This window comes from Thermobia domestica, chromosome 1 (assembly GCF_964235325.1).
Source record: "Thermobia domestica chromosome 1, izTheDome1.hap1.1, whole genome shotgun sequence".
NCBI lineage: Eukaryota > Metazoa > Arthropoda > Insecta > Zygentoma > Lepismatidae > Thermobia > Thermobia domestica.
Genome location: NC_137454.1, coordinates 48,741,748 through 48,885,926, shown reverse-complemented (window position 1 = coordinate 48,885,926; position 144,179 = coordinate 48,741,748). Strand labels below are relative to the sequence as shown.

At 36.3% G+C, this 144,179-nt stretch overlaps 1 protein-coding gene across 2 annotated transcripts; it reads left to right on the top strand.

Moving 5' to 3' along the window:
• The first annotated feature begins 29,895 nt into the window (after positions 1 to 29,895).
• On the top strand, positions 29,896 to 126,455 carry PIG-N (Phosphatidylinositol glycan anchor biosynthesis class N). 2 transcript variants are annotated; one of them, XM_081757219.1, is made up of 15 exons: positions 29,896 to 30,216; positions 36,206 to 36,326; positions 44,340 to 44,439; positions 47,667 to 47,895; positions 55,510 to 55,640; positions 63,771 to 63,982; positions 66,413 to 66,640; positions 72,144 to 72,438; positions 74,249 to 74,424; positions 79,747 to 79,928; positions 82,175 to 82,386; positions 113,257 to 113,447; positions 115,386 to 115,475; positions 119,545 to 119,736; positions 126,034 to 126,455. In XM_081757219.1, the coding sequence occupies exons 1-15, from the start codon at positions 29,984 to 29,986 to the stop codon at positions 126,397 to 126,399; spliced, it is 2,958 nt and encodes a 985-aa protein (XP_081613345.1). In that variant the 5' UTR covers positions 29,896 to 29,983; the 3' UTR covers positions 126,400 to 126,455. The 2 variants fall into 2 exon arrangements, with proteins under 2 accessions (XP_081613345.1, XP_081613350.1); XM_081757224.1 differs by having other exon boundaries at positions 29,908 to 30,014.
• The last annotated feature ends 17,724 nt before the right edge of the window (positions 126,456 to 144,179 follow it).

Genomic DNA, 144,179 nt, shown 5'->3' with positions numbered 1-144,179 from the left:
TCCGGATAAGTGAGAACTATAGGAAGACAGGGATCCCAAAAGAATAACGCGATATTCTCTCCCTGAGAGATAACAATCTATGAAAGAGAGAGGATCTTTCCATGAATGTTATATATATTAGAGGGTTCATAAAGAAGTAACTTGGTGCTTAAGGTATCAAAGGCCTTAGATATATCAACGTACATTACATCAACCTGAGAGTTAGCCGTGATTGCTTGAGCCGCCTAAGCGACTAACACTGGTAGATTAGTAACAAATGAACGTCCTGGTAGAAAACGATGCTGAGAGCTACTTTAAAAAGGTTTGACAAAGCCGAATATTATGTCTTTCACTATTTTTCGCAGAGGATAGGCACAGAAGACAGAAGAGAAATTTGTCTGTAGAGTAAAACTTCTTTTGTATTTCCACATTTGAAGATCGGTATGCTATTGGTAACCTTGAACAAACTGGGAAAAGTACCTTCTGAAAAGCATCTGTTGACTAGTAACGACAGACGGTGGGCGAGTGAATATGCTGTATTATGAAAGAATATTGTGCTGATATTATCAGGACCAGAAGAACGGCGAAGAGAAAGTGAGGAAATAATTGATTTCACTTCGTCAATGGAGGTAATAATTCTAGTCAACAAGTGCGAACACACATTTTGCATATTAGATAAAGAGAAGGCAGTCCCAAGTTTAGAAAAGATATTGCAAGAATGATCACTGAAGGCAATAACTCTGTATTCCAGACAAAACTATTTTAGTTGTAGGCGATTTCATTCAGCATAAGATGTTGTTGCCTGCGGGAATTTATGAGCGTACAGAAGCTGTTCGGTACAGACGTGAATTGACATAAGTTTTCTACATATTTCATATACTTTATATGAAGGAGATATTTTGAATGCCGTTTAATATTAGAAAAAGATTGATACGTTTGTTCGTTCGGAAGCTGCTTCCACAGCAACGGAGCACGCTGTTTATTTCGAACAGAATACTGCATCATTAATAACACCATCCTTCAGTATGCATCTAATGTTGAAGATAGAAACCGAACCGAGAGATATGACGATAATCCAAATTTATATGCCTACATCAAGCTACACGTTGAGGAAGTAGAAGAAACTTGTGAGCAAATAGAAGAAGTATTGATGGAAGTTCAAGACCAGGACAATTTATCATCATGAGTGACTGGAACGCAGTAGTCGGCAAAGGCAAAGAAAAGAATGTAACTGGGAATTTGGGCCTAGGAGAAAGGAATGTGAGAGATGCATGATTAGTTGAGTTATGCAGAACCCATAATCTGACTGTAACGAACACTATCTTCGAACAAAGGGGCCGCGGTGGCTCAGTGGTAGAGCGATCACCTCTGGTGCTAGGGGTCTCGGGTTCAAACCCTGCTCCCGCCAAGTGAACTTTGTGGGGGACAAACACCGTGTGCGTGGGTTTTCTCGGGGTTCTCCCGTTTCCTCCCACTTTCTTCATTGAACCATTTCATTCATTATTCATCATCACCGTCTCCTTTAGCCTAACCGGCATATCCCTGGGACGTAAAACTGAAAGATTTCATTTTCATTTTATATCTTCGAACAACCACTAAGAAGAAGATGCACATGGACAAGAGAGAAAGAGTAGAGAAAGAGTAGAGAAAGAAAGATACTGAATAGACTATAAACTGGTCCGACACTCATTTAGAAATCAAGTGAAGAACAGTGAGAGTTACCTAGGTGCAGATGTTGACTTTGACCATAATTTAATTTTGATGAAGAGCGATCTCCGACTCAAGAGGAAAAAAGCGGTAGCAACAAACGAAAAAATGGAACACAATCAAGCTAAGATAAGATGAAAACATGAAAATGGAAATTGCAAATGCGAGAGACAAAGAGACGTCTAAGGTAGTTTAGCAGATGATAACATCGAATCGAAATGGGAAGAAATAAAAGCAGGAATAACAAAAGCTGCCGACGAGCACATACGAAGAGAAACGAGAACCCAATATACTGTAAACCTAGGATAACAGCAGAAATATTAGAAATTATGGAGCAAAGAAGACAGTTCAAGATAACAAAAAATAAGAGGAATACAGAAGGTGCAGAAATCACATCAACAGAGAAGTATAGATGACCAGAGAAAACTGGATAAATAACTTGTGCAAAGAAATTGAGTAAAGTATAGTCAAAGGCAATACAGAAACGACGTATAGAAAGATTAAAAACAGTTCGATGAGAAAAAGAAAAGCGTAGACATTATTATAGACAAGGACGGGACAACGCTAATAGAAGAGGAGCAGTAACAATAAGATGAAATGAATACATCGAAGAACTCTACAAATGAAACAAACTAAACAAAGAAGAGATACAGAAGGAAGAGGGCCTCGAAGAATATGAATTAGGACCATCAATTTTACAGTGTGAATTTGACAAAGCTTTGGAGAAAATGTAACATGGTAAAGTCCCAGGAATAGATAAAATACCTATGGAAGTGATTAAGAATCTCAGAACAGCAACAAAGAAGAAACTATTTAATCTTATTAATGAAATGTACACCTTGTCTCAAAAAGGTTAAGCTCATTCCTTATTGGTGTTTTGAGGCAAAAATTTTCAAAGTCCAACTTCGGGTATCTAACGGAAAAAAGTAAACCAGGTTCGAATCTCCAACCCAGCCTTTGCAATTGGAAAAAAGTTTGCAGATGTGTTTTTCTTCTTTTAAATATAATAAGACTTGTTACCAAGCGTAGAAAAAAACAACATTGATTGAAATACTTAATGATACAATATTTCGAAACCTTGTATTAATATCAGCACATGCTTGTTTGTTATTTAGCTCTCCATACGTAATGAAACATTTAGATACGTAAACGAATATTTCCATATGTAAAAGAATGCTCAAAGTTAAGACATAGAACATAATTATCGCCTGAGTACTAAACTAAAATCAAAGTAGAACAAAAACAGCGTTTGTAGTGGATATGAATGTCATAATAACCGTTATACATCACTAGATGCATGTTTCGAAAAGTACTTGTGTTACCTCAGCGGTGCCGGTGGGTGTAGCGAGCCGTCTGAGGCGTTAGAATGATTATCGTGAGGTGAAATCCATTGGGGGTTCGAGTCCCTCTGTAGTAGCAAGGGTGGAAATTTTACTGTCCTCGATGTTTCTGTGTTCGTGTCCCTGTCGAGTCTAGTAGTCCTGAAAAGTGGTGGAAATAGAAAAAATAAGTTAGGAAGTTTTTTGAAAAACGTGGTAAACTGGCAGGTTTCAAATCATAAGTTTCTGAGTTCGATTCCCATCTGGGTCAATGCTTTATTTAAATTATATTTTCCGCAATGCATGAAAAATTATATAAAATAATTACATTAAAATACATCAGTTGTATATATATAACATAATCATTGCAGAACATAGTAATTATTATGTTTAAAATATAACATCTAAGATAGCTGTACCCACTTCAAGATGGGCTTTTTAATCATATCAATTTCTCACCGTGAGAAAAAATGACCATTTCAACTATTATATCAAGCAACCTTCACAACCGAGGAAAAAAATTGTGTGGATATGTTTCGTCTTTTAAATGAAACAATACATGTTAAAGTCAGAGATGGAGTAGGCCAATGGGACGATTGGTTAGTGGATGAAATGGGTCAAGATTTGTGAGTGGGTTACTGGATCGTGGGTCAAAAGGACGTGACCTACTGCTAAATACCACTCACCGTGACTCACACTGACCCACCGACCCATTCTGTTCAGCATATTGTAGACAGCATCTTCTGAACACTGGTGAGCTTTTCTACGTTTTAGCTTTTCTACATTTTTCTTCTTTTGTCATTCGTTTCTAATGAAAAAAGTTCAGTCACTTTTGGATTTTCATATTTACAATTGTAAGAGTGGCAATAGCAATAGGAGTTGGATTTTGAGATGCAGCCTGTAAATTTCTAGAGGAGCTAACTGCTTGAAAAAATTTTTTGAATCATCTGTAACATATGAATTATTATATAAAAATTGAAAATAACTATGTCTGCATAATCACCGGTCAAATTGCAAAGTCAAATGAAATGACGTTTGGAATCAGGCCCCAATACCAACAGGGAAGTTATCATACGCGTATCACTTTCATTATAATACATATCCTTAGAGGGAGTAGAAGTCCGAATTTTTGCGAAAAATTGAGTATCTCACAAGCCGTTCAACTGAGAGCTGAAATTCAGCATATAAGTCTTTATTAAAAATAAACAGAATATGTCCTGGCATTTTTTAAAATTGCCTTTTATGAGCGGGGGTGGGGGTGCATTTTCTATATATTGAAAATTGGTAGTGGGTTGATTCGCAAAAATAATCGAAAACGATTGATATTAGTTGAGAAACAAATGAGCACTGAAAACTACAGTTCTTCGCATTTTATACCCATTGCTTTCTATTTATAATTGCAGAAGCTGGTGTTTAACATATGGAGCGTTCAGAGCATAAGGCAATCAAGCCACAAAGTTGTAAGAAAAATTGCCATAAAATATGTACTTCAAACTTAATTACATGGGCATTTTAAATTAGTACGGCATGTTTAATTATATAGAAAATTAGTTTTATTTTCTTTTTTACGTTGGTCTACATTTCCTTGATTTGAAACTTCCAAATTCCGTCCTATTTTCTACTGAAATGAGTCTGTAAGGCAACAAAGAAATAATTATATATGGTAAATTTAAATTCATTTTAATTAGGAAGATGAGAAACACTTTACCATTGTATATCGTAAAGGTCAGATCCCAGGTATTGTAACAGAAAGGTGCATGAGCGATTGACGGTAGAAATTCAAACTCCGATAAGTGATAATTTCACAGTATTGTTTTATTACAAGTGTAACTCCTTTAGTCAATGGAGAGGAGGGCGTGGATCATGGGTCAGAGTTGATGACGATGGGCTTTGGTGGGTTGGAGTTTGTCGTAATGGCTCAGAATGGTTCATAGTTGGTGGTGGGTCAGAGTAGGTCACGATGGCTGATGGGTCAGAGTGGGTCACGATGGATGATGGGTCAGAGTGGGTCAATGGGACATTTGGGTGGTGAGTGATAGTGGGTCATGGTGGGTCGTGGATCAAATTTTCATTGACCCACACCATCTCTGGTTAAAATTGTACTAAAGTGAAGAGGCACCGAAGATGCATGTCGGATATTATGCGCAAATTTTGCACATAGATGGTACCCCACCAGAAAGCAATAAATCTGAAACGGTTCAAGTTACCACCTCCTTGAACTCGAGATATAGGGATTTGTCTAATTGGCTAAATTAAGACCTCAATGATTTATCCTTCAACAAGCAAGCTTTTTATGATCGTTTCCTTGGGGAAGTCAGAACACGTGCCTAGTAATCGTAATATTGATAGTTCGCGCCCATCCCGGGGTATTTGTTTAGTGTTTCTTGACTCACCTAAATATAAAAAAATCACACATATAGGCAATTTACCATATTTTGGGAGAGTAATTTTGTGATTCGTTCGCGTTTCATCGCGTCTCTACAGTTGTTAGTAAAATTTTCAAAATGGATCTGGGGCCACCGCGGATCGTCTCTGCGGGGCCACCAATTTTTGGCGAGAGGTCAATCGTTGACCATCTTTCGTCCACGGACTCTTACAGCTTAGGGTAATGAACGATGTCTTTGCCTGTAGACTTCATGACTACCGACGTCGGCAGTCAACTAGCTTTTAGTATTCCGATACTAACCGTCTATCGTTCATGTTTATGCACGGTGTTGTCATAATAATAGTAATAAAATAATAATAATAATTTATAGTAGTAGTAGTATCACTGATATTAGAATAATTATATTGTCTATGTATTGTCTAGGTAGGACTACACACAGAATTTGGCTCCTTTTGGTTCGACTCGACTCTAATCAGAGTCGAGTTGGAGGAAATTTTTCGCGCCAAGTCCTAGAGTAGACCTCAAAGATGTCTGTTTCGAGTCGAGTCGAGTTTCAGAGAAAAGTCGCTCGTGTCTATCCCTACTAATGAGAGCTTAATCGGAGTTAAGCGAAATCGAGTCACATTATTTATCTAAGCGACCCCGAAAACTCTGAATTCGACACTAATATCGATCATTTTCTAGCAATCTTTTATATGTATCCCCCTCCCATTCACCATAGCTAATCCGATAGCACTTTTTTCAGACTATAAGGAATGTGGTTAAAATTACTCTAGGAGAGTGGTTATCAACCTAATTCCTATCACGATCCTATTTTGCCACATCCTCTTGCCAGAGACTCCATTATAATTTGTTTTATAATAAGCTTGTGTGGGATTTTTAACATACCTATTTCTATAATAGTAGAATCCATTTCTTGTTTATAGTGAATAGTGCCGTGCCATGGAAAATCAGCGCCCAGGGCGAGAGTATACGACAATGTCTCCGTACATATGAGTGTGTTGACAGACTAGCTGCGAAGCGCCACCATGGTTGCCGCGAACCTCAATAAAATTTTCAAAAGTAAACCCTGCTTTTCCTTGATTTGGAGCACATTTTATTACGTTTTTCCTTCTATTTTATACATGTGCACATGCACTTTCCTAACATGAGTAACACACTTCCTCCGAAATTTGTGCCCCCTTTTTTCAGAACCCGGCACTGATAGTGGATACAGTAACAGTAATATCTATATTTCCAACGACAATGGTGCTGATTCAAAATGAATGTTAAACTCCTTCATTGAGGAGGCCATTAACGTAGCTCATCTAAGAACACAACTTCTTGACCAACCAATAGAATGATCGTGCGACAACTCTGTGCAACTGGTTTTCTGTAACGAAGACTTGGACAAGTTCTACCTGGTGAGGAGAGAAGAATATCCTGGTCTGGTATCTGCTGCTTTAAAAGTAATAATTCCATTTGCTATATTGTACGTGTGCGAAAGTGTTTTTTATAGTAAACATTAAAACAAAGACAAGAAATCGCTTATCAGTTGAAAATGGCTTGATAATGTTCGTCACGAAGATTGAACCGGGCATTGCTGCACTAGTGAAATTACACCCATGGTTAAGTATCTCATTAGGTTTCAATCTTAATTGTATTTCAATATGCAGGTTTTGTTGCATGTGTATTTTCTGGTATTTCTATATACAGTTCTCATTAGTTTCATATCATACCTCTTTCATTTCAATTCATTTTTAAACAACTCTGCACCCTTTGAAAATGTTAAGTAGACTATTTTTATTGTTCTTTATAGTATGTATAAAAAATAAAAGTATGCCTATCAGAGAAAAATTCAAAATAATAATTAACAATAATTTCCGGTATTAGATTCTAACTATATTTATCTCTTCCGCTTACCTTCGCAACCCCCAATAAACCCTTTCGCGACCTCCTAGGGGCCCATTACGTAAAAGTGATGAAAATCGACTGGAAGCCTTCGAAATGTGGGTGTGGAGAAGAATGGAAAGAATTAGTTGGGTCGAGAGGAAAACAAATGAGAGAGTGATAGAAATGGTGGGTAAGAAAAGAACACTTTTAGATATTATTAGGAAGAGGAAGAGAAACTGGTTGGGACATTGCCTAAGAAGAAATTGTATCATGAAAGATGTCCTAAAGGGTATGGTGGCGGGAAAGAGAGGGAGGGCGCGAAGGAGACTACAATTAATGGATGATATTAAAACAGAAAGATCATACGCGAAAACGAAGAGGTTAGCGGAGGACCTTGGAGCATGCAAGCTTCTCAGCTGTGGCAAGTAACCTGCCAATAAAGGCAGAATACCTATGATGATGATGATGATGATGATGACTCTAGAAAAATACATCTTACACTAGCAGAAATTCTACATTTAAATTGACGTACATGTTTATTATATTCGTTCTGTATACTATATAGAAACCCGAAAGTATTATTTATTTATTAAGATGTGACAAAATTATTGATATCATAATTATTAAAGGTATTTTTAATATAATATGCAATCAGTGACACAAACAGTATTCCATCAAAGAGAGGGACTTAAACGATTATCATAAATGTATTATTATTTCTCAATGATTTCAAGTTTAAACCTTACTTAACCAGGACAAACGCTATTTTTATATCCATATATTTATATGTTCCTTTTTTTTAAATATTTACATAGTATATATAAGAAGGGCCTTAAATTACGAAACCTTTTTTTAGTATGTTACCGATTAATTACGTGTCCTGAAACTTAGTTATAATAAACACATCAGTACATATAAGCAATGCTAAGCATAATTTGATACTCATTGTCATTTAAAGTTGATATGTGACTAGATGGACTGTGCGGACCCGAAAATGGCAACTAGGATGTAGAAGTGAAAGTTCTTAGGATGAAAACTGTAATACCCTTCCAATGATAATATTATAGACTTATTCAGTTCACTCAGTAAGGACTTCATACATTCCACGTTGCAGAAGAAAATTGAGGAGGATATTAACCCCAGATGAATTAATTATGTTAGCATTACAAATCCATAAAACAATGCCAGGAACACGTGTATATATTTACTTGTATGCATTGAATCAATTTATTCTTAATTATGATGGAGTAGGGAAAAGAAAGAAAAACGTGTTTTGTGAGCATCATGTTGTGAATATACAGAAATGTAAGAAGTATTAAGAGGTAAATCACAAGAGAAAAACCCGCAGTACCAATCAGGTTCTGAAACATTGGATGTAAGTTATCCAAGAGAAATCTATACTATCATGTTACCTACATAAGGTGTTCAGGAAAGTCCCAGAAAAATTTATACTATCATTTTACCTACATTAAGGTGTTTAGGAAATGTGAAACTTCCGCTTTAAATGATATTGCTATATTCCCTCTCAGTGAGAGAAAAATCACGTTAAAACAAATTCGTGTCCTTTTTCGTGTTTAGCACAGACCAATATAAAACTGGTCTGTAAATATAGTACAGAGTTAAATATAGCACAGACTTATATAAGTTTTATTTTGATAGGTAGATACATGAGCGAATGATGTTATATTTATGTGCAAAAGTTTAAATCTAAACTTTTTACAAAACTAGAAATTGATTTCGAAAATTAACTGCTTACCTGTGACCAATTTGATACTTAGAACAATGATGTGACCATTGTGATTCAATTTTTCTTTCTTTATGACTTAATAACCTAGTTAGTTATTGGACTGAATTTTTTATAAGTTCCAAGTAGCAATTTTCTTGTTAGCGCCTTTCAAGAAATACTATAATGAATGAGTATATTGAATGTCCAGCGTCCTGTCTTCCTGAATCATTGACAAAAAGTATATTCTTAAGATATAACTTCCTCTCAAGTTTCATGAAGATTGAATTGGAGTCCACCATAGTCTAAATTTCACTGATAGTTCGTTTACTAGTACGTTGTGTACTGTAATTTTTTAGATATTCCGTTCATAATTGTATAAACGAGCTCCGGTGCTAAAAGAAAACGTAAATATCTTCTCTAGTATCCACTAACGTGTTGGTTGATCGATGGAGATGAAAAGATTTTAGATCTTAGTTTGTGTTCTTTCCTATAACTTCGTATTGATTGAAACACTACTGTTTATCATTGGCGTTTAAGGGCTTGAATTCTTTATTTAGTAAAGTGAAAATATCTATCCTTATGCTTCCACATAGTTACTTCACTAGTTTGCAGTTCTTGCTTTGTAAGAATAGAACCCGCTTGATAGATAACGTACTTATTAGTGTACTTATTTTGTGATAGTAGTGAACAAATAGAATACACAAAGACAAGAAAACAATTAAATAAAATGTGTTTTCTTATGCATTTACTCCGAATTTTTGGCGAGAAATGCTTTTATACTTTTAATGTAGAGCAATCCACGGAATTCCTAATAGCACAGACTTCTGTTCAATTCTGCTATACAAAATGTCTTATATAAAATACACTATTTGTGTTATTATCAATAATTCGTAGAATTGTTATCACTGTAATCTGTTCGATCTGATATAAATATGTGAATTTGGATAATCATTAAGCAAAATGTTTCTTTACACATGTAGTATATAGCTTTCCTCTTTCCTTTTTGAGTTTAACATCCCTGAAGGAACGTTAATACTCCAAGACTTTAAAAACCTGTGATGCTGGTCATGTACAAAATGGTGGAATCAAGAAATATGGAAGAAACTGGTAAACCCAACTACACGGTGTTTTTACACATACACCAACTAAGTAATATGCCTTGCTCTGTGATAATATAATATCTCGATGAACAAGCTGTGCAAACATTCTAGACGAGCAATTTTGAAAATAAAGTAACAGGGATGGTTTATGCTTAATATTTTCATATTATGTAATATACAAAGCAATTTTATTGTAGTTAATTCGCTGCATTGCTACATGTATTTTACAAATGAAAGAACACATGAAAACAAAAGAGTTGAGAATTTTCAAATAATTACCCAAAATCGTTTACATTAAAATGATGAACTTTATTTGTCATATTTAAAGTACCCTAATATAAAACATAAAACAAACCATTTACTGTTGTTTTTATACTGCTTTTTACGAGGTGGAAAGTGGATTTATATTCTTAAATCATTCCAGATTCTTCTAGATACAGAATTCGAGGGGGAGAAGTTAAATAAGTAAGCCAGCAACAAAGACTTCAACATGGGGAAAGGCAAGCATCACGGCTATATATTTACGTAAATACATTCAGTCAAAAGGACTGACAAAAGCAATGGTGAAAATTGCAAAGATTTCATAATTTTTGGTTTGAATTTGAGATATCTCGATTTTCGATTGCTGAGTTAAAAATATGAGAAGTATATATCCAAAGACTTAAGATTTCACAATACCAACACAAAGCAAGTAATTAGATGTTTGAAGAAAACCAAATTACACCAAGTGATTAATTCTATCTCAGTTTATTAAAACTAAAATGGAAATTATATACATACTAATGTATATTTTCATATATATTATATTTACAAGTATATATGTGGGCTGCGTAGCAATTACTACATCAAACTGGATCTTATTTGTTAACTTGTGCAAAGGGCAAGAGGACTTTTATAGAGTTTACAAACTTCAATTGAATGTATTTTATGTTTTCAGGCCATTTTACGGAGATACTTACTGGATTGGCTATTGGTATAATGTAACATTTAAAGCATCGAAAGATCATGTCAAATTTAAAGTTCTTCATAGCCCTTTGGATATTTTCAGTAAGTAGAAAAAACAAAACAATCGTCTCAAATGCCATACTTTAATAGGTATATAAAAATTAGAAAAATTGATTTAGAAATAAAAATTCAATAACTAGAAAAAAACATTGACTAGTAGCAGAATCAATACTGAAATATTAATAATGGTGTTTCCGGATATGACTATTGATCATACGTTCCTTATTGTTGCAGCTTATCAAGATCCGTGAATAATTAAGATATAAAAAACTGTACAAAAGCCATATAGCTTAAATTAGGTGCATAATGGATTGTAAAATATTATCGAACATAAACAGTCAGGTATATGATGGCATGGTAAATAAGTGTATGAATGTCTCACTTACAGAAATCGTCCTGATACTTTTAGCCACAGGTTCGAGTTCAGTTGGGTTAATATGCTCAGAATTGACACAATATCGTCAATTTGAAAGATATTTGAATTGTTATACACAGAATGTTATCAAAAAAATGTCCGAAAATGAATAAGTCACGAATCATTTCTTTATTGGTTTACACGCACCAACAACTAAGTGTTATCTGTAGGCTGAACTCGCTCATGAAATGTAAGATAAGAATAATAGCTATCTGATAACTTTATATTATTTGACTGTGAGCAGAAATGAAGACACATCCAAACTAACTAACGATGATGAAGTCTTTTACAGAAACTTACATGATCTTAAATGAACTAGTAAATACTCAATCTAAATGTGAGTGCTCTACAACTAATAAACCGAGTATTTACATTCATGTTTGAGAGTGATGTTATATGTATTACATGGAAGTGAGAAATTATAGTCTATTTCAAATCAATTATGATTTTTTTATCAAAAGCAAATACTCCCATAAAGTTTCCAATTGGGACTTCACAGTTAACATTCATATTAGAAACTGTGTCCCCAAAGTGAGATCTCGTAGTTTAAAGTTTGTTTGTCTGTTAGGATTGAAAGTCTCCTATCATGAATGTTTATCACATTATATTGTTATACAATTGAGTGTAAGTGTCCATTTCCTTTCATAAAACATTGGTTATTTACATTTCTGGAAGGGATACATTAACATTGGGGGGGATACACCATCACTTAAATTTGGGAATTGTCAACAATAAATTTTGAGGTACCTTTTCTAGGACTCAGAAATATACCACCGTATATTTGGGTGGTACTGCTTATCCCCTTCTACAAGTAAACATTTGTCAAAATATGCATTTACCCATGTGGTATGTCATTGACCTAATGTAGTTTCTAAGAGAGGCTTTACTACGGCATGTGATTATGTGGTTGGGTACAGGGTTAATTTTCTTTTTACATTGATGCAATCGTCTTAAATTTTTGAATGGGTATATTGAATCACTGCTTAAATCTTGGAATTGTTAAAAATATTTATTGGAAACCGTCTAACACCTTAATACATACAAATGTAAAATTGGGTGATCCATCTTGTTCTGTTTTATGAGTATGATATATCTAAAAAAAAATTAAAGTAGGGTGATTTTTTACCTATTTTCTCTCCTTTGTTGAAAGGTTACCACGTTTAATGATTATATAATTGAGTTCTAAGGCACATTCTTTTTCAGATGATATAGATACATTGACAATACAGACTCGTCTTTTCGGAAGTAGGACCTACTCACGTTTTGCCCTATAAGTACACGTTGTACCATTTTGAGTTACAATGTTACCATGTTTTTTGGGGGAGAGAATTCTCAAAATGTTTTAATGCGATGTTGTGGTTAGAAAAATAATGTAAGCTAATGGTAACCCACAAACCTTGCTAAGGCCGGGTAATATTAGATACGAAGAAATAAGTATCTGTAATTCTACCTCTCGATTCCCAATTTGTTAGTGTATTGCAGGTCTGTAGCCTCACGCCCACTGTGCAGTTGTTTAGCTAGAATTTCCGGATAGTGGAAGTATATGTTCTGATGTGGTTAAGTATGACAAACAAGAGCATTTACTATAAGATATCCATAAATAAAACGCCCTGCGAAAACTGCTCAGGACTTTGCGTAAAATTGTGCCAAATTGGTTCTTTAGCGAATGCGAGTAGATGGATGCTAAGTGCTGTCCAAAAACGGTAGGTAGTCCGTAATATTCTACAGTAAATAACAAGCCGAAAATAAATCGGAGCCCGCCAATTTTACACGGATACAATTTATCAGGTTGGTCTATAACATTCAGCATGTGGCGATATCTTTGAAACTGAAGCCTTGCTTAGTAACATGTGTCCAAATACTAAAGGAACCTATCAAAGGCACATGGATTGTACGATGTACTTGGTTATTCATAATAACTGCTGATGGACATTTAAACTTTCTTTGGGTACTATATATATCCAAAGAAGCATGTATCCAAAAATCTTGTTACATGAATGCGCATAAAACACGGCATTGGTCTTTTGGAGATCACATATCCTGCACAAAGCATCCTTGTGTTTGAGATGCAGTTTTAGGAATACGTATTGTCGGTCCAGTGTTTTTGAATCAACAGCAAGTAGTGAAGTTGATAGTGGTTCCTATAGTTTTACAACAAACTGGCCCTAAAACAAATACTATATTCTTACCTCCAACGCAATGGAGTAACATGCCACGCTATAACATTAAGGGCCTACTATAACGGTTCCATTGATCCACCCTGTTGTTGTGTTTATCTCGGAGGATGCTTAAACCAGAGTATGAATGGAATCTACCCCATGCTCTGAAGCAAACATTGTTCAAATCATTCAGAGAGTAACCCGTGAATAACCACGTTCATTGTAAGCAAATATTCTGCCACGTATACACAAGTGTCCAGAAATTATGTTAAACATTTTCTGTAACTTATATGTAAGCAAGTGATTACATTTCCCTATTCTTTTCGCCGATATTTTTATGTTGTTCACCCTTCAATAACAGTTATCTCTAAGCTATTTGAAAATAATATATATTTGTACTTCATAAGTAAATCTTTATATGTGTTGCAAGTTTTGTTTCCAAATTCAAGTTTCATATCATTGAATATACGAGATGAATCATTTAAGTAAATATATCCTTATAATTGTTAAACTAATAGATACCAAATGCTTAAATTAATCATCGTACAATTACCAACAGGGATATTGCTTCACGCACTCTGCATAGCAACAGATTAACAGTATTTTCAACTAAATAAAAATTGTTTTCGAATAGCACTACATCAGGACAGTACGTTTCAAACTGATAAAATAAACTTATCATAATATGAAAATATATTATCAATTGTTAGAAACTAAGAATGTTATAAGTTTTCAAGCATCCGAAAGCAACAAAACATTTGGTGTCTTCTGCGAAAGCTCTGTTTTTGTTTATTCCAAATTATCTTACCTTAATCATAATATTCGACTGGAATGCACCCCGTCTGTCTAACTTGAGTTTTCCTTTTGCTGTTTGTTTCTTAGCTGATGCTTGTAGTACATTAGCGTCATTAGTATGAAACTCTACACAAATGTGTTATGTTGTATATTGTCGTTATACACGTAAATTTGAACAAATATGTAATGAGCAAACGTAATAGTACTTAAAAACAGAATAACTTTTTATTGACTTAACAAAACTGTTTATCTTTTGATAATACTGAGTACGTTAAACAAGATTTCTTTGTGGATATTTGTATGATACTTTTTTGCTCTTAGTTTTAATCTTATAGGGTCTACCATGATAAGTATCCCACCTTCTACATATTGCTAAATTGCTGGTACATATATATAATATGTTTATTAATTTACATATTTATTTATTTTTAGTTTGTCTCGCTGGAGTAAATGGATTATTTCTTGGAATAAGTGTGATGGGTGTTGTAGAGTTTCTGTACCATATTACATTTCGTCCAATTTTCGCTCTGGTTTCCAAGAACAAGAAGAAGCATTTTACGTATTAAGGATAGTATGGACTAACGAAATACGATATAAGTGACATTTGAAAAAAAATTATATTAAAACTTTTAGATCCATATGTTATCATTTAAAAGTACGATTATCATATCTTGCAGAAATTAAACTAATTGAGGAAGAATGTACTCGTTTATAGTTTTCTGAGATATTACATGTTACGTAGTAGAATAGAGAACAACAATATCGTTTCCAGTTGTCTGCAAACTGACTTATAGCCTGAGCTACATTACTTACGAGGTGTTTTTTCCTTATCTCGTGAAGGAGACGTACTACATTGGACTGGGATATACTGAATGCATTTGACAGGCATTATGTGCTGATAGATGGATTTTGTTCAATGGAGTGTCATATTCTCAGAAATAGTTTATTAATTTCAGTTTATAAGATTTTAATGTTTATCCTAAGCTACATTATGAACTACACTTATAAGGAATCAGCATGCTGCTATTGTAATTGTATAAAGGACTAGCCTCTATACTAGTAGAAAGTGTTCATTTCTACTAGTGTTGATTCCTTAATATTTCACATTTTGGGCTACTGCTCCAGAGAGTATTTATGTGCTTTAATAGTATATTTGAATGTTATTTATGTGAGTGTGTTTTATTTATAGTTTCCTTGTGATCTCTTCTGAATTGTAAATAATTGAATCATGATTTTATGTATACTATATTGTATTAAAACACATGAACCTTGCTTAAATTCTGTACGTCACATGTTCGTCATAAACTGTGATTGCATGAATGATAATAAAACAATTCAAAGATACTCCCTGATAACTCTCAAAATTTACCTACTAACCCTTGAATGAATACTTATTTAATAAGGTGTTTAAAGGAATGAGTAAAGAAAGCGAAAAAGTTGAACGGGTGGTTTCAAATTTCTCCCATATTTACCCAAGTGTGAAAAATTATCTTAAATAAGAAATAATTTATCCTCGCTCTTTTATTACAGGTTAACAAATATAAAACTGAAGATTTCTGTATTTGATTCATTAACAAATATGCCTTTTTTAAAAAAGTAGCCCGGAAATCATGAATTAAGTTATATAATTCCAAAAGAATCATTAATAAGACATTATTTCGAATTTTCAGCATAAAGTCATTTTAATCGCTATTTTTTAATCATTTCGATATTATTTTTGAACAGTTAACTACTCCATCTATCTACCACCAACATTGGTTTACAAATACCTGAAATTTCTCTCTTCTTTCTTACCTCAACCATCGATATCTGGTTCCAGTAATTCTAACTTGGTATTTTTCCTCGCTTTAAGTTTCAATTATACTTGGCACCGATTCCACGAAATAAAATATGAATATCGATGACCAGAACAAGATGAATCCTTCGTACACTTCAGTTGAGGCTACAATAGCGCCATCGCTTACGCTGAAACAGGTCACTGACATACGACAGTAATGTCATCTGGTGAGCCACTTGAAAATTCGAACATCTTCAATATGTCTAAGGAAAAGGATTTCGGCAGAATACTCCCTGCTTCCATCAAAATACTTAACTTTTCTCGTTTTCTTTTCGCAGATTCTATTCAGAAGAATTATCTTAGAGATAATAAAAACTCCCATGTCAGGTTCGCTCAGAGAGAGATATATATTCAAAATAATCATGACAACGCTCAAAGTATTGTCTGACGTTCGAAATATGAGACATATATGTATGTAAAATAGACATATGCATCTCATCCGCTAACTACATCGTATCTTTTCTTACTTATTTGTAAAGAATGTACGCTTATTCTATCTGTACATAACAGTCTTCCTTGACTTATCCGAGAAAGATTCTTTTTCGGAAAAGACTTACGCAATACGTTGTCTTCCGTCTTAATTCACACTAGTAATGTTGTAATATTATATTTACGTTTCAAAATTTCTCAAAAAAAAAAAAATTCTAAGATTGACTGCAGCATGTTCCCATCCATTTCCATCAGCATAAAAAAGTATTTTTTAATTGTCCACCAGTCTTTAAAGTGTTTGATAACGCACTTTTAAAACTATCTCACTTTCAGCAGATATCAAGTCAGAATGCTCATATAAATTCCGTAGCTTCGTTCACTAAGGATGGTTATCACAAAATCTAGTTTTCCAAATGAAGCAAGAAACAAAATCAAAGCGTGAACTTGTTAATGGAAACCCGCCTTTTAACAACCGCAACATTTCAAACTAACTTAAACAACTCAAACTAAAACTCACACAAAAAGTCATTCGTCGTCAGAATCGGATTCAGCCATTTAACGAAGATATGAAAGTCCAAAATCCAAGTTTTGATTTCAAGTAATCTAAATGATTTTGAGAGCAAAGTGTATCAACAGATGCAGTCAAGGTAGACATTTCAGAATATCTGCTGCATGTTACTTCTGCATGAAGTGCGGCCAGTTTTCTTGAGTGCATACATCAGAGGAAAATGGAAAAAGAACACACACTCGAAAACCATTTTGATCACCTCTGGTGTTGCTATCTTAAAAACATGTCTGTAATAAAGAAACGAAAGTTGATCCTGACACTTCCTTTGAAAAATTATGGTATTCCCACTCTCTTACATGTTCTGGCCAACTACTTTTAAGGACAACATACACTGGCAGGTTCGAGGATAAGTGTACAGTCCGGATGTAAAACAGCTAGTATTACTCCCTTTTGTTCACATTAATTAGTTCGATTTGAACTTTTTTCGAAATGAATTATGTGGAACTACTTTTGGGGGGACTCCACGAAAGGAATAAAATGACCTTCACTATTCATCCAACCACAATGTATATCCCTTTTTTACTTTTGGCCCACTGAGATCAACCTCAAGATGTAATTGCTTGTATGAAAATAGGCTACCATCATAAGAATCACAGTTGCGCTATCTGCACAAAATGCTACCATAACAGTTAACTTTCTTTTTCATTATTACTCACCACAGCTTGGAAGTCAAGTTTATCTCCCTTTTGGCCAATCATTTTTCCAGTTTTAGGACAATAAAAAAACGTTTCATCTGCATCAAAAATCCTACTGCAATCCTGCACAATTTCAAAATGTACTGTTTGTTTCAAGTAAGTACAGTAAAAGCTCCTTATTTGCAGATCTAATCAGTATGTACATACATAATAATAAAAAGGATTCCAATAGGTATCCAACCCAATATCCTTTGTAAACGCCGTCAAATGGACTAATAAAATGTAAAACAGACCTTATTACAACTTTGCCTAAAGTATGTTGTTAAATTATATCGCCGCTGTATTGGTTCGGACTTTGACATAAGCCGCCTTCGCTGCGATCGGAGTTTCTGAGAATGTAAACAAACAGAATGAAAGCAACCTTATTACACAATGAATAAAGTATATTTTTTAATGCCGCCACATTATTAGACGTTCCGTCCTTTGGTAAAAGCCAATTTGCGTGTTTTATTGTTTCGTCTGTCCATTCGTTACAAAAATTGTGATCAAGAAACACGTCTCTACCGCTGTCTTCCTAATTTATGCAGTAATGTCAACTAAAAAAAATGAGAAACGAGTTTCTACACGAAAAAAATCTGTGTTACCGCTTAAAGTGAAAATAAAAATGCTTCATCGTTTACGCCTTGGAGAGTCGTTTGCATCCATATCACGCTCATTCAATGTCAACGAATCAACTGTACAATCGATAAAAAAAAATCCGAAGATAAAATAAGGTCGTCTGTAGCTTCAACTTCACTGTCAGCGAAAATTATTCGTGATCCAGCAATAGAAAAAAATGGAAGTGGCGTTGTCATTATGGATCGAAGACCGCAACCAAAAAAGGGTGCCCCTGAGTGGTCCAATGGTCCAGGAGAAAGCAAAGCGTCTTTACGCTTATTTTAAAGAACCTGATGGTAGTTATAGTGGTGAATGTACAGATGGAGGATTTCAAGCATTGGAAGGTTGGTTCAATAAATTTAAGGTGAGACAATCATTGCATAACATTAAAATCGTTGGAGAATCTGCATCTGCAGACACTGCTGCAGCAGAACGATATCCAGAAGAATTTGCAAACTTAGTAGCTGATGGAGGATACAAACCTAAGCAAGTATTTAATGTAGACGAAACTTCACTGTCTTGGAAGAGAATGCTAAACAAAACATACATTTTTAAAAGCGAAAAGTCTGCTTCTGGATTTAAGGCAGCAAAGGATAAGATCGTTAAATCCTCGGGCTTTAAAAAATCAAAACAAGGACGACCTGCTAATAAGAAAGCGTGGGTTACAAGCGCTATTTTTTGTGACTGGTTCCGGAATTGTTTTGTTTCTGAAGTTGAAACTTATTTTGAAAAAAAAAAAAAATTAGACTTTAAAGCAGTTCTAGTTTTGGACAATGCACCAGGTCATCCTCGCAAACTTGAAACTATGCATCCAAATATAAAAGTGACATTTTTACCTCCCAACACAACGGCTTTGCTTCAACCTATGGACCAAGGAATAATCCAGGCCTTTAAACTCTATTACATTAGACAAACCTTCAAAATCGTATTGGATAGTATGGAATGTAATCCCGATATGAATGTTATGGAGTGCTGGAAGAAATTTGACATAGCAAAATGCATCGTAAACATAAAAGAATCATTGGAAGAACTGAAGCCACACATATTGAAGTCATGCTGGAAAAAACTGTGGACTGCTCTGACTGCGGAAAATGACGAAGAATGTGTGCAAATTCAAACTTTGACTGCAAACATAGCCGAAATTGCGAATGGAATAGAACGAGATGGGTTCGAACGGATATAATCAAGTGACATTCAGGAATTGCTTGAATCGCAAGATGAAAATTTGACTGAAACCGACTTGGAGGAAATGTTAAATTCACAGCCCATTGAAGAAGAGGCTTCAACAAGCACTGGAAACGTGACATTTAATTTGAAAAATCTTAGTTAAGGTTTAAGAATGGCAAATGAGCATTGTGATTTCTTTATGAAAATTGATCCGTCTATGGAACGAAGTCTTATTTTTAAGAGGCAAATTGCTAATGCCACTGCTGAATATCAGTCTGAATTGAAGGAGCTTTTAAAAACTGCCAAGCAAGAAAAATTTACAAAATTCTTCAAACCATTGCCTAGCCTGAAGACAATAATTAATCAATATGGTCATAAACTTCAATTACAGTAAATTGATTTTTATATATATGTATTTGTTTTTTATGTCACCTAGGAACGTATCCCCTATAATCCCATATAGATTACTATTCCGTATTCACGGTTTCTGTATTCGCGGCATATTTATGGAACATATACCCCCTCGAATAAAGAGCTTTTACTGTTTCTACTTCTTTAAACCACTTTCGTTTTGATTGTTCTGTAATTGTCGCTCGAGCTTTAGTTATAGATCTGCACTTTTCTCAACAATTAAGGACTGACGACGTTTAAAAGCTTCCCACTAAGTTAAAGCAAGTCGATTGTAAAAAAAAAAAAAAAAAAAAAAAAAAAATAGTGTGTCTGTTTTGTTTATCTAAGCACTTTTCACTGTGTCAAACAAAATCAAATGATATATTAGGGAAACCCTTATTAGCAATGCTTCAAGTTTTTGTTTCTCTGTTTTCCAGCCCGTTTTCTTCTTATTTTCTGCTATTTCTTCTAGTTAACCTTCTCACCAGTGAAGTTCTACTAGCAATAAGAAAATTTTGTTGAAGCATAAACCTATTTAAATTAGTTGGTGTTAATGATTTTTCGGTGTAAAATTAAATTTTGCACTTATTTTGTATAGTTTCTTAAAAATCGAAAGTTTGACTCGAAAAAGAATTTAGTTCCTACTTTATTACATACCAGCAGTATTCCAAGGACTCGTAACCACGTTCATTACCTTGAAGTCATATTGTCTACGACACTACATATTTTGCACTTTTTCTTGTTTTTGTTGGTTTGAAGAGAGGTAATTTAATTTCGACACCGGAACCCTCTTAATATATTACAAATTTATTAAACATGCTATTAATTTATTATGCATTCAACATGTTACATGATCTACATAAATTTCAGCGGTTTAATGTTTTAGGAATGCTATGTAGAAATAAGACATGTAAGCCTATTTAGTGATTGGGTTGTGAAAACCCTCCTTCCAAAAAAAACTTACGAATTTTGGTCTTTTTAAATGCACTTTTAAACATCAAACCTTCCAAGAACATCGTACGTTTTGCCAAAGAATTTAAATCCTTCCCAAATAAATATAGGAATCGTAGGACACTCTTCATAGCTATGATATATGTTTTTCTTTACTATTTTTCTTAGGAGACATTAGACAATTGACAGGGACGCAGGACTAATCTATTACTATAAAATTAAAACGAATGTGCAGATCACAATTAATTTCTTACATTTCTTTTATTGAAGTATTTCAGCGAACAGTGCTGTAAGGCACTTTTTGGAATATTCTGAATTGTGCCATGAAATCATGCCTAATGGAATATCAGTGACATATACTGTGAAACAGTTGCTCCACTGTTTAAACACGAGCAAAGCTTGCTTTTCGTAACAAATTTCATATATAAAAGAGTAATCATATGTCTATTTAAAAGAATCACCAATACAATAGAATATTGCGTGAAAGCAGAAACCACTTCAATATCACAATACTAAAGGGAGTATGACGAGTTGAGTCAGTCTCATAATAATAATAATAATAATAATAATAATAATAATAATAATAATAATAATAATAATAATAATAATAATAATAATAATAATAATAATAATAATAATCTTTATTTTAGTGCCGCGAACAGCTTTTGGCAAAAATACAGCACGTGGTATCAGAGTATACGATGGAATAATAATACTACTAAAAATAAATAATAAGTAAGAAAACAATAAAAAGAAGAGTACTAATATAAAACACAATGTAGATAAAAGTCAGTGCATTTCTATAAGGAAAAGTGTCATGTAAAACCCTATTTCTCATACAAATATTAATAAGAGATATTAAGAATGTTCATTTTACCTTTACAAAAGTTAGGTAACTGTTATGGAATTTATGAAAATAAATGTCACAAAATCTCTTTAAATTAGGGTTAACTTTACATAAACGCCAATCCTAATACAAATTATCCTGAAATATTAATGTTTTATGTACTTTACGTTAAATTCGTGTAATATGTTTTTTTTTTTTTTTTACAAAAAAAATTATATAAGTGCTAGAGAGTCAATATCTTCTGCCAAAAAATGGATTTTAAAAACAAGCCAAAATGGGAGAAATATACAGTATAAGCATGAAATAGGAGCAAAATATAGGATAAAGTGACGAAAGAAAAACTTGACAAAATAAAGATTAAAATTGAGAGATTGCTGAGCTGCTACAAAGAATCGATAAATTAGAACATTTCGTATACTTTTTCTAGTTTTCTCTAAGTGTTCGTGGCAGACTGAACAGCACGTTCTCTTCATTCAAAAAGCGAGAGTGGAAATTTCTTCTACACATTCAATATCTTTCGCAATATTTTATATTTCCATTGCCTCATTGAGAAGCTTACAATAAAAGTAGTTGCGTTGAGAAGTAAAAGTATTGAGAAATGTTATGAAATTTTAATATTCTAGTACAAATTTATGACGAAATAGGAATGTGTTAGAGAAAACGTTAAGGAGTTCCAGTAATCTAAAAATTTATTTACATTCTTTCGTATTAGTTAACGTATATTTGCTATATAAAAATCGATTCTTGCTTGAAAGTTGTGCTAATAGTACTTGGGAACAATATTACAAAATAACCTACTTTTTACGTAACAAATTTTCATTAATAACACTAGCCAACAAAATGTTACTATTTTTCTGTGACTGGCATGAAAACAGTTAATCTTTATGTTTTCGGGTATGCTGATAACGAAAATGTCAATGAAAATGCAAAATTAGCTCTCGTTTTGAAGTTATGCTAACTGTACGTTATTGCTTATATTAGCTTATACATGTATTTACCTTGTTGTTATCCCTAGGAGGAAGGTAACTGAAGGCGCAATTGCTTTGCCTAGCGGTTGCAGTTTTCTGCTGGCGAAATGAAATGAAATGAAATGAAATTTATGAGTTTTACGTCCCACGGTTATGCCGGTTAGGCTAAAGGAGACGGTGATGATGAGTAATGAATGAAATGGTGGAATGAAGAAAGTGGGAGGAAACGGGAGAACCCCGAGAAAACCCACGCACGCGGTGTTTGTCCACCACAAAGTTCACTTGGCGGGAGCAGGGTTTGAACCCGAGACCCCTAGCACCAGAGGTGAACGCTCTACCACTGAGCCACCGCGGCCCCCTTTCTGCTGGCGAGTCCCTGATTAGTGTCCAGCAGTAATCGGCCAACATTGACGAACTCCACTTTCCCTGGGGTCTTATTTCCATGTTTGAAATTTGCTGGTGAAAGCACTCCCCATGCTCTTCGCTTACAGTATCACAGTTGTCAGGAATGAAGACCAAGCGGAAATCTAAGAAATGTAACTTTAAGGGCATCTTGCACCCCAGTCTGTCATAGCAGTGCAGAAGATTTACCACAAGATTCTTATAGTTTTCTATCTTCTTATTTTCTAGAAGTTTCTTGAAACGTGAACAAAGACATCGCTAGCTAACTTTTCGTCACAAGTCATGATGGTGTTGAAATGCTCATCTTTGTACAGTTTGCGTATCTAGGGACCAACACAAATCCCCTTTTATTGTCGCCTCACCAACACGTGGAAATTTCTCGAGCAAATGGAGAAATACTTCCACAATTTTGTCCATGACCTTAACAAACTTTTTTCATTAGGCCCAATTTTACATGAAGAGTAAGGAGAATTATATCCTTGAATTCGACATGTGTTTTGTACATAACATTTTAAAGTCTTGATTCAAGTGATTGACACTTAGGCCAATCTTTCTTTTTATAATGAAGTGATTTGGCGCGGCTATCTCAGAGACACAAGAATCAACAGAACTTACTGTAGCCCTATTGTAGCCCAAGTAATATGCCTATGAATTCCGAAAATCTTATATTTGAGGGGGGCGCGGTGGCTGAGTGGTAGAGCGTTCACCTCCGGTGCTTGGGGTCCCTGGTTCGATCCCAGCTCGCGTCGTGTGGACTTTGTGGTGGACAAACACCGTGCTCGTGGGTTTTCTCGGGTTCTCCCGTTTCCTCCCACTTTCTTCATTCCACCATTTCACTCATTTCTCATTATCACCGTCTCCTTTAGCCTAACCGGCATAACCGTGGGACGTTAAACTTAAAGATTTCATTTCATTTTTTCTTATATTTGAACTTATCATAATTCAATCGCAATAACAATTGTTTTGTTATCATATGTTTCTTTCATGTAAGGTGTACACGCAATCGTAATTAATAGTAACACGTTGACATTATGTAGTAGGACATACTTTTGGAGAAGCCGTTGAAAAACTTCCACTCATAACTTTTATAGTCAATGACCATAGCTGTCATTAGTCCCTCTACATCACAAATAATCCATTTTTTTTCACTTTCGAAAAATGGAAAAATGGCATATGGCGGTCAGTCACATTTTCGATCTTATCAAGACAATTCCACTGTTCTTTATGTCAACAGTTCAGCTTTACCTTTCGGCAATTCCAAATCTCTCACTCGGGCATGAAGTTCTCACTTTTATTTTATGATTCTCTGTACGCTTATCGTTACACACAAATCAGGATCTTTCAAAGAACTGGGTTTTGAAGGTGATGGTGTAGCACTAGTTTCACTACAACCCTCCTCATTATCACAACCAGGTGGGACAGAAGTAGGCAGTCCGCCTCCATGAGTTACTGGTCACATGGCCAAGGATATGTTAGGATATGTCAAGGAAAGTTTTTTCTTCTTGGAAATACCATGTGTTAATGGAGTTATCATACAAAAGTAACAATCATCCACATGGTTTGGTGGTTGTCGCCAGATCATGGGCATGGCAAAGCCCATGGAAGATCTTTCACGATTCAACCACGAATGAAGACTTGAGACACAAGATACGCAGCATACATGAGGAGCCCAGAACTTGTCCTGGTCCCTGATTTCACAGCCAAAGTACAGTCTTTACCCTTTCCCAATATATGGCGCTGTTGGCCTCCTTTGCGATTTCAATGTAGCCTATCCGCAAATGTAGCAAAAATTGTCAGTAGTGTTGACGCATTTGTAAGGCATATTAAATCACAGCAATTACAAAGACCACTTCAGTAACACGTTCTTTAAGTACACGAATACAACACAGCTTGTAAAAAAAACTGAAACTACGCTTCAATGAAACATATTGCGCTGCTTCCTTCCTCCCACCCTTCCCCTTTCCTTCCCCCTTTTTGCTACGAGCCCGGGCTAAATATAGCGACAAAATATATTCAGCTATTGTTGCCTGCAGGAAACTTAATCACTCCGTCTACCATCAGCGTAATTTCGGAGCCTATATGGGAAGGGATTGACAATGAATGTTAATAAAAATATAATAATTATAATTAAATGCGTCCCCCTTTAACTTGAAAACGAGAGCTAATTTGACTTTTTCATTGTCATTTTCGTTATCAGCGTGGTCAATATAGTTAAAGAACGTTTATTACATTCCAGTTACATTTTCCATGTGTGTAATTTGAATACCATGCATTTATAACACAGTTACTGCTTAAGATAAATAAGTTATGAACTATGTTGTAACTCAATTATAAAATTGTTGAAAAGAAAAGAAACTGAAAGAAAGCACACAGTGTTGCTAGAAAGTCATTTAATTTCCCGTTCGTGTTGAAATTGAATTGAGCTGCAACAACTGAGCACGTAGTTCTAAGGGAGTACGGTTTAATGGTTTTGAAAAATTTGGTCCTAATCTTGATGGTTGCCATATTGAATACAACTTAAAATTTTAACATACTAGAATATATATAATAATAAGTAAGAGATATAATTTTGAACAATAGTCAATGATGTACTCTTGACCATTGTAAGTGTAGATAAAATGTAATTATAAGACCATTATTTCTTATAAAATGTATTTAACGAATTTTCCTTATTACTGTATAAAAAATGTGCAAGTGTCCTTTTACTCACGCACAGACATAAGCAACAACAAGTTGTTCCCGGTGACCAGACCCTTGATTTTAAATGTACACACAATCACCTTAAAATTCCCCAAAGTAGAACTCTAATAATGTGAATTCTCTGAATATAATGACTTTTAACATGTTTCCATTTGTCAATCATATGTCAGGTAATTTAGTGTTAAACAACTGTCGCACATAATGACAATCCATCATAAGACTCTCCATCTGGTAATATAGTAGTCCTTTATGATACTGAAAAATAACAAAAGTTTATCAACTGTTATTAAATAAAGTAAGTCATTATCATGGATAAGTCCAAATACTTCTAAGCTGCATAATTTAGTAATAATGGAATATGAACCAATGAGTGTTGTAGCATCTAAACCTCACCATATCACAACCGTACCGTTTCCTTTCATATTGATGTAGTATGTGAAATGCCGAACATTTTGGTTAGTGATGTTCTCATGAACCAGGAAGATCAGTCTCGTCTCGAAAAGGTCTTTCACGTACAAGAACGAGTCCTGTCGTAAAATTCTGAATTAACTAAGAGTTTGTATAACACAATCCCACCTCACTCAAATAGTGCTAACATAGGCTGGAATTGTTAAAAAAAAAATCAACTCCTGTCCTTAACATGATCACTACAGAGCTAAAATATATATAAACAAGCTGTTCCCTGTAATCAATTATCCATTCGAAGAATATATTTTCTCCCCAGCCGCGACTATGTATTTGAATCAAATGTGCTACAAACCCACTACAACTCCCGTATTCAATAGTAATGTATATACATTTTGATGTAAAATCATTGAAAATATAGTTTTAGACATTTGGGGAAAAGGTAAAGGCCTGTGGTAATCATACTTGTTGATTCAACTCACTAGTATTTTCTGTATAGTACATTATAATATTACCTGAACATTGATATGTAATAAAATAAAATATGTACTGTAATTAATATTATTGTCACTCAATTGTACAGAGCGTTCATCTCCGGTGCTTGGGGTCCCTGGTTCGATTCCAGTTCGCACCGTGTGGACTTTATGGTGGACAAACACTGTGCTCGTGGGTTTTCTCGGGATTCTCCCGTTTCCTCCCACTTTCCTTATTCCACCATTTCATTCATCTCTCATCATCATCGTCTCCTTTAGCCTAACTAGCATACCGTGGGACGTAAAACTTAAAGATGTCATTTCATTTTTCATTTCAATATTAAATGTATATAATCTTGATTAGCAAATGTATCTAGCTTAAATTGTACTCATAATGAGAAATGACAAACACATGTTCATTACGAAACATATATTTTTAACAAATATATATCATTTTAAGTAAGAATCTATATATGCATAACTGCATATGTAACTTTTTTTTACTTTCTTTGTAACAATATAATTTCAATATAAATATACCTTGTAAAATAGTGTTTTATTTATTTCGACCTTATAGATAAAATAATACTCAATCATCTACCTGTATATGTATTTTAAAAAGAACGTACCTGCACTTGTTGCAACTTTGATTGATGCCACAACTTGAAGAAGATAGTGACAATTTCATATTTGTGTAGGATGGAACCCGATCTCACTGGTATTCCGATGTAAGGGGTTATCTTGACGAAGTTCTTCCTAGGCGGTGGATTGTCCGTTCAACTGATGAGAACATGGCTATGACTCAATGGCCATCACGAAGTCCAGACCACATACCGTGTGATTCCTTTCTGTGTGGTTTCAGAAAAGATAATGTGTATGTTCCCTCCCCTCCCTCAGTCCGACAGAACTGAAAGAACGAATCAGAGATGCTGTTGCATTGGTGGACAGTCAGACTTTGATGCCTGTTTGGGAAGAATTGGACTAGAAACTACACATTATTCGGCGTAAGCTCTAAACTGCGATAAACAAAGCCACGTGAAACTAAATCTCGCTGATTTGCTGTTGTCCTACCGACGCTTGTACTCCTCTGCAAAATAGTTCATGTGATTGCATTATTACTTTTACTATGAAGCTTCATATAAAACTGATTTATATTATTATAAATGACAAAAATATAATACGGATTATCTAATAATACTGCAATCGAGTGTGGCTAATGAAACAATAGAAATAAACACTAAGCATGAGCAGTAATTCTGGCGCCAACTCAACTGTGGACGCGTGTTCTACTTTTAAAGTCTGAAAGATGACTGGCATAAATCTCGGTTCCGTGAGTGTGTGAAACACCAACAAGGCAAACCTTTACTCACTAAGCAACAATTATTTACGAGCAAAATTCAAATACTTTTTTTTTTAATCTTTCGAGTTTCTTTTCTTTCTTTTCTGCTGCTGCTGTAAGTATCTGGACAACACGAGACAGTATTGTCAAAATGCACATGTATAGTTTGCTCCTCCCCGTGGGGAGTGGGAGTGATACATCACTAGCCAATCGTATTTGTGACAAGCGGATGTATACAAATATTTTGTTTATCGGAGTTTAGAGCTTACGCCGAATAATGTATAGATCTTTCCCGTGTAACCAAAGGATCACACATAGAACATCTGTGGTTGTATCACAAACACTTCCAGATGTACCCTAACAACTCATGTAAGTTACTTTACCATGTAATTACAACTCTTCATTTGGGGGACCACTAAAGTTGTCTATTTCTTTTAGGCTAACCCTGTATTACTCATAGTAATGAATAATGAGGCTTGTTTTGCAAAAGTTACATAGAAACTTTAATGAATTAGGGATTAATGAACAAATTATATTTTTAATTCCACACAAGATATTAAATGTGTTATTACTCTAGAAAGACAGTAAGCTTCCCGAAACATGTTTGTTGCCATTAGGTGCAGTTTTCACTTTCTTGGAATACATCTAAACTCAACAACACTTAGAATCAATCCACACTCCAGTTATACAAAATAATCCTAAAACCTAGAATTATGTTGAATTCAGTAAATTTAATTGTATATACACTCGTACACCCCTAAACGCACCACTTCACTCGTATATTACACTGTAAAACAATGAAAAAGGTAGAAATTCTTTCTTATTGCTCTAATTTTTTAAAATCAATATTCCTTGCTATTAGAAAAAAGAAAATACATTTTAGTCAATTTTTATGCAATTAAAGAATAACTTGTGAAAGTGTATTTTTTTAAGTGTTATCTCAATTAGTTTCAAAGCCGCTGACTAACATTGTAAGAAGAAATGAAGTACGCTGGAATCATTGTGCTCCAATACGTTAAATTTTGGACCATTTTCAGTAGCAATTAAAACGCAATTCCTGTAGCTTTCTTAGCACAACGGGAAGGGAACTAACCAATACATACTCACGCAACGGCAAATATATGGCACCATTCTTTTCTATGAACCAGTATATATATATATACAATATATATATATATATATATATATATATATATATATATATATATATATATATATATATATATATATATATATATAATAACTTTTCATTTCCAAATGAAACTATATACATCAATGGGTCACTTCAAAAAAGTGGGAGAAACTGCCCCCTTTGCCCCCCCTAATTGCAGCCCATGTCTCCTGCAATACTCAGGTCTTTAGTATGACGCTAACCATTCGTCAGAACGACTCTGCATAAGGTCCAAAATTTCATTTAATTTCATTTAACCACAAAAATTGCAATTTTTCTGGCGGTCTATTCTTAATCAGTATAAAAAAATAAAACACACAAACGTTAATCTACCGAATTAGAGTCAGTTGTTCCAATAAATAATTGTAAGAAAATTTTTACTAACTTTTGTGCTAGAAACTGGTTACCGGAAAATGAGGATTTGTTTTCACTACAGAAGGGGAAATATTTCGTGATGCTGACAAGCCTGAATCAGTACCTAACTCCAAACATATGACGAGCGAAATGCGCCATTATAAATCTAAGCGACTGGGATGTATAGAAGTGAGAAAGTGTAAATTATGTTTGAAAGAATTATATAAATGAAATTTTTAACAATGTGGATGATTCTGTGTGGGTTTTTAGTTCATGTTGTGTTTCTTTTATCTATATTTGATATATATTTCAGAAGTCCGATAGTTCATGGTATAAATCCAATAGATAGTTTACATAAGTCACCTGCGAAGCGGTTGGTATTGTTTGTTGCAGACGGACTCCGAGCTGATGAATGTTATCGAAAAAAGGATCCATACGGGTCCAGGATCACTTATCTAAGGTTATATATTTTTCATTAAACTTGATCTATTTTCTTTAATACACTTTGGTGGAGATTAAGAATATATGTGCTATTGGCATTAATCGAGCAGACCGTCCTACCAAATTTTGAGGTTATAATTTTTATTTCTGGGTTAAGTTCCAAAGTTGGTCGTCCGTTTCTAGCAAAATTTTGAACATTCTTTGGAAGTAATAGATAATTTGCTCGTTTGTGTGCTTGATAATATGTAAGGAAAGCTAAACTTTATATATATATATATATATATATATATATATATATATATATATATATATATATATATATATATATAAGCGGATACAATCATGGAACTATTGGGCAAGCGGAGAGAAGTACTTCGCGCTAGGTTACTGCATAGTTGGATTGTGGGAAAATAAAAAGCATTTGTATTCTGAACATGACTGCAGATGTACAGAGACACTCTAGTTGGTGTCCTTATGCGGAAACGAAAACTTACACTCTATTAATTGTAACAAAATGAGTCTAATCTTCCTTAACCCTAAGCTGACCAGACCCTACCTTATTGTACCCTTTTAAAGCGGTCCTAAAAGTTGATTTTTAATCTTTCGTCGATATTACACTTTTTATCGAAAACCAAGCGGACGACCAACTTCGGAATAAAGCCGTATTTCTATTAGCAGAGCATGCACTAGATGAGGAACTCCGTTACTACTTGCAAATTGACTTCAGAACTGCTCAGTGTAAACACAGTGTAGACGTATGGAATAAAAACTACAATGCATAAAATACGAACCAACTTGTGCTACGTTGCCGCTAAAAGCACGAATGCTATCTAACCAAGTCAGGGCAGGAGCACAGCTGTGAGACCCGAGAGGCTTCATCCGGAGGCAGCAGGTTCGTCAGCGACGGGGTGGTATACGCATAAACGAAGATAGTGGGAGAGCACACTTATGCATACAATACTTTCACTATCACTCAAAATTCATTTCAGTATTCTGTGCCTTGACAGTAATTACTTATATTTACACTCTCATTTCTTCACGAAAGATATTTCACATCGTATTTTACCTACAAATTTTCTATTTGGTAGAACCGTCTGCTCGAATAAATCCGCGCCATTTAAAAAAAGACAAAAAAAAAATACAGTCAGGTCTAAACTGGCAAGAATTTACTTTAGGCAAGGCAGTGACAGAAACCGATTCATCTGAAGCAGTCCTGCAGTATTTCCCAAGAACGAATCGATTCACCAGAGCATTGACCAAATCACTCACAACACCTTAAGCACAATAAGCAACCGGAACAATCAATCATGGAAATAATGCACGTAAAAATATAGGTGCATTATTCCCATAACCAGCGTATTCTGGTTCATCAGCAGGTGTTGTGAACAACTTGGCCAATTTGAGAATAAAATCCTCGTAACCACAAATCAGTTGCAAGGACCCAAATCTCACAGTACTCCAATAAATCAAAACACTCTTGAAAACAATTTCCTGAACTACTACGAGAACCGCTACAGACTAATCGCTTCATAATAACCTAACCTAATTAAATGCCAAGCTAACCTATTAGCTGGCAGAAGCAAACAGAATCACTGTTAGTATTGACCAATCCTAAGCTAATCAACTGACCAGGACAAGAGTAAACAGCATCACGAATTATAAATACACAAAAACATATCTAAATTAATAACGCATAGCACTTTACAGAATTTAAGAAAAAAAAATCGAGGTTTTGTTGCATTATTGCTCACAATACTGAACCTCTGCCCTTCTGTCCTGTCCTCTGACCAATATAGGACCTACCTAAGAGTGGAAATTGTGTGGCTTCTTGGGAAACGTACTGAGTACACAGTGATTAACGCACCGACACGTTAAAAAAAACGGAGATCCTGTTTAATTATCGGTCCAGTAGTACGTTTTTCAATGAATTTGCAAGTATTATATGTAAAATTAGCGTACAGGGCAATAATAACTAACCATACAAGGTCTGTATGATAAGTAATGAGACTCGCCGCGCCGCGGCGCGCGTGTCGCTGGAGCGGGTTTGTCGGTGATGGAGGATGTAGGGGGGGGTCCGAGCAAAGCAACGCACCGCGCGTCAGTTGGCTCCGAGCCTTAGTGGAGCGCGGACAAGCCTTGGACAAAGCCCTTGTGAACATTCTTGTCACGGCGGAAAATCAACAAACATGGAGGGTTCCATCGAACAGCGTTATGCGATCAAATTTTGCGTTCGCCTGGGGAAAACGGCTACTCAGACGCTTTCTCTCATCACGGAGGCCTACAAAGAGGAAGCCCTATCCAAAGCCCAGGTGTTTCGTTGGCACAGTGCGTTCCGGAACGGCCGGGAAAGCGTTGAGGATCTGGAGAGGGCTGGACGCCCGACAACAGTGACTACGGACGAAACTGTGGCAAAAGTGAGGGATCTCCTGAACTCAGACCGTCGATTATCGTTGAGATTGATTGCTGATGAACTCGATATGAACCACACAACAGTGCACAAGATTGTGACGGAACAATTGGGAATGAGAAAAATCTGTGCGAAACTGGTGCCGCGAGTGTTGACTGACGAACAAAAGCAACGACGTGTTGATTGTTGTCAGGAACTGTTGAACCTCATGAACAGTGACCCTAACTTTGAAGATGACGTCATAACAGGTGACGAGTCGTGGGTGTTCCAGTACGACCCTGAAACGAAACGTCAAAGCGCGGAGTGGCACACTCCTGCGTCCCCGCGCCCCAAGAAGGCCAGAATGTCGAAGTCAAAGGTGAAAACAATGTTGATTGTTTTTTTTGACAATGTGGGGGTGGTCCACAAGGAGTTTGTACCCCAAGGACAAGCCGTCAACGCCGCCTTCTACAAACAAGTCCTTGAGAGACTGCACAGGAGCGTCAAGCGGAAAAGACCGGCGATCGCTAGCCGGTGGAAGTTGCATCACGACAATGCCCCTGCCCACACCGCCTTCTTAGTGACCTCCTTTTTGACCCGGATTGGGGTGGAAGTCCTTCCACAACCACCCTACAGCCCAGATGTGAGCCCGGCCGACTTCTTCCTCTTCCCGAAGCTGAAGCCACGCTTGAAAGGAACCCGTTTTGCAGACGTCACAGCCATCCAAGCAGCCGTGACCACATTTCTAAAGGACATGCCGGCTGCTGACTTCCAGGGGGCGTTTGCAGCGTGGAAACATCGATTGCAGAAGTGCATCGACGCAAGAGGAGAGTACTTCGAAAGCTTTTAAGTCCCTGTACAGATCAGATCAATAAAACAATGTTTCCAGACCTGGTCTCATTACTTATCATACAAACCCTGTATGTATTGTGTCTGAAATATCATTTTCGTGAATATCGCAGCTACGAAACAGAAACTATACTGGCGCTTACCATTAGAATCGTAACCCAAAAGATTGTTTAATGTAGGAAATAAGAAATAGTCGAACAACTGCAAAAAGTTGTAAGACTACCGAAAGTACTATGAGTGGTAGTGACCCTCCTCGTGCACCCTAACCCTGTTTTGTTAGTCGCCTGCTACCGCGTGCTCAGTGCAACTTTCCCCCAATAACTGACAAGTAACACAGTCTTTTGCAAGAATACAAAATAAATGTACTTACTAATAGAATAGGAATTCCCCATGGCAGAACTTTCTTTGTCTTTCTGCGATGAGTTTTTGTTAGTCAAAAATTTTCTGCAGAAGAAACACTTGTGATTGTTAAAATACGCTTTACACAACGTAAAAAACAGTTCAAACCATATTTATGCGAGTCGTCCATGCATTTAAGACATCTACACATATCAAACATGCTTTTATGCTTTTCTGTTCGCTATTTATTTTTCCTCTGGCAATTTTTCTGCACAGGCGCGGCAAACTTTCTGCGATCACATCGTAGATCGCGGCATGTTCTGCTATGGGGTGCGAATTTTCCAGACATTAGCTGACAAGTCAATATAAAATCTTCCACAGGTGACCCCGCGTAGCGTAGTCGCTAACGCTCTCGCCTTCGGTGCGAGCGGTCTCGGGTTCGATTCTTGGTGGGGGCACTTGGTCGCGAAAGTGTAAAAAGCTTTTTAATGCCAGCCATTCTGAATGAGATTTTCCTCATTCATACCAGGCAAATGGCAGGGTGGTACCTAACTTATAGGTCCCAGGCCGCTTCCTTCCTTCACTCTCCTCGGATAGCGCCGAGGGACAACATCCCTCATAGATGCCGAAAGCCTAGAAATCTAAAACTCCCTAAAATCTTTCTTTTATACCTAATGTGATTTAAAGAAAACATAAAATCCTGGGTACCTTTCGTAAATATTATTTGCTTTGACGTAGTACTGCGTATACTTTCTTTGAGGATTACTAATCATCTCCATTGTTTGAGGTTGTAATTTGTCGAGGGTAATATGGGTAAAATGTGTAGATTGACCCTACTTGAAAATGATATGATAATAATTTTCGTAAAACTTGTTCGGTTTTGATACACTATTCATGTATTTCCTTTGATATTCTTCAGTTATTACCATTGCCTCGAGTTGAAACCAGTCAGAAATAGAGGTTAATTTCCCGTCATTTAAATGAAAATATTGCTCCAATAAAAGACAGCGATCATGCCAATAGGAAAAAAGAAAAGCGCTTGGGTAAATTTCTAATTGCGTTTTCTATCCTAATTTGAGGGCGCTGTATCCAAAGAAACTGTTTTCAAACTTATCCGTAGATGGCGTAACCAGAAAAATGACCTCAAAATTAGAATCTTCGAAGTACCGCGTATATTGCGTGACCTCATGAAAGGATACGTTTAAACCATTGGATTTAGCATCCTCAAATTGTATAAAAAGTGCAATTAATAATGTATACAAGCGTGGCCATCTTTACTGTTCTGTTCTGGGTACTTCAGCCCTTAAATTTGAAGTAATTTTGCTCGTGACTCCATGGACAGATAAGTTTGAAAAAAATAGTTTCATTGGTTTTAGTATCCTGAAATTAGTGTGAAAAATGCAATTAGAAATGTATAGAATCATGGGCACTTTTACAATTGACATAAGTGATAACGTCAAAGACTCAGAAACTCCAACTTTGAGGCCATTTTTCTCGTTACCTCCTGGACGGCTAAATTTTAAAATGGCTGCATTGGTTTCAGCATATTCGAATTAGTAGAAAAAAAGTACAATTAGAAGTGCATTCAAGCGTCGACAACTTTACTATCGGCATAAGCAATACTTCAAAGGATCCAATTTTGAGATACATCGTTCTCGTGGGTTTTCTCGGGGTTCTCCCGTTTCCTCCCACTTTCTTCATTCCACCATTTCATTCATTTCCCATTATCACCGTCTCCTTTAGTCTAACCGGCATAATCGTGGGACGTTAAACTTAAAGATTTCATTTTTTTCCAATTTTGAGGTAATTTTTCTTGTTACTCCGTAAACGAATAAATCTACAAATGGTTTTGTTAGATTCAATATCTTCAAATAAGTGAAAAAACACAATTAGAAATTTTATCCAAGTGTTGGCAATTATTATTAGTACTTGTACTTTCGTAAAATTTTGATGATTTCCATAGATTGTATATTCTCCGTATTCTTCCAGCAATGGTTCTGGTTGAAACCAATCCGGGGAGAAGTGTGAATGTGTTCCATGTTTAAGAAGAGCTTAATTATAACTCCCATTTTAAAAAAAAAATAAAAGTAAGCTTTTCATGAAATACATCGCGTACTTACCTTGAAACTCTCTATGAAGCCTAGTAGTTGAAGTTAAAATCACTCGGGAGCAAATTGATGAATTCACCCAACCTTTAAAATACTTCTTTTGTAGTACGGTTCGTTGAAAAAGACAATATATAGTGTTTCGTGTTGGGTGGGGTTAAAATCTGTAACCTCAAAAAGTCCAACCAACTTTAAAGAGAGAAAAAAATAAAACCCGTTTGCTTCTTCTATATATTAGTTATAGATATATTAGTAAGTGGGAATATATTAGTTTAAATACTGCATTATGTTTCTCAAACTGAAAGTAATTTTATTAAATTATTCTGCAGATCAATTATTGAAAGCCGTGGAGCGTGGGGTGTATCGCACACCAGAGTACCAACAGAATCACGTCCAGGAACAGTAGCAATTGCAGCTGGACTGTACGAAGATCCGTCAGCTGTTTTTAAGGTAAGAATTTTGATAACGTGATTACAGTTATGATCAGAAATAGTGATCAAAATTTAAAAAGTATTTTTTAAAACATTTATTAAAATATAATTGTGTGAATAAGTTCATATAGAAGATAATAATATACGTATATATGTATAGTGAAACCTCCTTTAACGGACACCTTTGTAATACGGACAGATTTCTTTGTCCAGGCAAAATTATATGTTCCCTTACGGAACAAAACCCTTCCTTTTACGGACATTCTCAGATACGGACGCAGATAGTCCTCTCCCTCCCCCCCCCCAAAAAAAAACGTTTCAAAAACCTCTTCGTAACGGACAGAGATTATTCTTGGTTCTGCGATATATTACAGTAGAGTAGACAGAAAAGTCTTTTCCCCACAAGTGTATCTATCATAAGTCTAGACCTTGTAAACCATCAAACAAAACAGCTTCAAGCTGAACTTGAAATTCTTTTTTCTGCCCGCAACAGACTGCTTTCTGTTGGAAATCCTAGGAAACCAACAAGCAATAGCACTCATGCGGGGTCAGTCATATACCAAGAATTCTATGCAAAAGATCTTCCCTTCCCTAACAAATTTAGTCCATTTTCCTCTGAACCTTGCATCCTTCCCTACAATTTCATAGATAATAAAACAAATATTGTTTTGTACGTTTTCAACGAGCAATGTTTCCCCTCTTACTTTTCCGGAAAGCTACATTTTTCTTTTACTTGTGATACTGGAACAACTCTGAGTTGAAGTTTTCCCGGCTTCCTTTTTCACTTTCTCTAAGAGGATATTCTTTGTAATTGGGGCTCGGTCAATAAACATATGCACTCCCAATAACTTGCCTTTTCATCCATTCCGCCAACGAAGATACCACGCCAGTACAAAAACACACAAACACATGTTTCTTCCGCAACCATACTAAGGATTCTCAGAGGCAGAGTGGATTGATTTAAATCAGAGTAAGAAGATTTAAATCACTTGATTTTTTTCATGAAAATCGTTGATTTAAATCAAATTCCGAAATAAAATAATTTAAAATGAAAATAAGTAAAATCACGTTTCTGTTCTGTTATTTCGGTTACGGAAGTTAATCATAATACAATGAAACTCAAATGTACAGTATGTACAGCATAGTATGGAAACAAGTGTCATGCACATGGTGATTTGCACTCAAAAGACTGAAATTTTGCACACTCGTTCAGTGGACCCCTTAGTATGTTTCAGATGTTTTCAGACCTCTGCGTGAAAACAGGGAAGTCCAGAGGGGAAAATGTAAAATATATATATATATATATATATATATATATATATATATATATATATATAACAAAATAGCTTTCTTCGCGATTCAGATGGAGATATGAATTGTACCGTTTGAAAGGCTGTTCTATTCTGAAGAGAATAATGTACGAACCATGATCCTAGGATAAATAGGGATCCTGTTTTATACGGGAATCTGGGGTATTTGGGGAATATTATTTTTCACAGGCTTACTGTTGCAGCTAGAAGATGAAATTTTGCACATTTATTCAGTGCACCCCTTAGTATTTTCCAGTGTTTCAGATCTCTACCTTAAAACTGGGGGTTGGTCCAGAGGGATAAAAAGTAAAAAAAGGATATTTTAACAGAAAATCCCTTTTTTCGTTATTTTTCCGCCCCAAATACACGATTGAGACATTTGAATGGACGATTGGAAATCTTTTTTATTCTGAAGAGAATAATGTACAAATCACGACCCTAGGATAAATAGGGATGTCTGAGGAAATTTTTATATTACAGGTGGGTTATCTGGGGCATTGTGGGGATGTTCTTAGTTCATTGTTAAATATTTTCCCCGCCCTTACTATTCAAGATAGCTTGAAATTTTATATACACATTTAGTACACCCCTTAGTATTTTCCAGTTGATTTTGAGATATGTGGGAGTCCAGAGGGGATCAAAATTTAAAAAGAAAATCAAAAAAGCCCATTTTTTCTCAAAATTTCCCGCTTCAGGGACATGATAGGGAAATGTGAATGTTACCGTATGAAAGGCTGCACTATTCTGAAGAGAACGAGGTATGAACCATGATCCTAGGATAAATAGGGATGATGATTGATCCTAGGATAAATAGGGAAAGTCTATAATTTACCTTTTAAAAAAAGCCATAATTTGAAAGGGTTAAGAAGCATTGTTTGGGATTGATATAGGTTAACAATTGGGGATTAATTCGAAATTCAACCCTAATACTTTCACTTAAATGGCATAATTATCATTTAATGCTAATTCCTAATGTTTTTTCTTCAGTTCGCGACTTGTAATTTACGAGGAGAAAGATTTGATTTAAATCAAAAAAATCATTATTTTTCCACCCTGCTCAGAGGACACTTGTTAATGAGTTTTATTACCCTTGTAGAGGAAAAAAGCATGCCTTTTTCGCTCAAACAAAGAGTTTAGCCGGTCAGGTGGTTTCTATCGCATCTTTTGAGAAGGTTATGAGAATTTGAAATAAATGTAAAACGTTTTCCCCTCTTATGTAGGAAAATATTCAAACATCTTTAGTATATTATTTTTTTATCAGTTGCAGTGCAAAAGCGAGTGTCGTGGTGTACGTATAATTTGTTGGTTCAGCACATTTAGTTAGGAGCAATGGCAGCGAAACGGAAGACTTTAACAATTCGCGGAAAACTACATAATGTATTTACTGTATATTACTGAATAGAATTACCGACATTAAATTTCTGTAATCTCTCTGTAACGGACAAAAATTCATTTCCCATTGCTGTCCGTTATTTAGAGGTTTCATTGTATAAAGCAACCTAGTGTATTTTTGAATGCTCATATGCTCGTATAACCGCTACCAGGTTATAGAAGGATTTTTGTGGACACTGTATATTTCGTAAAGACAGTATTTATTATTTTCGATTTGTACTTTATTCTGCGACGCATATAAGTTCTTTCTTCGGTGGGAATTGCTTCTTTCCCACACAATTGGACAAAGAAGTCTTTCGTCGCTTTTTCATATATATATATTTAAAACATTGCTTTTGGTGAGAACGTTTCAGTTAGTGACGAACCATTTCAGTGTTTCTCCCTATTATATGCGCAGTATATATTCTATAGTTATTGGGAACTGAATTAAGTGCTTTCTTTAATCGCTTATGAAACATTGCAATAGATTAGAGAAATACGGGCTGACCAGATGTTCCAGTGACCAAAGTGGAACCAATTGCGTTGTTTTGCAGCTCGTTATCTGTACTTTCTCACGCCCGAGTTCTCGCCGTGTGTCGTCCATTGTAAGCAGTGGACTAAAATTAACATAAATTATTTTCCGTATTCTGTTTGCATGGGCACACAGGTGATTTAACTGAGTGGTTTTTGGAATGAACTGCCAACACTCTTGAGTTGATCATTGCAGCCCGTACCTTGAGCTTTGGTGCTCAGAGAGTTTGACTCCGGTACTGTATGCAGCCACCACGCACGGTGCGTTGGGAATCAAGTATTAATTTGTGTTAAGGGGTACAAGCTATTAGCCGGTGAAGGCGTTTTCTTACGGCTAGCCCCCAACTAGTGAAGTCCCAGGTCCGCAAACCTTTTGCGTACATGTCAGTTATATACGCGTCCTCCAACATCAGCATTCTACTTTGGAGAATTTCTTGTTTAATATGCTAAAGATTCATCTTTTGGCTTCAGGATTGTTTTGCGCAGGAACTGGATCCCTCGTGGAATCGTCCTAACAACTTTTCCCCAGTGCTAATCCCCCAAGTGCATCAATGGTGTGAGAGAAGCATTTGCAGTGAAATCTAAATTATAATCTCATATATATATAAAGGGCTACACTGCATAAAAAGGCAAAGTGTGATTTTAGTGATGAAAATCATTATACATATTCTGTGTTCAGTGTTGTGTTACTTCCTCTTCGTTATTTTTTTTAACATAATAGTACTCTAATAAATAAGTATGGTGTTATTTAATTTAGTGTGTTTTCGTTGTTTGTGTGAGTGATGTTTGTGTGTGTTATGGTCTGGATGACCGTCTGATCGTCCGTGAGGTTTTCGAGACGAGACACCCGAACCTCTCGGCGCCTAATGCTAATCTCATCATTGAGACCGACGAGCGATTTGAAAACAATTTGTAACTCTTCTTGGAGAGGTCCTTCATCGTCCTGTCCAGGTAATTTCCAGTCTCAGGAGAATACTTATTGGTAGGACCACGAACCACAAACTACGACCAGATCACACGAGTTGGTTACAAATAAATGTTCGCCCAAATAGAGACCTCGAACTCCAGATGATTACACTCGCACCCATATTAGATTATAAGTTTGTTACATATTTATATTGATTATATTGACCTAATATATTGTAATACGTTTCGGTTAGTTAAATGTTGAAAATTATTCATTTAAGGTTAGTGTAAAGGGACAAGTTTTGCCGATAGATGTCACTACAGTTTTCGTATCTCTCCCATGTATTGTTTACTTTTCACGAAAATTTACAATTTCTTTTATAAATTTCAACTTAGAGACTTCAAATTTTTAGAGAAGGAACTTCATAACCTATTAAAGGAAACAATCCGTGCCGATTTTTTATTTAGAATTTTCTTCATTGTTGAAACAGTTCCATTGTTAAAGGTTTGGATATCCATTTCAGCAATCAAGCCATTTCTACAATGAAGAAAATTCTAATTAAAAAATCGGCACGGATTGTTCCCTTTAATAGATTGTGAAGTTCCTTCTCTAAAAATTTGAAGTCTCTAGGTTGAAATTTATAAAAGAAATCGTGAATTTTCGTGAAAGATAAAAAAATACATGGGAGAGAGACGAAGACTGTAGTTACATCTAGCGGCTAAACTTGTCCCTTTAAACCAACCTTTAAGTACGACTTGATTTAAATTCTAATGTAAACTCTATGCATTTGTCTAATTCTGTTCGGGGGCACAATGGCTCAGTGGTAGAGCGCTTACCTCTGATGTACGGAGTCCCTGGTTCGATCCCCTGCCGAGAAGTTTGTGGTGGACATCGTATCCGTGAATTTTCTCAGGATACTTCCGTTTCCTCCCACACTCTCCAATTCTTCCATCATCTTTCACTTAATCATCGTCTCCCTTTGCCTTAAACGACATAATCGTGGGACGTAAAACTGAAATATTTCATTTTCAAGGCATAGGTAAAAAGAAAGAGATTTAGTGTGGATAGCATGAACGGGAAGTAGTAATTATAACACATCACTTGCAAATACAATCATGTTGAAGTTCCGAATACGGGTTTCCACAGTATATGAATCTCAAAGCTATTGTGTTTCCTATTTTATGCTTGCCGACGACTATATGAAGATGCCAGTGATGTTACTTTAGCTTTGATCGAAAGTGCCTTTGTCAGATTGAGTTTTGATAACAAAACCTTTATGTTATTTAGGTGTGTAGAAAGATAATGAAGTGAAGATCGATATATTTGACAACAACATATATGGCATGTATGTATACGTCTTGTCATGCCAAACGCTCATGAGACTTGATAGACACCTGCGAATTCCAGCGGATCCGCGAAGGAACTATTGTACCCTGATAAGCTTTTTTGTGTGATCTTTGCAAGTGGTAACACTGTTAACCCTAGGAAGTCCAAGAATTTTTTTGTCTCAAGTAGGTCCAGGGGAGGGGCTCCTCGAACCACAGTATAACATACTATAGTTCACATAACGCCATCTAACAAGAAATGAATATAGAATAAGTATTCAGAACTTACTCGTGGCTGATGTGCTGTTTCCCAACATAAGAACACAATCCTTTCTAGATACAAACGAAAAAAAAAAAATCTAACTTCAGGAAATATACTTGTAGAAAATATGTCACATGGAAGTCCAACGAGGGGGTTCGATGAGCCCACTACTTTGAAATAATTTTTAACCTACAAGTTAGTAAATAAAAATGCACCTTAATGATGTGGATTTATCAAAGAAATAATAATAGACAATAAATAAAATTCTCAATATTTTAATCAAAACGTAGACGGGGTTTTTTAAAGAAATACAAATGAGTGGGTTCGAAAAGCCCACCCTTCCCCTTGGACTTCCTAGGGTTAAAATTATGCTTAGAAAAAGTTTCGGAAAGCGAAATTTTAACACAGCATTGGTGCCTCCAAAGAACATAGAGAAATAATTTACATGATACAATCTTTTATTTAGTAATCCACTGCATTGTGCAGATTCTATTGTATGTCTCAAAACACGTAACATTGATTAAGTGGGAGGCGCGGTGTCTCAGTAGCAGAGCGCTTATCTCTGGCGCGTAGGTCCCTGCTTCAATCCCAGCTTCCGCCAAATGGGCTTTGTGGTAAACAAACACCATGTGCATGAGTATTCTCGAGGTTTCCCTGTTTCCAGCCACTTTTGTCGTTTCACCGTTATCATTCAACTCACCATCATCATCTCCCTCAGCCTTAGTGCATAAGTGTGAATGTTAAAAAAAAAAAAAAAAAAGTTACAAAGTAAAACTCATTATTACTCTTCATGTATATTATTATTAACATTTTTCAATGTTTGGAAGGATTTATAAATTGTTACTAAATTTCAGATAGGCCTAAATCAGATATATACAGTTTTACTTCGTATCACAAAGTAATTGTATTTCAGTTCGATCCCACAGGAAGACAGAAACTTTCGCGCATATTTCTAGTTTGGCAGCGTGTAGAAATTATGGACAAAGGTGTCAACGCAACTGATTAAAGAACAACTACTTCGTCATTCAAGATGAAATTGTTCATTATGTGTTGTTTAGTATCAATCAGCAAATTTAAAATTAGTAGTGAAAGTTGCTTGACACAGGAAGCTGTAGAATGGTTTATTTATTACTTATTTATTTATCTGTCATATCTAAGAGAACTGTATAAATGTTAATATGCAATAGATCGCAGGAAATAAAATTATTTCCGTGTAAATTGAGACTTCAGTTCACATTAAAAGGGGAAAAATGTATGACTTGACCGGACAAATGAAATGAAATGAAATCCTCAAGTGTTACATCTCACGATTATGCGGTTAGGCTAAATGAGACTGTGATTATAAGAAATGAATGAAATGGTGGAATGAAGAAAGTGGGAGGAAACGGGAGAACCGAGAAAACCCACGCACACGGTGTTTGTCCACCACAAAGTTCACGTAGCGAGAGCAGGGTTTGAATTCTGGACCCCAAGCACCAGAGGTGAACGCTCTACCACTGAGCCACCGCAGTCCCACGACTTGACTGGGACTCGAACCCGGGATCTCTGGCATACCATACCGATGCGTTACCCACTACACCACCCAGTCCGCTTTTCAACACAGCCACACACTCTCTCACTCTTCGTCATTTCATAAATATATATGAAACTACAACCGTCAAAAGATATTCTCAGTATAAGTACACTGTATTGTCCAAGCACAGCAAAAGTTAATGGTACAAGCCACGTAGTGTGAGTGGAGAACAGCGACCTCTACAGTAAGAGAGTGTATGGCTGCTCTGGGAAGCGGACTGTGTGGCGTTGTGATTAATACATCGGCGCCGGAAATTCCGAGTTCGAGTCTCAGTCCGGTCATTTACTTTTTCACTCTTCGTATGTATTGAATTCGAACCTACAGAGGATCTGCTGGAAGAAAAATCAGTTGTTTCTTCCTTTCATTAATGTATATGAAATTGAAAATAGTTAAAGTAGATGGTTCATTATAGGAATTTTCTTCCAAAATCTCTTTATGTAATGTTTTGGTAAAACATTTCACTGCTACTACTTGTAAATGTTTCTCTGTCATCGTTTGATAGTTATTTATTACAAACTTTGAAAACTGAAAGAATTTAACTTTTGAATTTGAATTTTTGCTCTTCAATAGTGGTCAAGATGGTAAAGGTGCAAGAATGTAGGATATATTTGGATAAATGTACAGTAGTAGGTATATCCTTATTTCACCACAAAACAATACATTACTTAGATTTCAAGCAGTATGTTTGATTTTACCCCTTCCTACAGTTACTTCATAATTTACTCTAAGATTTTTCTTTTTATTTTTCGGTAGGGTTGGAAGGAAAATCCAGTAGAATTTGATTCTGTGTTTAACGAGAGCACATTTACTTGGTCCTGGGGTTCTCCTGATGTAGTTCCCATGTTTACGAAAGGTAAGCTCATAAAACGAACAAGATAATGGGCTATCAAATATCAAACCGAGCGGTTTGGCAATGTACATAGCTTGTAAACTTATTTAAGGATAAGATTATATAATAAGTCAAAAATGTAACTTTTTACTGTGTTCAAATTAACTTTAATTGCACTGAATTGTTTCAGCAATCTCTGGTACCTTCGTCAGTAGCTCGGGGAGACTTACATGAAAATTCTTCCTTTTTCTCTCTCTCTCTCTCGCTTCTCGTAATATATTGTAGTTTTCTCCTGTCTATAGGGTAGAACAAAATACGGTACACGAGAGATTGGACCTCTAATATCTTAGAGGTTTATAAATAAAGTTTACAAGAACCCAATGCCATGCGTCTTAGAGAGGTAGAAGGGAGCTCAATGACTTGGCGTCTTAGAGCGTATAGAAGGGGTAGCTCTCAATGACCAGGCGTCTTAGAGAGGTAGAAGGGAGCTCAACGACTAGGCGTCTTAGAGCGTATAGGAGGAGTAGCTCTCAGTGACCAGTAGTTTTAGAGAGGTAGAAGGGAGCTCAATGACTTGGCGTCTTAGAGCGTATAGGAGGGGTAGCTCTCAATGACTAGGCTTCTTAGAGAGGTAGAAGGGAGCTCAACGACTAGGCGTCTTAGAGCGTATAGGAGGGGTAGCTCTCAATGACCAGGCGACTTAGAGAGGTAGAAGGGAGCTCAACGACTAGGCCTCTTAAAGTGTATAGGAAGTGTAGCTCTCAGTGACCAGGCGTTTTAGAGAGGTAGAAGGGAGCTCATTGACTTGGCGTCTTAGAGCGTATAGGAGGGGTAGCTCTCAATGACTAGGCGTCTTAGAGCGTATAGGAGGGGTAGCTCTCAATGACTAGACGTCTTAGAGAGGTAGAAGGGAGCTCAACGACTAGGCGTCTTAGAGCGTATAGGAGGGGTAGCTCTCAATGACTAGGCGTCTTAGAGCGTATAGGAGGGGTAGCTCTCAATGACTAGACGTCTTAGAGAGGTAGAAGGGAGCTCAACGACTAGGCGTCTTAGAGCGTATAGGAGGGGTAGCTCTCAATGACCAGGCGTCTTAGAGAGTTGGTGGTTTGAGTAACTGGGCGAGATGTATGTCTTCTGTGGTATGCTCTCCTCTTTTATCCTAAAATGCCGGCTACCTTCATTGATTTTCGTCATTTGCCGACCGTTGGCAATGGTGGACGACGTTCTTCAGAGCTGTCGTGTGGTGAGTGTTTACTTCGATCACGTGTAGTAAAAACACAGTTACATCCAGCATGGTGTGAAGACACGTGGAACCTTACAACATTTTAAACTTTTTTTCGTCTGCTGAGTTGAGAAATCATGCTTAAACTTCTGTTGATATAAATCGCTTGTACTCAAATACCTCTTCTTTTGAACGATATACTTCTACAAACACTTGCACTAGAATTTCTTTTCTAGAACTGTGTTCATCCTCTAAAAAAAACATTTGTAAAGATGCTGCTGTGATTATAAATTTATAAGATTACTTAAATAAAAGTTTACCACTGCCATGAAATTCTCATTAAATAATGGCTGCGTATGGATATGTATTTTCTTGGTGTGTTTAATTTTAATCCATGAGTCTTCCTAGAACATAAAAGTAGTTTTGGACGCAGTTATATGTTATATTATTTACTCCAGTTATATGTTATATTATTTACTCAGTACATAGTTTATAAATTTAATGTAGAAGATATAAAAAATACGGTTCTATAGAGCTATGTAAAATTCATGGCACATATGTAATCAATAGAGATCAGTTGTGTTAGGCACTAAAATCTAACTTGAAATAATAAAAATAGATTTTCAGCAACTAAAATGAAATCGTGTAAAATGTTCAAATAGTTTAGAAACACGTTGTTTTCAGAGAACACATTTTAGATAAAGGAACATGAAATTCCTTTTATGTATAGAATATTACCACGTCATAGAGCAACCTAATGAAACATGCTTAAACACTAAAGTTTTATAGCACGTTACATGCAACATCCGACAAAAGAAATTTGATCACTTTTGGAAAGATAAATTACCTAACACAGTCTAGCACACAGAATCATTAATTCTGACTCCGTAAGATATTTCTTCAGGTTATCAATTGATAAATTATATTCCTTTGATCATACAGCATTTTTTTTTATTTATTTATTTATTTAAAAGTATCTATTTTCACGATATAATCGAGCATATTTAGAGCACGCAAAAGCGTATTATGAATTAAATGTATTGGTACATTTTTACCTTTCAGTACTTGTCCAATTGTCGTTAATTTGCCTAAGTCCGTATTCCACGAATACTGACCGTGGATTCGGACACCCCAACGAGCTGCGCGACGTCCCGCAAGGTGTGCCTATGTTTATACTCAAAGACAGGGCCTATCTTTTGGCACTCGGTCACATCCCTTCTTCGGTCCATGGTTCAATCTGTAATGAAATGATAATCGCATCAGCAAGCACGTCTTACCAACCACAAACTGTCACAAATAACATACAATACTCACATTCGCGGTATCGACGAGCATATTGCTATGTCAGAGCACTTTCCAGAACGCCCACACTTCGTAGTATTTTGTCCGGGTGCTTATTATAGTGTAAGGCAAATGGCTAAACTGAGCAAGGACGTCTTGATGGCTCTCAAAAGGAAACTTTAACTCCTACAAATAGAATATAAATTCCTTAATCGGCAGCAAAACTATGTTTTTTCAAACATAGTAGAGCTGTGATAGAACAAGAAAATCACTTCTTTCTAATTAAGTGATAAGTGGTAGCATGTTGTTACCGCTGTCTCAGAAGCTTAAGATTCAGGTATGAATTTTCAAGCGTAAAATTTAAATTGAATCTGGAAAAGTGACGATGTGGTTAGCATCCGTAATCTTTGGATCCAATTTAGGCAATTAAATTCTCATTCGTATTCATATTTGGTTCCACTGGAGGCGCAGTCTTAGTCTTAGTGTATATCAGAACTTCAGATTTTCTCTTTAGTCTTCTAATTCATGATGCTTCGTTCATAAGTCTCTTTTTTTTTTACATTAGAATCTTTAATTGTCTAATTAAGGTTTAATGAAATTGCTTGAATTGTGGGTGCTTTATTTCAAAGGCGTGTTTAGATAGTCTCTATATCTGTATTTATAGAAGTATTGGTAATACGTAGTGTCAATACAATGGGTATAAAACTGTAAGTCACAAAAATTGATTTTTTTTTTTTTTTTTTTTCAGGTGTTTCACGAAACAACATGCATTCAGAGAGCTACTCTCAATCGGATGTTGACTTTTCTTCCAAAGGAACCTACAACCTTGATAGATGGGTCTTCAATAAATTTGAGATCTTTTTAAATGGAACAAGAAATTCAAATAATTACTCATTGCTGCATAAGCAAGGAATTGTATTTTTCCTCCATTTGTTAGGAATTGATGTAGCTGGGCACACATACAAACCTCACTCACCGTAAGTTTCTATTGCCTTTTTTTCAGGTAATAGCAAATAATAATAACCTTATTTTAAATAATCTTAAATGTTATTACTTTTGTCAACTTAACCTAAAACGGTAAATGGTAAATTAAGCTGTCATTGTACTTCCCACACTTAATTTTCGAGAATTCATTTCTACTACACACAGGTTTAATCCATGTTCTGAAAACTATACTTACAATTATCCGAAGGAAAGAAGGAAGGCCGATGCTTTGTACTGAATTCGACAGACTTCCACCTACATCCTGAAAGAATTTTCCAGTCCGAATTATGAGAAAACAGATTCTAAATATTGTTTTATATATATACAATGGCGGATCCAAAGGAGGCTATAGGGGCTATAGCCCCCCCTTCCCTTGACCCTCAGGTATAGACTAGATAAAATGGACTTCAATCCTGTTTTACACTGGATAAAGCGGCAAACTATGGTTATTCAGAATAACTATATATATTCAGAATATATATATATTCTGAATATTTTTTGATGATATTCTGTTGTTATGTTACTTTGTTCTGCCTATTACTGTTACTATACGTACCAGTGTGTTATATTAAACAGACAAATATCTTAATTTTTCAGATTTGTTGGCTCGTACGCATCTAATCAAATTATATTGTGTACTTAAGTTCAGGGCAACAGTGTTGAATATAATATTAGGTAGCATCATGGATTCTAGTGCTAGTAGAGCATATCATCAACAGGGGTGAAATTCCACGAGAGATTTTTCTCTAAATGGAATGGAATGTAACGGATCTCTGATTCTTTTTTTTTTTTTTTTTTTTTTTTTTAAATGGAGAACATTGTATTCATTGGTTTTCTTGGAATTTTTTCCGTTTTCTCATACCGGCAGCTTTTCCATTATTGTTAAGGTGAAAAATGAAATGAAATCTTAAATTTAACGTCTTATTGATAACTTACTTCTATCTCGTGGTGAATTATTGTTAATTCGTGTGCAGCATTTCGATTCGCGCTAGGTCCTTTGTCAATACCTACTTTGGTTGTTAAACTGGTTTCTTTTCACTGTTAGAGTTATATACATATAAACAGATTCATCTGAAAACAGTCCCTTTGGTATTACTTGTAAATCTCCCACTCCTTCCTCTAAAGGATCTACCGTGTATGTTTTTAGCACTTCCTCCTATATAAATGTTAAGAAAACGTAGCTGTTGTTTTTAAAGGATTTTTGAGATTATTATTTTTGTTGTGAAAATCGCTGAGTTTTCTACTTTAAATTAATATAACACGTAGAAGCACTTTACATTGCAAATATAGTTTTTTTTTTTTTTATCTACCAGAATATCGTTCTTCACACGGGGAGAATGGCTGAATTTGAATTTCAACGGTATCAGATGTGTCTGTCACTGTTCGTCTCAGAGTGGGGGGGTCCGCGGTGGCTCAGTGGTAGAGCGTTCACCTCTGGTGCTTGGGGTCCCGAGTTCGATCCCAGCCCCCGCCAAGTGAACTTTGTGGTGGACAAACACCGTGTGCGTGGGTTTTCTCGGGGTTCTCCCGTTTCCTCCCACTTTCTTCATTCCACCATTTCATTCATTACTCATCATCACCGTCTCCTTTAGCCTAACCGGCATAATCGTGGGACGTAAAACTCAAAGATTTCATTTTTTTTTTGTTCGTCTCAGAACGCCGAAAACTATGGATTCGACACCATTATCGGTCTTTTTCGATCATTTTTATATATCTGTCCCCTCGCCCTCCCTCAAGTTGCGGGGCTGAATTTGGACTTAAACGGCATCAGAATTCCTCTCTTTAACCCCGAAAACTATGGATTCGTCACTAGTATCGATCGTTTTCGATGATTTTTAAATATTTCCCTCGTCCCCTAAGTTGCATTATTAAAGTGAAATGATAAAAGCCATACTAGGCCCGAACGTCATCTATGTGGCAACTTTGATCGAGATCAGTCGGCTGGTTAAAAAGGTATGAAGTCATAAATAGTTACTTTTCATTTTTATTTATTTTTATATATCGCCCCCTCCCCTAAGTTATACCACCAAAGTGAAATGATAAACCATTCCCAGGTCCGAACTTCATCTATGTGAGAGATTAGATCGAGATAAGTCGGGTGATTCAAAAGTTACCAAGTCACAAACATAGTCATTTTCATTTATATATATACACAGGGTGTTCAGAAAGTAACTATGCAGTTCATAACTTGCCGTATTTTATTTTCCATAAACCACTTTAAACAACTGAAATTAGCTCGAAGCTAAACTGTAATGTCATGAAAGTTATAAGAGGTGCTCGAAGTGATCCTCTTGCACTTGAAGACACAGTTGCACACGTTTTTGCATGTTCTTGAAGACGTTGTGCAGAACATCGGGAGTGATGTTCCGAATGTGACGTCTCAGTGCAGCTTGGAGTTCTTGTATGCTGTGCGAATTACCTTCAGAGGCCTTTCCCTTCAACGTACCCCATAGAAAGTAATCCGATGGAGTCAAGTCGGGTGAACGCGAAGGCCAGAGTCCTCGAGAGATGATGCGGTCACCGAAGATGTCCTGTAAAAAGCTCATCGCCTTGTGGGCGGTATGTGCAGTCACCCCATCCTGTTGGAACCAGCCATTCTCAACTTCGTCCTCATTCAGTTCATCTAAGAAGTGCTCCAGAATGCAGGTGCAGTACCGTTCTGCATGTATGGTGTCCTTAAAGAAGATGGGCCCAATGATGCATTTACGAGTTACGGCGCACCAAACACCAACCTTTTGATCATGCAGTGGGGACACATGAAATTCATGCGGATTCTCCGTGCGCCACACACGACTATTCTGGCTATTCACGTAACCGGAGAGGTGAAACCATACCTCATTCCTAAAAAACGTTTTGTCAAGAGTCCCCTCACCATTGTCCTGCAGGAAAGACAGGAACCAGTTGCAAAATTTCACACGCGCCGGGCGATCGGTGTTTCTCAGTTCATGCACGACCGAAATTTTGTACGGATACATGGACAATGATTTCCGAAGAATCTTGTAGGCGGAACCCACGGATACGTGGGCCTGCTGAGCTAGTCATCTAACCGATTTCTTTGGAGTGTGCAGCATCACGTCTTGCACCTCCACCATCCTCTCTGCGGATGTGGCTGTGGATAGCCTACCTGATTTTGGAGCATTATGAACGCTTCCGGTCTTTCGAAACTTGGTGATGAGGTTCCGTACAGCATTGCGGTTAGGCATCTTCACTCCTGGGAACTTGCTGCAAATGCAGCTTCTACTGCTGAGGTAAACTTGTCTCCGTTGCGGAACACATGCTCCACAAGAAATACTCTTTGTTCAGTCATCAGCATGATGACCTGGATCACAATGTTGTTACACAAGACGTTGGTCTTCAATCAAACCGGACCTGAACAAATACAAATACCTGGTCAAATATGGTTCAAATATGATTCAAATATGTTAAACAGTGGAAAATGTTGTTTATTAATTGACAATCATATCAGTCATCACTTAGCGCACCACAACAGGCACTGCATAGTTACTAAATATATATATATATATATGATATTAAATTATGTATTTGTACACATAAAACAAAATGTAGCTTTTGCACTATTTTAAAATTCTTTTATAATGGCGATCCAATTTCATATATGATGTTATTATAACATTTATCGAATTGTAGTAAATACGCTTTATTTTATGTATGTACAAACAAGTTTTTTTAATTTTAAAGTTATCCCAAAAGAACTTTATATATATATATATATATATATATATATATATATATATATATATATATATATATATATATTCGCAATGTAAGCAAAGAGCTTTTATGTGTTAAATACTTTTAAACCGGAAAATTTACTGTGATTTTCAAGACAAGAAATCTAAAGAACCCTTGGAAAAAAGACAGCCACGTTTTGTCAACATTCATATAGGAGGGAGTGCTAAAGACACACATGACAAATCCTTTAGATCCAACGGCGAAAGGTTTACAAGTAATTCTCAGCTTACTGTTTTCAGATGATCCTGCGTTTCTATAATTTTACAGGATAACAACTTCACGAATGTAAAGAAAATAGTTTACCAACCGTAACAGGTGTGGCTATGGACAAAGAACCCAGCACGGGCCGAAATGAAACACAGGGATTAACAGTAATTGGACACGAGATATAGAGGTAGGATATTCATTTGGTATGTATAGTATAGTATTCATTAGTAAATATTAACGTCCTATAGTTACGCCATATAGAATAAAGGAAACGGACGACCAGCGAAAGTGAATATTCAAGGAAAAACTGGTGCAAATTAGAAAGAAATAGGAGATCCCGAGAAAACCCACGAATACGATGTTGCCACTTCATTATTATTCAATTTCATTTATCACCCGTATACCAATCTACAGGGCGTAAACATGAGACGTTAAACCGAAGGCTACGTTTTATTTTCAATTCTTCCAGGTTATATTTGTTTGTTTTAATGAAGAACTAAGTATTAAATAATACTGAAAACATTGATCGCTGTATTGCGAAAACATTTAAAAAAAAAAAAAATGGAAACTAGTTATGTCCCTGATAGCTCATGCGGTAGAGCATCTCGGTTTATTTAGTAGAAATTGGAATTCGAGTTAGATTTATTATTATTATTATTATTATTATTATTATTATTATTATTATTATTATTATTATTATTATTATTATTATTATTATTATTATTATTACAATACTGTTCCATAGCGCTGGTATTAAGTACAAATATATACGTATCTTGCGTTTTTTAAAGCGGTATCGCATCACGGTTTGCGATGCAAAAACTTGGAAATACGATACAAAATTAAAAAATGTATAGCAAATCGCGATGCATCTTTCATCATTACCACGTACAACGATATTGTATATCTATGCGATAAATTACTTCCATTTTCGTATCTTGATTTTGGGCAACGGTGCATAAAAGTACACAATCTGTTGAGTAGAAGAAGAAGGAGAAAAGAGATAATATGTTGTTGATTCTAAAATGTAAAGAAGTAAGATTTAATCGTAGTAGCTAAAAATCCATGTTGGTTTTAAATGTATAAACGGTACTCCTAGTTACCGTAACAGTAAATAGTTGCTTAAAGGTTGCTATGACGACCGAAAAAGAAGATTATTATTAATGGAGTTGCGAAAAGAGTAATAAAAAGATAATAGAGATAAAAGTGACGTGTCTGATTTAGAGTTATTTAATCGTGTTGACATGTTTTAAAATCTACACGAACTGTGGGCTAAATGTAACGTGTAAGAATAATAATTTAATAATCGTTACACACGGAATCTAAAATAAGCTAAAAAAAAAAGGATTACTATTATTTGAAGAAATTTTTCTTTGAAGGGTCGGTTGCTGCAAGAAAAAATGACTCGACTTTGGGTTTACAAAACAGTTTTCCACTCTGTCTTTCCTTCCCTTTGTCGGTTTGTTGCTAGTGGGTCTAGCAAATATTAATGCATATATTTTGCTGTAATTTTCAAGGATTGTTTAAAATGTCAAGATTTCAGATTCATTTTTTTTCTAATTCATTGTTATGTTTTCGGCGCTTTACTTTCCAGGTTTATTAAGCTTGTAATGAACTGACCAACTTTTTGGATTTATCAAAATTCATTTCGATTGCTGCGCAACTATATGTAATAATAATCGTAATTCATGAAATAAATCCAAGAAATACAAAAGTAATTTATAATTTCATACATAATAAATGGACTTATGAAGTACTTTCCTATTTATTGGACTCCTTTCATGAATCTATAATCACTCATTATAGTATAGAAAATGTGATGTAAAATTTACGAATTGCAATACAAATTACAATTCGTATCGCAATTTGCTACACAAAATGTAAATTGTAAAAAAAAAAAAACGCTGATACTTATATAGAAGAAGGCAGGCATTAACTGTGTATATATGGTAATTAAAATTAATGAATTTATGGGATTTAATGTGTTGAACTAATATTTTTTTTTATCTCGGAAAATATACCGTAAACTGGGCTACTTGGAAAACTAACATTGTTTTGTGTTATATGGTATAATAATGAGAGAACTATGACAGATACGTCGTTTTCTTCCAGACCAAGGAAGTACGCACCTAATAGAAACAGTATAGATGGTCATAAGTGCTGTGTCTTATTTATAGACTGGTCTAAAAATTCTCATAGCAATTGATTCTTTTCGTGTTTTTTGAATTTTCTGTAAATTGTCCCTGTGTTTCGGTATTGAAAAGTGGTCTTTACCTGATTGTGTTAAATATCATTGATTTCAGAAGTTTCCTAATGAGACGAATTAGGTTTACATTTTCACTTACTTTCTGGGACAATCTGTGGATATTTTATTATTATTATTATTATTATTATTATTATTATTATTATTATTATTATTATTACCTTCCGTTTTTCTGCTAAAAATGATGATATTGATCAGGAGATAGACAACGATGACATTATTGAAGTTTTGCCTGAACCTACGTAAAACCGCAGAGAACAAGTTGTTTTCCATAGGACTTTGCAGCAAAGACTTTTAATATGTGAATTTTTGTCCTTATCGTACTGTTACCAGTGGCGTATTTACGATTTTGTTTCGGGTGGGGCTTTGCTAACTTTCGGGGAGAGGCCTTTGCCTGAAAATGTGAAAATTATGCAAGATATTTCATATACTTGACTATAGTAAGTAAGATTTCGGGGGGGAGGGCTTAAGCCCGGAAGCCCCCCCCCCTAAATACGCCACTGTGTGTTACATTATTATTATTATCACAGTATCATATGATATTTTTGCGAAGAGTTAACGTAGATGTACACTTGTAAAAATGGTACCAGATAATTTTGTAAACAAATGTAAGGCCATTACTGATCTGATACATACATAAATTTCATGTATGGCATGTTTTAGTGTCTTAAAGAAGTCTCAAGAGCTTATGCGTGTATTGGCATTTGCCAAAATTTCCCTTGCATTGTTTGAAACTACCGTTTATAAAAGCATATTGCAAAAACTATATAAATACGTATATATATATATATATATATATATATATATATATATATATATATATATATATATAAAATATAGTGGTTCTATAGGCCTTCAGGAAAACAAAGTTACCACTGTAGTTAGTTTAGATTGGTTCAACGATTTTTTGTGTTTAACTAAAAGGTTGTGCAAAAAATAGTCTCTTTTTTATTTAGAACAGCCTGGGAATACATTGCTATGAAAGAAACGTAGACATGTTCATATCAATCTTCTCAGAAAAATGTGATATTGCCAGTGATTCTTTCCAAATAGTTCCATCTTTCACACAGCTCCTACTACTATGAAAAGACATAAATTTTTCAAGTGCCCCAAAAGCGAGGCTACTTGGAAACAGCACATTTTGGCTCCTGAGAGACTTCAGTCTCAGTAAAACTTTGTTATGACTGCAAGAAAAAGTAAAATGAACTAAACTCTAGAAACATCACAAGAAGAAGAAAAATTAATTGTAATAAATAACATGTGGTAATATGAATAAAAAAAAAATCAAATAAGCCCAGTTTACTGTAATTTACTATTTATCGAATTAGTATATTTACGTAAAGTAGCGTGTCACTTGTATTGCCGTATAACTTATTATTTTCAGGGAATATAGAGAAAATATTAGAGTTGTTGATGAAGGTATTAAGCACGTAGAAAATCTGCTGAACGAATTCTACGATAATGATGGGAAAACAGCGTTTATTTTTACTGCAGATCATGGAATGTCAAATTGGGGTATGTAGGAATTTGCTTTCGTTCTATTTTGTCTGTTAAATTGTTACTGTTTAGATAGGTAATATGATCATTTGGCACAATCTAATCGTTATAGGTATTTAGTTTATCCATACATGACAGTACTTGGTAAAATGACTTTTTGTTCTCGTAGACTGCTGTAAGTTAATTCATACGTCTTTGTATCGATTATTTATTTCAGTTTAGATTAAGGTATGTTGAACGTAATACTACTACAATCAAAACTAAACTGAACTTTTACACTACCTTTGTGAGACACACAATACACGCTGTTATAGAACACAACCTTCAAAGTATTAACCGTGGGAGATGACGCACTATTGTCATCGGTCATACCAGTTGTCAGAATAGCACTAGATGCCATCTTTAGTTACCTCTTTCGCAGCTCGCAGCAAATACGTGTTGATTTCTTCCGCTGAAGCGAATCTGAGGAACTATTTAATCTTCAGAAAAAGATAGTAGTCATCTGGGGCCAAATCAGCATAATATAGAGGCCACTGAAGGACAGAAATGTTGTGCTTTGTGGGGTTTTCCTAGATAGGATTATCTTCGGTGAACACGGGATCACTAGTGAATCTCTTGTGCCACTCGTGAATTTGCTTCTTAATATTGCTTCTTCTCTGTTCGGTAGGCATAGCAAAGTAACGATTTATGTAAATGTCTTACCCAGTTTAAGATAAACTTTGATGTTCATTCATTACCCTTAAAGAGGCATCTTATCACCCCTTCTGTGGTATCAGAACGGGATAGCTTGTACTGTAAGGTACTTAACCTTGATAGCAGCACGAACTAATTTTCTGTTACATATGCTAGCTAATGCCCCTTTGCGCAGCCAGAGGGCTGTCGTTGCAAATACAGCATCGGGGCTGTCATAGTTCTGTTTTATTTTTCTTACTATACTAGTATTAATATCATGAATTGTAAATATATGTGTTAGTTGTGAAAGTATGTATAGATTTTCAGAAATTGAAACTTTGGCAGAGATTTTGTGGGAATCTTTATGCCATCCTCATAAATCACATCAATGAGTTCGGTGTAAACTCTGTAAAGTATTCATTCCTGCTGCTGTCCATGTAAGTTTATGATGAACAACGTCGTGTCTGTGGAATTTCCCGTTTCCTTCTACATTTTCATTTTACCAATTCTCGCATAATCATTTATTTTCGCTGAACATTCGTATCCGTTAGCTAGGGTTGCCAACTGGCCGGTTTTTGACCGGCCTGGCCGGAAATATTTTTGTTATTTTGATTAAGGACAGTGACCAGTACAAACTTCTTAGGAGCTCCTTTATGACCGGTATTTGGAAATCTGTAAAGCAGTATAAAACATCGAAGTTCTTCAACAATGCCTTTACAAATACAAATGTCCGTTTTATTATACAGGATGTCTTTTAAAACTCACGGATTTCATTTGCGTGTAGAATTTCTAACTAAAGTCCGATTTTCATGCGGTTTGTGGCAAATGATCAAGGAAGGATGGGAGATTTATGAGACTATGTTTACTTGTTTAAATTCATCCAGGATAATATCGATTACGCCTCAAGAAAGACAGCAAATTTTCGCCTGTGTACCTTACAATTAGAATGAGGTTTTGGATTTTTGAAGCGAAATTGCAGAAAACAAATTAATTGTTAGTGAGAATACAAATTATGTGTTAGTGGTAACGCCCGTAAATCACACGTTGAATAACTATATCCGGTTTCTTGCTACAGACGACGGAGAGATTTCTTGGGTGACCTAAAGAGTCGATAAGTGACATCTTTGACAACACCACTCTGCGGGATCCGATGCTTCCCTGTCTCACTCAGAACCGATCCTGTTTCTTCAAATTTATTCACTAGCGACCACATTATGTTTCTGTCTCGGGAAGAATGGGAGGCAAATTTGTTTCTGAATGCTCTTTGCATACCAACAACAGATTCCGTTCTCCAAAGTTTTAACGATAAATTTATGTTGTTCCAAAGAGTACACTATTCTCACTGTGCGCTGATCATACTCACACAGTAGCACAGAATTGTACAGCACAATTCCCAATACAACCGGCCCAGTTTCCTGTTTCTTATCGACTTTGGCAAGGTTCCCAACTAACAAAGAAAACTCAAATCTCCACACCACACCGCACTTCATTCCAATTGTAAGGTACATTGGCGAAAATTTGCTGTTTTTCTTGAGGCGTAATCAATATTACACCGGATAAATTTAAACAAGTAAACATAGTCCCATAAATCTCCCATCCTTCCTTGATCATTTGCCACAAACCGCAAATTGGACTTCAGTTAGAAATTCTAGACCCAAATGAAATCCGTGAGTTTTAAAAGAATCACCCTGTTAAAACCAAACAATATAAAAATTAAATTTATTTGGGTGCTAAGTTCTGTTTCTTTCCTTTTCAGAAAGCTAAATGACGGGATACTTTTTATCTATTGAATCAATATTAACGTGTTCTTCAGTGCAATCAGATGGATAGTCTTAATCAACAATTGTCTTGAACAGTTTACGTTGTAAACATAACTCCTTATTCCCTTTTAGTAGAGAAAGATACTGAACTTTCTTTTGAAATATAATAAAAAAAATAATCCTTGAAGGCATTGCAGACGTTATATCTAGGCCTGTCTTCGGTATATTTAGAAGTTCGTCCAGAAATTGCGCTTTTTGTGTAGCTCACGTTCTGTTTCAGACGAAAGGATGCTTACGAGGAAGTGCGCTGGTGTTTATAGACAATAAGTAATGCTACTTTTGAACGCTGTTGGAAGCAAATAATAAACAGTCAAATTTTACAAGGGCAATAAAACGGGTAAATAATTTTTGATACAGTAAGGACAATAATGTCTTATTTTTGATGCAGCTTGATGCGAACTTTGAATTTTAGTTCTGATCAAAAAACACTTCAAGCAGTACTTCTGAATCGCAGTGAAAACGTTTAAGGTGCTAAAGTGAAAGCTACAACAAGTAATGTATTTCGACATGACTTCTAACGGTTTCAATTTTACAACAGATGGTAAAATCATCTTGTGTCAAGTTCAATTGAGCTATCAAAAACTATTGAGCTGTGACAAAAATCATATTTTGATCAACATAAAGAATCTATATATCACTCATAAAAACCATATCTCAAGAAATATAAAAATCGTCAATTCAGCCGTTTATTTTATCTATGACAAGTTCTAGATACTTTCGACATGAAAAAATGAACCCACGCATATGCCGGCTAGGCTAAAGGAGACAGTGATGATGAGAAATGAATGAAAATGGTGGAATGAAGAAAGTGGGAAGGAAGGGGGAAAAGCCTGAAGAAACTCAGGCACACGGCGTTTGTCCATCACAAAGTTCACTTGGCGCGAGCTGGGATGGAACCAAGGACTCCATGCACCAGAGGTGAACGCTCTACCACTGAGTCACCGCGGGACTACTTTCAACACGAAATTCAGCGAAGTATTAGTATTAGGAAATATGTTCTGAAATATACTGAAGAACAAGAATTTCCAGAAATTTCTCAAAGATTATGCTACTCACAAATTTCAGGGTGAGTAATTTGTGTAAGATTTATTTGAAGCCTCTCCATAAAAAGGCGCTTGATAGAACAGAAACTGACATAAATAACATTTATATATAGCTGTGTGTTGACAAACTTCAGATGGTTGCACCTTGCTATATTGTCAATGTTATCGGGAAAATGGATGTAGCAGAAACGGGGAAAAAACTCCATCTAATTCTTTGTAGAGAACTAGAGAAAACAAATCACAGCATAATTGCTTCCATCGTTAGGGAAACCCTACGTAACTTGTAATCTACAGAGAGTAGAAATGAAAAATTCCGTCTCCTGTTTATTAATAGTGCTGCCTACATGTTAAAGGCAGAGAGGTTCTAGCAAGTTTCTGTGTAAATATGATCCGTGTAATGTGCCTGATACATAGTGTACATCGGCTGACGTAAGAAGTAAGAAATAATTTTCCGGGATTAATTGATATAGTTTCTTCTGCCAAGAAAGTTTTTCTGAATTCACCTAGTTAAATTCAGACATTCAAAGAGATGATGCCAGAGATACCTCTTCTTCTAGAACCAATAATCACTTGCTGGGGAACTTGGCGTTTACCTACGCCGATCATTATGTGGAAGTAAAAAGTGCCATAGAAAAATTCGACAACACCAAAGCTGCATGTATTTCGAAGGCGAAGAATGCTCTTTAGGATAATAAAATGTCCTTAATGGTGTATTCATCAAAGCGACCATCGCTGATTTGCCTGCTTCCATTGAACGTCTAAAATGTTCAGGTCTTTCATTAGATGAAGCAATGCACATAATTGAAACAGTTTTAATGAAAAATGTATAAAGGACAATGCGCAATATACTCTCCTCGATGTGTTGTCGAGTTCTTCAACGAAATGCTGGATACGCGAAAATGAAGGAAGTAGCAGCAGCTCTTCAAAAAGTAATACATGGGAACTGGAAGCGTCTGCATCTATGAAGTATGGGTGTTAACTTCATGTAGTGTGAAGCGAACATTTTTTCCTATAAAAGTAATTTTAGGGGTGATAGGAAATCTTTCTCAGGAGATAATTTGATCATGTATGTGGTTGTGCATTACCTACAAATGAACATTTTGTTCGGCGTTTCCATAAGTACTTTAAAAATGCAAACTATGTTTCAAATTGTGTTACCTTTATCAAGAAGAAAAAAAACGTTTCTGCGATAATTCCATCTATAACAGTAAATATATCAAGGAAATTGTGCTTTTTTGGGGGGAAGGGGGTTGTGTTTCATTAAGTTCACGTTTGTAATAAAAGACATGTCACAAAAATGTCTGTAAAATCATAAAGAGGGCTAAACTATTTGTTTAAAACTTAAAATAATTCTTCATTAATATCTAAAAGTTTGGGTTCTACTAATTATATACAAGAAAACTGATAAAACATTATCACAGTACTGAAAGAAAAGTACACTACGAACACTTTCGCTAAACACTTCATCGGATAAGGAGAGGAAGAATTAGAGTGAATAAAATAAAAAAGATGAAGAAGAAATAACTGTCAAGCGTCCAGGTGGACGCCACACTGAAATACGGTCACCTAATATTATTGCAAGTTTGAAAGTAGAGAATATTTAATGGAGGAAGATAAAAGTAAGGGGTCGGTTTGGTCAGTAAAAGTACTGAATAGGATGGAAAAAGAAATCATTTCAGCGTTGGATCTTTTTTTTTTTTTTTCTGTAGTACAGCCCGCATTCATCACTAATTGAGAATACAACTCCCGAATTGTTTCAAGAATATTGTGGTGCCTCAAATCTAGTGGTGCCTAATATATCTATCTATATCTATCTATCTGTAGATAGATAGATAGATGGATGGATGGATGGATGGATGGATGGATGGATGGATGGATTGATTGATTGATTTTAGCTGGAGGCGAAAAATTGTGGAACAATATACACAAACTCATTCTCCTTATCTGAGCTCCGTTGTGGCTAAGCGGTTAGCATGTGCGCCTTTGGCGTGGGAGACCCGGGTTCGATTCCCGGCGGGAGCTCATGTGGTTCGGATTCCACGTCTCATATAGCCTCCCTGCTGAAAGGGACGCTAAACTAAAATCAACTCAGTCAACTCATTCTCCTTATCTGGAACAAGGAAGAATTGCCACAACAGTGGAAAGAATCGATCATTGTTCCAATTCACAAGAAAGGCGACAAAACTGACTGTAATAATTATCGAGGGATTTCTCTTCTGTCAACATCCTATAAAATCCTTTCAAATATTCTATTAGCAAGGTTGACCCCATACGCAGATGAAATTATTGGAGATTATCAGTGCGGATTCAGACAAAATCGATCAACTATCGACCAAATATTTACCATTCGCCAAATACTCCAAAAAAAAAAGTGAGAATACAGTACCCCGGTACATCAACTATTTATTGATTTTAGAAAGGCGTACGACTCGGTTAGGAGAGAAACATTATACAACGTGCTTGCAGAACTTGGAATACCGAGAAAGCTAATTAGATTAATTAAGATATGTTTAAATGAATCCCAAAGTAAAGTCCGGGTAGGAAAATTTTTGTCCACGAGCTTTCACGTCGAAAATAGCGCGAAACAAGGAGATGCGTTGTCGCCATTATTATTTAACTTTGTTCTGGAATACGCTATAAGGAAAATCAAAGATAGCAACCAGGGCCTAGAGTTGAACGGTATTCACCAGGTTATGGCATATGCCGATGATGTAAATTTAATAGGGGATGATACGAGAACAATAGGAAGAAATGCAGAGATCTTTTTAAACGCTTGCAGAGACATGGGTTTAGAAGAAAATGCAGAGAAAACTAAACACATGGAAGTGTGTCGGGACCGGAATACAGCAAATTATGGATGTGTTAAAATATTAAATAATACTTTTGATAAAGTGGATAGTTTCAAATATCTAGGATCAATATTAACAGACGAAAATCATATTCACGAAGAAATTAAATGTCGACAAAAACAGGGAATTCGTGTTATTATTCGGTTCAAAATCTCTTGTCGTCGCGAATTCTGTCGAGGAATTTGAAGCTTAAAATATATAAAGCGATAATCATGCCTGTTGTTCTGTATGGTTGCGAAACATGGTCGCTTACTCTGCGGGAAGAACATAGACTGAAAGTATTTGAGAACAAGATCCTGAGACGAATATTCAGACCCAAGAGGAACGGGAATGGAGAATGGCGGAAACTTCATAACGAGGAACTACATAATTTATACGGTTTACCCAACATTGTTACGATCGTCAAGTCTAGGAGGCTTAGGTGGACGGGTCATGTAGCTAGAATGGAAGAAAGTAGAAACGCTTTCAAAGTGGAGTGGAAGACCAATCGGAAAACGACCATTAGGAAGACCTAGGCGCAGATGGGAGGACAATATTAAGATGGATCTCGCAGAGATTGGAATACAAAGTAGAAACTGGATGCAATTAGCTAAGGATAGAAGTCAGTGGAGAGCTTTTGTGAACGCGGCATTGAACCTCCGGGTTCCATAGGCCATAGAGTTAGTTAGTTTGTTTGTTAGTTTATATAAATGATCGAGAAAGATCAATATTACTGTCGAATCCATAGTTTTTGGGGTTGCTGAGATGAACAGTGACACTTCCGGTGCCGTTTAAATTCAAATTCAGCCCCACAACTTGGGGGGAGGGGGAGGAGGGAGATATATATAAAAATGAACGAAAATGACCGATATCAGAGTGCGCTTCAGCAATAGTAAAAAGTGACTGACTAACGAAACATAATACTATTTTTTTCTTATTTTAACCCAGCGAAGCGAGTAATTGGCGCTATTATGTATTAATGTGAAGTAGTGCCACTTAAAAACAACATAACTTTATGTTGAGTAGGTAGCAATGTTAATCAAGTTATATTACAGAGTAAGTCAAACTATGTAGCCATGTCGATATTCGTACAATACAAAATGTCAGTGCTTTTTATCTACGAGGTTATCAAGAAAATAAAGACCGTTTAGTTATACAAAATTTAAAAAAAAAAACATTTTTATTCGAAAAATAATTCTGTTACATACCTGAAGCTAGCTTTACTTCAGAATTCCCATTTTATACCCTTGTCCCACCAGTTCAATAAGCCAGGTGGTCACTGCCCGCCCAAAAACTCTTTCAGCTTAGTTAAAACGTGGAAATCAGTAGGAGCAAGATCGGGATGGACTATAAGGAAAGAGGAGTGAGCTGCGCGGCGGAAATGCACGAGCGGACTTTTGTTTGAATGCAGTGACCATCATTTGGCTTGATGAACTGATGGCAGAAGAGTATAACATGGGAATTCTGAAGCTCGTGAACAGTTATGACAAATGTTTAAATGAAGGTGGTGATTATGTAGAGAAGTTATTGAAAGCTTCAGTTATGTAACCGAATTGTTTTTTCCAATAAATATTGTGCGTTTCATTTTGTATAACTAAACGGTCTTGATTCTCTGGATAACCCTCGTATTAGTTTGAAAGTTAACAACGACGTTTCAGGATAAATTATTCCAACCTTGTATAAGATACAAGTAGGTAAAATGTATTAATATATAAGAAAATAATATAAAAATACACATCGTTTCTTTTAAATTGTTCATTATTTTCAGTTTAACTTTTCTGTTAGGTGCTCACGGTGCAGGGTCTTCTCATGAAACAGAAACTCCTATCATAGCGTGGGGTGCCGGAGTAAAAGGGCCTGAGAAGCCACAAAATGATGACCCTGTGTCACCAGAAGTGTGGGGTTTGAGTCATGTTCGAAGAAGAGATGTTCATCAGGCGGACATTGCAACACTTATGGCAACTCTTGTAGGAATCCCTGTTCCTGTGAATTCAGTTGTAAGTTGGCTATGATTTTCTTACAGTAAGACTTGTCTAAGTTGATCACCTTGGCTTCATAGAAAATACACAAGTTACGACAGGTGAATATCTCCACATGACATTACAGAAACGTTACCAAATTAAAGAGGTGACGAACTGTAACGATAATCCGTATAAATGTGTAAATGTTATTACGGGCAATGGTCTGATACGAAGATATTTTCTTTTATGGCCAGACCTGCAGATTTATGTTGTTAGAGTTTTGTGGCCAGACAGATTTCTAGGCAGTTAAGATATAATCCCAAAAAAGACGTCATTGTAAAGGTATGTATGTTCAATTTAAAAGAAAGAAAAATATTATAAAAGTATAAAGTAAATGTGAAAAAGTCTTCGTAAAATACACAAATTTAAATTTATTTTATTTCTGACGAACTTAGGGCAAATAAGTAACTAACTGCCCAACAAAAATAGCTGAAATTGGAATAAATGTTACAGAACTTGTTTTATTGTAATTAGTAACATCTCTGCGAGAATTCATGTATAAACCAAGTAATTTTAATATTGTACGAGTGGGTCAAATATACTTGTGGAAATCCAGTTCTCTAGCGTGTGATTGGATGTTGAAATAGTTATTTGTAGTTATACGGAAAATGAGTTGTGAATCTAGCACAAATACTTTGGTTGGTTTGGGTTGATATGCTTTGACAACAGTTGTATGTTTGATTAAAGTTGCTATGTTCGTGATGTAAGTGTCATATACGTATTGTATGGAGTATAAGAGGATTTTGTATCCTCTTGTTGAGGCGTGTTGGTTTAAATTTGATAGCTCAAGACTTCACTGTTATTGAGGTCTTTGTGTTAACCTTACGAAAATCTTTTTAAGATTTACACCTCACGATTATGCCGTCTAGGCTAAAGAAGACAGTAATAATGGAAAGTGGATAAAACGGTAAAATGAAGAAAGTGGGAGGAAACAGGAGAACTCCGAGAAAACCCACGTACACGGTATTTGTCCACCACAAAGTTCACTTGGCACGAGCTGGGATCGAACTAAGGACCCCATGCTGTACCACTAAGCCCCTGCGGCCCAAGGAACCCTAGGAGCACAGAACTCATGGAAATAAAGTGTGTTTACTAGGAGTAGGCAGTGTATTACCTTTATCTAGTTTGGAGCGAGTGCCGTGCTGTTCATGAATTTTTTGTATACAATTAAAGGGCCTGGCCATATACCTCTACTACTATAGTCTTGCAAAGCAGTTATTTAGATGCGTTCAATATTCATCCCATATTTACGCACTTAATACAATTGTTCATTAACAAAGTAACCACAGCGTGTGCACCTAGGGAATGTCTGTTAAATGTAGTGTGTAGCTAATTTAGTCAAAGAAATGTATGAAGATAAGAACCAACATTCTCTTAATCCTAGAACTCAAAGGATAACAAAAATATGAGATCTAAGACCTAACTAAACTCAATTTTTGTTTTTACATTTTCTTTAACTTAGTCCATTATTATTTTCACATAAAACACTAAAATCAGCCATAAGTTATTAAAATATTGCTGATCACCATATACGGTAACGTACAACTTAGCGACGCCAGTATAAAAACATTCTATGTAAATAGTATCATTATAGATTTTTTTTTATTACATTAGTATCGCAAAGTTGTAAGTTAGTGTATATGTAATGATCAGTAATGTTTTAATAACTTGTTGCTGATTTTAATATTTTCTTTGGGGAGGGGGAGAAGAACTAAATTGAATAAAGTGTAAAATATTGCTGAAGCAGAAGCTCTTCATTAATGTCTAACTGTCGAAGGCATCATGAATGGTTATCGAAGTCATACTAGAAATTGGTAGACATTGAAAATACCATGTCGTGCCCAAATATATTTGAACTATTTGGTAACTTCCTTTCAGAAACTTCCAAAAACAACTTTTATTTCATCACAAAAATTTATATCTATAAAATAATCACAAAAATTAGACAAGGTAAACTACATAAAACATAAAAAAGAGATCACAGTATAACTTTATTTGAATAACAATAGACTATTTTCTCGTAAATACAACAGTGTATCCGATAATTCAATTTACCTGCCAAATCCATCCGATAATTCAATATATATAAACTTTGTTTTCCACTTATCACAAGTCCTTCTTCAACTTTCTGGGGATTCTGTCATCATTATTATCGACTTCCTTGGCCATTATCGGCTTCTTTGCTGACCAGCGTAGGAACATAACAATCCTATTAGGATTCCCAGCGTTGCATAAAAAGTGAATGTTTGTTAAATTTAAATGCTTCTCACTTAAACGGAGTATAATCTGTAAATTGGTTCATTTTTAGATACTTATTTTCCTCTCGCAACGGATTACATGCAAGAGGAGAGATTCGTAGGTCTGGATACTACTGTAGTAATAGTAATAATATTTCTTGAATTTTAGGGCAGATTGCCTCGAGAGTACCTAGATATGAGCGATGCAGAGAAAGCTAAAGCTTCATTTACCAATGCCCACCAAATTCTTGCTCAGTACCAGAGGAAGCGTGAGCTTACTAAAGGAGGAACGCTATCATTTTTATATTGGCCGTTTCCGAATCTTCCAATGCATACTGAGCAACAGATGATAGATGCTATAAAAGAGTTAATTGATAACGAACAATTTACTGAAGCGGTAAGTTTTACTTATTTGTAAGCACCATTTTTCTGTGACCTGGAATTCTTATTTTGATTAATACTTTCGTAGCACTATTTCAGCAACCAATCTTGTTGTCATCATCTGCCAAATACTAATTCAAGAAAACGTTGTTTTAAAGCTTTTTGCAATTTGCTAAATTCTATGCAAAATTTTACAAACCGACATAAGGTTTTTGTAGTGTACAGCCACTTATTAAACTTTTTGACACATTTTTGTTAGAGGTGTTAATATTTATATGAGTACATAAATATGCCAAACTTAACAAAACTGTGCCAGGCTTTATCTGTGTTAAAGTGCACTTGTGTTTCTTACAGGTCAGAATACTAGTAAAAACTAATAATACTTAACAGTGCTGTTACTTGTGATTTGTAAAAATTTTGTAATATATGCAATTGTAAACAATCTGTTTTTGTCAGTTTTACACTAGTATTACAAATATAGTAATTTCTTGAGATAGTTCTGAGAATGGTCATAAGTATTGGTCACTATACTTGAATTACAGATTTTATATGTATAATTAGAAGTTTATTTGAAAAGAATACTTACATTTTTATTTATTGTTAATGGAAACAACTTAAAGAACTCTTTGTGATAAAGTGTAGAAACAGCCACAATTATCCTAAAATCTTGTAATAATGATATTCATGGTTTAAGAGTCATAGACAGGTGGCAGGACAAAACTAAAAGGCTTCAAGAAGGTGGAGCAGTAGGGTAAAAATGACGGAAACAGTGGCAACGTGAACCAAAGAGGAATCGCGTTCTTTTATTGTTTTGTGAATAGGAAGGAATTAAACCCATACGCAAGAGACTCAAATGAAAGCCATAAAATTATGTTAAAATATAAAACCAGCGTGCGATTATCCTGAAAGCTTGTAACGGTGATATGCATTAGTTTAAAAACTAGCCGACGGGTAAAACATGACCCAAACAGGAACACCGCGTTTTTCTTTTTTCTTTTTTTTTTTAAGAAGTAGTAGTAGGAGAAGGATAATAATAATAATATTAATATCAAACCTACCAAACTTAATTGAAGAATAAAAAGTATAATACAGTAATGGGTGCCTATCACTGCAGTCATTGCTCCCGTGGACTGGAAAGTTGTGATTATCTCCCTGTGAAGCATGTTGCAAGCGGACCTTGCTCTTTATACACTGCTCGCCCTCGAGAGTAGTGTTCCAACTTGGTGCTCTCATCTGTGGGTCACTCTAAACCATGCCTATCATTGCTGCAAACTTCCACAACAGTCGCGTGATGATTCTAGGTGTGATTTCACCCTTAAGTCACATGGCCACTTATTCCATTTCCATTCATTATATACAATTAAATATAAACTAATTATTTGCTGAGCAAAACTATATATTTTCATTAAAATTCAACACGTGTTACAGTTTCGCCAACCAACTCTTTGGCTTCATCAGACACTATGTAATACAGTATAACTGTACAATCGTATATACATACAACAGCTAAGATATCTTTCTTCTGATTGGCTACTGGCAGCAGCAAATCCCTTTCAATTATACTTATTTGAAAATTTCTATATAGATGCATTCTATTGTTGCCAATTACACAAAATGACGATCTTAACTTAAACTAACAATTAATTAACTTATACAATTAAGTAAATAAATACACACACACACACACATATATATATATATATATATATATATATATATATATATATATATATATGCACACATAAACACATACATAACATGTACAACAATCAATATATATATTCACATTTTATACTTTAAGCTTTTGTAACAATTTATTCCACTGTTGGTCTATGTTAAGTCCTGAGTTCCAGTTCATTACTTTATTACCCTCCATTTCAATACATCGTGCCTCCTTCCATTTTCTAACTATGCTTCTATCTTCATGGCCTAGAATTTTCACTTCTTTCCAATTTACTGCATGTTCCGTGTCCCATATGTGTTTGTAGACCGCATTTTTGTCCCTTTCTAACCTAACGTCATCTTTATGTAGTTTTATACGTTCTCTAATTTTCTTTCCAGTTTCTCCAATATAACACATATAACACACACTCGCTGCACTGAATTTTGTATATCGCTCTTTTTTTTCTCCATCAATGTCCCTTGCTCTTCTTCTCTCCTCTTCCTTCTTTTCTCCCTTATTACTTCCAGTAGTCTCTTGCTTCCTTTTCTGTATGTTGATATGCCTCTCATCTTCTTCAACATTCTTTTAATAATGTCTGTTTCTTCTCCCAAACTTTCCATCCCCCACCACATTTTTCTTTCTCCTATCCCTCCTTCACTTCGTTCTCCATCTTGTCTTCTTTCTTCTCTTTCTCCATTTTTGTTTTCCCATCTTCTGTACTTAACTTTTTTCTATCATATCCATTATTCTCTAGCTGCTTATGGAATGTTTGTATACTTTGTTCTGCTTTGTCTTTTTCACTGCTTATTTGCATAATTCTTTTCTCCATATTATTAATGAAGTTCATTTCGGTCGAGTGATCCACATCACTTTTGGCGTGGCAATAGTTTCCCGACGAGCCATGGTTTAACCAGTGGCCAATTGGTCAGTGGCCACCAATTAATATCGGTATCCAAATGTTTACCATTCTCTTAGGTATTGATCAACACCAATATAATCTCTCTATGACTTACCGTTCTCGTGATATTGGCCAAAAAATGGCTGATTCCAGATATTTAAGGAGCCATATCTCGGGAAGAGAGATTATATTGATGTTGATCAATACCTAAGAGGATGGTAAACCGTTTGGTACCAAATAGTAACCGGAGGCCACTGATCAACTGGCTACTGGCCAACTGCCCCCACCGTTCCCCAGATATTGGTCAAAAAAAGTTTGAACTTCGGGAGATTCAAGGAGCCATATCTCGGGAACTGTAAGTCATAGAGCGATGATATTTTGTGAATTTTTGCGAGAAAGAGAAGGTGCGAATAAAAAGATTTAACTTTTACATCTAGGAACAATCACAGTTATCCTTCCCGCTCCATCTCTCCATTCTTTTTAAGTTCGTTTTGGCAGTGCTCTTGGAGCATTTTCAATTGTTTTTTTCTGCTGTCTTTATCGAATCGTTTTGAAACATAGGTGGGAAACTTAAGGCATTACAGAAGTAAAATTAAATGATTACGCATAGAAGACAAGTTCATGTACCTTTATGTGTACACTAGTCTTGGTTCGTGCAACTTCAACACTCCACATAGAACTCCATGTGATTTCTTATTTTTATTTTTTATGCTGTAACTTAAAATAGATAAGCTGAAAAAATATGAAGAGTATGTAGAAGTATAAAAGGGAATAATACAAGTAGTAAACATACTGTAGAGGATAAAAGGAATTTTAGTCAACTTATGATATTGTATACAAAAATATTCTTATATTATGTGCGTGATCTTTAACCCAACTGCGATGTAGGCACATGACTCAGTGACATCTCTGATAGGAAAGGTCCTTTGTTCGATCCCAGCTATACGACCTTGTCGTAATGGGCAATAATATGTCCGTAAGCTTTTCGGGGATTTCTCCTGTTTCCTCCCACACTCTTCTTCCACCTGTTATTCCGTAATTGTTTATTGTCATTAATGATCTGACTCTGTCAGCCATTAATGAATGAATGAATGAATTTAATTGAATGTCATAATGTGGGACATTCAATTAAATATTTTATTTTCATCTTGTTTCTCAACTGAATTGTAAGTATAGTACTGTGTTTTGATTTTTTTTTTCTATTTTTAATAATGACACATGTTGCAATATAAAACTTTTGTGTTGGAGTTACATGTAATTTCGTTATGATTTTTTGTATTATTATAGAAAAGCAATGTGATTGTTCTCACAACATAGAATATAATTTTTCTTACAATAATATGAAAGAATATGGATGCAAAATGTAATCTAAATATATGATAAATAGTAGAATTTTTCTTATAATTTTAGTACATACTTAAAATATATATGCAAATATATTCACCGGCACGTAGCATGGGTGCTCAAGGTCATAATGTGCTAGCCGAGGCGAGCTTCCACATTATTCTGTTGCAGGGTTGGCAAGGTAGTTAGCTACTTTGCACTGCAGAATGTACGTTGCAGTGTCTCGGTTATGAGGTATGCGTCTGTGTATAAAACACAAACATAGTGTTCTAGTAAATTCGCGAAAATGTTGTTGCTCACATACTTGAATTATGTTCATCTTACACAGTATTGATAAATGTACGGACATAAAATTTTCGTTTATTTTCTGCCCAAAGATGATGTTCTTTACGACAAATTGGTGCTATTGGTTGTGTTAAACTAAAGATATACAGTGTTATTTATTTCAAATCGTGTTATTTTTCCGGATAGTTCTAATAAAATTTAAATATATTACACATTTTTCCCGGATTAAAATAAAAATGAGTTATAAAATATAAATGCCATCATTTTGAATGAAATGATGCACTTTCGATCTCAAAATAAATTTTAAGACAGAAATACACGCATACATGTCATTATTAATATATTTTTTTTATTATTTCTGCTATAAGGATTCTTTGTTATCTGTTATTAATCCGTCTATGATTGACTGTACTTGTTGTTATTGGATGCTTGAATAATTGCGTAGGGCTGACAGCACTGTCAGTTATTGGAAAGCTGATTCACACACACACACACACACACACATATATATATATATATATATATATATATATATATATATATATATATATATATATATATATATATATATATATATATATATATATATATATATATATATATAATTTGCAAAAATGGAATGATGATTTAATGAGGAATATCGTTCCCCTCCCAAAAAAAGTCCCACCTCAATATGCTGAGACATTTTTACGTGGAAAACACAGAGACGTTGAAAATAATAATGGGATGATTGTAATGAGAGATTAAGATAGCGACTGCCGTAAAATGAAAAGAATGTTCAAAAGCAAGAAAAAGAAGAGGACCGAGTTGAGTTGAGTTGATTTTGAGTTTAACGTTTCGTTCAGCAGCGAGGCTATATGAGACGTAGACCTACTGATTAACGTGGAATCCGAACCACATGAGCTCCCGCCGGGAATCGAACCCGGGCCTCCCACACCAAAGGCGCGTACGCTAACCGCTTAGCCACGGAGGAGCTCCAGAAGAGGGCCGAAGGAAGACAGAAAACAAAAAGCCTAAGTTGCAGTATTTTGTCACATGTTTCATGTTATCGTTTTTGCCTCTTTTGAAGACGACTTGTACTACAGAGAGTTTTTTACAATTTAAGCTATAACGTTTAAGGAGGATAGAGAAGTAAGTGGCAAATATACGAAACATCATGTTACTAGTTTAGGTATAAAGCATCCCTCGAAATCGAGATTCGATCTACAACAAACCTAATAATCAGTTCCCTTCTATGGTTTTCGAATATTAGTTAAAATAGTCCTATAGTGTTACACATACTATTTTAGTTTGTTGTAGTTTTGTTAATAATTTTTGTCTTCATTTCAGATACGTGTCAGTGACAAGTTGTTACAGCTGGCACTTGATGGTTTGGATTACTACCAAAATTATTACAAGACACTTCTGTTGACATGTGTCACATTATCATTTATTGGATGGGATGTGTGGCTAGTGTGGATTCTGCTTTCTGAACACTCTCAACTAATATCTCCTCTACTAGAACACACGAACAGATTTCACAATTCCTCATCTTCCTGGCCTCGGAGAATTTTCCGTTACGGAAGCAGGAGTATTAATGCATTTTTTATTGCATTAATATCACTAACAGTGGTCTTAATTCACAGTGAGTATCATAAATAACATTTGCATTTTTCTTGTATTAGAAAGAAATAGGGTTAGGATTCTGATACTTCTAGTACCTTCGATATTATAATTGAGAGTTTGTTGGTATCGATCCGTGTTAATAATATTAGTTACTGTAGAATGTATTTTACATACAAAATATAAAAAGAGACTACGTGAACACTTGAAAAATAAATAAGTAAATCATCTAATTCTATTACGTTTTATCTGGTATCAAAAATACTTAATAAATAAATAAGATTAAAAATTAGCTTATGGAAAAGTTCGTAGAAGAACTCTAAACCTAAGACATTTTTTTAAAACTTAAATTTAATTTTCATTTATATATTTGTGCCTGATGAAATCGAATGAAATTGTCCGAAATGTGAAGTTTTCTTTGTCCATATATTTTATGCTAAGAAATGCCTCCACGGCACTACGGACGGACAATATTTTATTTCCCCTCGCCTACTTCTGCGTTGTTCATAATTCAAAATTAGTCAATAGGTCAGCTGTACTTACTTCAGCTTAGCATCTATCATGTTAACTATCCATTTTATTTACTTCTTTGTTCCACGATCATATGGATCCCTTATAATATATCAGTTGCATCTATGCAGACAATCTCTCAATTCATGAATCATATTTTGTACGTATAAAATTGCATTGTGGTGACCCTACCTATAATTATGTAACGTTCTCCCCATGTATTGGAACCTTGCCCAAAAATTCTATCTATTCATAATTTTTGTCAACCTCATTACATCTTCTATCTTGGTCTCTCACCCAAAGATGATGACAATTAAATAAAAATCCTCATTGAATCTTGTGTTTTGGGTACTAGCCCCAAACTTGTAAATAAATACTATATAATAAAAGCAATGAAGACAGTTATTAAGGTGAAAACATATCTAAAATATAGCTCAGTTCCCCAAAATAACACTTCTTGCCTACACTTACTAAACAGCCATCAATTGCATCTTCCTGTTTCTATACTGTCTGCAATTTCCATAGTGAATTCACGCGAGAGAATGGCGTATTCCTATTCTGTGAAGATTTCCCTGTGTATCGAACTGTTTTTTTGTTCAACGGGCACGGTGACTCGGTGACAGTGTGTTCACCTCTGGTGCGTGGGGTCCCTGGCTCGATCCCAGTTCGCGCCAAGTGGGCTTTGTGGTGGACAAACACTGTGTTCCTCCCACTTTTTCATTCCATCATGCATTCATTTCTCATCATCAGCGTGTCCTTTAGCGTAGCCGGCATAATCGTGGGATGTAAAACTGAAAACTCTTATTTTTTTATGTTCATTGCTTAAAAGAAACATGTAACAATAGTTAAAATCAGTTGGGATCGAGTTCTTTAAAGTGATTGAAGTAATAATAATAATAAGAATAGAAACTTTCGTAATTGATTATCCGTTTTTATACCAAAATCGTCGCGGCTTACAGTGTTGTTTGCATTATGTCTGTTGGTTTAATAAATAAAATATTTAAGCAACTACACTACCACTCAAAAGTTAAGCACCTACTGTGATCCTATTATTTTGGCACGAGAACGTTACCACCCTGCATCAGATGTACTCCTGCGTAAAGCATAGAATTTGACGACACTTGAATTAAAGTCTGAGAGGTACTGCAGATATGTCGATTTATAATTCTTAAAACAGGCGAAAAAGGATATTTCATATGAATATTCATGGCACAGAAATAAACATTATTATTATTATTATTATTATTATTATTATTATTATTATTATTATTATTATTATTATTATTATTATTAAATGAAAATATTTATTTTACCTGTTTCAGTACAATCATTGCCGTATCAATTCCATATCTACTGCGTCCTCCCTGAACTGTTGTGGTGGGCCATTTTGTGCCAACGAAGTGGCTGGACAATGGCCTTCAGAACTCTCAACAAATCTTGCAGTATTCGATTTATGGTTTTCTGCGTAACTCTGTGCTTCCTTGGAACTGAAGTTTTAGTAAGTAGATATTTGTTCGTAAAATGTAGTAGTAATTGAGTAGTAATTCTAGTTTTTAATACATTCAAAGATTATTGTTCGTAGTAGGCGAAAACAATATACTGAGCGCAAAAGGAAATGTGAGGATGTCTTCGGACTTGTAAAGTAATAAAAAAAAAATATTGTTAGACGTGGGCTGCTCGAAAAAACTTGGTGTAGCAATACTTACCAGTTCTCAGCCTACTTCCAGGGAACTTCTTTATGTCACTTTAGTAGAAATTTCTTTGAATAGAGGGGGCCACGGTGGCTCAGTGGTAGAGCGTTCGCCTCTGGTGCATGGGGTCCCGGGTTCAAACCCTGCTCCCGCCAAGTGAACTTTGTGGTGAACAAATGCCGTGTGCGTGGGTTTTCTCGGGGTTCTCCCGTTTTCTCCCACTTTTTTCATTCCACCGTTTCACTCATTTCTCATAATAACCGTCTCCTTTAATCTAACCGGCATAATCGTGGGACGTAAAACTCAAAGGTTTCATTTTTTTTCCTTGAATAGACTCTTATAATCAAACAGATAGAGACACTTAAACACTTGAGTCTCTATAGCCAGTTAAGTGTATTATCAAATGCAGGGAGATCTTTTTTTATATAACTCACTGATTTCATTTGGGCCTAGAATTTCAAACTGAAGTCCGATTTTCATGCGATTTGTGGCACATGATTAAGGAAGAATGGGAGATTTATAAGACTGTGTTTACTGGTTTAAATTCATCCGGAGTAATATCGACCACACACAAGAAAAAGAACAAGTATTTGCCAGTTTACCGTACAATTGGAATGAGGTGCGGTGCGGTGCGGTGCGGTGTAGAGATTTAAGTTTTCTTCGTTAAATGGCAACCTCGCTAAAGTCAATAAGAAACAGGAAACTGGGCCGTTGTATAGGAAATTGTACTGTACAATTCTGTGTTGCTGCGTAAGTATGATCAGGACACAGTGAGAACAGTATACCCTTTGGAGCAATATGAGTTTGTCGTTAAAAGTTTTTTTAAAAACTGAATCTGTTGTTGCTTCGCAAAGGGCATTTAGAAACAAATTTTCCTCACGTTCTGCCACAGACAGGAACAGTGAATAAATTGGAAGAAACAGGATCGCTCCTGAGTGGGACAGAGAAGCATCGGACCTCGCAGGCGGGGAATTGTGCAAGATGTCAATTAAATCGACTCCTTAGATCGCCCAAGAAATCTCTCCGTCGTTTGTCGCAAGAATCTGCCTAAAGCTATTTCAACATGTAATTTATGGCTTTTACTATTAACACTTAATTTGTATTCTACAATTTCGCTTCAAAAACTCTAAGCCTCATTCCAGTTGTAAGGTACACTGGCGAATATGTGCTATTTTTCTTGAGATGTGGCCAATATTACCCCGGATGAATTTAAACCGATAAACATAGTCCCATAAATCTGCCATCCCTCATTGATTATTTGCCACAAACCGCATGAAAATAGGACTTCAATTAGAAATTCTATATCCAAATGAAATCCGTAAGCTTTAAAAAACAATCACCCTGTATATAATTTTTTAAGTGTGGTAAAGGAAGTCGAACGTCTTACATTCTCTGTGATCTTAGTCTAACAACGCGTTGCAAACAGCATAGTCAGTGTTTGGAGATGTTGTCTGATATAATACGAGTACTAATTCGAATTCCACTTTAATAAAGTCCTGTCTTTCATGATCTTGTTATTGCATTAGGACGTAAAACAAAAATCACAATCGAAATTATAACGCCTTCTTTTGACGTCTTGTTTATTGCACTTTAAACCTGTTTTATTTCGTTCGGATAAAACCTACAACTGCTCAGGAATATCTTTTTGGAGAATTGAGTAAACGACTCCTTTTAACAAAATGGGTTACCTTTGATTGAATATCCTAGTGGTAGAGTGCTTACCTCTGGTGCGTGGGGCTCCGGTTCGATCCCCGGCTAAAGTTTGTAGTGGACAACATCGGGTCACTCCCTTTTCCTATCACAATATAATTCCATTAATTCTTCCATCATCATTCACTTGCCCTATCATCCGTCTCCTTAAACCTAAAGGGCGTAACCGTGGGAGGTTAAACTGAAAGATTTAATTTCATGTTCTTTCGTATGGACTCCCGGGTGGTGCGAGTTATCCCGGGTTCGATTCTTAGTGGGTACACTTAGTCAAAAAAGCTTTTTCAAGCCAGCCATCCTAAGTGAGGTTTTCTTCATTCACGGGCAGCTGCTGGAATGGTACCTATCATAACGATGTCAAGCCACTTCATTTCTTTCTTTCCTCCCAATTCCCCAGTTTGTGATCGTCGAGGAAGTCCTCCTTCATACGTTACCAGTTAACATGATCATAGATGCAGAAAGCCCATAAATGTAATTTCCCTAATCGCATCCTTTCAGGACAAACCGTTTTTGTATATATATATACTCCGTAATATCTTGCACAATAGGGTTACAACCCGAAACTCCTCTTGTGTACTTACTGATAATAGAATAAGACTCCAAGTAGCTCTGTGTAGTACTAGACATGGTTGCTGCCGTTGGAAGCATTAAGTGGTATAGTCTGTCTCAAACGTGATTCTAACTAATTGAGTCACTAAATTCCCCAAATTTCGCGATACACACTATGGGACAGATCGACACTCCAGTGTGTCACGATACGTGGGAACCACTAAGTTAGGCTACTCAGTCGGTAATGTCGTAATAGAAATATAGGAGTATTGCATGCACTAACACGATCTTTGGTTCTCATGTATGATGCTAGCAGCAACAACTTTGCCAAACGTTCATTCCATATAACACGGGAATATTACAGTATGCCAGTATATTCTTCTAATGACCATATGGTCAAAACAATAGTTTCAAGTGTACGTCCTACGTACAGTAGACTAATAAATTATGGGCCAGAGAGCTTGTACTAAACCTAAGTGGTTAGAATCTCTTCTTGGCTTGGACCGCTCTGTACTATTGGTTGAGTTAGTGTCTGGTTTCTGGGTAGCTTGCGTTTCAGGCAGAAAACAACAAACCTTACGGTTCTTGACATAGTTTTGGTATGCAAAAGCTGGATTAAGTCTTAGCAAGACATGCTCGAGCCAGATGCTCCCAAAAATAAGCAACAATGACATCTTTTATTTTTGGCAGGACAAACTTTGTTTTCATGTGCTCTACTACACCTTTTACATATATGGGCTGTTGCAACGATCAAATCATATGACCTGGGTAGCTGCATCTTTGATTCTCGTATGAGACAAAACGCGTGGACATAATTTTCTGTTTTAGAATCGAAACTTCTTCTTCTAATAATGCTATCTACAAGTCTCGTTGCGCTATTTCAGCTGCCAACCCTTTTTTCGTATCACAATCTAAGGATCTATATTCTTCTATTCTCCGCATCATGCTGAAAACGTATCTTTGTTTATGTGCGACTGCGCCATTGTTACAATCTTATAATATGCACACCCAAAATTATTGTACTCTTAGTTGCTTTGTTATGTAACCTATTTAAACCAATAATCTAATTTCGTATTTAGATCCGTTTATTCTCTATCTGCACAAATACTATAACCACAAATCATTCATTTAATCTTATGCCATAAACTCACTAACCTTGACTTACTTTGTCTTTAAATCTAACTTCATACATCTGACATCTTCACAATAAACCTTGTCTGAAACAATTTATATCTTCATTATCAATGTCGGTACAACGTATGTTACTAATTGACGTGTTTATATCATAAATATCTTATTATTCTTAGTGACACAGACTAACTACCAGGTAATCGGTACTTAACATTGCATGTGCAGATATTTGTCACATATACCGCCAACACCTTGACAATTTTATAACGCTTTGCTAATACAGAACATCGTTAATAACATATAGAGGAACCAATGAGTGTGAGGCCTCATTCATGTACTGACTAGTACCGACAATGATGGATAATCCTGTCATTCGTCGAAAACATTTCTAATTTTACTGAGTTTTTTCATGGATATAGCATAGCATTACTGTTATTAGCTATTAATTGGTAGAAAGGCTAGCACATTTAATACATAGAGATACCTAAGAGCATGTATTAATTTAAGATTTCGTGTTGCAGGACTATCTATCGCGCCACAAAAAATAATTATTAACAGTTATTTGAAATTACAAATTATTCTTATCTGATTTAAACATTTTCAAAGTTTCCTTAGATTTAAAAGACTAAGTTGAAATTACGATTTCTTCGAAATCTTTAAAAAAGTCGACTTCTAACAACGTCAAACTTTTCAACAGCGTACATAAAATATCTGTAAATATATCACTCGTCGCCAAAGATATTATACACGCAAAGATGGGACACAATTCAAAACGACCTAAAGTGAACATCATAATATTTTTAAAAAAGAATTCATAGCTAAACAAATTTCACAGTTGTAACGGTGGCAAGTTACAAAATCTTGTATATTGTAAAATCTACAAAAATCACTAAGTCTTGCACATACATTAGACATAAATTTGTAAATACTTTTGGTAATTACGTTCTTTCTCTTGTTTCGTCTTCATTTGCGAGGACATTATATACCGTACGAATGTAGGCTACGATCTCTCTTCTTCTGGCTCAGGTTCTTTCGGTTCCTTCGCAATACGACTAACACGACACACACCTGCAAACTTTTGCTGAATTCAATCTAAATTTTATTTCCGAACGTCAGTAAAACGCCAACTTTCGTCCTTTTGAAAATGAAATAATGTTTGTCTAGCTCATTTTTACAAGTTTTTATCTTTCCCAGGTGTGGAAACCTACTTGCTTCCATACCTTCGTACCTTCTAATTTCAATAACAGCCCTTCTCCAATCCTCCTTTAAGCAATTTTCAACTTGAATCAACGTAACTCCTACTGTGGAATTACGTAAATTAATATAAAAGATTATTTTATTACATATGTGAAGATTATGAATTATGTATTGTGTTGTTGCTGTTCGAGGCGTGTGTTTAGAAACCCTTTAAGAGTGTTGACTGTCGGAAACTAGGACTGGTGTATACTGAAGTTGTATAGCTAGGATGCATTAAGGAGTAGAGCTTAGTTGTTTGAAGCGAACAATGAATAGGAAGTGATCTCTGTGTTTGATGCATGATGGAAGACTCTGAATGTGTGATTGGAGGTGATGGTCGAGGAAGGCACAAATGCTTTCTGTGAGGCTACCAGTAGTAAAAGCAGTTTTTCCCGTGTTGCGTACTTGTAAATATACTTTGTGCTATAGATTAGCATGGATTAATTATTCTTGATTAATAATGTAAATTTCATTAAATTCATCAATTGACACTTCCTTTCTTTTAGGTGTACTCTTTCTTCCACCGACCCGCTCTCACTGTTGGGGTGTTAGGCCTTGGTATATGGCCTTTCATAACTCCAACTCGCAGGAACTGGAAACTAACGGCAGCCTGGACTCTCTCCTGTATATTTATGGGTATATTTCCTCTTCTGCCTGTTGTTATACGAGATGCAAAAATACATTTAGTGTAAGTGTATGTGTCTTAAGAGCTTTCTAGTATATTATTTAAGCTTTCTGTATTTAAGAGCTTTTCATTTGGTAAAATTTATTTTTGGAAATATCGGTGGTATGACTGGAACATGCAACGGTGGTATGGCTGGAACGTACAGAAAGTCACGTCGTTTTTAATTAACTGAAAACTACTTAAATTGTGCTTCCATTCTGAAGTTATTTACGAAACTAATTTCCTCAAATGGAATTGTCGCTGACTGTACATATTTAGTAGTTTGAGCACTGAAATGCCAATTTTTACTTTCTTGGATGGATCAAAATCCTCTAATGATGCTCCATTCATATTAAAGTTCAAAGTAAACTGGAAGCTGAACATTATAACATATTTATTGTGATTTACTTTAGATCCATCCAGGTACATAAAAAAAAAAAAAAAAAAGGAAAAGAAAGAAAAGAAAAGTTAAAGTACTGTCAGGAGATAAAAATTGGGCTTGTTAAGAGTAAAGAAAGCTAGACGCCAGACTCGGTATTTACAGGCGCTAGACTCCTTTTTGCAGTCACTATTGCGATGTGGCGTTTTTTTTTTTTTTTTTTTTTTTTTTTTAAGAAAGACTAAAGCATTGCTGATTGGAACGATGGAAACTGTCAGATATGAAATTGGAGTGAAAAAGAAAACAGGTGACTAGTTCTATTTACCACTAGCTGAAAATACCCATTTTTCGCATCGGGGTTGTATTTGCAAGTCAATGCCTGTGGGGGTATTATCATTCATCTCAGCGACCGCAAAAACTATGAATTGACATTAATATCGGTAAGTTTGGATTATTTTTACATGTCTCGGTATACCCTTCCCTTACAGATGACCCCTGACTCGCATACAATGGTAGCTGAATTTGAAAGTCATCGCTAATGGAAGTGTCACCATTGATCTCAGCGACTGCGAAATTGCAAATAACAGACAGACAGACAGACACACACGCAGATGTAGAGAATTCAGGAACGAAAGTGATCTTGTGGAAAAACTAATTACGGGAAAATGGCTGAACCATTTGAAATGGATTTTTGGATATTTTTATTTATCAATTACCTCCAACTAGGTTTTTAGCATGTTACTTTGAATGCATTTCCATACAAAGAGGGTAAAGCGGAGATCATAATTAATGAGAGAAAACCGAGTGTCTTACGCACCATTAAGTTGAGAAGACAAAATTCAGTAAATAAACTCTTCACTAAGAATGAACGGACCCATCTCCCAGCGTTTTCGAAAATTATCGTTTTAAGGAGAATATTTTCTAATATAATTTTATCCTTCATGTTGAAAGCTATACTGCACGTGTTGTTTCTAATCACATCCCGGAGAAACAATTGAACAGCTCGAAATTAATTTTAAAACATAGTACCTACTTTGAGCTAAGTTTTCACCGTGTTACTTTGATTAAAAGGTGCCTCCTAAGGGAATGGAGGTGTTCTAAGTTTATCCCTAAGCAGACTGTTTTATAGTTTTATATCATTAAACTTTCATTAAGGATTCAAATATATTTCGAAAATCTATTTTCCCCGTGCGAAGAACGGGCGTTTCAGAGTTAAGCGACTGAAAGCTCGGCCTGGATCCTCGGTGGCTCAGTCATAGAGCGTTCACCTCTGATGCATAGGGTCCCTGGTTCAATCCCAGCTCGCGCCAAGTAAACTTTGTGGTGGACAAACACGTGTGCGTGAGTTTTCTCGAGGTTCTCCCGTTTCTTCCCACTTTCTTCATTCCACCATTTCATTCATTTCTCATCATCATCGTCTCCTTTAGCCTAGCCGGTACAATCGTAGGACGTAGAACTTAAAACATTCATTTTAAAAGCTCAACCACTCACTTTATAACCAAAAATGTTTAATTGTGGTTAATACCATTTCGACTTTTTCTTTGTTCGTGAATATTAAATGTTTAATTATGAATATCGCTATAGTTTTTAAAAAGCTATTTACATATGGGTGAAAAATATGATGTTTTCCATCCAAATGGCTCATCGTGTGTCCAATTTACAAAATAAAATTTCTTACACGTTTCCATATTTTCCTTGCTGAACTGAACACTGAAAGAATTTACTTTTCTTATGAATTTTGTTTTTAACAATTGTAAGTTGTTAATTTTGAAAATTTACAAATTGAAATGAACTCTATATTTTTTTAAATTTTTTTTTAATTCGACACTAAGTGATTGAACCAGGAGAATTTTTTAAAATAATTTTAATAAGCCTTTTTTTGATTCCACAGGTGCATTTCTGGTTGGCTGTTTCTGTTGTTATCTGCACTCTATTTACGCTATCAGAGACACCTGCTGAATGAACCAAAGAAATCAATAGCTGTATACGTAATCATAGGCTTACTTCCTGTAGCCGTATGGGACGTACAGAGTACTGCAAGTAGCTTTAGCGATAAAAAGGATTTGCCGTACTTGAACCAAATAGTTTCTTGGTTGTTGCTCGGTAAGTACATTCAAAGGAGATTACCAAATAAATTAATTCTAATAATCAACAAAAAACATTCTCTATATATTATATGTCCCAGTGTGTATATATATATATATATATATATATATATATATATATATATACAGGGTGGGCCATTTTAATTAATCCACGGAAATATCTAAAAAATGATAAAACATAGAAGAAATGTTTGAAGTACACGTTATATATTGCTAAGGGGGAAAACCATTTCCGCCAAAAGTACCCCTCCCCACCCCCCGGAAATGGGGGTAACGGGGGGTAACTTTGAAATGTCAAATGGGAACATGGGTCGAGTAATACCTCGTTCGAAAGGTCTTGGAAAACTAAGTAACGCTGTACCAAAATTTGTTTCATATGGAGCACCAGTTTCAAAATGGCCGCCATAATATAGTTCGGAAACTCCAGTAGCCGTAGTATGAAAACCATGGCAGGTAGATTAATGGAACAAAATTGAAATACGTAAATATCATAGGGTATATCGAATGATGTGACCCCTGCGATCCCAGCGTCTTTCCTGAAGGGATCTTGTGAGCTAACTTCAAAATTTCAATGTCCGACCGGACAACGGTTCGGGCGTACGCTTGACCTACCCAATGCTGTTTGGAACGCAGACTTCAGGGATAGAGAATTAGTGCACTCAGTTAATGCGGATTGCCACAGTCAAGGGCGCCCATAAGGGGGCAATTGGGGCTCTCGCCTCCCTAGAGGAAATTGTGCTTCGGAATATCGAAAACTCAATAGAATTTTTAGAATAGCAACAGCAAAATTTGAAACTATATGTGAAATGTCGCTTTTTCTTGCCTCCCTTGGAAACCACAACATGGGCGCCCTTGGCCACAGTTACATTTTGATTAGCTATTAGCACTCATGTCATATTGTGAGCTTGAGGGACGAAACAGTGTGTACGTATATCCCCGAACTGCTTTCCGAATAACCAGCACGCATTGCATAAAAGTTTCTGTGGCGACGGAGATTAGCAAATTCACACGTTTGTAAGTTCCAGCAACAGCATTATTCGACAACTTCTTTCGTAATACGTTCCTTCTGTTTTCGTATCAAATCATACTTAGCCATACAGATATGCGTTACCATTCAAATAAAATTTCACCTTTTTATAGTCACTACAGCGTCATCCTTACAAACAAATGTTTCAACCATACCATACCTATTTGTAAGGTAGCCTTAATTTGCGAATTAAAGTAGAGTTCTCATTTGAACTTTCACTGTTACTTTCCACCCCGCTCACATACAGAGTACAGGAAAAGATTATTTTGCAGGTCTTGGATATCTCTCTATACATTATGGCAATTTTACTCTAACATTTTTATCTCTGTTGTATCATTCTCGAGCCTTGGAACGGCTCCGTGGTTTTCCTATCTAATTTTCGTTATTTTCATTTATCTCTACCCGTATTCATACTATGGGCACTAGACGTTTTCTTAGACACATTCACCATGTCTTGGCGATCATTTTGAAAACGGTGTCTCATGTCGAAAATATTCTTACAGAAGCTGTTTGATATTCATTTGTCTATGTAACATGATGTTACTCGCTTCAAGTTGCTATTTGAAATTTTTTAAGTTGGCCCCGGATACCTTTCAGTGGAGTCACCCCGACAACACCTCTCGATGTGCCTTACGTCAGTTACCTATTCCAGTTTTTCTTCTGTTAATTTATCTCCAATCGCTTTCATACTAAACCTTTTCTCTGACACTGATACTATGTGTTGGCGGCCTTTTGAGAACACTGCCATTTCATCTCAATCGTTTTCTCCTGCAAGATGTTTGATTTTGCAAGATTTATCGAACGAGGTACCACTCGACTCATGTTACTATTTGAAATCTTGAAGTTAGCCCCCAAGACCCCTTCAGGGAGGCCACTAGGATCACAGGGACCACACTATTCGATATGTCCTATGATATTTACGTATGTCAATTTTGTTCCATTCATTTACCTCCCATGCTTTTCATACTACGGCTACTGGAGTTTCCGAACTATATTATGGCGGCCATTTTGAAACTGGTGCTCCATATGAAACAAATTTTGGTACAGCGTTACTTAGTTTTCCAAGACCTTTCGAACGAGTATTACTCGACCCATGTTCCCATTTGACATTTCAAAGTTACCCCCCGTTACCCCCATTTCCGGGGGGTGGGGAGGGGTACTTTTGGCGGAAATGGTTTTCCCCCTTAGCAATATATAGCGTTTACTTCAAACATTTCTTCTATGTTTTATCATTTTTTAGATATTTTTGTGGATTAATTAAAATGGCCCACCCTGTATATATATATATATATATATATATATATATATATAAGGTAATATGTAAGTTTATTTTATTCTGTTTCTGTGTGTTAAGATTACGTTCTATGAGTTTTTTTAACACAAAGCAAAATCATCTACTTAGATCAATATTAAATTGAAATAATTCAAAAATATAAATTTTATTTATTATTTCAACATACATCAGCGTCACTTAGATATAAATGTTCTTACTTTGTATCTGGGATTTTAAAACAATCTTTCAAATTGTTTCGATGCTTCCTGGTTGTTTGGTTAGAGTTCCGGTTAGAAAATTGGTCAGAGTTCCAGAATTACTAATAGCTACAATTAGCAGTTATACACCAGCATAGTACTGTAATGTACTTTTTTTTTTTAACTTTTATCTTTGTTAAGGCATAGAGGAGAACCCGCATGAGATGATGAAATGTGGGTGATACAAAACTGTTCATTCGACGTCAGCCATTCCTACAACCGATAGACTAATTCTGCTGTTCAATCGTTGTGGAGTAGCAAGTGTGAAAATGTATGAAGTGCAGTTGAAGCGCTCGCCAAGTGTGAACTACATTATGTAATTCTGTTTCTCCAGCCAGCTGAGAGTTCCCTAAAATTTCAAGATTACAGTGCTGCCACAGATTTTCATCTTTGACTACTTTGTTCGTGTATGTTGGGATGTCCTTCGTTAAACTCTGTGCAGAAAGTCGTGCAGATAGCCATCACTTGTAAAGTTCCCTTCTTTAAACTCCCTGCAGCAATCGTGCACACAGCCATCACATTTAAAGTTCCCGCCTTAATCCTTACTCAGTCGACGATAAATTGAGGCTGTATTACGCCCTTCCACCTGGAGAAATCATCATGTAGTTCACACTTGGCGGGTGCTTCGATTGCAGTTGATGTGTTTCGAAACAGTGCGTTAATGGCAAAGTCTATCTATCAGTGTGGAGGATGGGCGACGTCCAATGAACAGCTTTGTCTTATCCAACTTTCGTCATTTCAGTTGGTTCTCCTCAGGGAACTTAACGGAAGTCGAAAACAAAATAGCTGTCGTATAATCCTTGAAGTTTATGTAAAGATTAAAATAATAATAATAATAATAATAATAATAATAATAAACTTAACAAACTAGAAACTCCTGAATGAGTAGCAAGCACGTACTTCTGTATTCTGATGAATTTTGAGTTCATATGATTTCGATCCTCTCTGTAGCCTTTCTCAATATCATTTCATCTAGTTGCATTTGCCTCTTTATATAACCATTTTCGAGATATTCCTTAAAAATTAGAACAATTTTTAAGGATCATTTGAGAAACAGTTTTAAGTTGCAGGGTATCGCTTGTTATTATCCGCATTTGTTTACTCACAGGTTTCCGTTCATTAACATTGAGACTTAATTTTGTGTGTCATTGTTTATATCTAGAAGTACTCCTTTATGTATGATAGGGGGGAAAAATGTACGTTCTTTTTACCGACTGTTCGAGTTAAAGGGTGAAAAGTCATAGTGTTTGATAAGCAAAATTCATGAATCTTCGGTGAGAAGAACGTACGTATTTTTTTCTATCATACATAAAAGAGTACTTCTACACAGAAACAGTGATAACACACAATTGAAAATACGTGATTATGAATGGATATGTATAAGTGAATAAGTTCGGATAATAAGAAGTGATACTGCGCAACTTAAATTGTGTTTCAAATTTTTCAGAAATATCTCGAAGACGACAAAAGTCACGAAGGGGTTATAACTGTGAATAACTTTTTATTATTATTATTAACCATTAGTTTCTATTGATATTTCACAGACTTGGAGATCAAAGATGGGAGAGTGTTTACATTTATGTGTGGAATGTAATCTCATGTAGGTGTCCGCAATTATAGACCTCACAGACACGAGCCCTGTGTAGCACATGATTTATGACAGTAGTTAAAACTTCTAGTCCGAGACTAATGTAACTAGTTCTGCAGTGGAGAGCATGCCTAAGATGTGGTATCGACAAAATAGGGCCACAGCACACACGGTAAGGGCTTCACTTGGGCTTCTGAGGACCATTTTCATCCATCGCATCGTCTCGAGAAACACTAACATAAACTGACCTTACTCCGCTTGATTATTTTCTTTGGGTTCTATCTGAAGAATAAAGTATGTAAACAAGCCACAAACAATACAGCAGCTCAAGGACAATATTCGTGCTGAAACAAAAGTACTCGGACTGGAAGTGTTGACCCATGAATCATGAATCATGCGCTTCACAGGCCTATAATGGTAGACACGGCACCTACCTGAGATCCCCAAAGCACAACAACAAGCGACGATGCGATAATGTCGCAGAAAGAAAATGCGGGCAGTAGAAAAGTTGGCTACATCTAAACGAAAATTATTGCCTCAGAAAGATTGCCTACTCTATAAATAAAAATTACGGTTGCAGAAAGGTTTTCTTCTCCCTAAATAAAACACAATTCAGAGCAATTAAGCGTCTGGTAGTCATAATATACCGATAAACTTAAGAGGCGCTAAAAGGAAAAGTAAGCGATACGTACAGTCGCCAGTATGAGCGCTATAGTCACCATTGCTACAGTGGATGCAGCCAAATTATGACTAGCAGACAGCTATCCGGTGGTGGGATGATCTTTGCTGAACCATTGCGCATTGCGTGGTAGACCTGCCGTCGAAGTTATAACATGATTGTAATACTTAGAAAATGGCTACCTGCGGACGATTTGTGAAAGCTAGAGTCTCTAATTAGCAATATTATGACTAGTCGCCCTGGAGCCAGTGATGGTTTGTTTGATGATATTGGCACAACTGATACGTTGGGTTACATCCATAAATGGCCCATCTGCTGGTTACAACGAAAACAGGAATTTTTTCAAAATTGCTTTATGTCAGAAATATGACAGTCAATACTATAACCATTTCAAGCCTATTTTTGAAAACAAGTGAATGTCTAAACAGATGACATTCAGAATTGTAAAAAGGATTCAAAGAAAGCTACATGATTCATCGCCATGTTTTGAGATAAAAAAAAAAAAAAAAAAAAAAAACAGCCTTTAATTCTGTTTTAGTAAATATATGTGGAAATTTCGTGATTGAATACGTATTCAGTTATAAAGCCCTATAAGCTCCCAGTATATTTCTTCATAAATAAGAATGCTGTATTTTTTTATTTTATTATTTATTTATTTATTTATTTATTTGTTTGTTTTTTATATATATAGTTTAGTTTAGAAAAATAGAATTGTAAAAACTTTCTTGCTTTTATCTGCTTGAAAATTTCATGTTGTAATTTTACTACGCCATTACTAAAATGCTTGCAGAAAGTTTTCGGATTTTTCGTAAGTCATGACAGAAAGTTGAAAAATGTTTTATTTTGGGGCTTGAGATCATATTCCACACATAAGTGTAAACCATCTCCCAGCCTTGGTCTTTTAAGTCTGTGAAATATCAATGAAAACTAATGATAAATAATAATAATAATAATAATAATAAAAGTTATTCACGGTTACAACCCCTTCATGACTTTTACCCCCTATATGAGGATGCAAATGCAACTAGGGGAAATGTTATTGAAAAGGGTTCTAGAGAGTATCGAAATCATACAAACTGAAAATATATCAGAATAAAAAGATGAGTCTGCTGTTTATTTATATGATATGTATCATATAGCATTCGTTAGCAAATAATCGAAACTACAGTCTATGATAGTCTCTAACCGGCCAGATTGCTTTTTGGTTGTATGTAACTATTCGAAAATTTTATTCATGAATATTACAAGTAGTTCGTCAGGAGAAATCGAACAAAATAGATACAGTTGCTTCTTAACCCGTCAACAAAATAGATACAATTGCGCCTTAGTCTTCTAACAAAATAGATACAATTGCTTCTTAGTCCTCTTAACAAAATAGATACAGTTGCTTTTTAGCCCTCTAACAAAATATATACAATTGCTTCTTAGTCCTCTAACAAAATAGATACAGTTGCCTTTTAGCCATCTAACAGAATATATACAATTGCTTCTTACTCCTCTAACAAAATAGATACAATTGCTTCTTAGCCATCTAACAAAATAGATACAATTGCTTCTTAGTCCTCTAACAAAATAGATACAATTGCTTCTTAGTCCTCTAACAAAATAGATACAATTGCTTCTTAGTCCTCTAACAAAATAGATACAATTGCTTCTTACTCCTCTAACAAAATAGATACAATTGCTTCTTAGTCCTCTTAACAAAATAGATACAGTTGCTTCTTACTCCTCTAACAAAATATATACAATTGCTTCTTACTCCTCTAACAAAATATATACAATTGCTTCTTAGTCCTCTAACAAAATAGATACAATTGCTTCTTAGTCCTCTAACAAAATAGATACAATTGCTTGTTACTCCTCTAACAAAATATATACAATTGCTTCTTAGTCCTCTAACAAAATAGATAGTTGTTTGTTAGCCCTCTAACAAAATAGATACAATTGCCTCTTAGCCCTCTGACAAAATACATACAATTGCTTCTTAGTCCTCTAACAAAATAGATACAGTTGCCTTTTAGCCATCTAACAGAATATATACAATTGCTTCTTAGTCCTCTAACAAAATAGATACAGTTGCCTTTTAGCCATCTAACAGAATATATACAATTGCTTCTTAGTCCTCTAACAATAGATACAATTGCTTCTTAGTCCTCTAACAAAATAGATACAATTGCTTCTTACTCCTCTAACAAAATAGACAGTTGTTTGTTAGCCCTCTAACAAAATAGATACATTTGTCTCTTAGCCCTCTGACAAAATAGATACAATTGCTTCTTAGCCATCTAACAAAATATATACAATTGCTTCTTAGTCCTCTTAACAAAATAGATACAATTGCTTTTTAGCCCTCTAACAAAATATATACAATTGCTTCTTAGTCCTCTAACAAAATAGATACAATTGTCTCTTAGCCCTCTGACAAAATAGATACAATTGCTTCTTAGCCATCTAACAAAATAGATACAATTGCTTCTTAGTCCTCTAACAAAATAGATACAATTGCTTCTTAGTCCTCTAACAAAATAGATACAATTGCTTTTTAGTCCTCTAACAAAATAGATACAATTGCTTCTTAGTCCTCTAACAAAATAGATACAATTGCTTCGTAGTCCTCTAACAATAGATACAATTGCTTCTTAGTCCTCTAACAAAATAGATACAATTGCTTCTTAGTCCTCTTAACAAAATAGATACAGTTGCTTTTTAGCCCTCTAACAAAATATATACAATTGCTTCTTAGTCCTCTAACAAAATAGATAGTTGTTTGTTAGCCCTCTAACAAAATAGATACAATTGCCTCTTAGCCCTCTGACAAAATACATACAATTGCTTCTTAGTCCTCTAACAAAATAGATACAGTTGCTTTTTAGCCATCTAATACAATATATACAATTGCTTCTTAGTCCTCTAACAAAATAGATAGTTGTTTGTTAGCCCTCTAACAAAATAGATACAATTGCCTCTTAGCCCTCTGACAAAATACATACAATTGCTTCTTAGTCCTCTAACAATAGATACAATTGCTTCTTAGTCTTCTAACAAAATAGATACAATTGCTTCTTAGTCCTCTTAACAAAATAGATACAGTTGCTTTTTAGCCCTCTAACAAAATATATACAATTGCTTCTTAGTCCTCTAACAAAATAGATAGTAGTTTGTTAGCCCTCTAACAAAATAGATACAATTGTCTCTTAGCCCTCTGACAAAATAGATACAATTGCTTCTTAGCCATCTAACAAAATAGATACAATTGCTTCTTAGTCCTCTTAACAAAATAGATACAATTGCTTTTTAGCCCTCTAACAAAATTTATACAATTGCTTCTTAGTCCTCTAACAAAATAGATAGTTGTTTGTTAGCCCTCTAACAAAATAGATACAATTGTCTCTTAGCCCTCTGACAAAATAGATACAATTGCTTCTTAGCCATCTAACAAAATAGATACAATTGCTTCTTAGTCCTCTAACAAAATAGATACAATTGCTTCTTAGTCCTCTAACAAAATAGATACAATTGCTTTTTAGTCCTCTAACAAAATAGATACAATTGCTTCTTAGTCCTCTAACAAAATAGATACAATTGCTTCGTAGTCCTCTAACAATTGATACAATTGCTTCTTAGTCCTCTAACAAAATAGATACAATTGCTTCTTAGTCCTCTTAACAAAATAGATACAGTTGCTTTTTAGCCCTCTAACAAAATATATACAATTGCTTCTTAGTCCTCTAACAAAATAGATAGTTGTTTGTTAGCCCTCTAACAAAATAGATACAATTGCCTCTTAGCCCTCTGACAAAATACATACAATTGCTTCTTAGCCCTCTAACAAAATAGATACAGTTGCTTTTTAGTCCTCTAACAAAATAGATACAATTGCTTCTTAGTTCTCTAACAATAGATACAATTGCTTCTTAGTCCTCTAACAAAATAGATACAATTGCTTCTTAGTCCTCTTAACAAAATAGATACAGTTGCTTTTTAGCCCTCTAACAAAATATATACAATTGCTTCTTAGTCCTCTAACAAAATAGATAGTTGTTTGTTAGCCCTCTAACAAAATAGATACAATTGCCTCTTAGCCCTCTGACAAAATACATACAATTGCTTCTTAGTCCTCTAACAAAATAGATACAATTGCTTTTTAGTCCTCTAACAAAATAGATACAATTGCTTCTTAGTCCTCTAACAATAGATACAATTGCTTCTTAGTCCTCTAACAAAATAGATACAATTGCTTCTTAGTCCTCTAACAAAATAGATAGTTGTTTGTTAGCCCTCTAACAAAATAGATACAATTGTCTCTTAGCCCTCTAACAAAATAGATACAATTGTCTCTTAGCCCTCTGACAAAATAGATACAATTGCTTCTTAGCCATCTAACAAAATAGATACAATTGCTTCTTAGTCCTCTTAACAAAATAGATACAATTGCTTTTTAGCCCTCTAACAAAATATATACAATTGCTTCTTAGTCCTCTAACAAAATAGATACAATTGTCTCTTAGCCCTCTGACAAAATAGATACAATTGCTTCTTAGTCCTCTAACAAAATAGATACAATTGCTTCTTAGTCCTCTAACAAAATAGATACAATTGCTTTTTAGTCCTCTAACAAAATAGATACAATTGCTTCTTAGTCCTCTAACAAAATAGATACAATTGCTTCGTAGTCCTCTAACAATAGATACAATTGCTTCTTAGTCCTCTAACAAAATAGATACAATTGCTTCTTAGTCCTCTTAACAAAATAGATACAGTTCCTTTTTAGCCCTCTAACAAAATATATACAATTGCTTCTTAGTCCTCTAACAAAATAGATAGTTGTTTGTTAGCCCTCTAACAAAATAGATACAATTGCCTCTTAGCCCTCTGACAAAATACATACAATTGCTTCTTAGTCCTCTAACAAAATAGATACAGTTGCTTTTTAGCCCTCTAACAAAATATATACAATTGCTTCTTAGTCCTCTAACAAAATAGATAGTTGTTTGTTAGCTTTCTAACAAAATAGATACAATTGTCTCTTAGCCCTCTGACAAAATAGATACAATTGCTTCTTAGCCATCTAACAAAATAGATACAATTGCTTCTTAGTCCTCTTAACAAAATAGATACAATTGCTTTTTAGCCCTCTAACAAAATATATACAATTGCTTCTTAGTCCTCTAACAAAATAGATAGTTGTTTGTTAGCCCTCTAACAAAATAGATACAATTGTCTCTTAGCCCTCTGACAAAATAGATACAATTGCTTCTTAGCCATCTAACAAAATAGATACAATTGCTTCTTAGTCCTCTAACAAAATAGATACAATTGCTTCTTAGTCCTCTAACAAAATAGATACAATTGCTTTTTAGTCCTCTAACAAAATAGATACAATTGCTTCTTAGTCCTCTAACAAAATAGATACAATTGCTTCGTAGTCCTCTAACAATAGATACAATTGCTTCTTAGTCCTCTAACAAAATAGATACAATTGCTTCTTAGTCCTCTTAACAAAATAGATACAGTTGCTTTTTAGCCCTCTAACAAAATATATACAATTGCTTCTTAGTCCTCTAACAAAATAGATAGTTGTTTGTTAGCCCTCTAACAAAATAGATACAATTGCCTCTTAGCCCTCTGACAAAATACATACAATTGCTTCTTAGCCCTCTAACAAAATAGACACAGTTGCTTTTTAGTCCTCTAACAAAATAGATACAATTGCTTCTTAGTTCTCTAACAATAGATACAATTGCTTCTTAGTCCTCTAACAAAATAGATACAATTGCTTCTTAGTCCTTTTAACAAAATAGATACAGTTGCTTTCTAGCCCTCTAACAAAATATATACAATTGCTTCTTAGTCCTCTAACAAAATAGATAGTTGTTTGTTAGCCCTCTAACAAAATAGATACAATTGCCTCTTAGCCCTCTGACAAAATACATACAATTGCTTCTTAGTCCTCTAACAAAATAGATACAATTGCTTTTTAGTCCTCTAACAAAATAGATACAATTGCTTCTTAGTCCTCTAACAATAGATACAATTGCTTCTTACTCCTCTAACAAAATAGATACAATTGCTTCTTAGTCCTCTTAACAAAATAGATACAGTTGCTTTTTAGCCCTCTAACAAAATATATACAATTGCTTCTTAGTCCTCTAACAAAATAGATAGTTGTTTGTTAGCCCTCTAACAAAATAGATACAATTGCCTCTTAGCCCTCTGACAAAATACATACAATTGCTTCTTAGCCCTCTAACAAAATAGATACAGTTGCTTTTTAGTCCTCTAACAAAAGAGATACAATTGCGTCTTAGCCATTTAACAAAATAGATACAATTGTTTAATTATTTTCTTCGGGGCTATTTGGGGAACAAAGTGTATGTGAACAAACCACAAACAATACAGCACGTCAAGGACAATATTCATTCAGAAATACAAGCACTCGGATCAGAAGTGTTGACTCCTGTCATGAATCACGTGCTATACAGAGCCCGTATCTGTGAGGCCCATAATGGCGGACACTTATCTAAGTTTATATTCCACACATAAGTGTAAACCATCTCCCATCCTTGGTCTTCAAGTCTCTTGTTCACAGTTACAACCCCTTCATGACTTTTGGCCACACTATATGAGGATACAAATGCAACTAGGAAAAATGTTATTGAAAAAGTTTCCAGAGAGTATCGAAATCCTATAAACTCAAAATATATCAATAGAAAGGTTGAACCTATATATTGTTTTTAAATATTATAGCCTTTTAAACATTAGTAGAAAATTAAATGTGTGTAAGTTAAACAATTAACACGTACACACAAGTTAGTTCATTAAATATCAGTGAATAACAAATAATTGAATACATCGATGTCTTGGACAACGAATTTTGTAGGCGTAAGTGAAGGAACGAACAAATATTTTCCCAAACATGGTTCGACGAAAAGTTGAGTTGTCTTGAGAGAAGAGACACCTTCTGGGTAGAAAAATTTCGTAGTTTACTCTTCTGCGAATTTCGACTGGCCAATCGCTGATTCCAAGAAAATTTCATGTTGTAATTTTACTACGCCATTACTAGAATGCTTGCAGAAAGTTTTCGGATTTTTCGTAAGTCATGACAGAAAGTTGAAAAATGTTTTATTTTGGGGCTTGAGATCATATTCCACACATAAGTGTAAACCATCTCCCAGCCTTGGTCTTTTAAGTCTGTGAAATATCAATGAAAACTAATGATAAATAATAATAATAATAATAATAATAATAATAATAATAAAAGTTATTCACGGTTACAACCCCTTCATGACTTTTGCCCCCTATATGAGGATGCAAATGCAACTAGGGGAAATGTTATTGAAAAGGGTTCTAGAGAGTATCGAAATCATACAAACTGAAAATATATCAGAATAAAAAGATGAGTCTGCTGTTTATTTATATGATATGTATCATATAGCGTTCGTTAGCAAATAATCGAAACTACAGTCTATGATAGTCTCTAACCGGCCAGATTGCTTTTTGGTTGTATGTAACTATTCGAAAATTTTATTCATGAATATTACAAGTAGTTCGTCAGGAGAAATCGAACAAAATAGATACAGTTGCTTCTTAACCCGTCAACAAAATAGATACAATTGCGCCTTAGTCTTCTAACAAAATAGATACAATTGCTTCTTAGTCCTCTTAACAAAATAGATACAGTTGCTTTTTAGCCCTCTAACAAAATATATACAATTGCTTCTTAGTCCTCTAACAAAATAGATACAGTTGCCTTTTAGCCATCTAACAATATATACAATTGCTTCTTACTCCTCTAACAAAATAGATACAATTGCTTCTTAGCCATCTAACAAAATAGATACAATTGTCTCTTAGCCCTCTGACAAAATAAATACAATTGCTTCTTAGCCATCTAACAAAATAGATACAGGTGCCTTCCATTTCAACTCAGGCAAAAAAATATAAAATTGTACCATCACCATCTCAGATATTGTTGAAACTTATTTTATAGCAACTAGACATGTTTTTAAGAGACCCATATTTTTTTGTTTTGTCGAAAAAAAATTTCCCGCCAAGTAATGGGCCATCAAAGACGGGGAGTACAATTTATGAATTGTAGAAGACATGGAAAATGGTCAACTTCGGAGCCTCACCATTCGGCTATGGAGACAGGTAGAGTTATAATTCTTGTTGTGGCATGTACATAGGGATATAAATAAACTATATTTTATTATAGTTTGGTTTGCGCATGCGTATCTTTTTGTACATAAATTAACAAATGAACGTCAATTTATCTGAAAAGTCGAAGTTTGCGAATTTTTTTCGAGCACTTCCGGTTCGAATTTTAAAATTCTGTTTTCGCGGTTGGTAAGACCTAGCTACCCGCTTTCCGAAAAAAATTTTGTATTGCTTCTGTGTGCAACCGTTTTGTCGCAAAAAATTCGAGAAATTCTAAAATTTTCAAAAATCGCCATTTTTGGGCGCCATTTTCTCGAAAACACCATCTTTTAAAATTCTGAAATTTTGTCAGATGGTTCAACTTTACATGAATAATAAACACACCAAATACCATTCTCGACCAATGCTTCATGAATTAACTGCAGCCTTTTGAAGTTAGCGAAGTTTCGTTAACTTTGATATCACAGTTAGCAACACTGGGAACAATAAAAGTGCAATGATTTGATGATGTTTGTGGTTCACATTCATTAAATGAAGAATAAAATCTTTTCTTTACTGTTTTTTCCATTATTTTGATCAAGAAGGCTCTCTGAAATAGTAAAATGAGCCTCCCCCTACTCCTCCGTTTTCTTAAACCAAAACAATCTGAGGTAGAAATTACGATTACGAAACGCACACATTTCAAGTTCACTTACTTAAAATGGTCTTCGGAAACAAAATTTCACTGATTTATTTATTTATTTATTTATTTATTTATTTATTTATTTATTTATTTTTTACATGGACCAATCATTTGCTTGGTTGGTGTTTTCTTCGCTAATAGCATGTAACCTTGCAGGTGCTCCAATAGATGTTGGCTCACAACTCGTCCAGGAGTGGATCTAGGGGGGAAGAAACTTTTTTTTTTTATATAAATAAAACCAATCTCAGAGTTTGAAGCTCTTAAAAGTAGCTCTAAGTAGCAGTATAACCTCCCCCCCCCTTCCAGAAGTCCATCCTGGGTCCACCCCTGCGTAGCACATTGTCGATAGTCACAAATGTTGAAGATCCATGTGGAAGCATAAACAGCACTTCAACTTCACGTAATTTATGATTTGTTCATAATATTTCTGCTACGCACCACTGGTTATCATACATATATGTATGTAACAAAAGTTCCTTTTTGGAGATTTCTTAAATCTACACTTTGAATTGCACAAGTTCGATTTTGGGGGAAGCATGAAGTTAGTTCATGGTGACCCGTTACTGCCATCAAAACTTCGCCATTTTCCGAAAGCCAAAGATGACTTCGTTGAATATTAGTTACCGGTCGCATACTTTCCCTTTTTTTCTTCCGGAAGTCGTCGAATTCAGTTCCAGGCAATAAAACGAGAGTAATACCCGGAGTTTGTACTTGCACTATACTCACGAATTCTTATGGGGTTTTAGTGGGGACGCGGTGGCTCAGTGGTAGAGCGTTCGCCTCCGGTGCTTGGGGTCCCTGGTTCAATCCCAGCTCACGCCGTGTGGGCTTTGTGGTGGACAAACACCGTGCTCGTGGGTTTTCTCGGGGTTATCCCGTTTCCTCCCACTTTCTGCATTTCACCATTTCATTCATTTCTCATAATCACCGTCTTCTTTAGCCTAACCGGCATAATCGTGGGACGTAAAACTTAAAGATTTCGTTTTTTTCTTCTGCTGTTTTAATACTGTGTATCTGTTTTTGCTTAAGGTTATGCCGCGTTGCCACATCCTTTACACCACCTCCCCCCTCAATACCGTCACACAGACCCTTGCATGGCCGGTTTCACTGCAAAACCACTGGTTTATCGGACCTGTCTGCATCTCGAACATCTGAAAGCGATTTTTAAAGTAGGATGCAGCACCGTCAGAAATCACTGACACGGTTTGGGAAATTGTAGACACTTATTTTCTCGTATTCAAATCTTTTTCTATAAAATATATTTTCGCTTTTCTTCGAGTATTTTTAGAATCTTGTCTATGGCTATGAGTACATGAGCCGAATCGTGTGTTTTATCGTCGTTTATAGCAACAAAACTGTCATTTGTTTCATATTCCAGTGATAACTTTGAATTTCACTTTGCAGAATAACAGTTCAGTTTTCAGCGAAGTCCATATGAAGTAAATTAGAATTTGTATCTTGAAATTTTATACGGTGCTTTTCGGTAGCAATTAATTCTCTTTGGATTTTCTTGATGTAGTCATGAATTACAATTCTTACAGTTAATCCAGCAATGTACCATACGAAAACAAAAAAGTCGCACAGTTTTTTAACGAGATTATTGTTTTCCCATATCGCATACGTAACACTTTCATTTTCATCAGGATCAATAATTAAAGACTACACTTATTCCTTCCACTCCAGGACATTCCCCACATTCCTGAAGAAGACAGTTGTCATTTTCTACGGATCATACTACTAAAGGAAATAGGTCACTCATGACAGCTTCAATACAGGCTGCACCTTTGATTTGTAGCAACGCAGTAGCAGCTAACTTAAAATTTGCACAACACACACACACATATATACACACTTCCCTCGCAGGTTGCGGACTGACCCACTTTAGTCGAATACTGTAAAATTCCGAGTGACCCATTCTTATATTGGGGTTGTTCTGTTTAAAAAGTCAGTAAATTTCTTTGGAACGCGTAAGAAAACATTTCGATTTTTTTTAAACTTTTTGTCCTTTTTCGATCACTGTAATGACATCGCATTTAATTGAGACTTTGTCTGGAGCATTCCAAATCATCACTGAGGTATATGTTCAGGCTTTTCGTAGATTATCAGAATTTATTGGATGGTCATTTCAAGTAAACTTAAAATTTATGTGTTTCGTAATCGTAATTTCCACCTCAGATTATTTCGGTTTAAGAAAACGGAGGAGTAGGGGGAGGCTCATTTTACTATTTCAGAGAGCCTTCTTGATCAAAATAATGAAAAAAACAGTCAAGAAAAGCTTTTATTCTTCATTCAATGAATATGAACCACAAACATCATCAAATCATTGCACTTTTATTGTTCCCAGTGTTGCTAACTGTGACATCAAAGTTAACGAAACTTCGCTAACTTCAAAAGGTTGCAGTTAATTCATGAAGCATTGGTCGAGAATGGTATTTGGTGTGTTTATTATTCATGTAAAGTTGAACCATCTGACAAAATTTCAGAATTTTAAAAGATGGTGTTTTCGAGAAAATGGCGCCCAAAAATGGCGATTTTTGAAAATTTTACAATTTCTCGAATTTTTTGTGACAAAACGGTTGCACACAGAAGCGATACAAAATTTTTTTCGGAAAGCGGGTAGCTAGGTCTTACCAATCGCGAAAACAGAATTTTAAAATTCGAACCGGAAGTGCTCGAAAAAAATTCGCAAACTTCGACTTTTCAGATAAATTGACGTTCATTTGTTAATTTGTGTACAAAAAGATACGCATGCGCAAACCAAACTATAATAAAATATAGTTTATTTATATCCCTATGTACATACCACAACAAGAATTATAACTCTACCTGTCTCCATAGCCGAATAGTGAGGCTCCGAAGTTGACAATTTTCCATGTCTTCTACAATTCATAAATTGTGCTCCCCGTCTTTGATGGCCCATTACTTGGCGGGAAAATTTTTTTCGATAAAACAAAAAAATATGGGTCTCTTAAAAACATGTCTAGTTGCTATAAAAAAAGTTTCAACAATATCTGAGATGGTGATGGTACATGCTCTGCCTGAATTGAAATGGAAGCCACCTACAATTGCTTCTTAGCCATCTAACAAAATAGATACAATTGCTTCTTAGTCCTCTAACAAAATAGATACAATTGCTTCTTAGTCCTCTAACAAAATAGATACAATTGCTTCTTAGTCCTCTAACAAAATAGATACAATTGCTTCTTACTCCTCTAACAAAATAGATACAATTGCTTCTTAGTCCTCTTAACAAAATAGATACAGTTGCTTCTTACTCCTCTAACAAAATATATACAATTGCTTCTTAGTCCTCTAACAAAATAGATACAATTGCTTCTTAGTCCTCTAACAAAATAGATACAATTGCTTCTTACTCCTCTAACAAAATAGATACAATTGCTTCTTAGTCCTCTAACAAAATAGATACAATTGCTTGTTACTCCTCTAACAAAATATATACAATTGCTTCTTAGTCCTCTAACAAAATAGATACAATTGCCTCTTAGCCCTCTGACAAAATACATACAATTGCTTCTTAGTCCTCTAACAAAATAGATACAGTTGCCTTTTAGCCATCTAACAGAATATATACAATTGCTTCTTACTCCTCTAACAAAATAGATAGTTGTTTCTTAGCCCTCTAACAAAATAGATGCAATTGCCTCTTAGCCCTCTGACAAAATACATATAATTGCTTCTTAGTCCTCTAACAAAATAGATACAGTTACTTTTTAGCCATCTAATAGAATATATTAAAATATATTTAAAAAAATGCTAAAGCAAGCCATATCAGGGCTTTAAAATAAAATTGAGTGGCCCCATTTAAAATACAATTTATTATTACTGATTTGTACAGAATAAAATCTTTGAATTGCATGTATAGAAGAAAACAAAATCAGTGGGTTGCGTGCCACTCAGGAGACTTACACCCACAATGACAAATGACTCGTTACATGCCAGATGGCAGAGTTTTTGCTGAATCTCCTCTCCAAAGTGGAAAGGAATATTGCAGTAAAGAAAGGATACTTACAAGGCACAAATCCCAAACTCCATGGCTGCTTCTTGAAGTTCTGACCCAAACTGTATGGAACGAAGGATGGATCAATTTTTCTCCTCTTCTGCCTCTTGCCCGTGCTTTTTATATTATTGAATCTCATGACGTATGATGGTGAAAAATCCAAAAATTGTTTTCAGTAAGTATTTTTGTTCTTATTTTACTCTAGGAAAGTCCATCACGTCACGAGGTGTTTGTTTTGGAAAAAGCAACGGGCCGAGAAGCTTATGTAAAGGTCACCTGGCTGTTGTTGTCTTCGATGAGAAAGTTTGTTTCCCTATTCACACAACCTTGACCATGTTGTCACTTTCTAATTACTGTGTACGAAATTGTACACTAAAATATAATTTCAATTTTAAAAAAAACCTTATGCATTTCCAGGTGCCGAGTATTATATGACAATCCCCCTCTGGGGTTTATTGAGCGGCTACTGAAAATGTCCGCATCAATTAAAAAATAATAATAATAATAATAATAATAAAAAAAAACCTTATGCATGGAGTGTGGAACGCAAGTTTAACAGCCATTGTGGGTATAAGTATCCTGTGACTTACAAAACAAGAAAAAAATATTGTCAAAAGAAAAAAAAAACTGTAGTACTCGGAAGAGTGCAAGTCTTTTACCCATTGATGTCTACATTACTTGCGGGACATATACGTGCATCCTACTAATTTTAAAAAAGTTTTTGTTTTCCTTCACCTACATGTCAAATATATATATATATAGATATATAGCATATCCTCCAAAGAGATTAATGGTCTTGCCACCTGTATGTTTTAAAAAATTAAAAAAAAATATGGCATGTTTCTTCAAAATGGTTTTGCCACCTGTATGTTTAAAAAATTAAATTAAAAAAAAGAATATGGCATGTCTCTTCAAAATGGTTTTGCCACCTGTATGTTTAAAAAATTAAAAAAAGAATATGGCATGTCTCGTCAAAATGGTTTTGCCACCTGTATGTTTTTTTTTAAAAAATATGGCATGTCTCTTCAAAAAAAGCTACGACATGTATCTCCAAAGCTTGTTTCTTTCGGTCTCTAATAACCAAAGAGACGAGGAAAATGAGCCGTTGCACTTAACATAGAAGATAACCTCACTATAGTGGAACATAATGCACTATTGGTTATCCTACACTGCGGCTGGTCCATAAAACAGCATGTGTGATCGCCATAACGAACCGTGGGATCAATAACTGAGAAGCCGCCTAGGAGAGAGTTCACATGCTACACTGCCAGACACATTGTCAATTATGGCGTTGAAACACTGGAAGCTGAATAGTTTGAAGTCGGCGAAAAAAACAAACAGCGCTGGGCATCTGCTGTCCATACCCGAATAACTGAGTTCGGGAGTGCAGGAACCTGCTTCTGAAACCATCCTCTCTAGAGTCGAGAAACTGCGATGATGAGCATCAGGACGTCAGGAACGGTGCTGCAGATGTCGTCGAGGTGCCAGGTTGCCAGGAAGGAAGGTTAATACAAGGTGTAGGAGGGGCTGGGATAAACAAGAGGATGTTCAGCCTTGCTCCGATTAGGCAACTCCAATGCTTTAGTGATAAAAAAATTCGTTCAGCAATTTTATGTGACTCTCAAAAGGGAGATACTTATGTATATATATAAATGCGCCACAGGTGTAAAAAAAAAGGGAAATAACATAAATGGTAGATTAAAAAAAACATGGTTGTGTTTTTAAATGGGAAAAAAAGAATACAACCGACACCGATATATATATATATATATATATATATATATATATATATATATATATATATATATATATATATAAAATAAAATATATACAAAATATACATAAAATTGTAACCAAAAATAGGTGGATCTAAAAGTTAGCATACTGGGCCTGAAGAGGAAGTGGCGGAAGTAAGATCGGAGAAGTTACAAGCATGTTCGAAAGACAACGTCGAAAGAACATGGGAAAAATGATATCTAAATGGGATGGAAGCTAGACCTGTTCTTTTTTTTTTTTTTTTTTTTTTTTTAGGCACAAGGGGAAAAGGGAAAATTGAAGGGAAAATTATGGGCGGGATCAAAGAGATAGGAGGGGAAGGGAAACCAGCTTGCTTCTTGGAGTAGGGTTACATCATGATTTGTGATTCTGTATGTAGCGTTTGTATTTGGTACGAAACATGACGTCAGTGTGAGTGTCAGGTATGTATAACTTGAGACGCGATTGTGCTATGGGCGTAGGCTTGTTTTGGATGTCTACAATGTACGTGTTGTCATCAAGTCGACGAATAATCTTAAATGGCCCATTATATGCTGGCATTAATGGACGGCACTGACCAGGCTTAGCGTATAAGTTGGAGACCATGACGTCAGCGCCTGGGGGAAAAAAGGTGGGAGGGTGTTTGGACTCTTGTTTCCGTTTGAGATTGGAAAATACTTCCTGTCGTTTAAGTTCTACAAGCTGACGCATTTCTATTGCAGCGGCGAGCCGTGTATGTAGGTCAGAGTGATCCCTCGGGGTACGAAATATCTGATCAAGAGGTAACCGTGGTGACTCGCCGTATAAAATTTGGTGCGGTGAAAAGCCATGAAAGAGAGGAGTGAAATTTAGAGAAGCGACAGCTTCTTGCAAAAAACGTGGCCAGTGACTATGATTATCGCGTGATAAAAACTTAAGCGCGACCTGTAAATTCCCAATCCTTGATTCAACATGGCCTAAAGTTTTGTGATTTTGTGGCAAAGCGTAAGATACTTGAATTCCCAGACTCTGTAAAAAAGCTTTACTTTTTTGTGATGTATGAGAGCTTTGGGCGTCTAAAAATACCTTAGTAGGAGTGCCAAGGCGAAGAACAATTTGATCCATAAAGAAGGATATAAATTCTTCGGAAGTGGGAGATTTAATGGGGTGGGCTATGACGTAACTGCTCAGGTGGTCTGTTGCAACATAAAACCAACAAAATCCATCGCCTTCTGATGGCATCAATTTTCCACATAAGTCAATAGAAATATGGGAAAAGAGCGTGGCCGGAGGATGGCGCTGTACTGGGTCATTATTAGGAGAGTATGCGCGTTTGAACATGGCGCACTCAACACATGACTGTATACGATTGTATAACCACTTGGACAGCCCTGGAATGTAATAACGCTGCCGGATGAGATAAAATAATTTTGTATAGCCTGGGTGTGTCAAGCATTGTGTGTGCAGCTCGTGAAAAATTGAATCCCGTAGTGAGATGGGAATACACAACAATTGGCGCGGTGCTGAACGGGGAGGTACTTTCCGATACAAGACTCCATTAATAAACATATAATACTTTTCCCACTGGTGATATCTAGGGTGGTTGAGGTTTGGTGCTTGGAGTGTACGGATAATTTCTCCAAAAAATGGGTCCTCTCGTTGCAACCGTGAAATGTCGATGGTAGCATCCAAAGTTAAGAGCTGAAATTGATGATCATCCTCCTCTAACATGTCTAGGGTCTCCTGGGTAACAGGCTGGGGGTAGCGTGACAATAAGTCAGCTATACAGTTATTGACGCCCCGTATGTGTTTAATGGTAAATGTAAAAGAATTGATATATGAAACCCATCGCGCGAGTTTCGCTGTAAACTTAGCGGTACTAGAGATGGAAACTAACGCTTTAGAATCGGTTAGAACTGTAAAATGGGAGCCAATTAAATACTTTGACAATTTTTTTAGAGAAAAATAAAGACTAAATAATTCTATTTCGTACACGGGCATGGGTGTAATGCGTTTCGGAAGCCTACTGGATAAGTAAATTACAGGATGGAGAGTGTCAGAGCCACGTTTACGCTGCAAGAGACATGCTCCCACGCCTTGATTGGACCCATCAATCATCAAGACATGCTCAGTGTTAGTGGTGGAGAAAAGGGTTAAGACCGGAGGAGTAGTGAGCAGGCGCTTCATCTCGTCGAAGGCGTTCTCCATTTCAGATGTCCAGACTAATTTCTTGGGTTTGCCAGCCAGAGCTTGATACAAAGGTGCTAAGCGGAGAGAAATGTTAGGGAAAAAGTTGCGGTAAAAATTAACACTGGCCAGCCATGATTTTAGTTCACGCAAAGTAGTCGGCTGCGGTAATTTAGTTATGGCGTCAGTTTTTTCGGGGTCTGGCGTGACTGTACCATCAGAAATAATAAAACCGAGACATTTAACTGCAGTTAAGCCAAAATGAGATTTCTTAAGATTAAATAAAAGGCCATGTTTCTGTGCCGTGTGAAGCACATGCTGGAGCGTATCAAGCAGTTCATCGAAAGTTGGGGCGTGGATATAGCAATCGTCGATGTATGTTATGAAACGTGATGGTGGTATATCTTTAAAAATTTCTCTGAGCACCCTCTGCAAGGAAATTGAACTATTAATGAACCCCATGGGGAGAGATGTCAGCTGAAACTGTGTGGCTGGTAAATCTAAATCCCTAACGGAAAATGCCGTTGCTTCTCTATCCTCCTTAACCAAAGGGAGCTGGTGGAAGCTCGAGAGGAGGTCCATGGATATGTAGTACTTGGAATCTGCTAAGGCTTCCAAAACGTCCGTTAATGGCTGAATTGGTTCTGAAATAGCATCACAGTGTTGATTGAGCTAACGCAGGTCATATACCAATCTCGGGACCTCGGAATGCGGTTTGGGAACCGCTAAAATATTGTTCCTATAACTTGATTCGGACGGCTCGATAACTTTTTGCTGTATGAGTTTCAAGAGTTCTCGCTTCACTTGTGGGCGTAGACGGTACGGAATTGAAAACTGGGGTGAAACAAACGGGCGCCTATCTCGGAGATTAAGAGAAGCTTCAAACGTACGGATTTTCGAAAAATCTGTAGGACTCCAATTAAAAGAAACGGCGTTTTTGGTTAGGATGTCTCGAAGACGGTCCTGTTGAGCAGTTGGAAGCTGGCTGTTAATGTTAAATTTTTGAGGATCAATTAAATGTTTGATTTGAGTTAACCTCTCACTAACAAACTGTTGAGCATCCTTAATGGATGGTTCATATAGCTTTCGGACTGTGTTAATTCGAAGTGTCTTATCATCGTGGCGATAGGGTGTCCCTAAAACAACTGGTGTGTTTTTACGTAATGTTTGCCATCGGTTGGTCGGGTTGACCAAGAGGACGGCAGGATTGGAGCTGTTAGTAAGTACATCCAGAGGGATACATCCCCTAAGGCGAGGTAGCAATGGTATGTCTAATATGTATTCTGGGTGTGGGGAGTCCAATGGTAGAGTAAGACTCACCAATGTTATTTGCTTGGGAGGCAGCGCCACCCTAGACTTAGTGACAAAAGTGTACTTATCGCTCGCGATGCTGCTCGTAAGGATCAGGTTAGTGAGAGAAACTTGTGTCGGCCCTGGACGCCCTGGTGTGGTTTGGTTCTCGTCAAAATGATGCAAGGTCAAAACGTTATGAAAATAATCAATTCGACAAAAATGTGCTCTGAGAAATTCATTACCGATCAGGGTTGGAAAATTTTGCAAGGGGATTACCCGAAAGAGAATCTTGAATTTCATGCCTTGTAAGTTGACAGTAAGTGACACAGCCTGCGTAAGTGTAAGAGGTGTGTTACTGAGGTCATGAACGATGGTCCGTAACGCAAATGGTTTTGCAGATGGAGGAAGACGTGAAAGGGGAATCAGAGATGATTCTGCCCCGCTGTCCAGACAAAATTGATGTTTAAAACCATCTATATCGCCATGAATAAAGGCCAGTTGCCTTTTGTACCATATGGGTATGTGGACTGGTGTAGGAGCCTGCGGAGCCATCACTGCGTGGCCCGCTTGCTTGCAACGTTTTTTGAACGAGATTTCTTTTGACGGCGGTTGTGGGTTGTGGGAGGGAGCACCTGGGGATAGGACCATGGGTATGGAAAAGGAAAAGGCGGTATTTGTACATGATTTGCCAGAACTGGGTGGTGGGTGGGATAGGATTTGTTTTTAGGAGTGGAGCCTCGGGAATCACGGCGGTGGGATTTGGCTGTAGTATCACATGGAGAAGTATGATGGGCGCAGTGATGGTCACAGTTATAAATCACCGGAGTGCATCCATGAGATGTGCAACAGTTGTGCTGGCTGCAAGATGATGGAAGGTTGCGAACCGGAGAGGCGTGAACGGGAGAATGGTTCCCATTGGGAGGTCTTGAATGGGACCTGTCCCTATTGAAACTGTGATGGTGACGATCAGCAGAGCGGCCCCGCGCTGAGGAACGATGCTGATAGTGCTCGTCGTCACGGGATCGGTCCCGGGGGGAAATACTTCGAGAATGTCTCCGATCAGGTGTTGGGTAACGCTCGCGAGAGGGGTCACATTTTTTGCTAGGGGTGTACCTATCTTTAGAGTGATCGCGGTATGACCTATCGTATGAGTGGTCTCGCTGACCACTGTGACGTTCGGAGCGTTCACTAAAGGAAGGCTGATACGACCTGGGTCGGTCATATGTGGCGAACGAAACTTGGGGTGGCAGTGTTTGAGCATTAGAAAGTGTATTGAGTTGAATTTGGAGGTTCTCTAATTTGTTAATAATACTTGCAAGATCGTCAGTATTGGATGAAGGAGCTACAGCAGGAGTTGGATTGAGTCCCTGATTGCGTCGTGATACTAAAAAATCAGCTTTTTCACGAAGAGTTGCAAATGATATGAGGTCATCAAAATTATCAAAAGTTTTATGGGAAAAATCAACTATAAAAGAGGGCAGAAGTCCTGCAATTGCATCAGCCAAAAAATCCTTAAAAACGAATTCAGCGCCAGTTTTTGTATGCAAGGTGCGTTTTTCATATAAATAGTGGGTAATGGGTTCGTCCGGGTGCTGCAACCTATTTCGATAAATTTCTATGGCAGAGAGTCTAGCTAATTGTGGCCCAAACTGCTTCAGAAACTGATCTTTGAGGTTATCCCAAGTGAGCGTCGCGAGAGCTGTGCTATGAGTTTGAAACCAATGAGAAGGAGGGCCCGCTAAGCAATGTTCAAAAATTGATTTTTTCTTTGCTTCATTCCACCCATTAATGGCTGCGAGTCTATCAAATTTTGAAAGAAATAATTCTGCGTCTTCCCCGGGAGCCGCGGAAAAAATGTCAGGAATACTAGTAGGGGAGAGAGGGGCCCTAGCCATCATGAATCAAATAAAATGCTCACAAAAGAAAGAAAAAAATGGTTTTGAGAGTCAAAAAAAACTGCAGAAAAGGTAAAAAAAAAAATAAAACAGCATCAGATATAGCCAATCTAGAGCAAAAGAAAACTCATTGCCATCAAAACATGTCTGAATAAAATTTGTCATTCATCATTTGCATATTCGCCGGGAGAGCCATAAAATATATTTAAAAAAATGCTAAAGCAAGCCATATCAGGGCTTTAAAATAAAATTGAGTGGCCCCATTTAAAATACAATTTATTATTACTGATTTGTACAGAATAAAATCTTTGAATTGCATGTATAGAAGAAAACAAAATCAGTGGGTTGCGTGCCACTCAGGAGACTTACACCCACAATGACAAATGACTCGTTACATGCCAGATGGCAGAGTTTTTGCTGAATCTCCTCTCCAAAGTGGAAAGGAATATTGCAGTAAAGAAAGGATACTTACAAGGCACAAATCCCAAACTCCATGGCTGCTTCTTGAAGTTCTGACCCAAACTGTATGGAACGAAGGATGGATCAATTTTTCTCCTCTTCTGCCTCTTGCCCGTGCTTTTTATATTATTGAATCTCGTGACGTATGATGGTGAAAAATCCAAAAATTGTTTTCAGTAAGTATTTTTGTTCTTATTTTACTCTAGGAAAGTCCATCACGTCACGAGGTGTTTGTTTTGGAAAAAGCAACGGGCCGAGAAGCTTATGTAAAGGTCACCTGGCTGTTGTTGTCTTCGATGAGAAAGTTTGTTTCCCTATTCACACAACCTTGACCATGTTGTCACTTTCTAATTACTGTGTACGAAATTGTACACTAAAATATAATTTCAATTTTAAAAAAAACCTTATGCATTTCCAGGTGCCGAGTATTATATGACAATATACAATTGCTTCTTAGTCCTCTATCAAAATAGATAGTTGTTTGTTAGCCCTCTAACAAAATAGATACAATTGCCTCTTAGCCCTCTGACAAAATACATACAATTGCTTCTTAGTCCTCTAACAAAATAGATACAGTTGCCTTTTAGCCATCTAACAGAATATATACAATTGCTTCTTAGTCCTCTAACAATAGATACAATTGCTTCTTAGTCCTCTAACAAAATAGATACAATTGCTTCTTAGTCCTCTTAACAAAATAGATACAGTTGCTTTTTAGCCCTCTAACAAAATATATACAATTGCTTCTTAGTCCTCTAACAAAATAGATAGTTGTTTGTTAGCCCTCTAACAAAATAGATACAATTGTCTCTTAGCCCTCTGACAAAATAGATACAATTGCTTCTTAGCCATCTAACAAAATAGATACAATTGCTTCTTAGTCCTCTTAACAAAATAGATACAATTGCTTTTTAGCCCTCTAACAAAATTTATACAATTGCTTCTTAGTCCTCTAACAAAATAGATAGTTGTTTGTTAGCCCTCTAACAAAATAGATACAATTGTCTCTTAGCCCTCTGACAAAATAGATACAATTGCTTCTTAGCCATCTAACAAAATAGATACAATTGCTTCTTAGTCCTCTAACAAAATAGATACAATTGCTTCTTAGTCCTCTAACAAAATAGATACAATTGCTTTTTAGTCCTCTAACAAAATAGATACAATTGCTTCTTAGTCCTCTAACAAAATAGATACAATTGCTTCGTAGTCCTCTAACAATAGATACAATTGCTTCTTAGTCCTCTAACAAAATAGATACAATTGCTTCTTAGTCCTCTTAACAAAATAGATACAGTTGCTTTTTAGCCCTCTAACAAAATATATACAATTGCTTCTTAGTCCTCTAACAAAATAGATAGTTGTTTGTTAGCCCTCTAACAAAATAGATACAATTGCCTCTTAGCCCTCTGACAAAATACATACAATTGCTTCTTAGCCCTCTAACAAAATAGATACAGTTGCTTTTTAGTCCTCTAACAAAATAGATACAATTGCTTCTTAGTTCTCTAACAATAGATACAATTGCTTCTTAGTCCTCTAACAAAATAGATACAATTGCTTCTTAGTCCTCTTAACAAAATAGATACAGTTGCTTTTTAGCCCTCTAACAAAATATATACAATTGCTTCTTAGTCCTCTAACAAAATAGATAGTTGTTTGTTAGCCCTCTAACAAAATAGATACAATTGCCTCTTAGCCCTCTGACAAAATACATACAATTGCTTCTTAGTCCTCTAACAAAATAGATACAATTGCTTTTTAATAGATACAATTGCTTCTTAGTCCTCTTAACAAAATAGATACAGTTGCTTTTTAGCCCTCTAACAAAATATATACAATTGCTTCTTAGTCCTCTAACAAAATGGATAGTTGTTTGTTAGCCCTCTAACAAAATAGATACAATTGCCTCTTAGCCCTCTGACAAAATACATACAATTGCTTCTTAGCCCTCTAACAAAATAGATACAGTTGCTTTTTAGTCCTCTAACAAAAGAGATACAATTGCGTCTTAGCCATTTAACAAAATAGATACAATTGTTTAATTATTTTCTTCGGGGCTATTTGGGGAACAAAGTGTATGTGAACAAACCACAAACAATACAGCACGTCAAGGACAATATTCATTCAGAAATACAAGCACTCGGATCAGAAGTGTTGACTCCTGTCATGAATCACGTGCTATACAGAGCCCGTATCTGTGAGGCCCATAATGGCGGACACTTATCTAAGTTTATATTCCACACATAAGTGTAAACCATCTCCCATCCTTGGTCTTCAAGTCTCTTGTTCACAGTTACAACCCCTTCATGACTTTTGGCCACACTATATGAGGATACAAATGCAACTAGGAAAAATGTTATTGAAAAAGTTTCCAGAGAGTATCGAAATCCTATAAACTCAAAATATATCAATAGAAAGGTTGAACCTATATATTGTTTTTAAATATTATAGCCTTTTAAACATTAGTAGAAAATTAAATGTGTGTAAGTTAAACAATTAACACGTACACACAAGTTAGTTCATTAAATATCAGTGAATAACAAATAATTGAATACATCGATGTCTTGGACAACGAATTTTGTAGGCGTAAGTGAAGGAACGAACAAATATTTTCCCAAACATGGTTCGACGAAAAGTTGAGTTGTCTTGAGAGAAGAGACACCTTCTGGGTAGAAAAATTTCGTAGTTTACTCTTCTGCGAATTTCGACTGGCCAATCGCTGATTCCAAGAAATCCTCGCATTTATACGAGGGTTGCTCAAATAATGTATAACGATATCGTTATAAGGTGAATCCTTGTTGTTTATTTATGTGATATGTATCCGTTAGCAAATACTCGAAACTCTGGTTTTACATTGGCCCCGCGTAGTGTAGTCGCTAACGCGCTCGCCTTCGTTGCGAGTGGTCCTGGGTTCGATTATGTTGTGTTATAGAATTTATTTTCAAAAAATCAAATTCAGTGGCTTAAACCTACAGCAATGGTAACAGTTGTTGCTATGGGTGTAAAGCAGACAACCCCTGCCAGATGATTGGTGCCTGGGAGGTTGTGACATCTATTACGAACTATCGTAGCCATGCACCTATCTTCCTTGCGTCATACCAATGACAGAGATAAGGGAGTTAGTACGTCTATCTAAATTATGTAGTATATAGTTCCCAAGGAGCATGTGGAAATTGTATCATTTTGGCAAAGAAGTGATGCTAATTCGAGAAAAGAGTGTTAAGTGTTTACTTAGAGTGTTCCAAGTTGAAGTAAGTTTATCGAGTATACAGAAAATAAATGAAATTGGATTTGAAATCAAATGTTTGTGAAAAAGAATGGACCTTTGGTATGTATTATTTCAATTCTTATTTTTTGCGTGAACTGTAAAGCTGCAACAAAATTGGGCAAGTAGTTCATTTAATTTTTCATACTGCTATTTCGTAATTGGACCAAGTAAAAAACACTCGCGGATAGTCAAATCAGAATTCTTGAAATTGAGCTGTACATTTATTACTTTGTTTGATATAAATTTGTTTTCCAAATAATTTAATAAAATTTGTTTTATTCGTTTAGTTTTAAATTCATGATTAATCATGATTATATCTGGTCTACATGAGATAACACCACAAAACGCACTGTCCGAATCGCACCACAAAACGCACTGTCTGAATCTGTGTCTTTTCATATTAAGTACCGTAACAATTCCCTGTGGGGGCACTCGGTCGAAAAAGTGTAAAAAGGTTTTTCAGGCCAGCTAGCCTGAATGGGGCTTTCCTGGGTTTTCCTCATTCACACCAGGCAAATACAGGAGTAGTACCTAACTTTATAGGTCCCAGGCCGCTTCCATCCTTCCTTCCCCAATCCGTTCTTCCTTTCCTTTCCCCGGATATTGTGACGTCATTCCTCATACGTGACGGGCTAACATGACCATAGATGCCGAAAACCCAGATTTTTTTTTAAAGTTCATGATGACCTGTGACCGACCGGACTGTTTTTGGGTTGTATATAACTAATAGAAATGTTGATTCATGAATATTACTAGTAGTTTTGAGTCCCTGTTAGAAAAAATCGAACAATAGATACAATTGCTTTGTAGCCCCCTCCGTTGGTAATGGCTAGTGCGTGCACTCTGGTGTACGTGGTCCTAAGTTCGATTCCCGGTGGAAGAGCACAAAAAAATAATTTCAGTCATTCACTTTCGTTAATCATCCATCTCCTTTAGCCGAAAGGACATATAACTCTGAGACGTTAAACTTTTAAAAAAAAATCCATTTTCAGTCTGCTCCTTAACAGTGTATAGTTTTCACATACAGTACCATAAATAAATAATCTGTTCTATCAAATTTAAAATTATTATCAATTACGTCAAATTAACAGCGAATGAAATGCGTTTAACCATAAAAAATTAGCTTTTCTCGAAAACTACGCATGAGAATGTATCTCCCCCCAAACATGGAATTTTGTTCAGTTCGATGTGATCTATCAACCGATATATATATATATATATATATATATATATATATATATATATATATATATATATAATGTTTTATCTTTAGACAATATTAGAATTAAATAAAACTTAATTAAAGTTGAAAAACTAATTACAATTTTGAGCTGTACTCATTAATCGTACTCTGTATTGTCATCGTGCTAGTGTTATAAAGAAAAGCATGGTCAGTGTATGGGAAATTCCGAAATTTTTATTTTCCGGAAACCGGAAAGTAAAATCGGAAAAATTCCGGAATTCGGAAAAAGTCCGAATTTCGGAAAAATTCTGACTTTTTCTGAATTCCGGAACAGGGGCGTAAATAAGGGCCCCGCAGACCCCGCATTGCAGGGGGCCTCAAGCCATCACGGACCCCAAAATCATGAAATGGGACGTGCAGAAGGTGCCCCACTCCACGTTGTCTGCGGGGAGGCCCCCAAGCCTTTAGTTACACCACTGTATGATTCCGAAAAATGTTGCCATTCCTAGACTTAAGTATCATTTTTTAACGTAATAGGTGAAGGTGACGTGGTTATCATACAGAATCAAAATGTTCTTTTCTTGATTCTCGGAAACTGTGCATGAAAATGTATCTCCACCTATATCATTTAGTGGGGCTGCGGTGGCTTAGTGGTAGAGCGTTCACCACTGATGCATGAAGTCCTTGGTTCGATCCCAGCTCGCGCCTAGTGAGTTTTGTGGTAGGCCAAGACCCTGGGTGTGTGGGTTTTCTCGGGGTACTCCTGTTTCCTCCCACTTTTGTTTACTCTACCATTTCATTCATTTTTCACCATCACTGTCTGCTTTAGCCTAGCCGACACAGGACATTTCGTTTGATATGTGTCATTTAGTTCATCTCAGTAAGATTTAGCAATTGCTGTATGGCTCACCTTTAGACATTATCGTTAACTATTAATAATATTTTAGAGTTAAAATTAATTTATGATTAAATAAGTTGATCATGGCGTAGATCGAAGAGTTGTTTCCCAGACGAAAATTTCTTTCACAGATTAGGACAAGTCGATTGAGCAGGACCTCCACAATCTGAAACAATTTTCAGGGTCAGTGAGTATGAGTATAGTTGTTTTAAGTAAAATGTTTTACCAAATTAACTCTTAAGATTACAGTGTTCTCTTGATTTTCAGGCTTATCAATCCCACTGCCATTACTGGTGTATCATGGAATGCTTGTCAGACTGTTGAGTATTACCATAGCTCTTGCATTCCCATTTCTGCTTCTGTCTGTTAGCCACGAGGGGCTTTTTCTTCTTGCACTTACCATTACGATGTATTGTTGGTTGTACCTTGAGCATCAAACTGTTTTAACGCAATATAAGGTAGGATAGCTTCCTTTTTATACTTTTTTAAAAATACTTTTCCAAATAATATGCCATGGTTTTCATTGCATTTATTTGTTTAGTTTGTTAATTTATTTTGCGGTTGTTAGTAAGGGGATAAAGTAACTTGATCGTAGATGCTTCATTTGGTTGTATGCCAGACCTTATAGTTCGTGATGAATATCATCCTCCTAATGAGTTTTCTCTGGATTCCCGTTCCTTCCATATTCTTAGTCCAATGATTGTTCTGTTATCATCCATAGTTTCGCTGTTGTAAATAAGTTAATCTACTCTCCAATATAAAACACTCGAACTTTGTTTGGAGTGCCAAGGAGCCACAACCAAACTAACATCTCACGCTACAGAGCACAAGAATTAAAATATAGATCATGGTAAAAAATAGCAACAGTCATCCCCTAATACGCAATTAAGATTTGTGTGGCAGTCCTAAAATTTATTTAAGTCAAAGCATTTTGTACATTCTATAAGCATGTACGGAATGTACAGCGGGAAGATACCTTCCTTACGAAACATGGCAACTAAGGTCGTTCATAGTATGGGAGATAAACGAACGAAGAAGTAAGATGAAAATAGAGGACAAGATCATCCCTGATACCACAGGATGTACTGTATAACACATATTTCAACTACAAGTAGAATGGTGAAAAGAATTCTATTTGTGAACGTTCTTGTAGAGTTGTTTAAGCAATTTAGATGCACAATTATAAGAACTGCACATTGTTTTTCCCTTTGTTTTTGTTGGAATAGTATGTAACTTACAGTATGTATGTTACAATGTATAGTGTGTACATTGTGTATTCATATAATATGTAATGTGTAATAATATGTAATATGTAAGTAATATATGTACTTTTGTTGGAATATTATTATTTTGGAATAATATTTTTAATATCTGTTAGTCTATTTTATAAATTTTTGGTTTTGGTTTGCATACAATGTTGGCACATTACAGCCGAAGAAAAGAAATTTCGGCGTTAAATCTTAAAAAAAATTTCCCACCACTACTCCCTTTTATTAGGTACTACAGACATCTAATATACATCATACGAAAGCCTATTTTATAGTTATTCCAAGGAGGTATAAATTGTGTCCACCGACTAATTAGTGTGCCTGCTATATTTGTTGAAACCCAAACTTGCGACTTCCTTCGAAACAGTTCCGTGTTCAGAAATTGTCCAAAATAGCAGATTGAGTACAACTTTTATTTTTGGAAGTATTATATAATTTGAATGAGAAAGCTCTATAGAATGTTCCTACAAACTCCCTTGCTTGTATGATTTTTGTTTTTCCTAAATTCGTATAATGACTACACTATAAGAGTAAGAATTAATTCAACGACTAAAATCTTATATTGTATTGTATACTGCAGGAAAAAAGGTAAATACCTAAGTCATCCAGAGTATGCAGAGTAAAAATAAAATAAATGATTAAGGTCAGTCATGGTGTGCAAGAGAAAAGTAAACTTATAAAAATTAAAGTTGTCCATAGTACGAAGAGCAAAAATAAACTTAACGATGCAAATTTTACATGGCATACAGGATAAAAATAAACGACTAAGTTTTCCATGGTATGCAGGTATAAGTGTATGTTATGTGAGACAAAAATAAATTATGTGTAACACAAATTACTACAGTGTCGATTATATGTAGTACAAAGTAGATTAAACGACCAAAAGGTACGATAAAATAAATACGATATGATTATATATATACATGTGTGTGTGTCTGTGTGTGTGTGTGTGTGTATGTATGTATATATATATATATATATATAGTTAAAGGAGTTATTGAAGTTAAAATATGGCCATAGCTTACAAAACAGAAAAAAATAAGGTTTTATATTCAAATGATAAATCTTGCTAATAGATACATTGAAAGAATTTTCACGTACTTTGATACTTGTTTGTTTATTTTGCAGCTATCCGATTTCTCCTTTCAGTCGCCTGTGCCTTCTGAATATTCACAAAGATCTCTTACTGGACAGGATTTAAGGAGAGCGTATTTCTTTGTATCCTTTTCTCACGAAAATGAAGTAACATGTAACTGATAATTTGAAAGATTGTCCATCTTTGCAAGATGCTATAAGGGTGACAAGAAATAACAAGTACAAAGTTTCGCGTATCCTGGCAGGAAGTAGTGTCCTGTAGCCAAATAAGTGTAGTTTTGTTGAATGCTTGTGAACCTGTACATGCGTTTTCGGCTTCCCAACGAGGAATTTATTTCTTGTTTCACAACGTCAACCAAACGCAGAGCAATGTTGGAACTGTTTTGTCAAGGAAAGTGTCGATGAAAAATTGTTAGTTTGCCTGGTGTTCCAAAAGCAACAGTCTCAGACGCAGTTCGGCGATTCCAGGAGATCGGCCATGAAGCCGACCGTCCCGAAAGAGAAAGAAAGCACACCGTCAACACGTCCATGAACCGCAAGATCATCAAAATCGAGTGCAACGAAACTGATGGTCTCCATGAGAGAAATCTCTCGTGATACGGGGATCAACCACGAATCGGTACGACAAATGACTAAAAGGGGGCTCAACCTCAAGGCGTACAAGTTTCAAAAAGTTACGCTCCTCACTCACGGAAACAAGCGCGTGCAACTCGAATGATGCCACTTTCTCAATCACAGGCCGCAGGTCAGCGATGAGAATGCATTCTCTTCACCGACGAGAAGCTATTCACGGTGGAGCAGGCGCACAACCATGACAGGATCTTGTCCGTAAAGGTTCCTGGCAGCTAGCCATCGTCGAACACAGCCAAAATCCATAATCGTCGTGGGCTGGGGTGGAATTTCTGCAAGTGGCAAGATCGCCCTGATGTTCGCGGATCAAGGGGTCAAAATCAACCACGACGTGTACTGCCGCGACATTCTCAAGACCGTAGTACTTCCGTGGGCCAAACGACACTTTAGTGATACGGAATGTACTTTCCAACAGGACTCTGCTCCGGCCCACAGAGCGAAACAGTCGCAAGACTGGTGCAGAACCCAGTTTCCGGGCTTCATCTCGTCTGCGTAATAGCCGCCTTACTCCTCGGACCTCAACCCTATGGACTATGATATATGATCGATTTTGGAAACCCGGGTATGCACTACGCGCCACAAAATTTTGGAGTCGCTGAAGCAATAGCTGCGTCGTGAATGGAACCGATTGTCGCTCGAGGACTTGCAGCCCATCGCCGAACATTTCTAAATACGTTTGGACGTCTGTACTGGCGCCAAGGGCGGCCACTTTGAAACCGGCTAAACGTATTGCTCCTAAATACCCATGATCTTGGTATTTCGTGTTGTTTTGCTAAATGCTTTCGGTTTAATAAATGTATGGTAACAAACATTCGTACGGGTTATTTCTTGTCACCCTATACTTTATATCCTTTTGAAACTTAGGCTAACAAATTGTTATCTGGTTAACCAAATAACCGATAAATTAAAGAAAAAGTTTCGCGTGCTTAAATCCATGTATGTTACTATAAGTGTGCGGCCATCGTGACTCAGTAGTAGTGCACTGATTTGATCCTAACCCTCGCTAAGTGGGCTTTTTGTGATGGACAAATATCGTGTACGTGGGTTTTCGTAGGATTCTGCTCTTTACTCCCACTTTCTGTATTCCACACTTTCGTTTATCATCATCATCCTTAGTCTCGGAGCATAATCATGAGACTGTAAACTTAAAGAGAAAACATTATGATGTGGCTGATCCGAGCGACGACTTATAAGTAGGAGCGCCAGTTACTTGCTTTTAAATAAATTTAATTGTTAAGGAACTGTAACGGCTGTTGTATACTTCAAGACAATCTGAATTGTCAGAGAAACTATCTCTCTTGCAGTGGAGTTGAGTTGAGTTGAGTTTGAGTTTAACGTCCCATTCAGCAGCGAGGTTATATGAGACGTGAACCTATTGATTAACGTGGAATCCGAATCACATGAGCTCCCGCCGGATCCTGCAATGGATGAGTCAGAATATCAGCTGAACCCGAAATCGATTTAATTCAAAATAATTTATTGTTTAAGTTGAAACATGGACATTAAAAAAAATGAACTTTTAGGCCACTTGTTGTCTGTATGTTTTTAGGGCTTAAGCACTCACTCCTTAATGGTTTTTACCATTTATTCTTGTACCTGATATTAATCCACTGGAGTCATATTCAAATACCTTGCTGTAGAAATATAAATCAGATTTAAATGTTATAGAAGAACCTCCACTGCATGTTCGTTTGCAGAAATTCATGAAAAGTATGCTTATAAATATTTTGGCCTAAAAATGTGCATGCGTAATTTTGAGACTATAAATTTACATTTAATGTAAATCAAATGTGCTACCTGGGGACGCGGTGGCTCAGTGGTAGAGCGTTCACCTGCTGTGCTTGGGGTCCGTGGTTCGATCCCAGCTCGCGCCGTGTGGACTGTGTGGTGGACAAACACCGTGCTCGTGGGCTTTCTCGGGGTTCTCCCATTTCCTCCCACTTTCTTCATTCCACCATTTCACTCATTTCTCATTATCACCGTCTCCTTTAGCCTAACCGACATAACCGTGGGACGTTAACCTTAAAGATTTCATTTCATTTTCATTTTCAAATGTGCTACCTCGAGTGAAAAATCTCAAAATATTGTCGGAAGTATAGTGTAACACTTTTTTTTTTTTCACTACCATATACTTTCGCTTGGCTTCGCATCAGTTTCTAAGGAATTTGGTTTACCAAAAACTCCCATATATGTATATGTATTGTCTGTCCGTATGTCCGTCCGGAAGACACAACATCTCAAAAACTACTTGGTGTCAGCCATAAATCCACATTTAGGACTTGAGTTCGTTGATGGATGATTTATCCAGTTCACCCCAAAATATGGACAATGAAAATTCGGCTCTCATGCATTTCTTCCTATGGGGATAATCATAGATATCATCCTTGAAGTGCTGTTGAGATTAGCGGGTTAATATGTTCAGGATACAAAATACTATTTTTTTTTTTTTCGTGGAGTACAACTCTAAAATGAAACTAAATTTCTTACTTCTTTTCAGATCTAAAGATTTAAATATTAAAATCTTTTTCGAGTAAGGAATTGTGGGTAAGGGGCAAATGCGAAACTTCAGTTTTGATGTTGGTATAATACGGAACAAACCAAACTTCTTTACTTGGTGTACACACTGACACTTCTACTTACTTCCACTGAACTCGCCCTCGTTATTATAAACAGATAAAACACTAACACTATAATTACGTGGAGAATCACTATATTCAGAATCACTATCGAAAATACTTTCTATACTGTTAGAAGTACTTCGTCTCTAAAACTATATTTTTGTAATGATATGTTGAGTAGTAGATATCACGCACAAAAAATGCTAATTTCTCTATCGTAAAACACATAACAGCATATTTTAGTGGTAAATTTCTGACCAACACGTATCATCTACAAGAGAAAATGAATCCAAGAGATACTTCTGCTCTTGGAAGTGCACTGCTTTTGTTTATATTGACTGGTTATACTTTGCGAAATCTGATCGTCGTATGATTTAAACGTTCAAATACCTCTCGCGGAACATAGATTGAAAGTAAGAACAAGATCGTGAAACGAATATTCGGACCCAACAGAAACGGGAATGGGAAATGACAAAAACTTCATAACGAGGAACTGCATAATTGACACCAAACATTTTTAGGGTCATGAAGTCTAGAAGGCTCAGATGGACAGATCGTGTAGCCAGAATGGAAAAAAGTAGAAACGCTTTCAAAGTTTCAGCTGCAAATCCAATCGGAAAACGACCATTAGGAAGACCTAGACGCATATGGGAAGACAATATTAAGATGGATCTCGCAGAAATAGGAATATAAAGTAAGCGGCATTAGACCTCTGGGTTCCATAGGCCATAGGGAGAGTTAATACCTCGGACGTCCAAAGTTGTCATATGGGTTAACCCATTTCTGTGATTCATACATTTCATGTGTCGAGCTTATAAATAAGTTTTCTTTATGAAATAGATAAATAATATTCATATTATTTTCATGCACAAGTGTATATTATTCTTTTTTAAAAAAAATAATAATAATAAGATCTTAACAATCTTTCCTTAACAGATTTACAGCTATTCTTCATAATTTTGTCTTTCTTCGGTACAGGAAATATTGCAAGTGTTAATTCCTTCGATCCAAGTTGGGTTCGATGCTTCCTGACAATGTTTTCTCCATTTACAATGTCTGCTTTAATTCTTTGGAAGATCGTTACACCATTTATTATTGTCGCTTGCACATTCCACGCTATCAATATTGTAGTGCAGGTAAGAAAGTGTCGTTTGCTTGTTGAATTGATAGGATGTATATCTAATACAGAATAAAATTCGGCAGAAAATTTTACATTAAACCTAATCCATTAATTAGACACAAGAAAAGAGTTATTTCAGATAGAACAGATTAAAAGTTTATTGGCTTGAATTCTCTTTTAACGTAAATACCAGTAGTAAATAAAAAGAAAGTACAAATGCAGGAGTAAGGTACACTCATGTTCAAAATTATTGTCGCATGTCTATAAATATGTTTTTGTAGGAATATAATTTGATAAAGAATTCGCCCGGTATTTATTATAACATTAGTATGTGTACAATCGGCAAAGACATGTATGTGACAAATTTCATGTAAAAAGAGCAGTAATTAAGAACAATAAAACGAAAAAAAAAAACTTTCTTGTCCATTTAGCAGCATTTTATTTTACTCATTATAATTTTCGTATTTATAATTCTTTTCCTATGAATTTTTCCACAAATATATATTTCTTGATTCTACATAAAGTATCAGTATTAAAAGTACCCTGCAAAATCATTATCAAATTATATTCTTTTAGAAGAAGACAGTTATAGATATGTAACAATCATTTTGGACATGAGTGTACATATAACAGTAATATTACATTATTGGTAATCACTTAATTATACAGAGAAAAAGAGTTACTTCATATAGTATAAAGAAATAAAGCAAGGTTGCAAGCATGGATAATAAATGGCATTCTTCGGTGAAGGAAAGTTTATCACGAGAGAAGAAATATTTTATATGTTGTTAAACCTCGGATTACAAACAACGAACATAAATAACATTCTACATTGAAGGAATCGTAATCGGTAATGGTTCTTCGGAGGGTTCGCACTGAGTGCTGAAGTGTCTGCGTGAAGTAATGCATTTTTGAATGATTCGGCTAATGCTGAATTTTATTCCGTAAAACGTGGTTAATTTGTAATTCAAAATTGCAATTGACTCTTCTGTGAAATCCAATACCTCTCAATGATACGAGGGGGGAATCCGAAAATAAGTTTCCCCTGTCGTTTTCCCCAGGAAAGCAAACAGCAATTGGGAAAACAAGACAGCGGTTGCACGCGTAACACACCTAAGACACAAGTGGGTATCGCTCACCCGCAATGCCGCAGATGGCGCCTTCGCAGCGTCTGTGGAAAGCGAAGACGAGTCTCTTAGTCTGAGCCTGGTAGCTGTCGAGAGAAGGCGCGATTGAATATTGTGAAAGGAGGAAATGCGAGTGGTTGTCCGCTATGAATAGGTATGTGGCGTCCTCTGGACTTTTTGGAGGTTGAAACCATCACTGCTGCGCGGTGCTGTCACACTCTGTCGAAATTGAAGGAGGCGATTTGGAACAAGCGGCCTGGCCTTCCCTTCCCACATCTGGGTTCTGGTATTGGATGACAATGCAAGACCACACTCAGCGACAGCAACGCAAAACTGTATTGCAACTCTTGGGTGGGAGCGTCTTGCCCATCTACCATACAGTCTTGATCTCACACCCAGTGACTTCCATCTGTTTCAGGCTTTGAAGAAGACTCTAGGCGGCAGGCGCTTTGGAAGCGATGCTAAGATCACAGAAGCTGTTCGATGCTTCTTCCGTATACCGAACCCTAAATTTTTCCTGGAAGGGTTTTGAAGCTTATAGACCGGTATGAAAAATGTCACATTGTACGTGGTACTTATGTGGAAAAATAAAGATAAGTCGGGATCTTTAATGTCACATGCTAGTCTTGGTCTTGCATTCCCACCTCTGTCCACTGTGGACTGAGAAAACTTATTTTAGGACGAGCAGCCTATGGTGTAAAAATTTCCTAATTCAATCCAAGACTGTGTGATCTCTGAGAGATAACATTGTATGCATAAATTTTCTTGAAGTTCCTGAAGTGTGGTAAGCAATTTTCTTCATCAGAGTTCACTACCTTCTTTTGAACATTGGTTCATTATGCTGGAATAACAACGAAAATTCTATGCAGTCACAGCAAGTCGAACCCAAGATTGATAAACTTAATTTTTTGTTTAGTTTTTTAGACTTCCAAACATTAATTAATTAATTATTTATCCCGTTCAGCAGCGAGCTTATATGGGCCTAATGTGGAATCCGAACAACATGAGCTTCCGTTGCGAATCGAACCCAGATCTGTGCCGAAATTACGTATACTAACTATGTAGTCACGAAGTACTCTCCAAACTAAGTTAAGCAACATAGGAAGTCTTATAGAACTGTGTTTCTCTTCGACGAGTATCAGAGCGAATACAGTTATAAATAAGTGAGAAGCTGTTTTTATGGAATTGATTCAGCGTTTCAAGATTAGGTTTCATCTCGTTCCTTAACTTCTATTCAAACCAAAAGTAGTAGAAATAAACCGTTTTCTTTTTTAATGTGTAATACCATAGAACAAAAACGAAATAGATAGCGAGAAGAGGTTTATCTGCAATCGATCTAATGTTCAGTTTGCGAATTCTGTCGCCATTTTTACCTCTCTACTAACACTAGAAGTGGTAGGAATCCTATACAATTTCTAGAGATGTTTCGTGGCTAAACGATTAGCATTCGCGCCTTTGGCGTGGGAGACGGATTCCACGTTAATAAGTAGTTCCACGTCTCATATAGGACGTACTTATTAACGCTGATGAGCTGAAACGCTGCCGAACACGACGTTAAACTCAAAATTAACTCAACTCAACCCAAACAATTTCCAGTTTAAATATTGGTCTCCGTAGAACAAAAACTGTAAGAGTGAGTGAAGAATTGCTCCTTAATATGGATACAATACCCCAAGAATAAGTAGCCTATCATATCGACCTTCATTCCGTCAATCAAACCGGATTTTTTTTTTTTTTTTCAACACAGTGATCGCCATGATGAAAAAAACGATGAAAGATATGGAGAAGCTGTTTTCTGAAACCGATTCAGTACTGCAAGAGTAAGTATCGTCTCGAACTTTATTGCCCAATTACAACTGGAGTGACAAAATATATTACCCCATTTGCTGTAATTTCAATTTCCTTAGGTTAAACTGTAAGAAATAACTTTTAATATGGATTCAGCGTTCCAAAAGAATAAGTTTAATCACAACATTTAACCTTCTACTCAAACAAGAAGTGGTGAAAATCTTCGAATTCCGGTTTCAGCACTGATCGCCATTTCAAAAGATCTGTGATATACAGGGTGTTTCAAAACAATACTGACAACGTTTGGTGGTGGTGGTGGTGGGGGTAATTCCTAACACCAAAAGAACATTTAAAAAGAAAAGTATAGACCAACCTGGGTGCACAAATCCGTCATTTGGAAGTTGCCGAAAACGAAAAAAAAAAAAATGAACTTTAGAGGACCCTAGCTCAAATACTATGGGACCTGCCGTAGTCGGGTCAAGACTTCACTTAGGAACTAGTATGTGCCCTATCCAAATATCCAAGTTTCAGAATCCTGTGGTACTTCCGCAGCAATTTTTATAGAGGTAGTTGATGAGTATTTTAAATTATATACCCGTAGTCAAACTGGCTCTATAAAAATTGTTGTGTGAGTACTTTAGGATTCTAAAACATGTATTTTTGGTTAGCGCACATATTAGTTCCTAAGTGAAGTCTTGACCCGACTACGGTAGGTCCCATAATAGTGGAGCTATGGACCTTTAAAGTTTTTTTTTTTTTTTTTTCATGTTCTCGGCAGTGTCAGAAATCACCTCCCATACGTTGTCAAGTGTTGTTTTGAAACACCCTGTGTATATACAAGGTGTACAACTTTGCTTCCGCCGTTTTCCCCCAAAATATAACGCTTTAATAAACAAAATTGCTTACCCAGCATTATTCAAAGAATTGTCCATCGCTGGCCATTACTTTCTCCCATCTTTCGGGCAGCGTATGAATGCCGCGTCGAAAAAAAATGTTTCATCTTTGGAGGCGATTCACGAATCGATCCACTTTTTGACTTCTTCATAAGATCGGAAGTGTTGGTCAGCCAGGTCATGCACCGTTGATCGAAACAGGTAATAATCAGAGGGAGCGATGTCTGGAGAGTGCGGCGGGTTGGGTAGGACTCCCCATCTTAACGTTTCCAAGTACGTTTTGACCACTTTTGCAACGTGGGGTCGAGCTGCAAAATCACTTTGTCGTGCCTCTCAGTGTATTGCGGCCGTTTGTCTTTTGATGCTCAGCTCAAACGCATTAATTGCGTTCGATAACGATCATCTGTGATTGTTTCACTTGGTTTTAACAGCTCATAGTATACGACGCCGAGCTGGTTCCACAGAGCATGATGTTAGAGCCATGAATATTCGGTTTTGCCGTCGACGTGAAAGCATGGTCAGGACATTCCCATGATTTTTTGTGTTTAGGGTTATCGTAATAAACCCATTTTTCGTCCCCGGTCACAATGCGATACAGAACTCCCTTCCGTTTTTGCCTCTGAAGCAACTGTTCACAAACACACAAACGCCGTTCAAAGTTTCTTGGTTTCAACTCATACGAGACCCAAGTTCCTTCTTTCTGAATCATACCCATGGCTTTGAGCCGTTTTGAAATGGCTTCCTGTGTCACTCCCAATGATCGTGCCAATTCTTCTTGAGTTTGACGCGAGTCTCACTAAGTCTTCAATGTCTCCAACTCTGCATCTTCGAAAACTTTCTGTCTTCCACCACTATGCCGGTCTTCGACGTTAAAGTCGCCGTTCTTGAAGCGTTGAAACCACTCACGACACGTTCTCTCACTAATATCGTCCTCTCGAGAGCATTCGATGAGACTCAGCCGCAGTTTTCTTCATATTAAAACAAAAAAGTAGAACCTCCCGCAAATGGCGAGAATTTGGATCGTAAACTGACATTTTCAATCGAGAACAACTTTACGATGCACACACAAATCGACTAATGCTTGAATGGGGCTATGTTGACAGAGGTCCAAGCTAACTGCCTGATGTCTGCGATCTATTTATTTCGACCGCTACTTACCGTTGTAGGCACCTATCGGAAAACGGCACCTTGTATAGCATGAAGGAGTTTTTTATTATGAAATCACTGCCGCATAGATAGGTTTTATCTCCAACTTTCTCTCCTATTGCAAACGAAAGTACATTTCCAGCTTCAATATTGTTGTTCGTAGGTTGCAAACGGTAAGAAATACCAAGAATTCACTTTTTGATATGGACTCAGCGTCGCAAGAAAACGTTTCAGCTCAGTTTTTATTCTCCTACACAAATCGGAAGAAGTAAAAACTGGTGCCTCTTCCGCCTTCAATATTGTTTCCTATGTAGTAATTGTAAGAAATCGCGAGAAGTTGTTTTTGATATGGGTTCAACGTCCGAAGAGCAGATTCCTTCTCTAACTTTTACCCTCTGTTGCAACGGAAAGTTCTTTGTCTGCTATTTTCAGTTTTAGTATTAAATTCGCATAGTTTGTAAAACCACCGTAGTTTTACATCGTGAAATGAAACTCAATTGCTAATTTAAACAATACGATATCAAATAAAAATTTAGAAGCCTGTAACAGATATCTTTTTTTCAGATAAATCTTCATGTGTGCACCTTTGATCGGGGTCCGATAGTTCTTTTATTGAGCTTCCTAATCGTTATTAAAACACTGAGTGAATAAGACTGATGAATCCGTCTAAATACAGTTTAGATTCGGTAGTAGCCCCACGTAGCATAGTCGCTAACACTCGTCTTTCGTGCGAGCGGTCCCGGGTTCGATTCCCAGTGGGGGCACTCGGTCGAAAAAGTGTAACAGCTTTTTCAGGCCAGCCATCTTGAGTGAGGATTTCCTGGGTTTTCCTTATTCATACCAGATAAATGCCGGAATGGTTCCTAACGTATAGGTACCCAGGCCACTTCTTTCCCTTTCCTCGTATAGTGTGATCGCCGAAGGACGTCAGTCCTTAGGTGACGGGCTAACTTGGACATAGATGCTGAAAGCCCAGAAATCTAATTCCTGATCAGATCCGGTAGATCAGCTTCGCTGAGATACTGGCGTATTTTATGTAATTGTTGTTACCTGTAAATTCCGGACAACCTAAATTTCTAACAGGCTTTCAATCAATGTCACTAATCATCTTCCGGAATTTGCTGTAGACACGGAAAAGTAATTCATTCTTGAGTACAATATAGATCGGGCACGAAAAATTAGGGACCCGTTAGAAACGATTAAAAGCTTGGTAGAAATTCAGTAAGTCCGAAACTGCAGGTACTACTAGAATATTTTACTTAAAATAGTCTTAGACTTCGTAGGATATTTCTGTGTATCTACTCATAATAAATAAACAAATGCAACACTGTAACAGATGTTTTTATCTTTATTTCAAAGGCGCCAACTGGTAGTTTGTTCCTGATAATTCTTATCTTCAGCGACATGATGGGACTTCATTTTTTCTACTTAGTCACCAATCAGGGCAGTTGGCTCGACATAGGAACATCTATTTCTCATTATGTGATAGTACAAACTATAGTTCTGTTTATTGTTGTGATGCATGGTATTGCAAAAGTAATGACTAGTGCTTCGTTGTGGCCTGTGGTGAGAAAAATACAGGAGAAACTAGGAAGGAAGAAGAAGGTGTTAAGATATCGGACAGTTGAAGGTGGAGTTGTGCCTTGTGAAGTGGATACAAATCATGCCTCGTGGTTGCCTGCATTTGGTGATACGGTATCTGATGAGAAAAGGCATATTGAATAGATGTAACTAACTGTGAATGCAGATAGAAAAGACAAATAAACCCACTGTGATATTTTCTTCTTGGTATTATGTACTTCTATTTATAAAATAAAATTTTGTATAAGTTATACAGGGTGGCCCAAAAGCTGGTATACACCCCTCCATTGATGAAGTATAAAATTCTAGTTTATGGGTTTATTTGCTTCGGCTGTACCAAGCTTAAAATATATGTAAGAACAAATAATAAAGAAATTAAGTCTACCTGATGGTTAACAATAAGAAATTATATAAATGGCAATGAGTTGATCAGTACAGGACTGTATACCTACTTTTGGGCCACTCTATGTATAGATAGGCCAAACTCAAAGGTTTTAGAGAACGTATGCCCACTAAAATGACTAAAGCTATGATTTTCTTCTCGTACACTTTATATTGTCCTCTTTCATTCTGAAAACTTGTTGTTGGGCACCGTCCTGCTGCGTTCGGTGAAGTACTGTGTTTTGTCGAAAACCAACTGATCACATTGGGTGATATCAATAAAACGAAGAAGTCACTCATTACGCCCAATTTTGAAGTAGTTACTCGCATTGGTATCAATAAAAAGAGAACTGAGCAGTAGTCGTCTCGGCTGACCTCGAAGAAGCCCCGCCCTTTTGAAGTAACCACACCTCTATTCTCGAGCCGAGTAACTACTCCGCGTTTGATATCAATAAAAATCAAAGACTCTTCTGTGATGCTAGTAACTTCTCCAAATTTGTGGAGCAAGCTAAATAGGTGACTCCGTGCGAAATATGGCAGAGTATATGATTGTTTTGCTATGTAGCAAAATTTATAAATTGCATAGAAATGTTGCAAATGAAGATTACAAAAAACATAGGTTCATGAAAGAAAACGTAGAGTAGTTAGCACAACATTTTTTTAGGAGAATCAACGGAAATTTGGGGTGATGCACTACGTAGTGATGAAAAGATGTGGGTTTTCTTGCTTTACGCGAGTGATCCGGGATTCCAGGTCTGAATGTCAGGGGATTCTGCTGTGGCTCAAAGTACTGGGTCTATGACTACTACAAGTGTAATGGATGCGATTATTGCGAAATCTGAAAATTGACTGTTTCTGGAGGTGTGTGTAATATTCAAACAGCAAAGGCAGAGTGGCAAGAACAATATACATTTCCGGGTGCTATCGGAGCACTTGACTATACACACGTGGCAATGAAGAAACCTAGTATTTTGGAGACGAATACGCTAATAGGAAGAGCTCCTTCGTGGCTAAGCGGATAGCGTACATGCCTTTGGCATGAGAGACCCGCGTTCGATTCCCGGCGGGAGCTCATATGCTTCGGATTCCAAGTTAATCAGTGGGTCCCATCTCATATAGCCTCGCTACTGAAAAGGACATTAAACTCAAAATCAACTCAACTCAACGCTGATAGGAAAGGTGTATACATGAGAATGTATATTTTTTTATGCCAAGGTGAAAGGGGACACGTATGGTGTGGAAAACGCAATCAGATGGACGTGCTTTACGACGTGACTGGCTGGACTATTTAAAAAAGGAAACAAAGGGACCAAGTGTCTGATTTCGTTCTTAAAGCCAAACAATCTTGGACAAGACCTTGGACAGCACGTGATATGCGCTTGTCGTGCTAATCTTGATATTGCTGGATTCCAACCAACATCCATCAGTTCCAAGAGGCTCGTTCCCGTGGTTTCAGTATTACTTTCTTGTTTCCTGTTTTCTTTTTCAAATTAGTTTTTTCTTTTTTTAATGCTCGCTCGGATATTAAAGATTCTCTTTTTGATTTGTGTCTCATTTGTAGATGTATTTGATATTTCGTTGCATTTCACTGTAATTGCTTTCAAAGCTTCGGCTTTCCTTCGTTTACTTTCTGGTAACTGTGACTTTGAAAGTACCACTGGAACTTTTATAATATCCACAAATGCACTTTAATTGAAACTGACGTTGCTACTTGTCCCTTCCATGGCGTTTAGGATACTGCGCCAGAAGTTACCCACAACGAAATGACCGCCCAACAGATAGGAGAAATGAGTAACCACTTCTTTTATTGATACGACTCAGTGCTACGTGCAGAGGAAGCGCGAGTAAACGTTCATAAATCTGGAACAGACTAGACCTGAGTAGTGGCTTGTTTTATTGATACGAAATTGAGGGAGGAGATTACTCCAGGTGTAGTTACTCCGATTCTCGAGCAGGACTTAGGAGTAGTTACTTATTTTTATTGATATCACCCATTGTTTTTAATTTAATTATTTATCTGGCTATTTTTAAATCACTAAAAAATGTTAGTGATATGTATCAGTAGTGTTAATTTAAAATACAGGTAGTCCTTCTGAAACTCTTAAAAAAAACAATACATGCCGAAACATATATCATTGACTCGGAGCAGTCATTCAACAACTTAATCTAATTGTAGGCACAACAATGGTTTCTTTGTACATTTTATTACTTCATCTAATCTTACTATAAAAGTATCTGTGTCAAATATAAAAGCGGAAGGGGTAAAATTAGAACAAGTGAATAGTTTTCGATACCTGAGTAGTGTTCTTAGTAATGACATGAAGTGCGAACGAGAAATAAAAGCAACGATAGGAATGGTGAAAGAAGCCTTTAGGAGGAAGAAAAGTGTTTTGTGGAGCCTTGAATAAAGAGTTGAGAAAAAAAAGCTTATAAAATACTTCGTGTGGAGTGTTGTACAGTGTGAAGCGGAAGCATGGATATCACGCAAAAATGATGAAAAACGACTGGAAGCTTTTGAAATGTGAGTGTGGAGAAGAATGGAAAGAATTAATTGGGTTGAGCAGAAAACAAATGAGAGAGTGTTAGAATTGGTGATGGATTTTAGATATTATTGAGAAGAGGAAGAGAAACTGGTGGGACATAGCCTAAGAAGAAATTGCAGGGTTCCCAGGTTCCCACATTCTGGAAAATCAGGGAAAGGCAGGAAATGTCAGAGAAATGAAAACATGTCAGGGAAACTCAGGGAAATCATGCATTTTGCGTAAAATATCATGGAAAGTCAGGGAACGTAAATGTGCAATACAATTCATGAAGTGTAAATTATGTTTCTTCAAAATTGTCACAGCAGAGTATGAACTATTTTAAAGGAAATTCCAGAGTCTTGAGCCATTTGTTTTGTTTCCTATACTCAGAACTTCTATCTCTCTTAAGGAATCTGATGAGTCGTTGTGTCAGACAAACCATTGAAAGATGACATTGGTTTTAACACAGAAAAACTACTGAAAGAACTGAAAGCATCAGATAAAGATAACTAGCTTTCAGGCTTGACTGTCGGAACTTTTTGCTGGGCACAATCAAGAAGATTGTGGAAAGAAGCCCTCTGGAGTACAAACTAGTACGTGTTCTGTCAGCCTTGGACACCATGGTGCAAAAGAACAATTGAAAGGTAAGGAGAAAAAAGAAGGAGTCACAAAACTGCATTTTCGAGAAAACTGTGATTTAATATTGGAAACCGCGTAAGAAGAATAGGGTTAGTTACATCTTTTGCCCATTTTTACATGGACATTTTTAAATCTACGTATGCATGGCATATACAATCAAATAGTACCAAGAGTCACCAACAGATAGGACAAAGCACCCGAAAAAGCACATACATGGACATTCCTTGTTTTTTCCCCTTACCCTTCAATTCAGAACTTGCTCAGACAAGCATTGAAATAAGGAAGATGACATTGGTTTGAAGACAGAAAAACTACTGAAAGAACTGAAAGCATCAGGTAAAGATAACTAGCTTTCAGGCTTGACTCTCGAAACTTTTGCTGGGCATAATCAAGAAGATTATGGAAAGGAGCCCTCTGGAATACAAACTATACGTACTCTGTCAGCCTTGGACCAAGGTACAAAAGAACAATCCAGAACTTGCTCAGACTAGGATGAAACGCATCCTACAAACTCTGCATAAGCATAACAGAATATCTTTATTCCGTACCTGAGAAAGCAAAGTGTCAATTTATGTCTTTCTGTACTGAAATTCAGGGACTTCTTGCAGTTGACTTCAGAGAATACGAAGAGAAGATGAGGACAGCATCAGGTTAGATGACTTCTTGGCTAAGGCAATGTCCAAGAAAGAAGAATATTCCGATGTTGTGGCATGTTGTGAAAATATGTTTAATTTTATCTCACGGCAGTGCCTCAATGGAGGGCGGGTTCTCAGTCAATAAGACACTTATTGTAGAAAACCAAATCGAAGATTCTCTGGAAGCACAGAGGCGGTGCATGATGCAGTTATGTACTATGTAGGTGTAGAATATATTCCTATTGATCGAAAAATGCTTCTCTCAGTTCGTTTTAGCTCGGAGACGCTATGATGAATACCTTAAAAAGAAACGAATCCAAAGTGCAGAGGAAAGCAAAATCAAAGGTGAAAGAAGAAAACTAAGTGCTGAAGTTAAGAAATTGGAATAAGGAAAAAGCAAATGGAATTATGTTACAAACAAGAACTAGACGCTCTCGTATAACAAATTCAAGAACTGAAAGCGAAACAAAATTGTATTTAAAAATGTAAATGTGAGAATTAACATGTCTGAGAGTTGGCAATATTTAGGACTAATAGTATTAGACTCAGGAAGAGTTGACAGTATATTTTCGACTGCTTTATATTGTTTCTTCAAGTAAAACAAATGTCTAATTTGCAATGTCAAAATATGTGTAACTGTATCGTACATATATTATTATATACTTACATGTTAAATTTTGTATAAATAACAGTTACTCATATTGAATATAAGACATTCGTAAATGGTAATTAAAGGTGTGTTGGACAGCTATGGGGATGAAGGAGGCCGTTAAAAAAATATATGATAGAACTTACCCCATATCTTTCCTTTGTATTCAAGAATTTATGTCAGGGGAACAAGAATTTGTGTCAGGGAAAGTCAGGAAAATCGATCTTTATTCTTTTTGTGGGATACCTGAATTGTATCATGAGGGTATGGTGGTAGGAAAGAGAGGGGGGGGGGGGAGAAAGAGACTACCATTAATGGACGATATAGAAGCAGAAAGATCATACGTTAAGACAAAGAAGCTAGCGGAGGACCGTGGAGTATGGAAGCTTCTCAGCTGCAACAAGTGACCTGCCAATAAGGGCAGAATACCTATGACACCATTTTAAAACATCATATGAAGGGGTAATTTGGATAAAGACGTATCGACTTATTCCGGTAAAATGAGATATACATATTTTCTGCAAGTTTGAGCATGTCCGTATGCGTTTAGGTGGTGTTAAGGTAATATCTCTGGTCCGTAGCGAACGCCTGTCTCCAAAAATAGTGTGTGAATACGTTGGTTAATTGGATAAGGGCGTTTGTTTTTCTGCTCTCCTGAAAAATTGAAGAATTGGTAGTTACGCCCTTATCCAAATTTACCCCTCATATTATAACACCATACAAAAGCCAATAGATTCCATGCAATATGCGCCTTGTTTACAAATAAATGTTTACCAACATCGAACCAAGTCTTTCATAATTTTAACACAACATTGTCATTTATTTATCGTAATCACCACAAAATAAAACATTTGTCATGATCTAGTTAGTATTACAGTAACGTAAATTGCATCTTTGCATCTTAACAAGTAGGATGTTTATTACTAAGCAGGTTTCCAAACGCCGAAGCTAGAGGAAAGAAACGACTTCGTGATATCGGCTTACTTCGTGAACAGTAACGAACTAGTTTACTTGAGCTGAGATCAGTGGCGTGCTTCGGTACTCCAGTTCTCTTGGACACGAAAGAGTGTGGTGAGGAACGGTCTGTAGTGTGAGGGTTGCTCTTGCATGATGGACTGTGCACCAGCCAACCGCGTCGAAGCCTTTGGCGTGGGAGGCCCGGGTTCGATTCCCGGCGGGAGCTCATGTGGTTCGGATTCCACGTTAATCAGTAGGTCCACGTCTCATATAGCCTCGCTGCTGAACGGGACGTTAAACTCAAAATCAACTCAACCCAACCGCGTCGAATTCAAACCCCGCTCGTGGTTTGGAATCCACATTAACAGTAGGTTCTGTCATTGATAATCTTGATGTTGTACACTGATGTGAAACAAAAGATGGCTAAGCGGTTAACGTACGCACCTTTGACGTAGGAGTCCCGGCGGAGCTCACATGGTTCGAATCCCACGTTAAGTTACAGATCCACGTCTCATATAGCTTGTTGCTGAAAGGGACGCTAAACACAAATAAGCAAGTGTTTAGCGACGATTTAAGCAAGTGAACAATGATGGAAGAATTGGTGGAATGAGAAAGTGGGAGAAAACGGGAGTACGCCGAGAAAACCCACGGATACGATGTTGTCATCAGAAACTTAACTTGGCCAGGGATCGATCGAGGAACTCCAACGCACCAGAGGTAAACGCTCCAGCACTGAGCCACCGTGTCTCTCTCCTCCCCTCCCGCAATGATTTAAAATACTACGTGGTATTGGAGAAAGTATCCCAGATGGAGAAAATAAAATGTATTAGCTATCAATTTGAAATACTGAGAGCCACGATGTCTCAGTCGTAAAGCGCTCAACCTCTGCCCGTGTAGTTTCTGGTTCGATCAAGTGGGCTTTGTGGTAGACAAACGTCGTGAGCGTGAGTTTTCATAGGGTTCTCCTGTTCTTTATCATCATCATCATCATCATCATCACCGTTACCCATAGCGTTGGTGCATGTGCAGAGGACGTTAAACTTTAAAGAAAGAAAAGAAAGATAAAAAGAAAAGAAAGTAAAAAATATTGTGTTTGGCAGCCTGTAGGTACATGAAACTTGTCCAGGCAACACCATTTCATAGTTTGAAGTACCTGTCGTCCCAATCCCCAGGGAAAAGAATTAGTGTATTCAGAAGAAACTGGACAGCCCCGTCTCCCATTTTTTATATTTCAAATATTCTGTTCTACGTGATTAGCTTTGTTTTCATATTTTTTCAGTGATTATTCCTCTATGGTATGATTAATTGAGCGGTCCGTAGATCGTCGATTGCAGCTTCTGTAGGAATTTGAAAATCAACCCTGGTGATTTGCCTACCTTGCGCAACACTATCACGGCCACACGATTTCCATACTTGCCTCATTCCATCTTCTTGAACACTAACAACTGAGATCTTTATACTTCTTCTTCTCATCCAGCAAGGACTTACGGTTCAGGATACCTATTTTGTCGTCGCTCGTTTGTACAGGCGGGAGTACAGCTACCCTCAAAAGTTGGGACAGTATTTATGGTGAGACTAAGTACTTATATTTATTTATATCCTAACTTTGAGGTCATTTTTTTTCTCGTAACCCCATTCAAATGAAAAAGAAAGCTGTTAAGTCGCACGATAAATAGCTTAATTAATAATACTTTCTATATGCCCTCTTGGTTTTCTTTATCACGCTCATTACTTCACCAAACCCTAATTCTCTCAGGTGGCCTAGTAGGTAGCGCACGGTGTACGAAGTCGCAGGTTCGATATTTGGTGAGAGAGCAATAGAGTTCGGATTCCACCTTAAATTGTAGGTTTTTGTCCCATATAGCGTCGGTGCCAAAAAGGGACGTTAAACTGTAAATAGAATTAACCAAACCGTAAAACTTGAAACAAAATTGCAACCTTTCAGCAAGAATTATATATATATAGTTACTGATTGTGTAACAGTGTTTCCGTTGCACAATGAGTTTACTATGTTTTATTCCCATTTTTGTTGTTTTTGAAATTTTAATAATAATATTACAGTAAAAGTGTAATGCTAAACATAATAATATGAAATTATTGAAATTTATATTTTCCAATAATTTGATTCGTCTTTCTTCGTGTACTTATGGTTGAGGATTGGGCAACATTCAGCAACCATCATCGTAAGGAGGGCTGGGTAAACTTTAAAATAATAGTAGTGTAGGACAGGAATTTCTTTATTTTTATTCTTTATTTCCTTTCTTTATTTTCTTCAACAATTAATTTGCAATACGGAGTATTATTTACTATGATTTTTTTCCTGATAATTCAAGGTATGTCCCGTAATATATGATGATAATACATAATTCAAAAATAATTTATATTTCAGGTGAAATAAGGTATATTGCTCATCTAGTCGTTGTGTTAATATATGTTGAGCATCAAATGTGATCAATTTTTGTATGTAAACTTCACTTAAGAAAGTAAAATAGTTCAAAGAGTATTTTTTTTTTTTTTTCGTATGTTCAAGTGTTACTTACACCTCAAAACTCCTGCCACATAAAGCAGAATGGATGATTATCGGCTACCAAATGTTTAGCTTCTCTGTTACGTTGAAACTTGATTTAAATAGTCATGGAGCCACCAGCCTCGTCAGCAGCGAGTGTATTGTGTACAGAAATTCACTGAACCCAAATTCATTGTTTGAGTGCAACATCGTTCAATCACGCGAGAAGTGATTGAGAGAATTCCAGAGAGGTATGAGTTGCTGGCTCTAGCAATGTGATATTCAAACTGACATTTAATATTGCTGTCTGCGTATGATCTTAAGTATAGAGTGATGCCCAAACGTGACATTTAATATTATCAAGTCTGCGTATGATCTTAAGTATGGAGAAGGACATTGTAGCTCAGTGGTAGATCGTTTACCTCTGATGCGTGGGGTCCCTTATTCGCTTCCAGCTCTCGCCAAGAGGGCTTTGTGGTGGATAAACACCGTCTGTGTGGATTTTCTAGGGGATCTTCTGTTTCTTCCCACTTTTTTGGTTCCACCATTCCATTCATTTCTCATCATAGCCGTCTCCTTTAACCTACCCGGCATAATTGTGGGACGTAAAACTGAAAGATTTCGTTTCGTTTTTAAGTATGGAGTGATACTTAATACTGCGGGTTCTGCGTACGGGTCACATACTTGCATAAAATGCAGTTTGCCTCAAATCCAAGCTAACATGATCTGTCTGTACATGTGCTGGTGTATAACTCCCTATTAAAGAGTATATCATAGGATGATGTCTTGGTCTCCTAGCTACTGGGTGAATTGAAGACCACATCACTGATAAATGGACTTACATAGATTCCAAAACAATCATACGATCCGCAATATCTCCTCTCAATAATAAAACATAATAGTAGTTCTGTGATGCTGTGGGCAGCAATACTGTAGTTTTCAGTAGGTATTGTGCAGACGCTTACGGTCGCGTCACTGCCCGTGATTATATCACCATTTTAGGTGCCCATATGCATCCTATAATCCAGACGTTGTTTCCGGGTAGTGACTCCATATTCTAGGATGATAATGAGCCCATTTACACAGCTGAAACTGTTACAGTGTAGTTTGAAGAATAACGGGATGAACGCCTCCTCTGAGCTGCCTAATCGGATGACCTGAACATAGTTCAACATGTGTGGTCCATTTTGGAGACAAGAGTCCGGCACAGTTTTCCTCCTCTGTCCTTTCTCAGCAATGCACTTTACGCGAATGATATAATATTCTACTTACTACCATTCACGACCTCTATGACTCCATCCCACGTCGCATCGGAGCTGTTCCGAGGTCGAAGGGTGGTACCTATAAATCAGTGACGTATCAAGCTGAGGAACAGACGTTCACTAAATTTCATTGTAACACATGTACTCTTATCACTGAGAGTCAACGGCTTCCTAATGTTCCCTCAAATGGGTTTGAATCATTGAAAACACATTTGATGGTGAAGAGTAAGCTGAAAACATAACCACAGAATGTCTGAAATTGAAGATACTCTTCAAAGACAATTCACTAATATTCTGTTTGTGACGCCAGGTTCGGTGTCAGGTCAGTTATTCTCTGCAGACATTCTACGATTCTTCACAGCCATATTCGATTTTTCTTGTGGACCTAATTCACCAGGACTGTGGTCTTGTAATAGAAGTTCCCTTCCGTGAGCGTTGCTGCTTAGAAATGTACAATATCTTGACTTGCTGTTGTTATAGTTATACGATTGGAAAATTTACCTTCTCAAGGCCTACTACACGACCTCATTTAAATTGAGTTGAACGACCCTATTCAAGCCATCATCACTTTCGAGACAGTCAAATACTGGAAATCAATAAAATGACGCTATTATTCGGTCATTATGAAGCTTGTAGCTAGAGTTTTCTTGAATTGAGCTGCAGTCATCAACAGCAATCTGTAGATTACCATCCTTGCAACGTTGGAGTTGAAAATTAAGACTGAAAAGTGTAGTTCCCTAACCAGATGTACGTTCACGATAACGCAAGGCCATACAGTCAGTAGTATACCTTAAGAGTTCTTGCCTATTCATTCTATACCTCTGACCTGTCGCCATGCGATTCTCGTGTGTTTAAGGAGTTTGCTTGAAGAGGACCCACTTTCGGTCGGATGAAGAGATTCAAGAGAGAGAGAGCTGCATTGTCTCCCTCATAGTCTCAACAAGTTTTCAGCAGAGGCTTCTGTTACCTTGTAAGTATGAAAAGTGTACTTCACTGGTGAAGAGTGTATGGCTTCTCTTTCAGCGGTTCCAGAGTGTCATTTGGCTGACCCTTGTATGTATGAGTTACATAGAAGCCGTAAGTATCCCTGTGTTAAAACTCCTTTATTTTATAGTTTCAGTATAAGTGCAAGATATAATAGACATACAAAAAATATGAACTCATAAGTTGTGATAACGTATCGAATTATTACGAATCACCTTCGAAATAGTCCCCTTCAGCAATCAGACACTTATTAGTTGCTGCTGCCACTGTTGACAACAATATTGGAAGTCATTTTCTGAAAGTTCATACAGGACATCTGCCATTTTCGACTTGATTTCTTCAACTGAAGCAAAACGTGTTCCCTTAAAGACAGGCTATATTCTCGGGAAAAGTCACGTGATGCCAAATCCGGCGAATATGAGGATATTGCAAATTAGTCATGTTTTTATGCTTTCAAAAATTGCCTTATGGTGCTTTGTCATATTGCAGAATCTATTAGTAGTTTGTGCTCTCTTTGTTAGTTCTTTCGTGTCCTGCAGTTTGGGAACGATTACCTTTTGAAAAACTTCGTAATAATCCACAACGATATTTTCAGTTGGCGATCTTCTTTGAATGTAAAAGTGTGCACATCATAGTTTTTTGTGCATCAAAGAGGACGATGATCGTAGAGGATTTGGCATTGTAGTGAGCACTACATTGATACAAGACCATATGCAGAAAATTTACTTTTGCTATTTACATACATATATTCACTTACAATATTTCTCATTTTGTTTTTTACATTATAAACTTTAGAGCCGTAGCTAGAGATTTCGGCGCCTCCTCCCCACCCCTACACTCACTAAGATTTCCATTTTTATATATATAAGATCAGCATTTTTTATTGTTATTCTACGCTGAATTTTTATCACGCTCCTTGCACAGACCATTGCCCATATATATATATAGGGTGTTACAAATCACCGACAACGTTTGGGAGGTGATTTCTGACACCAAAATAAGACAAAAAGTATAGACCAACCTGGGTGCACAAATGCTTCCTTTCGGAGTTATAGGCTGCCGAAAACTTGAAAAGTACATAGCCCCAAAGCTATGGGACCTACCGTAGTCGAGTCACGACTTCATTTTGGAACTAGTATGTGCCCTATCCAAATATCCATGTTTCAAAATCCTGCGGTACTTCTGGAACAATTTTTATAAAGGTAGTTGGTGAGTACTTCAAATTATATACCCGTAGCCAAACTCTCTCTATGAAAATTGTTGTGTGGGTGCCTTAGGATTTTGTAACATGGATTTATAGATAGGGCACATAGTTCGTAAGTGAAGTCTTGACCCGACTACGGTAGGTCCCATAGTTTTGGGGCTATGTACTTTTCAAGTTTTCGGCAGCCTATAACTCCGAAAGGAAGCATTTGTGCACCCAGGTTGGTCTATACTTTTTGTCTTATTTTGGTGTCAGGAATCACCTCCCAAATGTTGTCGGTGTTGTTTTGAAACACCCTATATATATGTATATAAAAGCTGTTTTCAAGAGGCTTATTTATGGACTTTCTTTTAAAAGTTGAATTGTATATAAATCCACTTGGAAAACAGTTATGGAAATTTACAATGTTTCATACTATCGATAAGAAATAAAATTTCAATACATTAGAAGCTGTGTTCTTAAGTTCGAAATTGGTATCAGCATTAATTTCCAGAGCATTTTAATTTTGATTCTTTTACGATATTTTGTGAAATGTAACGGAAATTCAGAGAGAGCCTTCTTTGCAATTTTCTCAATATGAACCTATGGAAGTGAAGAATATGTTTAATATTCGTATTTAAAATCTAAAATAAAATTTGGCTACCGTGATTGCGGGCTACTTGGACCCTTAAGGGGCTACTTGGACCCATACCAAAAACTCATTTAAAGTCCATATGCAATGCGATAATGAGTGAGTTCAGAGTTAGATCCGTTAGATGGGATCATAATGCAGGCATACACACATTGAAATTAGTTCTGTGGTAGGCTACGATTGAGCAGCATTGGTGAGAAAGGTCGTTGACGAAAAGTGTGTATTTATTGACCACCAAACTTTTATGTGTGGACACTATTTGCAAGGAAGTGGAACCAATGCTAAGTAAACACATACATAGTTACATATAGGTTAATGAAACTGACATGGTAAACTTTCTCATATACAATAAGATGTGTGCGTAATTGCATTATTTATGAAGTGTGTACATATGACCTGGAAAACATGGATATTTTGTCCCACCACATCTTTTGTTATCTTTATCCCACCCCATCCTTTGTTATCCTTATCAATGAAACATAAATGTCTGTTGTCACGTGTCACACAAGTAAGGACTTTTCATTATTTCCTTAAGGATACCGGTACAAATTGATACATCAATATAAAAGATTGCCTGCAGGTCGAAAATATGCTGATTTTTCATAAAAGCTTGAAGAATGTTTACCAGTAATTGGGTCGGGGAAAATATCGCAAAAGAAACAGAAGCTCACTTCAAGTTAAGTCATTCCACCATAGAAAGAAGATTAAAGAACAGGTCAAGGCAGAATCCGGGCCATCTGTAAGTGTCCACTGAACAAGAAGAATTAGCCTTTGCTGGTCATCTTGATAAAGTTTGTGATTTCGGATTCCTCGTTAATTAACTTGATTTCAGATTTATTGTGAAGTCCTATTTAGCCATGCATGGGAGAACTGTCATTGCTTTCTAAGACAATCTTCCCAGTCGAGATTGGGTGAAGTTATTTTAGAAACTGCACCTTCAGTCAACGATAGATTCGCTGCTAATATAGATAGGGCTCGTGCAGCTGCAGAAGATAACGTAATCAGCTATTACAATCATTATATTTGATAGTACCTCTTAACATGTTCTCTTTGTGATTTGCAGTAAATAAAAAGTGTTGTTCTTGGAACACCTACGTCCTACTTAGTCTCAGAGCAGATTTCAATGGTTTTCTGTAGGAAAATATAGGGGTGGGTTCAAGTAGCCCGAACGCGAGTCTTACTTGGACCCATTTTTTCAATAATCGCCTGTGCTTTGTTTTTAATATATGTAACTAAAACCGTTCTCGATATGTACAATAAAGCCTGTAGTTCCACTTAATATGGGTTATGACAATAACTTTCGAGTTTACGTGGATGAAAACAGGCCGAAAGAACGAATTTATTGCAAAATTGGGTCCAAGTAGCCCGCACCTACGGTATTGCATATGTTTGAAATTGTAGTAATTACTTAATTTCTAAATGAATGAATGTTCTGATGAAAACTGTGAATTTAAGGTTACTTGTTATTGATTAATATATTAAAAATACACTAACTCATATACATACATATATACAGGGTGTTCCACTCGTAAGAGACCTTGGGAAAAGTGTTATAAAAATCTTAATAAAAGTGGGTATGAAACCAAATTTTTATATGACATACCTTTATGCTGAGAAATAAAGGTACTTTCCCCCACCCGTATAGACAGTTCAACACGGCGCTGCATGTTCGTGAGTGTTGCTACCAGAATATTGGGCGTGACTGCCTGGATTTCATGTTGATTGCTCTCACATAACTCGTCGATACCGCAGCCGTACTTGCTTTAGACGTATAGCATGTTGCCCATCTTGCTGGTGCCAGCCCAAGTGTCAGTTCCTTGTCATCCAACTGGTTCACAAATTCCTGGAACAGTACCTGGTATACTTCACCAGTGACAGTAATGTCAGAAAAAGGCCTGATGATGAGCTGCTGTGATAATGCACAGAACACGCCCACCTTCTGCCAATGAGGGGTTCCTCAACAACTGCATACTGGTTGTCAGTACTCCATAAACGTATGTTTTGTGAGTTCACATTTCCTAACATGTCTTAAAAGAACCACTTATCCAATATTGTTTCACAAAAAACACGCGCTTTTCCACAGAATATCAATACACGAACTACAGTTACAAACAAGGAAAAAAATTCAAATAAACATAGGTCCAACGCAGCTGCGTTTTCAAGCAGCAGGCGTGCGAAGTTTCGCCGACCTTCTCCTTCTAAGTACAATATTGTGACGTCATCCCCGACCAAAATGATGGTGCAAACAGAAAAGAGATGAGCGAACTGCCCAAGGGGACTCCCCAAAGAGAGAAAGGGATTCACCAAATGAGATGCAGTAGGGGTCGTGAAAATTAACAAACTTAAAACGATCTGGCTATGGTTAGTGTACGAACAGAATGATCGATTGGAACGTGCAATTGGGGATTCCCCACTGCGGCGTCGGGGAACAATGTATACGACAGAATTCTGCACGAACGAAGTGGTTTGTTGAACAGACGGTATCGCTCCCGAATATTTTGGTGGAGTATGACGTTCCTTACATTCTTTTGACCCGACGTCAATATCTCTTTTGATACGGCAGATATTGCACTTAGAAGAAGGAGGCCAGCGAAACATCGCATATTGGTCGGAAACTGGGAAAGCTGTTAAAAATCGATTGTGTCAACTTCGCCGCCTATGAAATCGGGATTGATATGTGACTATAAGTATCTCTTCTGCTTCCAAACCCGGAGTTTTAGGATATAGGAAAAAATAAAAGTGTCGAGAAATCAGTGAAAAAAATGAACCAAACGGTATATGATATGTTTTAACCATTTATATCGTTTCTAAGATCGATGAAAGCGGTTGAATAGTACATTGGACTCAAATACTGTGTGTTAAGTGAAGAGTTTTGTTTGTTATCCGTTGTCATTATCATTTATATAATAAATTTGTTAATGTTACCGAAAAGTTACATATAGTAGCTGTGCTATCTAAGCCTATCCGTGCTTATCTGCAAAATAGGGTTTGTTGAGTTGACCGGGGGAGAGCGATCGCATCCCCTCCCCCAGAAGAGGAAACTCTCTTATTTTATATATATATATATATATATATATATATATATATATATATATATATATATATATAACCCATCCCAGAGTATGGAGCTCTTAAAAGTATCTCTTAAGTAGCAGTATTACAACCCCCCCCCCCCCAGAAGTCCGTCCTGGATCCACCCCTGGAGTTGACCATCAGTAGTACAAAGGTTGAGCATTGGAAGTTGCTGTAGCCAAGTGCAGCTGGAAGACTCTGCCCGATCTAACTGCAAATGCATTATCAGCAGTGATCAGTGGCGTATTTAGGGGGGTGGCTTCCGGGCTTCAGCCCCCCCCCCCGAAATCTAACTTAATATAGTCAAGTAAATGAAATATCTTGCAGAATTCTCACATTTCCAGGCAAAGCCCCCCCCCCGAAAGTTAGCAAAGCCCCTCCCGAAACAAAATCGTAAATACGCCACTGGCAGTGATTTATATATACATACACCCCCAGCACCCTCCTAAAATTTTCGGACATCCCTCCCAACTAGGGGGGTGCAATATTAAAAAGATTCATACTCGTTCTGCCTAAAGACCCTCCAGGACTTTGTAGAAAATATTTGAAATGATCTTATCTTTATGCAGAACGGAAATTCCCGTTCTGCCTAATCTTTGGAGAGAGGGAATTCTATGCGAGGAGGAAATTTTTAGGGAAATGCAGCACCGAAAAGCTTGACTCCTAGCGGAATGCAGATCGGAACTCATGTATAAAATGGCTTGTAGTAACGAGGGCGGGAGCTACATCCAAGGGGTCAAAATGCAAGGAGAATTCTGTTGAGGACAAAATCCAAGGAACAAAATCACAGGAGTATATATTGGATGTACCAGTGTATACCGTATATGATTATTTTTTTCCTTCAATTGTCATATATTCTAAAGTGTTATATGTATTTTTCAACTGAAATAACTGTTTCTTTCTTTTAAAATGCTGAAAACTCAATAAAACGTAACAATGTTATAATAAAAGGGCAGATTAGATTTAATTACTTTCACATATACCCATATGAAAAGTTCTGCGTATTGCTATGTATTATACCTTTAATACATTTGAAATATGTTTAGCATATTATAGTAAGACCATTCATTTTAATTACGAAAAGTAACGTGATGCTGTTTGATTTTTAAAAAGTCGTTTTTGTGTGGTAGCATATAGCAGTCTTTTGTTTTGAGTAGACTAATGTATAAATATTTTAATTCTGAAATACTGATCAAGTTTTTTTAAAGCAAAGATCAAAATGTGAAATATATATATACTTACTATAACGGTCTTACGTCTTTTATTTGGTTTTCAGCATTAAAAAAAAAAATGTTATTTCCATAAAGTGAAGAATTTCAGATAACATTTTAGATGCATAATAGTTGAAGGAAAAAAATCATTCTTATACTAATCTGAGCCTACGATTCTGTTGCTTGGATTTAGTCCGTTTTGTTTGAATTTTCCTTGGGGTTTGTCCTCTTGAATTTTGTCCTGCATTCGTAATAATGTTTGGTAATTCTAACAGAGGCTGTAAGAAGAATAACTATTTCTTCAAGCTTTATCAGAAATGTTAGATGTTATTCTTCTTGTTCTTCTCGGAAAAATAACGAGGATACAGTTTTTTTTTTTTTTTTTTTTAATCAGCAATGTTATTCACATCTACTTTCGTAAAGATGAATGTAATTATTATTTTTTTTTTTAACTGCGGGCGCAAGTGAAAAATTGATTGACTCAGTTGCAAGAAAGCCGTTTGACATTGTAACTGAAACGAACATAAAATAAGCTTAGTTCGGTATAATATCAAATTACGTATTTCATATCAAGATTTTATTCACTTTTTCAGTAGTTCATCTCTAACATGCTAAGAGTCGCAGTACGTAAAAGGTGCCACAGTTCACATCCTCAAGACATGTTTAGCCATAAAGTAAACAATGCACGAGGATGCATAAGGCGACTCTTAAGAAAGAATGTTAGTGTTCTACATCAGAACTCCTTTTTCGGCATCGCCTTATCAGCTGATTTGTCTTATATACATAAGTCTATGCTATATGCAATAGTATCACATACTTCTATTTTAATATTTATATCGTCAATGTAAATAACAGCAATACAAAATATCAATATCTATATTGAAACACTTGTATGTTTTTTGTAGTTTCAATCAAGTCAAAAGGTCAGATAATCGGGTGTAAGGGTCGTCTTAAGTATCCTTTTGCATTGTTTGCTTAATATATGACCAAACATGTCTTGAGAATGTGAACTGTGGCACCTTTTACGTACTGCGAGCAGTGGCGGTTTTAGCAGGTAGACCGGGTAGGCACTTGCCTACCCCTCCCTCCCCCAAAAATGAAAAATATATAAACATTGAAAGATACAGTAAAGAGTAAATATATTTTCCACTAGTTATACTAATGGTAGATAATTATTTAAAAAACACCATCAACCACTACTGTAAAATTAATTTCCTATTGTCATTAATCAATCCAATGTGCATATGTATTAATACACGAGGGAGCGGGCC

Coding starts and splice junctions, on each gene's coding strand:
- PIG-N (XM_081757219.1), top strand. CDS start 29,984: ATGAAATTTTTAACAATGTGGATGATTCTGTGTGGGTTTTTAGTTCAT. Junction 36,327..44,339: donor ATCCGTCAGCTGTTTTTAAG/GTAAGAATTTTG, acceptor ATTTTTCGGTAG/GGTTGGAAGGAAAATCCAGT. Junction 72,439..74,248: donor AACAGTGGTCTTAATTCACA/GTGAGTATCATA, acceptor TACCTGTTTCAG/TACAATCATTGCCGTATCAA.